This window comes from Choloepus didactylus, chromosome 23, assembly GCF_015220235.1.
Source record: "Choloepus didactylus isolate mChoDid1 chromosome 23, mChoDid1.pri, whole genome shotgun sequence".
In the NCBI taxonomy this organism is placed as follows: Eukaryota; Metazoa; Chordata; class Mammalia; order Pilosa; family Megalonychidae; genus Choloepus; species Choloepus didactylus.
The window spans coordinates 25,167,275-25,311,453 of record NC_051329.1 but is presented as its reverse complement, the minus strand read 5'-3'; the positions used below and the strand labels follow the sequence as shown (position 1 = coordinate 25,311,453).

Here is a 144,179-nt window from a genome sequence, read left to right as displayed (position 1 = left end):
GGAAACAAAATAAAGTTCCAATGGCTAAGAGATGTCAAATGGAGTCAAGAGGTCACTCTGGAGGGTATTCTCATGAGCTATATAGATATCCCTTTTTAGTTTTTAGTGTGTTGGAATGGCCAGAGGGAAATACCTGAAGCTGTCAAACTGCAATCCAGTGACCTTGATTCTTGAAGACGATTGTGTAACTATGCAGCTTGCACAGTGTGACTGTGTGATTGTGAAAAACTCTGTGGCTCGTATTCCCTTTATCCAGTGTATGGACAGATGAGTGGAAAAATGGGGACAAAAATCAGACGAAGAATAGGGTGGGATGGAGGGGATGGAAAGATTTAGGGGTTCTTTTTGCTTTTATTTTTATTTTGGAGTAAGGAAAAGTTTAAAAAATTGATTCTGGTGATGAATGCACAACTGTATAATGGTACTGCAAATGATTGTACACTGTGGGTGAATATAGGGTGTGTGAATATATTTCAATTAAACTGTATTAAAAAAAGTAAATGAACAATGGGGGAGTAGGGGAATGGGATATTTTGGATGTTCTTTTTTTATTTTAATTTTAATTTTAAATTTATTTTTTGGAGTAATAAAAATGTTCAAAGTTTGATTGTGGTGATGAAAACACAATTATATGCCAATACTCTAAACAACTGATTGTACACTTTGAATGATTGTTATGTTATGGGATTATATCTCAATAAAATTGCACTGAAAAAAGGAAGAAAAGAGCTAAAATTCAAAACCTAACTGCACACCTGGAGAAACTAGAAAAAAACAGCAACTAAACCCAAGACAAGCAGAAAGAAAGAAATAACAAAGATTAGTGCAGAAATAAATGATATTAAGAACAAAAAGACAAAACAGAGAACCAACAAAACCAAAAGTTGGTTCGTTGAGAAAATCAATAAAATTGACAAACCCTTAGCTAGAGGGACAAAATAAAAAAGAGAGAAGAAACAAATAAATAGAATCAGAATTGAGAGGGGGGACCTTACTACTGACCCCACAGAAATAAAAAAGATCATAAGAGGATACTATGAACAACTATATGCCAACAAAGTAGGCAACTTAGATGAAATGGACAATTTCCTAGAAACACATGAACAACCACATGAACTCTAGAAGAAATAGAAGACCTCAACAGACCAATTACAAGTAAGGAGATGGAATCAGTCATCAAAAGCCTAGCAAAAAAGAAAAGCCCAGGACCAGATGACTTCACAGGTGAATTCTACCAAACATTCCAAGAAGAATTAATACCAATCCTGCCCAAACTCTTCCAAAAAATTGAAGAGGAGGGAACAGTACCTAATTCATTCCATGACACCAAGATCACCCTACTACCAAAGCTGGGTAAAGGTACTACAAGAAAAGAAAATTACAGACCAACTTCTCTAATGAATACAGACACAAAAATTCTCAACAAAATACTAGCAAATCGAATCCAAGAACACATTAAAAGAATTATACACCATGATCAAATGTGTTTTGTCTCAAGTTTGTAAGCGTGGTTCAATGCAAGAAAATCAATTAATGTAATACAACACAGTAACAAATCAAAGGAGAAGAACCACATGATCATCTCAATTGACACAGAGAAGGCATTTCACAAAGCCAGCAATCTTTCTTGATAGAAACCTTCCTGAATAGAAGGAAACTTTCTCAACAAGATAAAGGGCATATAATAAAAACCTACAGCTAACATCGTACTCTAATGGTGAAAGACTGAAAGCTTTGCCTCTAAGATCTGGAACAAGAAAAGGATGCCCACTTTCTCCACTGTTATTCAACATCGTGCCAGAAGTTCTAGCCAGAACAATTAGTAAGGAAAAGAAATAAAATGCATCCCAATTGGAAAGTAAGAATAAAACTTTCATTATTTGTAGATGACATGATCCTATATTTAGAAAGTCATGAAAAATATACAACAAAGCTACTAGGCCTAATAATGAGGTTAGCAAAGAGGCAGGACACAGGAGTAATATGCAAAAATCAGTAGCGTTTCTATACACTCGTAATGAGCAAACTAAGGAGGAAATTTTTTTTAAAACTTCCAATTAAGAATAAAATATACACAGAAAACTACAAAACATTACTAGAAGAAATCAAAGAAGAACTAAATAAATGGAAGGACATTCTGTATTCATGGATTAGAAGATTAAATATTAAGATGTCAATTTTACCCAAATTGAATTACAGATTCAATGCAATCCCAATCAAAATTCCAACAGCTTACTTTTCAGAAATGGAAAAGCCAAATCATCAAATTTATTTGGGGGGCACAGGGCCTCAAATAGCCAAAAACATTTTGAAAAAGACAAATTTGGAGGACTCACACTTCCTGACTTTAAAGCATATTACAAAGTCACAGTGGTCAAAACAGCACAGTACTGGCATAAAGATAGGTATATTGATCAACGGAATAGAATTGAGAGTTCATAAATAGACCCTCACATCTAGTCAATTGATTTTTGACAAGGCTGCCAAATCCACTTGAAACAGACTATTCAACAAATGGTACTTGGAGAACTGGATATCCATATCCAAAAGAATGAAAGAGGACCCCTATATCACACCTTATACAAAAATTAACTCAAAATGGATTGAAGACCTAAATATAAAAGCCAGAACCATAAAATTCCTAGAAGAAAATGTAGGGAAGCATCTTCAAGATCTCGTGGTAGCAGGTGTTTTCTTGGACCTTACACACAAAGCACAAGCAATGAAAGGAGAAATAGATAAATGGGACCTCCTAAAAATTGAATACTTTGTACATCAAAGGATTTTGTCAAGAGGGTGAAAGGCATCCTGCTCAAAGGGAGAAAATATTTGAATCCTATAACTCAACAATAAAAAGACAAACAACCCAATTAAAAATGGACAAAGACTTGAAAAGACACTTTTCCAAAGAGGAAATACAAATAGCTAAAAAGCACATGAAAACATGCTCAACATCACTAGCTATTAGGAAAATGCAAATCAAAACCACAATGAGATATCATTTCACACCTCCTAGAATGGCCACCATCATAAAAACAGAAAACTACACATGTTGGAGAGGATGTGGAGAAATAGGAAAATTTATTCACTGTTGGTGGGAATGTAGAATGGTGCAGCTGCTGTAGAAAACAGTTTGGCAGTTCCTCAGGAAGCTAAGTATAGAATTGCCATATGATCCAGCAATCCCATTACTAGGTACATACACAAAATAAGTGAAAGCAGGGAAATGAACAGACATTTTCACACCAATGTTCACAGTGGCATTATTTACAATTGCCAAAAGATGGAAACAACTCAAATGTCCATCAACTGACAAATGGATAAACAAAATATGCTACATACATATGATGGAATATTATTCAGCTGTAATGAAGTCCTGATACATGCCAGAACATGGATGACTCTTGAGGACACTATGTCGAATGAAATAAGCCAGGCACAAAAGGTCAAATAATGTGTGGTCTCACTGATATGAATAAATTATAATGAGCAAATTCTTGAGCAAACTCTTGGAGTTAAAATCTAGACTATGGGTTACCAGGAAATAGAATGAGGGTGGAGAATGGGGAGCTGATGCTTAATTCGTACAGAATCTGTAATAAGGTTGATAGCAAATGTTTGGAAATGGATAGAGGTGATGGTGGCACATTGCTGCAAGTAAAATTAGCAGTACTGAATTACGGGTGTGATCATGTTTTAAAGGGAAGGTTTAGGGTTGTGTATGTCACTAGAAAGAAAGGTAGAGGATAAAACATGGCACAATATAATAATATAATGGTTAACTATACAACAATAAGAATGCTCTTACATGAACTAGAACAAATGCACATCACTATTGCAAGGTGTTAACAATAGGCTGGTATATGTGAAAAATACAACTAATGCAACTGTTGGCTATAGTTAACAATAAACTGTAATATTCTTTCATCAATTGTAACAAAGGTACTACACCTATGCTAAGTGTCAATAAACGGGGTATGAGACGTATGGGATTTTTCTTTTGGGAGCAATGAGAATGTTCTCAAATTTATTGTGCTGATGGAGGCACAACTTTGTGATTATACTGAGAGCCTCTGATTGTACACTTTGGATGGATTGTATAGTGTGTGAATAAATCTGTTTTTTAAAAAAAGCTAGTGGGGTATACATTTGCACAGAAGTGGAAAACACTGAGCTCGCTGAAGGCGAAAGGCAGCAGGCAGGCTCAGCCCTTGGCTCCCTTGAAATGGGTGCCCTTCGATTAGTAACTTCTCTTCTCTGGGCCTCAGTTTCCTCTTCTGTCAAACAAGGGAGCTGGTCCCCCCTGGGCTTTGAGACTCTTTGATTCTCTGATAAACTCCCAGGGACAAATGGCTTTGATACTTTCTGAAGTCACTTCAATGGTAGACAGTCCACCACAATTGTTAATAAAACTGTTCAGACATTTCCTCATCCTTCATATTGAAAAATATTCCCTTATGCTAACCATAAATTTCTTGCTGTAATTTAAAAAAAAAATGTATCACCTACAAAAGACCAGGAATTAGACAGATGACTACCTTATTTACTTCAGCAATGAGAGCCGGAAAACAAGACAATGGTATCTTAAACATGCTGAGAGAAAACAACTCTCAATCAGGAATTCTGCATCAAAGTATCTCTTAAGAATGAGGATCAAAAAAAGACATTTTCAGACAGACAAACAAACAGAATTTATCACCAACAGACCCTCATTAAGGGAAATTTTAAAAGATTAATTACAGGCAAAAATAAAAGTATTCAAGATGGAAGGGCTGAAGGGGAAAATGGAATGGTGAGCAAATATATTGGTAAAATAGGCAGGCAAATCTAAATAAATATTGATGTATAAAATAGGCATGAGAATGTTTGATTCGTAAGAGAACAACAGAATGGAAATACTATCCAGTATATTGTTCATACTCTTTTTCAAAATAAGAACATTCTAAAGTTCTTCTATTGCTTATTGAGGGGGGTAAAAATACTCCTTAATTTTAGAGTTTAAACATATATGTTACAAAAGCTAGGCTAAAAATTGAAAGAACATATAAAAGCATACAAATTCTTAAAAAGTAGATCAGCAGTTTGAGTAATAAAGGGAAGAAAACCCACCTCCAATCCAAAATGACAAGGGGAAAAACAAAACAACAAATAGTGGGATGAACCTAAAATTGTAGAAATGAATACCTGATAAATGAATTGGACAAATGCATCAGCTAACAGAGTATCAGACTGTAAAAAAAAATCAGAAAATGAATGAGTAAACAAACAAACCCGAGTATAGGCTGTTTACAAGAGCCACACTTAAAACAGAAGGAAAAATTACAGTAGTGGATGGAAAATGATGACGGGAGAAATTATGTGATGTCCTAGATTTGCTTTGAAATATCTTCCCCCCCCCAATCTTTAGAAAAAAGATTGCTAAATTGATAACTATTGAAGGTAGGTGATAGATATATGGGAGCTTATTATAATCTTCCAGTTTTGCATATGATAAATTTTTAATAACAAACAAGTTAAAAAGACAAAGAAAACAATACTCCAGGAGAATACTAACCCAAGATAACTTGGTATAGCTATAGGAATATCAGGTGTAAAGTAAGAGCATTGCTAGAGGAGCATTATATCTGATAAGAATATCAATTCACCTGAAAGATAATAAAAGTTCTATTTTTTACATACCTAACAGCATTACCTTAAAAATATATGGCAATCTTGGGGTCTGCCCTTATGCAGCTTGTTGTTGAAAAGGAGAGGCTAAGCATACTTATAATTGTGCCTAATAGTCAACCCCAGAGAACCTCTTTTGTTTCTCAGATGTGGTCTCTCTCTCTAAGCCAACTCTGCAGGTAAACTCACTACCTTCATCCCTACGTGGGACATGACTCCCGGGTGTGTAAATCTCCCTGGCAACATGGGACATGACTCTTGGGCATGAGCCTGGACCAATCGTAGGACTGAGAAAGACTTCTTGACCAAAAGGGGGAAGAGAAATGAAACAAAAGAAAGTTTCTGTGACTGAGAGATGTTAAATGGAGTCAAGAGGTCATTCTGGAGGTAACTCTTATGCATTATATACATATCCCTTTTTAGTTTTTAGTATATTGGAATAGCTTGAAGGAAATACCTGAAACTGTTGAACTGCAACCCAGGAGCCTTGATTCTTGAAGATAATTGTATAACTATATAGCTTACATGGTGTAAGCTGTATAGTTGACTGACATGTGAGGTGACTGTGTGATTGTGAAAACCGTGTGGCTCACACTCCCTTTATCCCATGTAAGGACACATGAGTAGAAAAAGAGTGACAAAAATTAAATGAATAACAGGAGGGGATGCGGATTGGATGTTTTGGGTGTTCTATTTTACTTTAATTTTTATTCTTATTTTTATTTTGGGGGGGAATGAAAATGTTCAAAAATTGATTGTGGTGATAAATGACAACTATACGATGGTCTTAGGAACAACTGAATGTACACTTTGGATGATTGTATGGTATGTGAATATATCTCAATAAAATTGAATTAAAGATATATATATATGGCAAAAAAATGACAGAACTATAAAAAGAAAAAAACATACATTAACCACTATATCATGAAATGTTAACACAACTCTTTCAGGAATTGCTGTAACAAACAGGCAAAAGATGCCACTAAGGAGGTAAAGTATTTGAACAACACAATTAATAAATTTGACCAGATAGTGATAGGTGGAACACTGAATTCAACAACTGGAGAAAACATAGATTTTTCAAGAATAGAAACATTTGCACAAATTGACTGACATATGAAGTAAAAAAAATACTAGCCTCAACAAATTTTGAGCTCATCAGCATACATGCTACACCTGTCACAACAATGTGTTTCAGTTAGTGATCAGTATATAAGGTTTCTACAAAAATCCTATTCTATTATTTTTTAAAACACACATCTAAGTAATGTACGAATAAAAGAAGAAATCACAATTGACACTCAAAAATTAAAGAACAATAGAAAGACATATATCAAAGCTTTTGTGATGCAGCTAAAGCAAAACATCGAGGAAATTTTATAGCTATAATGCTTACTTTAAAAAGGAAGCAAAACTTAATTATCTAAACATCAAATGTAAGAACTTGGAAAAGAATACCAGAAAAATCCCATAAAAATAAAAGGAAGGATATAATATATAAGATCAGAAATTAATGAAATAGAAAACAAACAATAGAGATAAACAAAGCAAACAATCGGTTCTCTGAAAAATCAAAATAGGCAAATACCTGGCAATGTATGTCAAATAAAACAAAAGGTACAACATACCAATACCAGGTATGAAAATGGGCACATCATTAAAGATGCTGGAAAGTTTAAAAAGGTAATAAGAGAATATTTTAGGTAATTTTCTGCATAAATTTCAAAAATTAGTTACAAAGGATACATTTCTAGAAGATACCAATTATTTGAACTAACAATTAGAAAATCTTCAGGGTCTGAAAACTTATTAAGGAAATTGAATCAGCATTAATAAACAATTTCACACACAAACATATTAGCCCCACATGACTTTATGGGTGAGTTGTACTAAACATCAAATCAACAGACAATTCTAATCTTTAAAAATTCTTCCATAGAACCCAAAAAGTTGAGACCTTTTTCAAGTCATTTAATGAGGCTGGTATAGGACAGTATTAAAAAGTACATTGTAAAATTCAACAAGGAAAATTATGAAACTGACATGATAAAATTCTAACAAAATTAGTAAAGTAACTCCAGCAATTTATTTTTTTAAATCATGAATAAATTGAGTTTATTGAGAAATGTGAAGATTTGCCATTGCAAAATCTACTATGATAAAATCACATGAACAGTTTAATGGAGATGAAAACAAAGGATCACTTCAAGTTAATAATGCTCAAAACTCTTAAATACTTTTAGCAAACTAGAGAGTGTTATTAATTTTATTAATCTGCTAAAGGGTTATCTACCAATTACTTACAGCAAATATTTTTCATGGTGAAACAACAGAAGCCTTCCCTTAAAATGCGAACAAGACAAGGATGTTGCTATCACTGCTTCTTCTCAGCATTGCACTGGAGGTCCTTGCCAACACAATTAGATCTTAAAAAGAAAAAACAAATGCGGTCGCAGTTGATTCGTCTGGGGGGGGGGGTGGCGGCCGGTTGCTAAATCCTAGGCTCCCAGGATTGCTCGGAGGGTACCGGCGGCGGGGGCTCTTTCCCGGAGGCGAGGGCGAGGCGGGGGACTTGGCCAGGTCCCCGGCGGGGTGGCGTGCAAAGTATGGAGGGCGGCGAGAAAGGAACAGGCGGGACACGGTTCTTTTAGGGTGAAGAAGCCAAGAGAGAGAGAGTTTATTAGGGGAGAGTACAAGCTTATATCGGGCGTTTAGAGGGCGGGGTAGCTGTAGAGGTTAAAGGCTTGGATTGGTTCTGAGAGGGCGCGGAGGTTGATTGAAAAGGGGCGAGAGTTGCTCCGGTAACGGTGTCTGGCAACAATGTATGCGCACTGGTGGTAATGGGAGTTGCACTGGCAACGGGGAGTGTCCGGGCAAGATAAGGGGGTGGGGAAAAGGCGGTTCCCTCCGGCAAGCCTCCCCTAACAGTGTTATTTTGGGTGAGGAAATGGGGCCTGCCTCCGGCCTCACTTTCCCAGGCCCGGGGGGCTGCGGAGGGCGCTGTCGCCCGTGCCCACCACCCTCCCCAGGGGCTGATCAGGTCCCCCAGCCCAGGCCCGCCAAGTTGAAGCACGTAATCAGTGTCCCGCATTTCCTCCTTCTTTTCTAATTAAAGGAAGAAGCTTACCGGAGAGGCCCGCTAAGGGATGAGGGAAGGGGGAGGCCGGGGAGGGGAAAAAGGGGTTGACGGTGGCTCAGCGAGGCTGGAGCTCGGCGTTGGTGTGGCGCCCGGGCGCTCGACAGGGGCCTTGCTGCTTGCGGGATGGACGAGGGTGGGGGGTTTAAAGTTGGAGGTTCAGAGAAGCTGGAGCTCGAGGTTGGTGCGATGTTTAGACGATCGAGAAGGGCCTCGCGGTCGGCGGGTTGACCGGTGGCGGTGAGGTCGCGGAGGGTTGGTTGTCATCTCGGAGTAGGGAGCGTCAGAGGTGGCGAGTCGCTGGTACTGGACTTGCACGAACGAGGAGAAAATAGCATCCGTTTGTTTCCTTACAAGCTGGACAATTCTGCGGATAATGCAGGGTCCTAAGGTGAGAGCTAGAATAATCATTAGTAGGGGGCCGAGGAGAGGGAGGAGGTAAGGGAGGAGGGGGGTAAAGATGTGGGACCAATAGCTGGTGGCTTCACGGTCTCTTTTGCGTTGTTCCAGTCCCTCTCGGACCTTCTTTAGGCTGTCCTTGGCGAGACCCGTGGAATTGGCATATACACAGCACTCTTCTCCTAGGGCGGCGCAAAGGCCTCCTTCTTTGAGGAGGAGAAGGTCGAGACCTCGGCGGTTTTGGAGCACTACCTCAGAGAGGGAATTGACAGAATTTTTAAGATGGGAAATAGCGTCTTGTAGGTGACGAATGTCCTCATCAACAGCCGCCCGGAGGTGAGTTAGGGCGGAGCCTTGACTGGCTAATGCAGCGATTCCGGTGCCAGCGCCTGCAAGACCTAGGAGGGAGGCAATCGTGAGGACGGTGATGGGCTCTCGCTTTTGCAGTGGGGCAGAAGCTGCAGTTGTTTCCAGGCGGAGGAAGAAGTCTTCCTTGCTGTGGTACAGGACCCTAGGGATAAGGACAATTAGGAGGCAAGTTTCATGAGTTGTATTGAGGGTCAGTACGTTAAGGCAGGGGGTAAGCCCTGTAGAGGAGCAGAGCCATTGGGAGGAGTTATGAGGAATGAGAAATTTTGCAGAGCTGCTGGGAGATGAGTAGTCGGCGCAAGCTGTGAGGTTGGGAGAGTTACTTGAGCGAGGGCGGATGCACTTTCCTGTAAAGGAGACTGAATGAAAGGTTAGGGGGACGGCAAAGGTATTCCAATTGCATTCCGAGGGGCTGTCCTCTGTGTTTTCTGAAAAGGAGAGGTTGGAGGCTACTGGCTCATACAGGGGGGAGGAAGTGGAGAGGCAAAGCCAACAAGAGGAGGTAAGATTGGGGTTGGAGGAATTCACTGAGGTGAAGGCCGCTTGGATAAGGCCAAGGAGGGGAGAAGAGTAGCGAGAGGAGTAGCGAGAGGGGGGTAGAGGAGGTCGGGGTGGTGGGGTTGGCGATGCGTTGTTTGCAGCTGAGGTGCGGTTTCCAGATGCGCTGCTTGTACTTGAAGTGCGGCTGGAGGGCTGTGGAAAAAGGGGGTTAATGACTTGGTTGGGACCTATGCCAGAGGGTGTTCTTAATGCAGTATTTTGGCCTGGTTGGTTTACAGCCTCCTTTTTTATAAGAATAAGTGATCCTCGGTCGGCTCCTTTCTCATAGATTCTGAAGCCCCAAGTTTGACCGAGTAACCAGGAGGGATCAGTGGGGAGCTGCACTGTAAGATTAAGATGTGTGCAGGATTCCTCGCTTTCTTGGCCGAGCCAGTTAACTGTAGGGAGTTTGCACCCTGTAGGGGCCCACTTTAAGGTAAGGTATACAAGGGCTTGGAGTGCAACTAATTTGTGCGTGGGAAGGGGCCACTGCTCCACCCATATAGGTTCCTCAGTATCCCACTGCAGAGGAACGGGTGCTGGAGGTGTTAAACAAGCAGTGGCGCACATTATTGGGGGGGCTGCGTGGTAAGCACTGCCCCAGAGGCGGCGAGGATGTCACGGCCCCATAAAATTTGGTCTATGGTGTGTAGAAATAACGGGCGGAAGGTGCCTGAGTGGCCCTCTTCATCCTCCCACTTAATGGGCCCTATGGCCTGAAGAGAGGTGGAGGTACCAGTGGCTCCCACTACCGAGGGACCATCGAGAACCATGCACATGGTGGCATACTGAGCGGGCATGCAAGAGACCTCTGCCCCTGAATCGAGCGTGCCCGTGTACCATTGCCCCTCTATTCTTAACTTACGAGTAGGCTTTTCTGGAGTGATAGGGACTGTCCAGAGAAGCGTTTTACTGCCGGTGAAGTGATTAGTTTTATTAGAACCGGCCGGCACGCTGCCTCTTAGGGGCGGGGCTGAGGCTTGCCCCGCTTGGAGTTTAAAGCTTGCTCAGTGCCTTGGCGCTGACTGCCGTCAGGGCACCAGGGATAGCAGAGGTTTTTTAAGCTATCCTTGCTAAGATCTCTGGGGCTGCTCTTGCAATCGCGCGCCCAGTGATAGCCACGCTGGCAGCGTGGGCAGGGAGTGGGAGGGGGGCGCCCATCGCGCTGCCTGAAAGGCGGGCGGTTGACCTCCGCATTGGGGCACTCCCGGGCAAAATGGCCGCTCTGCCCGCACTTAAAACAACCGGTGGTGGCGGCTAAGGCGGCAGTGACAGCGCCAGAGACAGCCTGGGCTAGGGACGCGGCAGCTGGGTCAAAGGCGCTGCAGGCGAGAACCCAGTCATCTAGACTTTTTTCCCGCAAGGGGAGAATGGCTTGCTTACAGGGGGGGTTAGCCCCTTCTAGAATGAGTTCCCGGGTGAGAGCTAGCTGGGCTTGGGGGTTGCTAACTTTTCTAGCGCAGGTTTCTTCGACTCTGGAGACAAAGGTGGCGAAAGGCTTACTCGGCTCCTGGAAGAGCTTGGTGAATTTATTAGGCCAACAGGCAGAGCAGTTGGCAAACGCTCGCAAGGCGATTCCCCAAAGGATAGGCCAAAAGGTGGCAGGTGCATTAATATAGGCAGATGCATTTATAAACGCTCCCGTGCCTAGATAGGCTTCGGGGTGATGATAGACTCCAGTGGCTGCGTCTTGCTCACTTTGCTTAGCTGCTTTCGCCTGGAAGTGAGCACGCCAATCAACAAACTGGCCGGGGTTAAGAATGGAACGGGCAAGCGAGGCCCAGTCTTGGGGGATGCAAAAGTCCATGCCGAGATCCTGCAGTATTTGGGAAGCGTATGGGCTACCTAACCCGTCCTCTTTGACGGCCCTGCGAAGCTGCTTGATAGTATCAGAGTCAATGGGATACCAGTTATACGGTTTCTGTGGTGTGGGGGTAAGGTTAAGAGGAAAGCAGCGAAAAGCACGAGAGAAAGGAGGACGCGCTTGCAGAGGGCTTGGCGCGGGAGTGGGGGTAGGGGGAGCGTTGCCCCAAGGGTTGCCTTGAGGTGTAGAAGGCAGCCAGGGGTTGTTAGTCGGCAGGGTGGGAGGAGCGGCGGCAGCTGCCGGTAGCGGCTCCGATGGGGAGCTCGCCGGAGGGGGAGGCGGAAGTGGGAGGCCCCAAGCGTCGCAAGACGGCGGCGCGGTGGGAGTGGCTAAGGCATAAGATGGTGGACTAGCTCCGCCCTGTGAAAGGGCGGGGTAAAGCGCTTGCGGTTTCCGGCCCAGCTTAGGGCTGACGTCATCGCCGGAGCACTTCCTCCCCTCGATGGAAGAAGAAGGAGGAGGAGGAAGTTCGCCATCTTGGCGAGGCTCAGTGTTATTTTGTTTTTTGGGAGTCACTTCGAGCGCGTTGTTAATCTGCTTGACTAAGGACTCTGTGTTCGAATCGTGGTTTACATTAGTATCACTGTCTGAATCTGTTGACTGGGTTGATAGGGCCTCCTTGGATTTAATGGGGCCTCGATCAGGGGGGAGGGAGCCTTGAAGGCAGGAGCGGACGGTTATTAAGGTGGGGAGCAAGCCGGGAGGGAAGTGCTTGCTCTCATGTTCCATGGCGTTGGTGACCCGATCAATAAGGCGAGCATAAGTAACAGGGTCCCAAAGATGGCAAGTGGTGAGCCATGGGTTAAAGGGCAGCAGGAGGTCCCAGTATACTTGCAGCTGCCGGACAGACACCTTACAGCGATGTGTGTTTAGGAGACCAGCCAGAGCACGAACTTGGGGTGCTTGGCGTGCAGATAGACGATTACCCATAGCGGAGTGAGAAAAGAAAAAGGGGGGTTGATTATTGAGTAAAGAAAATGAGGTAAACCGTGGTCGCGAGGCCGAAGGAGACGGCGAGAATAGAAGGCAGGAGCCTCTAGTAGCGAGAGCAGTTTGGGGGGGGGGGCGGTCGCAAAGAGGCACACCGCGCGAAACAAAGAAACAAAGACACAAAGGACCACAGCAAAGTAATGGAGGGGAAGAGGGAAAGCTACTGGAGGAAGAGTGTTAGGAGGAATGGGGGGACATAGGAAGAGAAGACGAAAGGTAGTCGGGGGTAAGAGTTAGGTTAACGCGGGAAAGGAAGAGCGGCCCGGGCGCGGAGCGGCGTGGGAGAGGCGGCTCCGGACGTGGAGCGGCGAGGGAGAGGCGGCTCCGCGGGGCGGCGAGGGAGAGGCGGCCCTTACTTTGCAGGCGAGGAGAAGGGGAGCTGGAGAGGCGTCCGGGCGAGCGGGTGGTTTTACTGGACCGCTGCGTGGAGAGGACTTTTAATTCCAGGGGCCCCACGTTGGGCGCCAGTTGCGGTCGCAGTTGATTCGTCTGGGGGGGGGGTGGCGGCCGGTTGCTAAATCCTAGGCTCCCAGGATTGCTCGGAGGGTACCGGCGGCGGGGGCTCTTTCCCGGAGGCGAGGGCGAGGCGGGGGACTTGGCCAGGTCCCCGGCAGGGTGGCGTGCAAAGTATGGAGGGCGGCGAGAAAGGAACAGGCGGGACACGGTTCTTTTAGGGTGAAGAAGCCAAGAGAGAGAGAGTTTATTAGGGGAGAGTACAAGCTTATATCGGGCGTTTAGAGGGCGGGGTAGCTGTAGAGGTTAAAGGCTTGGATTGGTTCTGAGAGGGTGCGGAGGTTGATTGAAAAGGGGCGAGAGTTGCTCCGATAACGGTGTCTGGCAACAATGTATGCGCACTGGTGGTAATGGGAGTTGCACTGGCAACGGGGAGTGTCCGGGCAAGATAAGGGGGTGGGGAAAAGGCGGTTCCCTCCGGCAAGCCTCCCCTAACAGTGTTATTTTGGGTGAGGAAATGGGGCCTGCCTCCGGCCTCACTTTCCCAGGCCCGGGGGGCTGCGGAGGGCGCTGTCGCCCGTGCCCACCACCCTCCCCAGGGGCTGATCAGGTCCCCCAGCCCAGGCCCGCCAAGTTGAAGCACGTAATCAGTGTCCCGCAAACAAAGCTTTAAGAATGGAAATGGAGTCAAAACTTTCATATTTAGAGATGATATAGCTGCCTACCTGGACAATCCACAAGATTCTATAGGCAAATATTAGAATTAACTGTGTATATAAAGTTGTGTACATAGGTCAATATACAAATACAAATTACATTCTTATACACAGCAACAAAAAATATAAATCTATACCCAAAATAAGGTGCCTTGGAATAAAATAAAATTTATATTGAAAGATTTAAATTAAAATGGCAAATAAAGAGATAAATGTGTTGATAGGTAGACAGTTAACACAGGACACATGCCAACTCTCCTCAAATTCATCTATAAATTCAATGCAAATTCACCTGTAATCTTGAGAGTCTCTCTGTGTGTGTGTGTGTGTGTGTGTGTGTAACTTGACATCTTTAACACAATCATATGGAATAGCAAAGGACCAAGGCGACTAACCTATATTAAGACAATTTTGAAGAAGAATTCTCTGGGGAGACTTGTCCTACCACATAGCAAGATATTACAGAAATCAGGACACTGTGGTATAGGTATAAGAATAAGCGAATAGACACAAAAGGCAAAAAAAATACACATATACAGTAATTTGATGTATTTCTGAGGTGGCATATATGTCAGGATAGACTGTTGAATAAATGGTGCTGAGACAATTTGTTATCCTTGTGGAGTGGGAAAAACACCTGGTTCCCTACTGCACACAACACACAAAAACCAATTCCAGGTAGATTAAAAACTCAAATCAGGTGGGGGTTTATGGCAGCTTGAAATTTATTGATAATATTTTATTTATTTGTTGGTAGAAAAATAGATGTTCTGATTGCTTTAATCTCCTACCTCTTTGTACATCAAAAGTATTTTGTATTGAATTCTTAAATTAAAACAAAAAAGACAGAAAGTACATCCACACTACTGCAATATATATTATGAAAACAGTTCAATCATGAAATTAAGGATTAGGGTGATATGGATTAAGTGGTATCCATGCAAATGGTAAAATTAAGAGACATGAGAAACTTGACAAAAAAAATTCTTCTTAGAATGTAAAGAACATGGGAGGAATTAAGAACATCTCTTCGAATATGAAAGCCAAGAAAATAAGCAGGAAACCAAACTCTGTGGAGAGCTTATGATATCCACACAAGAGGCAGAGAGAGGTGAGGGCCACGTACCAGGAGCCCTTCCTCATCCCCAGAGCCTTGTGGGAGCATGGCGGACAGAGTCAGGAGGGTATCTGAGCTATGGGGTGAGACACGTGGCCCCGCAGTTCAAGAGTAGTCCACTCAGAGTCCTGGAATTACCAAACTCACTATGCCCTTAAGCGAACTTCCTTCTGAGCTGCACAGGCCACACCCTCCACTCCCAGGGCTGGCAGTCCCCAGTGCACATGGAGAACTGGTAAGCTGACTGGATCCCCACCTGGTTTGGACGCCACAAGGTGCATAGGCAAAGTTGAGGGAAAGCTGGTTTGAGAGTAAGAGGTGGCTCAGGAGCGCTATCTGCTGGGAAGACAGGGAAAGTGCACTCCAGCAAACTGTGGCTCTGCCAAATTACACATAAATGTTCAAATAGCTCTGCATATCTCAAAATAACCTTATCAAGATAAGCAAATGCCCCAAAGCCAACAGAAAATCACAAAACATATGAAGACCCAAGCAGACAGAGACAAGACAAATGACCAAATTAAAAAGACAGAATCTGCAGCAATTAATCAAAGAAGTACATACAAATCTCCAAAACAAATCCAGTGGGTTGGCTAAAGATATAAAGGCATCAAGAAGACTCTAGAAGAGCAAAAAGAAGAATCTGAAAGAGTAAATCAGGAAATAGCAGATCTTATGGAATTGAAGGGTACTGTAGATCAAATTAAAAACATACTAGAGACACACAACAGCAGATATGAAGAGGCAGAAGAAAGAATAAGTGAATTAGAAGAAATTAGAAGACAGGACACTTGAATGCAAATGCACAAAAGAACTAATGCTGAAAAAAAATTAAAAAATAGAAATGTATCTCTGGAAAATGAAGGACAACACGAAGAGTACAAATATAAGAATCACTGGTGTCCCAGAAGGAGAAAAGAAAAGGGCTAAGAAGACTATATGAGGCCACAGTTGGAAAAAACTTCTAAGCGACATACACATGCAAATCAAAGAAGCCCAACAAACTCTAAATAGAGTAAATCCCAAAAGAGCCACTCTGAGATATATACTAATCATATTATCAAATGCTGAAGAGAAGGAAAAATCTTGAAAGCAGCAAGAGAGAAGAAATTCACTACATACAAGGGTGTTCTGGTTTGCTAAAGCTGCCATTAGCAAAATACCAGAAATTGGTTGGCTTTTATAAAGATTTATTAGTTCACAAATGTCCATAAAAGTGTCCAAACTAAGGCATCAACAAGAGGATACCATCATTGAAGAAAGGCCGACAGCGTTTGAAACACCTCTGTCAGCTGGGAAGGACAAGGCTGGCATCTGCCGGTCCTTTGCTCCTGGGTTGTGTTTCAAATGGCTTTCTCCAAAATGTCTCTGGGCTTCTGTCTCTCTTAGCTTCTCTCAGCTGTCTGCTTGCCTCTCCTGGGGTGTTTTCCTCTAATGGTCTGGCAGTCCTCTCTTAGCTTCTCTGGGGCAAATTCTGGGCTTCATCTCTTAGCTCCTGTGAATCTCTGCTTGTTCTCTTAGGACAAACTCTAGATTATATTTCTTAGCTTCTCTCCAAAATCTCTCTCTCTGCTTCTCTGAGCTTCTCTGCTCTGTGACTTCTCTTAAAGTACTCCAATGAACTAATCACTGGATGGTTGGGGTCACACCTCCATGGAATGAGCTAATCAAAAGGTCTCACGTACAGATGAGTGGGTCACATTTCCATGGAAACATTCAAACAAAAGTTCTACCCTAATCAAAAGACTAATAAGTCTCCCCCATAAGATTGCGTTAAAGAACAAGGCTTTTGCAGTGGACATAATAGATTCAAACCAGCACTTTCCACCCCCTGGACCCCAAAAAGACATGCCATTCCATCACAATATCAAAAAAGCTTAAATAACTTCAGTAACAATAGCTAAGTACAAAGTCTTATCAAAATCATTACAGGCGTGGTTTGTCCTAAGGCAAAATTCATCTCTGGCTGTGGACCTGTGAAACTCAGAAGTCATCTGCTTCCAATATACAAAGGAGGGACAGTCATAGGATAAACACTCCCATTGCCGTAGGGAGAAACCGAAAGGAAAATGGGGGTCATGGGACTGAAGCAGCAGAATGGCAGGATACAAGATTAATGTGCATAATTTGGTAATGTTCCTATACACTAGCAAAAACCTAATGAAGAGGCAATCAAGAAAAAAATTCCATTTACAATAGCAAATAAGCAAAATCCAGTACCTAGGGATAAACTTAACCAAGGATGTAAAAGCCTCTACACAGAAAATTACAAAATGTTACTAAAAGAAATGAAAAGACACCTACTTAGGTGGAAAGACTAATAAGTCTGCCCCCACAAGTCTACCCAATCTTATCTACAGATTCAATGCTATTCCATTCAAAATTCCAACAACCTACACTGCAGACTTGGAAAAGTTAGTTATCAAATTTATTTGGAAGGGAAAGGGGCCTCAAATTGCCAAAAACATTCTAAAAAAGAAGAATGAAGTGGGAGGACTTCCACTTCCTGACTTTAAAGCCTGCTATAAAGCCACGGTGGGCAAAACAGCATGGTATTGGCACAAAGATAGACATACTGATTGATGGAATCGAATTGAGAGTTTGGAAATAGACCCCCAGATCTATGGTCAACTGATTTTTTACAAGCCCTCCAAGTCCACTGAACTGGAACACAATAGTCTCTTCAACAAATGGTGCTGGGAGTACTGGATATCCATATCCAAAAGAATGAAAGAGGACCAGTACCTCATACCCTATATAAAAATTAACTCAAAGTGGATCAAAGACTTCAATATAAGAGACAGCACCATAAAACTCTTGGAAAATAATACAGGGAAACATCTTCAAGACCTAGTAATAGGAGGTAGCTTGTATGTGTGCTTCTGTGTGTGTGTGTGTGTGTGTGTGTGTGTGTGTGTGTGTGTGTGTGTGTGTGTGTGTGTTTTATTATTTGAAAAGAAAATGATTTCATTCAATTGAGTAGAATTTCCTATTGGAAAGAGCATCAGATTTTACTACACAGTGAGTTAAGTTGGCTATTTACTTGCTTTTTTCTAAATTCTCTTTTGTGCTGGTGGCTGCATTCTGCTACTCACTTGAAACATGACATCCTCCTTCTTTTTTTTTTTTTATTTATTGAGATTGTTCGCATACCATACAATTATCCAAAGATCCAAAGTGTACAATCAATTGCCCACTGTACCATCATACAGCTGTGCATTCATCACCGCAATTAATTTTCTTTGAATTTTTAGAACATTTTCATTAATGCAGAGAAGAAATAAAGACAAAAAAAGGATACTCAAATCCTCCCATTCTCCTAACCAGCTCCCCTCCATTATTGACTCATAGTATTGGTATAGTACATTTGTTACTGTTGATGAGAGAATGTTAAAATACTACTAACTGTAGGATATAGTTTGCAATAGGTATATTTTCCCCTATGTGGCCCTCTATTATTAACTTCTAGCTACATATGTACTAGCTCATGAAAAAGGTTTCTAAAATTTGTACAGTTAATCACGGACATTGCCCACCACAGGATTCATTGTTTTATACATTCCCATCTTTTAACCTCCAACTTTCCTTCTGGTGACATATGTGACTCTGATCTTCCCCTTTCCACCACATTCACACACCATTCAGCACTGTTAATTATTCTCACAATGTGCTACCATCACCACTGTCCATTTCCCAACACTTAAGTTCAACCTAGTTGAACATTCTGCTCATAATAAGCAACAACTCCCCATTCTTTAGCCTCATTCTATATCCTGGTAACATATTTCATTAATATTAATTAATATTAATATTTCATATTATGATTAGTTCTTATCAGTGAGACCCTGCAATATTTGTCCCTATGTGTCTGACTTATTTCACTCAATACAGTGTCCTCAAGGATTCTTCATCAAACCATTTTTTTAAGACGGTTTTGTTCACACACCATAAATTCTGTCCTAAGTAAATAATCGATGGTTTCCTGTATAGTCACATATTTATGTATTCACCACCATCAACACCATCTATGTAAGGACATCACTTCTTCCACAAAGGAGGAAGACTTAAAGAAGGTAGAGAGACAAAAGAAAAAGGAAAAGAAAAAGAAAGAAAAAAAATGACAGCTAAAAAGCAAAAAAAAAAAAAAAGGAAAGATAGAATTAAACTGAAGTAGAATAGTCAGTCGACATCACCAATGCCAAGAGTCCCATACCCCTCCCTTATGTCCCCCTCTTACAGGCATTTAGCTTTGGTATATTGCCTTTGTTACATTAAAGGAAGCATAATACAATGTTTCTGTTAACTATAGTCTCTAGTTTGCATTGACTGTTTTTGCCCCAATACCACCCCATTTTTAACACCCTGCAGGATGACATTCATCTGTTCTCCCTCATGTAAAAACATATTTGTACATTTAATCACAATTGTTGAACACTCTAGGCTTCACTGAGTTATACAGTCCCAGTCTTTTATCTTTCCTCTTTCCTTCTGGTGTCCCACATGGTCCTAACCTTCCTCTTTCAACCATACTCACAGTCATTTTTATTCAGTGTACTTACATTGCTGTGCTACCATCACCCAAAATTGTGTTCCAAACCTCTCGCTTCTGTCTTTTCCTATCTGTCTGCAGTGCTCCCTTTAGTATTTCCTGTAGAGCAGGTATCTTGTTCACAAACTCTGTAATTGTCTGTTTGTCAGAGAATATTTTGAATTCTCCCTCATATTTGAAGGACAGTTTTGCCAGATATAGGGTTCTTGTTTGGTGGTTTTTCTCTTTCAGTATCTTAAATGTATCACACCACTTCCTTCTTGCCTCCATGGTTTCTGCTGAGAAATCCACACATAGTCTTATCAAGCTTCCTTTGTATGTGATGGATCGCTTTGCTCTTGATGTCTTTGTCTTTGATGTTTGATGTTCTCGTTATTAAGTGTCTTGGCGTAGGCCTATTCAGATCTATTCTGTTTGAGGTACGCTGCGCTTCTTGGATCTGTAATTTTTTGTCTTTCAAAAGAGATGGGAAATTTTCATTGATTATTTCCTCTATTATTGCTTCTGCCCCTTTCCCTTTCTCTTCTCCTTCTGGGACACCTGTGACACATACATTCATGCATTTCATGTTGTCATTCAATTCCTTGAGCTGTTGATCATATATTTCCATTCTTTTCCCTATCTATTCTTCTGTGTGTAGGATTTCAGGTGTCTTGTTCTCCAGTTCCTGAGTGTTTTCTTCTTCTTGAGATCTGCTGTTGTATGTTTCCATTGTGTCTTTCATCTCTTGTGTTGTGCCTTTCATTTCCATAGATTCTGCCAGTCGTTTTTTTGAACTTTCAGTTTCTACCTTATGTTCGCCCACTGTTTTCATTATATGCTTCATCTCTTTTGCATATCTTCCCTAAACTTTTTGAATTGATTTAGCATTAGCTGTTTCAATTCTTGTATCTCAGTTGAAGTGCAACTTTGTTCCTTTGACTGGGCCATAACTTCATTTTTCTTCATGTATTCTGTAGTTTTCTGTTGTCTAGTGTTCCCAGTTTGATAATGCTGGTTATGCAAAATACCAGAAATTGATTGGCTTTTATATAGGGGGTTTATTTGGTTACACAGTTACAGTCTTAAGACCACAAAGTGTCCAAGGTAAGGCATCAACAAAGGGTACCTTCACTGGAGGATGGCCAATGGCATCTGGAAAACCTCTGCTAGCTGGGAAGGCACATGGCTGGCATCTGCTCTGGAGTTCTGGTTTCAAAATTGCTTTCTCCCAAGATGTTTCTCTACTTGCTCCTGGGTTGCATTCTCCAAAATGTCATCTAAGCATCTGGATTCCTTGGTTACCCCAATCAGGTTTTCCAAGACCAGAATGGGCTCAGATCTCAGAAGGGGCAATATTCAGTAATAGGTTTCCCTGGGGGAAGATTGACACACCCTGTGATTCCTCTAGCCACTGGCTTTTCCTAACCTGCACAGCAGGTGGCCTCTGTCAGCCTGTTACTCCTGACTAGTGTTAAGGAGGTGTGGCCTGCTTAGTTTCTATTTTCGCTGTTTTCCCCCAGGTTCCCGGGTCTGGTTCTGAATGGGAGGCTGGTAGTAGAGCTGGGCACCACATCCTTCCTCTTATGGAAGACATACCCCCTAGGGAGCTATCATCAGCATTTAAATAGTTTCTTTGTCTCTCTCTCTCTGCTATCTCCATCCTTGTCTGGGTCAGAGTGCTGTGAACTGAAAATGGTTGTGGCTTTCTCTACTGAGCTGCCCAGGTTGAGAGAGAGAAAACAGGACAGAAAGCCCCCCTTCAGGGCCAGTCCATGGTTCCCCCAGCTTCACCCACTAGCCAGAGATAGCACCTGGTCCTCTGGGCTCCCCCTCCTGGGACAGAGAAGTCCTCCAGCTCTTTAAGGTCAGTCGTCACTAAAAGCCTCTGTCTGCTTGCTGGGGATTTCTAGCTTGCATTGAGCAGTCCACGTTTGTTAATTAAAACCCTAGTTGGAGCTGGACTGAGGAATATTCGCTTGTTCAGAGAGTGCTCTCTATCACAGCAACACTTTGCAGTTCAGGCTGCCATGGTGGGAGCGGGCTCCCAGCTCAGGTCTGCAATTTTTACTTGCAGATCTTATGCTGTGATCTCAGGCATTCTTCCCAATCCAGGTTGGTGTACTATGTGTGGACAGTCACAGTTGTCCCCCAGCAGTTATTCCAGATTATTTACTAGCTGTTTCTGGTTCTTTATTAGTTGTTCCAGGGGGGCTAACTTTCACTCCTCCCTATGCCACCATCTTCTTGGTCTCAGGAAGTAGTTTTTTAAACTTTAAACCCAAAGCACAAGCAATGAAAGAAAAAATAAATAATGGGAACTCCTCAAAATCAAAAGCTTCTGTGCCTCAAAAGACTAAGTCAAAAAGGTGAAGAGGCAGCCAACTCAATGGGAGAAAATATTTGAAAACCATGTATCCGATAAGAGACTGATATCCTGCATATATGAAGAAATCCTGCAACTCAATGACAATAATACAAATAGCCCAATTATAAAATGGGCAAAATATATGAGAAGACATTTTTCCAAAGAGGAAATACAAATGTCCAAAATACACATAAAAAAAATGTTCATCTTCATTAGCTATTAGGGAGATGCAAATCAAAACGAGATATCATACACCAGTAAGAATGGCTGCCATCAAACAGGAAACAACAAATGCTGGCGTTGATGTGGAGAAATTGGAACTCTTATTCATTGCTGATGGGAATGTATAATGGTACAGTCACTGTGGAAGACAGTTTGGTGTTTCATCAGAAAACTAGGTATCGAGTTATCCTATGATCCAGCAATTCCACTTCTCAGTATTTACCCAGGTCTGAAAGCAATGACACAAACAGACATTTGTATACTGATATTCATAGTGGCATTGTTTACAGTTGCCAAGAGATGGAAACAATCCAAATGTTCTTCGACAGACAAGTGGATAAACAAAATGTGGTATATACATATGATGGAATACTATGCAGCAGTACGAAGGAATGAGGTCCTGAAACATATGACAACATGGATGAACTTTGAAGATATAATGCTGAGTGAAATAATTCAGACACAAAGGGAGATAGTGTATGTTACCACTACTATGAACTCCCTGAACAATCTACAATGTGTCTTATAATGCAGAATATAGGAGACCTAGAGATAGAAGTTAGTGAAAGGAGAATGATAACCTATTATGTTCATACATATTAGTGAGGGTGAATTTAAAGGTAAGGGAATAGATAAGGGTGATGTTTGTTCATTAATGGGATTATAACTATCAGATTGCATTGAAGGTGAACATGTTTGAAAGGGGTTGTTTAAAAGCATGTATTCCCCAGATTAGCTCTACAAATATAAATATGTGCTTGTAAAATATACTTCTAAGGTATGGCACTGGTACAAAGAGTTAACTACAGAGTGGTATATGGGAAAAACTACCTATTGCATACCAGAGACTATAATTAATAGGAATACCTTACTAGTACCACACAAATACTAGGGATAAATAATTAAGGGTTGATAAGAGCTTTAGGTGTTTTGGGTCATGGGAATTGTTTAAAATAGAGTGATGACAATTGAACAACAAAGTAAAGATAATGTGAGATATTGTTTATCTTGGACAGAACATATGCTATGTGAAATTAGGAACCCCCTACATAATAAGCCAGGCCCTCAAATTTGAGGCTTGCTTTTGTGAAACTCATAGTTGTAAAGGGGAGGCTAAGCCCACCTATAATTTTGCCTAGGAGTCACCTCCAGAGAATCTCTTTTGTGGCTCAGATGTGGCTTTTCTCTCTCTAAGCCCAACTCTGCGAATAAATTCATCACCCTCTCCCTAAAGTGGGACAGGACCCCCCAGGTGAATGAGTCTTCCTGGCAATGTGGGGACACACATCCCATGAATGAGCCTGACCCTGGCATTGAGGGGTTGAGAATGCATTTTTTACCAAAAGGGGGAATAGAAAGGCAACAAAATAAGGTTTCAGTGGCTAAGAGATTTTAAATAGAGTTGAGAGGCTGTCCTGGAGGTTACTCCTACGCATGCTTCAGCTAGATATGCCAAATGGCCACAGCATGATAAGCCCAAGTCAATAGTAGTCCTGAAAACCCTAAAGAATACCTGGATCCCTATCTGAAACTCTATACAAGTTTCACAAAGTTTATTTTTCAGAAACTTAAATCTTCCAGTGTGCCTATGCCAAATGTGTCCCAAAACCCAGAGGCAACAGCCTCATCAAGAACATCAAACCAAATGCGTCCCTCTTCCCCATAATGTCGATACCCCTTTACAACATGAACAATTTGGGATGGCACTGCCTAGACATCCCTGAAGATCGGGAAAATGATTAAACAAGAGGAAGGGGTAGCAATGGACAAGGCAAAATTTAACAAAGGATTGCGAACACTGAATCCTTAAATATATATATTTTTTCTTAGTTGCTAAGGTATTAGAATAGCTGGAGGTAAAGAACTGAAATGGTGGAACTGTGACCCATAACATTCTTTGAAATTTGCTCTATAGCTACTTGCTAAATCATACTTTAAAACTTACAGCCTTTCTGCATATACATTTCACAATAAGGAAATAACTGAAACTGTGGAACTGTAACCCATAACATTCTTTGAAATTTGCTAACTCCTTGTAAAATCACAGTATGAAAGTTATCACTTTTATGTATATGTTATATGCCATAATAAAACATTGAAAAAAATTTCTCCCCAAAATTCTGATATCCTTTAAATCCCAAAAATAATGAAACTGAAAATTTATAGAATTTGGGGATGGAGAAATCCACAAGAATGTGAATTATTTAGTGTGAACCAGGAATCTCAGTGTAGAAAGGAAATAAAGAAGTAAGATTAAAAAGGGTATTAAAAAACCCCACAGTGCTGGAATTGAGTTAGAAGTTACCAGCATAAATTCATGGGATGCTTCATCTTAAAACAATTATTTCCACAATTTTATAATTTAATTTACATGCTTATAAATGCTATCATTTAAATATTATACGTATTTATAACAAAATACACTAAATCATATCGTTAATTACATATTTTATTTACATAATAGAATTATATTCCTAAGGGTTTATGTCAATTTATAAGATTTATATATTTATAAATCTATATATTTAAATGTACAAAATTTCCAGCTCTACCTACTAAAAAGATCCAAAAAGAATGACTAACCCAGAAACCATGACATACCTAGGGCCAGACTGTGCCTTGAAGTACCATTTACCACTAAAGGAAACCAGGGTTTCTCGCAGAAGTGGCAGATTACATTCTGGGGTTGTAGAAAATGTACAAGATCAGTCTTTTAATGTTAGATTTTCTCATACTAGATAGCAAGGAAGCTGCCAGAGTACTAACACACATCAAAAGGACTCAGGAGACAATGTGCCTTGAGCAGCCAAAGACAGACAACCTGAACAAGAAGAATAAATTAAATACATATCAATATTTCCAGTTTGTGTAAATCTGCACTAAAATATACAAATTGATCTCTTTTAGAGAATGATAGGAAACTAATTCCCATTTTGAAAACTGGCAAATAAAGGGACAAAAACTGAGGGCTTAAGCTTCCTTTCCTATATATACTATACTGCTAAATGACCAGTTTCTCTTTATAGAAGTATTCCGAGCAATAAATCAAGAAGAAATGATTGAATAATATAACCATTTTGCATCCCCTAACAAATTAATGGAGCTAAGCATTTAGCAGTAATGGCTGGTATCTCTGCAAAAAGAAACAAAATACAATATGTGTCTCCTCATGGAAGAACACAGTATTGCCTAAGAAAAGGGTTTGCTAAAAGTATTGCACCTGTGCTAGTCAAACCTGTTAGACTGTTAATAGCAGCAAAATCCAGACTATGGAAAATTCTACAACCCAGTTTCTTCAACACGCTGCATGGGGTGAAAAAGAAAGGATAGAAAGATTACTTGTAGATTAAAAGAAGCAAAAACTAAAGTATAGAGGCTAGGGGATGCACACTTGGGCAATTAAAACCATAAAAAGCAGCAAGAAATTGATTCCCTTAAAAGTCAAGAAGGAGGTTATTTTCAGGGAAAAACGACTTGTAACTGGAACAGGGCTCCTGGAGGACTTTTGGGGAGACTTGCAAAGTTCTACTTTTTGACCTGGGTGGAGACTACAAGGGTGGTTTCCCCACAGTAATTCATATGTTTTATGCATTTGGGGGGGGGGGGGATCTGTACTGTATTTTAAAACAAACAAAGCTTTTAAAATGTTTGAAAACATTTTTAAAGAGTTTGGGGAAGTGGATTCTCTCATAAATTGCTGGTGGGACTAAAAATTGGTACAGCTTTTATGGAGCATAATTAGGCAAAATCTATTAAAACTACAAATGTACTTACCTCCTGAGTTAACAATTCCACTTCCAGGAATTTTTCTTACAGGTACATAAAAATGATCTATGGGAAAGGTAATTTATTACAGAACTCTTGTAATAGCAAACTACTGGATATGACCTAAGTGGCCTTCAATAAGAGATGAGTTAAATAAATTAATTACATCTATACATTATTACACACCTCTAAAAAAACGAAGCAGCTTGTTACACATTGACATGAAATGCTCTATGTTCTGGACTATGCTGTATCAACATGGTTAAGCTTGGAGCTCCATTTTCCAGAATCCCCTTTGCTGCATGGTTCTGAGTTAGATTTGGCCAAAAGAGAATTTGAAACATACTTAGCAGGCAGGAGCAAAGCAGCAGCCATTACTTAATGAGGGTTTCTGGATTCACACACAGTAATGAACACACACACGAGTACCTGTGGTGGATTTTAGGCTTTCCGTGTTGTCCCCCAGTCCATGTACAGCTCTTCTTCCTGCTCCTGTAGCCCCAGGCTCACTACCACACAGGAAGTAGCTACACAGAGGCACCAGCTTCCCGTAGACCACACCCACTTTGTGGTCCCACTTAGGCGGTTGGATGTGCTCGGTTTCTCCCATTTCCTTGCAAGCTCTGGCTTGCCCACCACACTAGTGTTTCAGAGTGGCTGGTTGATGACTTGTTCTCAGATCCTCTCTCTCTCCCTTCTGGACATCCATTTCTCCTACAACTGAGTAAGGTTAAATCATCTGATAAATCCTATATGTGTCTTAACTCACATAGTAGCTCCATGTCCGACTGAACCCTGTCCCGTACAATTCCCAAGATACAGGTAGTAAAGAAAAAAACAGGATGCAGAATGGTGTGTTGTATTAGTCAGGGTTCTCCAGAGAAACAGAACCGACAAGATACACACACACGTAGCTATTAAGAGATTTATTATAGGAATTGGTCCACACAACCACACAGCCAAAGCGATTGGCAAGTCCAAATTTCACAAGTCAGGACACAACTTGGAAACTCCGATGAAGGTGCAGTTGAATTCCCAGGAGAAGCAGGCTGGCTGAAATAGAAGCAGAGGTGGAAATTCTTTCTCACTGTTGAAATCTTCCATTCTTGCTTTAAGGCCTCCAATCTCCTTTGTTGACTGTAGAGATAATCAGCTATGGATGCAATCAACCAACTAATGACTTAAATCTATCTATGAAATAACCTCCCAGTAACAATCAGGCCAGTGCTTGCTTTACCAAACAACTGGACACCATAACCCAGCCATGCTGACACGTGAAATTAACCATCACAGTGTGTATACTATCATTTGTGTAAGGAAAAAGGGGCAGAGTAGAGAACATATGTATTTGCTTAAAAATGCAAAATATCTCCAGAAGGATTCACAGAAATGGATAACAATGGTGTTTTGTTTTAGGGCAGGTGTCAAGACAGGAGTGGGAGACATCACTGTACTTTGAACAGTCATTTGTATATTTTGAATTATGAACCATGTGATTGTAATACTTATTCAAAAATAAATAAGTACTTTAAGAAAACATGTCTCAGATGAAAATAATTATATATCCTACATAGAGGTTATCTTCATTTTAAGCCAACTAATTAATAAGCCATTAGGTTACTATTTACAATTAGTACTATCTATAAATATCTCTCCTTTTTGTAATTTCAATTTCCTGAACAATTGTACAAACCTATCCTCAACTCACACCTGACAATTGGGAAATTTTAAAACCCAGCTATGGTTTATCCTGAGAATGCAAGGATGGCACAACGTCAGAAAATCTAGTAAAAAAATAAATCCTATTAACAGAATAAAGGAGAAAAACATGATTATCTAAAAAAATAGAGAAAAGCACTCCACAAAATTCAACACTAAATCACAACAAAAACTTAGCAAACTGGAAAGAGAATATCAACGATAAAGAGGAGCTATCAAAAACCTACAGGAAACACTTAATAATTAGTCTTTTTAAGGAGTCTTAAAGTCAAGATCAAGACAAGTATGCCACTTTTTTACCTCTATTTGAAGCTATATTGGAAGTCACAGCCAATTCAGAAATGCAGTATCATATAATGGTTAAAACTCAAGCTATGGCACCAGACTGCCTGGGTTCACATCCTAGCTAGATGACTAACGTTGGGCTAGTTATTACCTTTCTATCTCTCACTTTCCTCACCTGCAAAATATACAGTAGTAGTACCTATCACATGTGTTTGTCTTGAGGATTAAATGCATAAAATAAGGTAAAGCATTTAGAACTGTACTCAGTACACAGTGAGTACTCAATAAATGTAAGCTAGATGATGAGGATGATAAATATTAAACATTTTTTCTCATTTTTTAGTTTTTCTAAAAGATAATTGACCATTTTAAAACAAAATTACTGACAAAATGTATTGTGAAGTCTGTAACATATATACAGGCATACCTCCAAGATATTGCAGGTTCAGTTCCAGACCACACAATAAAACAAGTATTGCAATAAAGTGAGTCACGCTAAAATTTTTTGTTTTCACAGTGCATATAAAACATATGTTCTATACTTTAGTCTACTAGGCGTGCAATGTCATTATGTCTAAAAAATACCTTAATTAAAAACACTTTATTGCTAAAAATATGCTAACCATCATCTGAGCCTTCAGCAAGTCGTAATCTTTTTGCTGGTGGAGGGTCTTGCCTCAATGTTGATGGCTGCTGACTGATCAGGGTGGTGGGTTGGGGTGGAAGGTTGGAGTGAAAAGTTGGGGTTACCATGGCAATTTCTTAAAATGAGACAAAAATGAAGTTTGCCACATCAATGGACTCTTCCTTTCACAAAAGATTACTCCGTAGCACGCAACGCTATTTGATAGCATTTTACTCACAGTACAACTTCTTTCAAAATTGGAGTCAATTCTCACAAATTCTGTTGCTGTTTTATCAACTACGTTTATGTAATATTCTAAACCCTTTGTTGCCATTTCAACAATGTTCACAGCATCTTCACAGGAGTAGATTCCATCCCAAGAATCCACTTTCTTTGCTCATCCATAAGAAGCAATTCCTCATCTTTCAAAGTTTTTTTTTTTTAATGAGATTCAGTCACATCTTCAGGCTCCACTTCTAATTCTACTTCCCTTGTGATTTCCACTACATCTGCAGCTCCTTCCTCCACTTAAGTCTTGAACTCCTCAAAGTTATCCATGAAGGTTGGAATAATCTTCTTCCAAACTCCTTTTAATGTTGATATTTTGACCTTCTCCCATGAATTACAAATGTTTTTAATGGCATCTAGAATGGTGAATCCTTTCCAGAAGGTTTTCAATTTACTTTCCTCAGATCCATAAGAGGAATCACTATTTATGGCAGCTACAGCCTTACAAAATGTTATTTCTTCAATAATAAGACTTGAAAGACAAAATGACTCCTTGATCCACGGACTACAGAATGTTGAAAACAACATTCATCTCATTGTATGTTTCCATCAGAGCTCTTGAGTGACTAGGTGCATTTTCAATGGGCCATCACATTTTGAAAGGAATCTTTTTTTCTGAGCAGGTCTCAACAGTGGGCTTAAAATAGCCAGTAAACCATGTTGTAAACAGATGTGCTATCATATAGGCTTTATTTTCCATTTACAGAGCACAGGCAAAGAAGATTTAGCATAATTCTTGAAGACCCCAGGATTTCCAGGATGGTAAATGAGCACTGGCTTCAAGTTAAAGTCACCAGCTATACTAACCCAGAACAAGAGAGTCAGCCTGTCCTTTGAAGCTTTGAAGCCAGACACTGACTTTCCCTAGAGATATACCATTCAGGAAGATTCAGTATTGTTAAGACATCAATTCTTTCCAAATTTTCTTACAGATTGAATGAAATTCTCATAAAAATCACAGCAGGCTTTTTTATTTAAGTTAACAGATTATTTTAAAAGACTATGGAAACGCAAAAAACCTAGAATAGCCAAAACAATTTTGAAAAAGAAGTTGGAGGACTTAAACTACTTGATTTCAAGACTTACTATAAAACTGTAGAAATCAGTTTGATATTAGCATAATGAAAAATAAATTGATCAGTGGAACAGAACAAAGTCCAGAAATAGACTCATACATTTAGTCAACTGATCTTCAACAAATGGTTAAAGGAAAAGATTTTTCAATAATTGGTGCAATAACAACTGAATATCTGTGTGCTAAAAACTGAACCTTGACCCTTACCTCACATAGAAACCAAAATGCAAAAGCTAAAACTTTAAAACTTCTTCTTAAAAAAGCATTGTAAAATATAACATTTGTGACTTTGGTGTAGGAATAGATTTCTTAGATAGGGTACAAAAAGCAAGAAACATAAGAGAAAAAAATTGATAAATTAGACTTTGTCAGATTTAGACTTCATCTTAAATTGAAAGATACCATTAAGAAAATAAAAGGCCAGCCACTGACAGTGAGAAAATATTCACAACACATACATCTGACAAAGGATTTATATCCAGAATGTACAAAGAATTCTTAAAACTGAATAGTGAGACAACAAACCAATTTAAAAACAGGCAACAATTTCAACAGACATTTCACAAAAGATGTGCAAATGACCAAGAAGCAGTTGAAAAAGTGCTCAACATTATTAGTCTTCAGAGAAATACAAATTAAGCTATAATGAGATACATCTAAAGATCCACTAGAATGACTAAAATATGTTGACGGGCATGTGGAATCACTAGAGCTCTCAGCCCCTGCTGGAACGTAAAATGGTGCAACCACTTTGCAAATGTTTGGTGGTTTCTCCTAGAGTTAAACGTACACTTACCACATATCCAAGAGAAATGAAAACACATCCAGAAAGACTTGTACACAAATATTCATAGGAGCTTTATTTATAATAGTCAAAAACTGGAAGCAATCCAAATAAATGTCTATCAACAGGTAAATGGATAAACAAAATCTGGTATATCCATACAAAAGAACAGCATTCAGCAATGAAAAGGTTTGAACTACCGATACAAACATTAATGAATCTCAGAAAACATTATGCTGAAAGAAGCAAATCATAAGAGTATGTACTATACAATTTAATGATAATGAAACTCTAGAAAAGGCAAATCTAATAATCAATAGTAAGAGAAAGAAATCTCAGTGCAGCCTGCGACTGAAAGTGTATGGAGGAAAGACAGGCAACCCCAGTAAACCTTTGGAGTGATAGAAATGTCATATATCTTGACTGTGGTGATTACCAGGTATAAACATTTGGCAAAACTCTTCAAGACGTACCCTTAAAATGGATATTTTATTGTATATAAATTATATCTCAGTAAAATTAACATTTGCACATCAGAAGACATCATAAACAAGGTTTCTCCCCTATAAAATAGGGATGATAACAGTACTTACTTCCTATATTACTGTGATGATTAAATGGGTTAAGGTGCAGATTAGTTCATGTGATACCCTTAGGGCCTGCCATATAATAAAAATTCAAAAAAATGTTAGTGGAATGAATTTTAAGTTTAAAAATAACTCTGTATAACGAAGTTAGTATAAATCAGTGGCTCTCAGCTGGGGACAATTTTGACCCCCAGGGGACAATGGGCAATGTCTGAGATGGTTTTGATTGTCAGGACTGGAAAGGTGCTACCAGCATCTAGTGGGTAAACACCAGGGATGCTGCCAAACATCCTACAATGCACAGAATACTCTCCACAACAAAATGTCAATACTGGAGAGGGTGACAAACCCTGCTATAGATGACACAACCAAACAATCCACAGACAGAAAGGAAATATTTAAAATACACATAATCAACATAGAATGAATGTAGAATGTTTATATATATATGTATATATATTTCCTCAAATTAAAAAAAAAAACCTCTATAACAAAATGGCAAAAAATAAGAACAAAGAATAAGAACATGGCCAGTAAACATATGAAAAGAGCCTTGCCCTCAATAATAAATTTGCAAAAATTTAAAATTCTGACAATACCAAATGTCCTTGAGGAAACAAAGGAACAGAAATTCTATCATTATGCACCAACAGAAGAGTCAATTATTATAGCCATACATGGATACACAGGAAAGCATATATACATACACTCTTATTCATGCATTAGAATGATGAATAGTGATTTAACAAGAGTGGTTCCTCTAGAGATGTGGGAGGGGGAGGGCAATGGTGAAAGAATTTAACATAACATACTTTAAATTACTATTCCTGCTCTCTGGAAGCCTTAATCTTTTAAATGGTTCCCAGTCACTGAGTGCCTATTACATATCAGGTAATGCATAACATAGGTGCTTTATATACTTCTTATCTTTTATTCCCTCAAAAAAATCTATGTTGCAGATATCAGTAGTCTCTTTTTAAAGATGAGTAAATTGTGTCTCCAAGAGATTAAGTAATTTAATCTAAGCACACAGCCAGCAAGTGGAAGAGCCAGTGTGCCAGCTTGAATGTATTACGTCCCCCCAAATGTCATTACCTTTGATGTAATCTTGTGTGGTCAGACCTATCAGTGTTAATTAGATTGTAATTCTTTGAGTGTTTCCATGGAGATGTGCCCCACCCAACTGTGGGTGATAACACTGATTGGATAATTTCCATGGAGATGTTGGCCCGCCCATTCAGGGTGGGTCTGAATTAAATTACTGGAGCACTATATAAGATCAGACAGAAGGAGCAAGCTGGTACAGCCAAGAGGGACACTTTGAAGAATGTGCAGAAGCTGAGAGAGTAGCTGCAGACGAGAGACAGTTTGAAGATGGCCGTTGAAAGCAGACTCTTGCTCCAGAGAAGCTAAGAGAGGACAAATACCCCAAGAGCAACTAAGAGTGACATTTTTGAGGAACTGCAGCCTAGAGAGGAATGTCCTGGGAGAAAGCCATTTTGAAACCAGAACTTTGGAGCAGACACCAGCCATGTGCCTTTCCAGCTAATAGAAGTTTTCCGGACGCCATTGGCCATCCTCCTGTGAAGGTACCTGATTGTTGATGAGTTACCTTGGACACTTTATGGCCTTAAGACTGTAACTGTGTAACCAAATGAACCCCCTTTATAAAAGCCAATCCATTTCTGGTGTTTTGCATTCTGGTAGCAACAGCAAACTAGAACAGCCAGGATTCAGAACCAGGTATTCCTACTCCAAAGCTCAACCCTGCCTCTCCCACAGGGGTACATTATGACCTATACCTTAATATTTAATAAAATTAAAGCATTCTTGGGAATATTTCTAGTTTTCATAGAAATATTCTCAATCCAGATGTTTCTGGAACAGGATGGCAAGGGTAAGCAAGGCTTTGGTTAACTTTGTGGGGGGGTAACTCCCTCTTTGAGAATATAACGAAAGCTATGGACCACCTCCCCAGAAAAATGTTTATGACATGAAATAATGCGTATAATTTCAGTGGTTCACAAATTCCCCTGGAGTCCCACCAAAGAGCTTACGGATCCCACATTAAGCACCCTGCTTTAGAAAAAAAAAAAAGAAGGAAAAAAAAAAGGCCAAATTCAATTATAATATTTAAAGGATTATTCCATTGTGTTTGACCAGAGTTGTGCTATACAAATTAATCCATAAAATAAGTGTTTCAAACACTATTCAGAAATCATTTTGTTTGCCTCAGTAAAACGTATCATTATTCTTACTGAAATAAGCAGAGCCCTCTTTGTTTCAGAGCATATACAAAGGAATTAAGGAGAGTGGTGGTTATCTGAGGCTTGCAGAATTAGTTCAATTCAGCTGTAGGGCTTATGTATAAAGGTTATCTTTTGCTGAGGGTTGAAAGAACAAGGAACAAGAGACATTAGGCTTAAAAAAGAGGCTGGGTCATTTCTATATCTAGAGACAATTATTAATAAGTTATATGATACTTTATAACCATATTTGCAAAAATGTATCACAGAATTCCACATCTTTAGTTGTAATACAAAAAAAATGCCACACAATGGAGATGTTAATCTAACAGTCTATTTTTTCATGAATAATTTGTCTTTTCTTTATATGTCCTTTCTCATTTTGGGGTGTCAGTTAATGTCTTTCCTACTCTCCAGTTGTCCTCATAATTCCTTCTGTCGTTTTTATCCTTTAAGCAGAATTAAAATATACCTTTTAGTTATACAGATTTCACATTTTCTACCAACTTAGTTAATTTTGAATTAGTACGTTTCTTTCCCTCAAAAAACACATCTAAACTGGTTACTTTCTTCATCTATCCTTGTGGTTTTCAACTGAGTCCCTTAATAGCAATCGTTTTGATAGGAAAGTAGTAAATGCCAGTTTTGTTCAAGGCCACGCTCCATCCAGGTCACTGTCCATTTATTTTACAAACATCTGAGTCCAGTACTAGCTATGAGCAGGAACTCTGCTGTGCAGACAATGGAATAACTGATTTTAAAAGTTAGAAAAATGCTCAGAAACTTCCAAATTTTTCTTAATGATTGATAAAGCCTGTTAACCATGAATTTATCCACATCATTTTAAAGGCTATTTATATTTTCAGCCTGTATAACATTTTGGGAGAAATTATCACATAAAGTGACCAAGTTTGGCACTTAATATTACCTCCTCAACCTTAAAGAACATCTACTAATTCTGATTACACAAGGTTATGGTATTAAAATCTACAGTTTTTCTATTCATATCTCTAGATTCTAGATTTTTACCAAAATCCCCTTTCCACAATTGATAGCATTTAGTTGTCATAAGAATATCGACAACTCAACTTTTATTTACTTTTATCTAGGAAAAAACCCAGTGTAGTGGAAAGACCAGATTGAAATTCTTAAAACCTGCATCTGAAGAAAAAACAGAATGTTTTTTGCACAATGTCTTAACTTGGCTCTCTGAACTCGAGCTTTTCTTTATTCTAAAGCATACTAATATACCTATCTCATTATGTTGTTCTAAGGGTTAAATGAGATAAGGCACTCCTTCACCCAGCAGTACCTGACATAAAATAGCTGCCCATTCAATGGAAGCTATTTCTGGTTTCTAAGCTCCCTAAGGATAAGATCATGTATTTCTTTCAATACCCCCTTATTTCACAATAACTAGTATAATGCTTCATATATAGCAGAAAGTCAATGAATCCCGGGCAAGAAGTTTCTAGCTTCTTGGTTAGATAATATTTCACTTCATGGCTTTTTTGAGGCAGCTCTACCTCCTTCGGGTATATTCCAGAAATAGATATACCATGGATTTCTATAAAGAAGCTTTAATGATATTTTTGTTCCTTTAATAGGCTTCCAATAGCTTTCCATGGTTCTCAAAATAAAAATTCAAACTCTTCACCATGGTCTACATGATCTAGTAGGCCCCAGCTTATCTTTCTCCTCATTTAGAAGTTCTTAGAGGAACCTAAGTTCTTAGTTCATTTAAGTGCCCTCTAGCTGGGTTTCAAATACTCCAACCTTCTTCCAGCCCACCTGGAATGCCCCTCCCTCATCTTCCCAGAATGGGCTACTGGTAACACTCAGCTCTAAAAGGGTCTCCTGAAAGAGCCTTCCCTGTCTACTCTACCTCCTCCACTACTCATAGCATAGCAGTCACCACTAACCTAAATTCTCTATTTGTTCCCCAGTTATTTGTCTCCTCTAGACTGTGAGGTTCTTGAGGTCAGGGCAGTGTCTGTTTCTGTTTCCAGATGGACCCCCAGTGCCTAAAATTGTGCCTGGGGTATGCAAGTGTGTGTATATATATAACAAGGAACCCTGGTCTACTTCCCATCCTAGGCTCCATCTTTTAGCTTTCAAGCTGGAGCCTGGGTGTGGCAGGTGGGGTCGTGCAACTGCTTCAGGCCGATGGGGCTTTCACTGTGACAGCGCTTACGTCTTCCCAGGTCAGGTCCCTTTCTTAGGGATTAAGGGTAAATACCTCTCCTCCCCAAGAGGACTTCGTCGGGGGTCTTGGGCGTGTCACAGCCACAGCGCGATTTTAGATTCCGGGGCAGGGGTGGATCTGGGCGTTGGGGAACTCGTACGGTCACAGCCGGGCCCAGCAAGGTGAGTAATGGTTAGACGGCTGCACTCACGAGGGTCCTTCTGTTTTGGGCGTCTGGAACTTCCACGTGAGCTCTGAGCCAGGTGCCTGTCCTCCCGGGGATTCTGAGTTGGGCGGGTCAGTAAGGGCAACAGAACCGCGCGTCGTCGGCCTCCCGAATCCGTCAAGAAGTCTTTAATGTGGCCTTCGGAAGTGAAGTGCTGTCAAAAAGGCGCGCCCCCTCTCCAGGCAGTGAGAGAAAGGTGAATGCAAAACGGCCTCCAGAGAAACGACTAGAAACCCCAGGAGAAACCGTACGCTACAAAGACGCCCCGAGGGAACTCGGCGGGAGGGAGTAGCCTTTGGCAAAAGCGAAACGAACGAGAGCCGAGGTTGCGCAGCCGCAGTAGAAGCAGCCCTCGGCCGGCCAGACAGCGCAGCTGCAATGGAGTCCTCGTGCGCCTAGGCTGGGGAGCGTGACGGGGGCGGAACTAGCTCCCCTAGCACGCTGACGCGCGGGTCGCGGCGGAAGGGTGTGGACGCGCAGGCGCTGTGGAGGATCAAGGCGGGGAGGCGGGGCCGCGCAGGCGCCGTGAGAGGCGGTAGCGGCGGCGGCGGCGGCGGTGGTGGTAGTAACGGCGGCAGCTGTGTGGGGGTTTCAGAAGATGGTGCTGATTAAGGAATTGTGAGTGGGTCGGCGGGTGCGAGCGAGGCTCTGGGAGGCGGTGGTGGGAGATGCATTGATTGAGAAGTGGTGGAATCATTCCTAGGACGGAGTTAATCTCCGGCTGGCCGCTCCCTGCGCGCGCCCCCTCCCCCCAGGCATGTGCCCCCGGCCCACTCGAGTCCGTTCCACTGAGCGCCGCCAGAGCCCCCAGTCGTTGCCATGGTAATGCCGCCGCCAGTTCCCTGGGGCGGGAGCGGCGGGGTCGCGGCCAGAGCGCATGGCTCAGGAAGGTGCAGCAGGGAGTTTCCGCTGGACCCGCCTTCTCCCCAATCTGGGTCGGGGCCCACCCCCAGGCCTATCGGTGGGACGGAGCCACAGCTCGAGGGTGGGGGAGATGCGGTGGGTCTGACTGTGCTTTGTCGTCTGGAGTGGAGCCTGTCTGTAACTGGCGGGAGATCGGCTTGCCAGGTGAAGGCATCCCTGGGGTCGGGTCTCGAGGTGGAACATTGGCCCCCTGAAGTTGATCAGGAGCCGGGAGCCGGGAAAACCTGCGTTCCATTGGGGAGCTCATTTAACTTGACGGGAGATCCATCTCTCTGTTCCGAATCTCAGGTTCCGTATTCTAGAAGGGCCCTATCCACTTCATAGGGTTGAGGTGAGGCGGTAACGTGTTATCTGTCAAATCAGAGGGGTTCCAAGGGCGTCAGGCCGGTGAAATGTTTTTGTTGAAAAGTTAACGACGTTTGACACTGTCGAGGACTGTGACTATCACCGGAAATCTGGTTGGCAGTGAATGTTCAACTCTCACAGCTGGCTCATGTTGTCAGCATCCCTTGGGCAACTAGAGATTTCAAGTATTGCCCATTCTTTGGTTTTTCTCAAGTAGTCTTTTCATTTTAAGTTCTTAAGGAAAAAAAATTGATTTAATTCAGCCATCTCGACCCTGCATTTTGATGTTAGTTCTCAAACCTCCTTTAAAAAGTCATTCATGTCACTTTTCTGCTTAAAACCTTCCAAAGACCCCTGTTTCACCAGGAATAAAAACCAGAACCTTTACAGTAGCTTACTAGGTCATCCACTATCTTCTTTTCTGCTCTGACCTCATTTACTACCTTTGCCTTGCCCACTCCAGCCTCACTTGTTCCTCCATCACTCTAGGAATAAGCTCAGTTCTGGGCCTTTCTTCTGCTCAGCTCACTACCCACCTCCTTCCTTCAGGTCTTTGCTTAAATTTTACCTCGGGGAATCCTTCTCTGAAGACCTAATTGCACCCCCTCGCCCCCATTTCATATTTGCCTTCCCTGCTTTATAATTTTCCATAGCACTTATCACCATTTAACATACAGCAAAATTTATTATTTTTTTCCAGTCTCCTACTAGAATGTAAGTTCCATGAAGTCAGAGGATTTTTTTGATCTCTTGCTCACCCCCATATCTCCAGTTCCTAGACTAGTCCTTGGGACATAATAGGTACTCAGTAAATATCTGTTAAATGAATTAATGAAAAATTGTAACATTGGTCACTGACAGGGATCTTGAGAAAAGACACATTTTGCCTTTCATTGTAGTGTGAAATTTTGGATAATGCAATTAAAGGTTATTTGTGGTTTTGAACTTTGGATTTATAAAACTTTCAGGGCATTGTACAATGTATTGTGCAAGTTTTATTTATTACTCTGACATCTTTGTGATGTAGGTAGGTGGCAGATATTAAGACAAGTGGAGGAAATAAGAGAAGGAAATTGACTTTGCTCAAGTCACAGAACTGAATTTAGATCACAGATCTAGTTAACATTTTTTAAAATGAGAGTTATTTCCTCCCTCCTACGTTTGAGTTAAGCATTTAGTAGATCCCTCTGACAGTTATGTGAGTAGTAGTCGCTCGTGGAAAGCAGTCCCCACTGGGAATTTGTACATGATGCTTTTTGCTATCCATTAATTTTATTATAAAAATTAAAAACGCACCGAGGTAACATATTTGAAATGTGCCCATCATCTAATTTTTTTCCCTAAGGAGTTATAAATTAGATTTCTTAGTGTTCTATCCTCATGTATGTCTCTGCTAGACCTTGTCCCTCCCTATACTTTTTGAAGGCAGTGGCTGTCCTACTTAAATATTCCTAGTATCTAGTGCAACATTTAGTCTAGCACACTGTAAGTACACAGTGTTGCCCACTGAAAAAATGATTCTGCCCTCAGGTTAACTTTTGAAAATTGTTGTTGGTCAGAAGCAATGACTAGGTCATTCTTGGGTGAAGATAATCGGTGAACATTTAGCAAATGTTTGTTTTTTTTACAAAATACCATTTATTTTTGACATGAATGTAAAGATGAAAAGGCTAGAAATGACTTTGGAGCAAAGTCCTGGTTTTAAATAATCAGTTGCTAATTCCATTTGAGAAATTATTTTCTTGAGGATTTTCAGAGAAATTTGAAATTTTCAGATTAGTTTAAAAAAGTCAGTACAGCTTTTTGAATAATAGTGGAAAATCAAAACCTGTCTCTTCGTTTTCTCTTTTACTATGTTTTTTAAGCAGAACTTGCAGAAATTACTTGACTCATCTGTCTTAATCAGTCACTTTCATTTTGTGAAAGAAGTTTCTGTGCAAGAATTATTGTTTAAAAATTGGAGATCTTCCTGCTAGTGAGTAGTTTTTAAAATTACTCAGCAGCAATTTTTTGTTTTTGTGAAACTTGAGGCAAGTCTTTAACTCTTCTTTTACATCTGGTTGCCAGGTCTCTTCCTTTTATTCCCTTCTACTGTCCATCATCTTGCTTCAGACCTTTGTTTAACTCTTGTCTGGCCTCCCAAATGATGGCCCCATTCTCCTGTGTCACAACATTTTTAACCACCCTATAGATAGCTTCTTTGGGGCAGCTGTAGTCATGTCATTTACCTGTGGCGCAACCTCCCAGGATTCCTTATTGCCTAGTGAATTTAATAGATTTCCTCCCAAAGTATTCCAGCCTAGAAAATACGCTCCTAACCTCCAGCCTTCCATCTGCCCCGCCTCCCCTCATCTGCCCTCCTTGTCCATCTGGCTCCCTACCACCATCCCAGTTTATTTTCTTTGTTTACTGAGACAGTTAGTTAGCAAATTAGTGTCCTGGAAGAGACAGCTAAGATGATTGGGCATCTAAGGACTCTGTATAACAAGTTGATTCTTGATGAGAGTAGAAATTGTAACCATTGTGACTTTGAGACTGTCCATATCTTTAGATGACCATTATCAAAAAAACAAAGAGTGATGAGTGAGCCCCCAGTAGTCAAGGGGGAGGGAATAATAAGAGTCATGTTTTGTACATGTTGGAGATGGAGGTGATGTGAACATTCAGGTATAGATGTTTGAGGAAAATTGCCATAGCTGAAGAGAAATTGGAATGAGGAAAAAACTATTTGGGACTTTTCTATAAAATGAAAATTGAAGCAACCACTCTCCTTATTATAGAAAGAGTTTAAGATTTTAAATGGCACTGCTATGTTGCTTAATGGTTAGAGGGGAAAAGTTTAAGAAGACCAGACAGAAAAAAAAAGGAGTTCAGTATCTTAGAAACTGGCTGTTTCATGAGACAGTTGATATACTAGGTTTCTGAAGTTCATGGTGGAAATAAGTTAAGGCACTTCCCTGTAAAATCTGGAGGGAATAATCTGATATTTTTTTTTATGTCATAATCTAATATAAAGCAATTTACCATAATGTTGCCCTTGGAATTCATCTTTCAGGACTGTATTGCAGGTTAATGGAGCTCTAATGATGTCCTTTTGGTATGTCCAGTAATAAATTCTCTTGGACAAGACCAAACACATCAATCTTACCTTGAATCTACACTGGAGGGGATTATTACATTTATAAGATTCAAGGCAGTTTCAATGGCAAAGTTTTTTTTTTCCTGTTAAGTTTAAAAGACTCTTCATTTCTATCTTACTAAGATTGAGAAAAAATTGAGTAGTGGAAAAAGTTTCTGGAAGCATTCATTCATGAGATTTGAGACCTGTGTTCTATGAGAAGTATCATAAAAACAAAATGCATAGCATATAGATGGAGAATGAAACCAAACTAAGAATTTCATGAGCGCAACCTGACTAGACAGTCTACAAATAATACATTTCTGTACCCTGCAGTTTTCATTGATGAGTTTTCTCTTGTTTCTTTCCTCTCTGTGAGAATCTCTGCAACTGTGTCCTCAGGGTCCTAGCACAATGAAGACACTAAATGCTAATGATCATTGAGATCCAGGAGCTGTAGTTTTATTTCCCCAGTTTAAAAACTCTTATTTAGGACTGGGAGGCATTGCAGAGACCCTCTTCAATAAGTGACATCCTTGTATGCCTGGGTTTGAGTATTCTCTGTAAGAATCATTGGATTTAAAGTAAAAGCTTTTTAAGTCTGGAGATGTGTGTTTTAAAGCAAACTGTTTTGATATGTAATGTGCATCCTCTTCTGTTTTTGTCTTTTTAGCCGGGTGGTTTTGCCCTGTACTGTTCAGGAGGTAAGTCTTGCTTGCTTCTGCACTACCTTATGATATAGTTTACTTTGATATATTACTCTGTAAACTCATATTTTTGTAGTTTACATTTACCTATTCATTCCAGTTTATGTGAGAAAACGAATTATGATGTATTATAGATAATTAATTGCAAATGAATTCCTGTTACATTGCCTTGCTTTGGAACAGTCCAAAGAATGTAGTTTGACTTCCTGCCCAGTAAAGGAATTCTTTCTAAAATGTCATTTAGAAATGAGGTTCCAGTCTTAAATACTTTAAGGTCAGGTAGCTTGCTGCTTAGAGAAGCAGCCTATTTTATTGTTGCACATTTAAAACATTTGTATTATTTTAAACCAAAATCTGTTTTCCTATGTTTGACCATTGTTTACAGTTCATCCCACTTGAGCAATAGGGAATAAACCTATTTTGTCCTGAATATTGGTAACCCTACAGATTTTTTGATGGCAGTGCTCTCCTCCCCCACACTCTTTTGTTCCATCTTCTCCCCATGAAGTCATGAGGTTAAATGTTCCCAGCGCATTCGTTTGGCCTTCTAGACTTCCTCACCAGCTGGTCTTGCCCCCTGCATGTGCTGTAGGTTGTTCTGAACTGAAAACTGTATTCCAGATGTGGTCTAACCAGCACACATTACTGTGGGAGATTATTATCTCCCTTGATCTGCACATGATACTGAACTATATCACCTCTTCAGAACTTGCCCGTCCTGCTGTTGTAGCTATCTGTAGTGTACCAAGAATGAGAATAAAAGTAGAAAAGACTTCTGAGAAATCAAGATATATGTCACAAAACCCATAAAGCCCTCTAGGCCCTTCTATAACTTACACAGCATTTGCACTTCCTCAGTTATCTGTTTTTCCTAGAGCCAACAGTAGATCAGAAGCAGGGAATTGGAAGTGGGACAGAACAAACTGCTAACCCAAGAAGTGACAGTTGACAGAAAACAGAAAGAAAAAGAATCACATGCAGGAATTAAAAAAGTGTAGCTGTCTGGCACTGTTTGGTATAGACTTGAACAGCGCTATATCTCCCTCAGCGTAGTGCCTGAGGTTTCACGGTATTAAAACATACTAGAGACAAGCCAGGCACCTCCATCCTTTACCTGCAAGTTCATTGTTTGAAATTAAATGTAGAAATTGACTTTTGTTTTTCCTACAGTATTTCTTTTAGTTTCACCTGTATGAATCAGTGTTTGGAATCTTTTGAGTCTTGGTATTGTCATCCAAAATTATCTGAGTTTTTTTTTGTTATATTCAGATTTAATAAATATGCCTCCTGTCTCTATTGAAGTTATTCTTAAAAATGAGAATGAGAGAAGACCTAGAAGCTTACCTCAAAATATTAGTCCATTAATAATATTTATGGATGCTGTTGTTTAGTAGTGTCTGTGTAAATTTTTGTCACTTCAGTGTTTCTGACCAAGGTCAGATTTACCTTTTGACTTAGACACGGTCTCATTCTGTTTTTAAAATATAAATGTTTAAAAGTACATTTTGAAAGACTTAAGGACTGTGGCATTACTAGACTAACCCTGGGTGCTAAATCCCATAAAACCAAAAGAAACAGTCTTCTGTGCAGTAAAAAAGTAACTGCAGAAACTTATTTTTGGTACGTTTAAGAAAAGGGTTTGGTTCCAGCTTCCTAAACCATTCCAAATTAAGTAAGATTGGGTGTGTGTGTCTTGTGTTTGTTTAAATTAACCTGCAAGATAACATCATTCTTCCAGTGAGCTTTTTAGATATAAATATTTACTTAGCTTGCAGCTGCCCCTATTTTGTAGCTTTTGTTTGAAAATGTGCTTGTAAAGAAGAAAAACACTTTTTCAGGTTGTCTTCATTGGAAAGAAGAAAGTTAGCCAGATTTGAAGTGATTGAAAATAGTGTCATGGCTGGGTCAATGAAACACATTAGAATATAAGGTTTTGTCTTTGATTTTATTATCTTTTGGAGTTGCTAGTGATTCCAGATAGGCGTAGAACAATACTGCCAATTCAGGTATTGGTGCAGACCACTGAGAATTGTGGCTCGTTTTAAACTGAAGTTGAAACTACTGTCAGCAATCTCCTATCTTTTATGGTAATGCTTGTATATTTTTAATACTTTTAAGTAGTTTCTGTTTACTGGAGAACTCTACAGTTAACAGTTCTGATCCTGGGCTCCCAATACTGTTTTTGGTTAGGTGGGCAAAGACCAAATTGGGCATGTTATACATAGGTCAAGGTAAAAAGAAGACCTCCTTGGTCTACTAAAATTTGGACTGTAACGTTTCTTTGGATCTTCAGTCATTTATTATTACACGTTATACTGTTCCTCTTTATAACTGAGAACTGTATTCTGGTTGCTTATGTACTGGCTATGTGATCAGGGAACTCAATGTAACTTCTCTAAGCCTCAGCCTTCTTATTTGGCAACGTGAAAATTATAATTCTTGCCATACCTTCCTCAGAAATTTGTTCAAATTAAATGAGACATAGTAGATGTGAAGTTGCTTTGGAAAGTATGACTATGTATTTATTATTCAAGAAGTTGAGCCAAGTGTCAAAACATGTTATTGATATGTGGATGGTATATATTAAAGCACCAAAGTATTTGAAACTAGTACTTAATTTGAATAATGGAAATCCTGTAAAAGATTATAGTTTCTTAAAGCTGTATGATCATCCAAGTGATTTGTCTTCCTAAACTAATTTATTATTCGAGTTGTCTTCATATGGAACATATGTACTGAATGGTGTGGATCTGCCTTTATCTTTTGTATTAAGATTTTAGCCTAGGAAATATCTGCAGTTAACTACTGTCTTATTGAAATTCTGTCCTGTTTGAAATTTCAGTATCAGGTTGGACAGCTTTATTCTGTGGCTGAAGCTAGTAAGAATGAAACTGGTGGTGGTGAAGGAATTGAAGTCTTAAAAAATGAACCTTACGAGAAGGATGGAGAAAAGGGACAGTATACACACAAAATTTATCACCTAAAGAGGTAAGTGGATGTTCACATTTGATGATTAGTAATCATATTAAATAGTTATGCTTCAACTACCCAGCTTACTTATTAAGCATGTTACTTACTTGTAGACATGCTAAGGTACATTTTAGATTTTAATATGATAATATGTTGCATTTTAATTTTTTGAGAGGACTCCCCTTTTATTTAATAGTCATTTTTAAATGTTAAAGGTAATTGATCTGCTTTTAAAATTTCAGACAACATAGAAAACTTAAAAAAAAACGAAACCAAACCTTAGGCTCTACTGCTTGCCATCCCAGATTTCCATAACCCTAGAATCACTAAATTGTCTTAGGGTTTATACTTCCAGGTCATTTTCTATACATGCTCAAGCAAATTGATAAAATAAGCATAGAGAGATACCAGATGTATTGGTTTTAGTTTTCTAGAAAAAAAATGGGATCATACTATGCTTACGGTTTTGCAGTTTGCTTTATTTTTATGCAACCATGTAATGAATATCCTTCCATGTCATTATCTTATATCCATGTGGTACTTTTTAATCCAGAGTAGAATTTCTTAGTAAAGACATAGCATAGTTTATTTAATCTTTCTCTAAATGGTAAGTCTATTTAGTTTTTTTTCAGTTTTTGTCTGTTACAAAGTTTCTGTGAACATGGTTATGGATATGTCTTTATGTCTTAGGTTTCTGTTTTTCTAGGAGAAATTCATAAAAGTAGGATTGCTGGGAGGACATGCTCATTTTAAATTTTGATTTTACTACCAAATTGCCCTCCAAGGGTTTGAGAGTGTTCTCTATTTTTCTGTCTGTTTAATTTTGTCAGTTTGATTGGCAGAAAGTACTCTCTTGTTTAAGTTTGCATTTCTTCTTTAATGAAGAAATGTTACTTCATTCATGTTAATTTACCGTTTTCATTTCTTGTGCAACTCGACTGTTCAAATTCTTTGCGCATTGTTTTTTTCCTCTGGTTTGTAGCAGTTCTTTTACACTTTCCCCTTAGTTTTGGCAGTCTAATCTCTATATTTGGCATAAATATTTAAAAGTAAAAATGTGTATCAATACTTATCTGAGGTCAAAAGACTAGTAATGGTCTTTAAGAGTCTATTCTGTCAATGATCTCCCCAGTTTGTTAAAGATAGGAAGGGTTCTTTGCTCTTCTCTTGATTTTATTCTCTTCAGTTTGAAATGAATCACATCCATATACGCTCCTTAAAGTTGTAAATGAACTGCAGTGTTCGGTATTTTTCATGTTTTTCTGAGTTTAACTCTACTGCTTGGTTTATAGTGGCACTTGAATATAAGTAGGTTATCACTTTATAGAACCTTAAGTTTTACCATTATTTTCTCTTAGTACTTGGTATTCTATTGCCTCAGTTCAAAGTATGATGTGAGAAATAATGAAGGCAAATAATCATGGTCAATTAATTATCAATGTGGACTGACTTATTAATTTTAAATGAATCAGAAAAAAGCCTAGAAAGAGGTTCATTAAAGCCTTAAGAATGTTTATCACTTGCTGGTGGGATTATGGATGATTTTAAAAACTTTTGGCTCATCTGTGTTTTCCTTTTTCTTTTTTAACATCATGAAGATATTTTATTTTGAGAAAGAAAATGATCAATATTATTTTGGAAACATCTGATTGAGGTGATAGTTCAGTTATAAGTAATGAATTTCTGAAGTTGAAGAGGGCTATATAAATATGGTTAGTGCAAGAGATGTACTTATTTCAGGCAAGTTTGTCTGAGGATGAGGTTCAGAATTCTTCCCAGACTATTAGTGGATTAAATTAAGAAAATCTTGATTCCCTGGAGGCTAGCCTTCCACATGCTTGAGTTTCTAGAACAGCTTCATTCTTAGAAGGATCTGAAATTGTTCCATAGTACCCTTTAATTTTATCCCTTCATGCACTCATTTTTTCCTTATTGCAGTCCTAAGCGTTAGGTAATTTACACATTGTCCATGGAAGATGCTAGGACTCATATTTACCCAAGGCCATACAGCAAATGAGTGGCAGAATGATGATTGAGACTTGGAGTCTCTGATTATAATCCCATGCTCTTTTGGTCAAAAGTAGGCAATCCCAGGTGTCTAACAACAAACACTCAACCTGATGAGCACAGGTCTCCTGTGAGAAGGAAATAACTGTTCTGATTGGATGTTAAGGGCTATATGATGCCTATTGAAGGCGGGCTTTATCACACAGAGGTGAGGAAAGTGGATAGAAGCACAAGAGAGGCTGAGACAGGAAAGAAAAACAGCAGACCGCAGTAGAAATGGATAATCAAGCAGTGTGGTAATTAACACCCACTCTGATGGTAATGAAAAACAACCCAGAAACCTAGCCATGGATACAGACAAAACAGAGACCAACTGTCCCTGAAGTCTGGAGAATGGGTTGGCCCTTCATGGGGCAAGGGCAATCATAGGGTCAATACATAAGGTCATCAGTGTCACACTGAAGGCACATTAGCCATAGAGTAACTAGATTATGGAAGGGCAAAGAACCATTTAGCAGTAAATCCTGGGAATATCACTGTGATTTAGGGAAGATACCTCGATCGCAGGGCAGAGCTGGCTGTACAGTCCCTCCCTTTGGACTTTAGTATCCTGCAGGGCTTCCGTTCAGCATACTGGAGACACATCCACAGAGAGTCCTTAGAGAGTTTTAGAACTCTCTGAGGAACTTAAATTTGTGTCTAGTAATATATGTTCCTCCTTTCTAGCCTTGACCCACTGGTTAGCCTGTGGTATTGTGTGCATTGTCACAGTATAGCATCAATAGAATCACATATTTGGCTAAGGCCACTAACATCTTATTTTACATTTAAGACACTTGAAATTCTGAGGTATATTTTACCTACTCTAACCAGGGTTTCTTGATTACCTGGCTAGTATGCTTTCCCATTTCACCAAAACAGTTCTTGGTACGATATACACACTTAATCTCAACCAGAAGGTTGGGAAACAATCATGGCAATTGTGGTGGTTTAGAGCTATATGTACTCTAGAAAAAAACATGTTATTAAGTTTCATCCATTCCTGTGGATATGACCCCATTGTAAATAGGACCTTTTGAGATTACTTCACTTAAGGTATGGCCCGATTCAGTCAAGATAGGTCTTAATCCTGTTACTGGAGATGAAATTCGGACATAGAGAAAGCCATAGAGGGAGCAACCAGAAGCTGAACATCAGTGGAACCCAGAAGGGAAGGGAGAGACCAGGAGATGTTGCCATGTGTCAGGCTGAGGACCAAAGATTACCAGCAGTCAGTCCCAGAATGCCCCAGTCTTCAGGAAGAAAGGCTTGATGACACCTTGATTTGGATTTTTTTCCCAGCCTGTAAGTGAATAAATCCCATTGTTAAAGCCGAACCATTTCATAGGATTTGCTTGAGCAGTCAAGGAAACTAAAACAGATTTTGCTTTCAGGAGAGTGGGGTGCTGCTGTCGCAAATACCAAAAATGTGTTAATGGCTTTGGAATTTGGGAATGGGTGTAGGCCAGAAGAATTGTGTGGTACTTGATAGAAAAAGCCTAGATTGCTTTGAAGAGATTGTTGATAGAAATATGGACTCTAAAGGTACTTCCGATGAGGCCTTAGAAGGAAATGATGAACATGTTACTGGAAGCTGGAGGAAAGGTGATCTTTTTTTTAAGGAGGAAAGGGATAAGTTGAGAACTGAACTTCTAGGCACACACATACACACACAAAACAGAAATTGATAGTTTGGAAAATTCTGAGCCTATCTAGATAGTGTGCTCTGAGATTAGGGACAGAGGTGCCGCTATCTGGGACCTCCCTGAGCTTACAGAAAGTGAGCCCTAGAGAGGAAGGCTCTGTTTGAAGGTTTAGTTGAACATGGATCCAGTCAGCCATTTCAGTCAGGGTTAGAGGTGCAGTTATGAAGGAAGGATCTGTGGAAAGTCCTATCTGATGGTTAGGACCCTTGTGAACTACATGTAAAGTCAACTAGTTCTTTGCAGAATTTGTATGAACGGAACCACTGCCAACCTGGACTAAAAGGGACAGAGAAAAGACAAATTAAAGGAAAAATGACTTAAGGACAGAACCATGGAAGCTGAGGTCTGGACTGAAAATTATCTCACCCATGTGTCTGGAAAGGGCAGGACTGTCCTGGTACTTTGGAGGGGGTGGGCCTTCTACCCGTTGTTCAGGGAGAGGGCTGCCACCTCCCCAGTGCTCGGAAAGGGTGTGACCTCTGCACCAGCATCCATGAAGGTCCTAGCTACCATCCTGATGCTCAGAGAAGAGGGGGCCTGGGTCCTGACATTGGTGGAGGGCCTGGCCACTATCCTAATTGCACAGGTTAGTGCCTTCTTCACCCCAGTGTTCTGGGAGAGCTTGGCTGTTGCGCAAATAGTTGGAAGGGTGGGGCTGCTGCTCCATCAGGCCCAGAAGATAAAAACTCGATCCATAAAACACTCTCAGACCTTGAAATTTAGTAGAGTTTGCCCTGCTGAATTTTGGAATTGTTTAGGACATTTCCTTCCAATTTCTCCCTGTTGGAATGGGAATGTCTGTCCTATGCTTGTCCCCCCATGGTACACTCGAAGCAGATAACTTGTTCTCTAGGTTTCGCAGGTCTGTCAGATGGGAATTATGACCCAGGACAGACTACACACATAACTGATTTGGATGAGACTTTGTACTGAGCATTGATGGAATGAATGTATTTTGCATGTAGAAAGAACATGTCTTTTGGGAGTCCAGAGGGTGGAGTGTTGTGGTTTGAAGCTGTATGTGCCCCAGAAAAACATATTCTTAAGCTTCCTTCATCCCTTCTTGTAGGTGTGAACCCATTGTAAGCAGGACCTTTTGATGAGGTTACTTCAGTTAAAGCATGGCCCACCACAATCAGAATGGGTCTTAATGCTTTTACTGGGGTCCTTTATAAATGGATTGAAATTCAGATATATATAGAGAAAGCTACAGAGGAAGTAGCCAGAAGCTGAGCATCAAGGGAACCCAGAAGAGAAGGGAGAGCCCAGGAGACACTGCCGTGTGACAAGATAAGGACCAAGGATCACCAGCAGCCAGCCCCAGAATACCACAGTCTCTGAGAAGAAAGCATCACCTTAGATGATGCCTTGATTTGGACTTTTTCCTATCATCAAACCTTGAGCAAATAAATTCCCATTGTTCCCATGGTATTTGCTTGAGCAGCCTGGGAAACTAAAACAGCAAGGTATCTTAAAAATCCTAAAGTTAGTCACCATTGCGAGGGACCTTTTGACTGTCTGGGCTTCTTTGAGTCTTGGGTATGATACTCTTACAGAATGAGATGCCATATCTTTTGAGAACTTACAGTGAGTGGTCTTCCATGCTAAATATAGTCAGAGGATGTGGTACTTAACTGTATTTTACTGTGTGCTGGTCACTGGTCATTGCAAGTTCTCTAGATGGGAGCTCATTCACCCCACCCCCCACCTCCCAGCAACGCTTTATATCAGTAAACTGAGGTACAAAAAGTCTCAGTAAGTCATCCCAGTCTCACTGCTGTTTGGTGGCAGAGGTAGGACCATGAGCACAGGCAGGCATTCTGACTCCAGAACCTACCCTCTTAACCACTTGGCTCTACAGCCACACCCTGTGGGAGGGTTGGAATATTTTCTATCTCCTTACGTGAACTCCAAGGGAGTTTACAGAGAAATTCTTCCAAAACCACAGGTTTCACCATTTACCATTTTCTCATGAGGTGTTTTTTTTTTTTTTTATTCAGTTTTATTGAGATACGTTCACATACCATGCAATCATCCATGGTGTACAATCAACTGTTCACAGTCCCATGAGGTTTTAAAGTCTCAAGTCATCTTCCAAAATAAAGTTAAACTTAACAGAGTACTCAAGATTGTTCACGTATCCCCAATTGTTATAACATAAGAAGTGTAAAAACCCTTGGCTCTAAGCAAGGCCAGTACCTTCACTGTCCTCCACAGGTGACCTGTTTAGTCCCACTGAGCCTGTCTCTAATACCCTGCTTGGGTGCCTATCCTGTGCAGAGACGTTCCTTGGCCACTTTCATTAATAATGATCCTTCCCTACACTCCATCACTTTGTGTCATTTCTCATTTTATCACCCAATCTTATATTCCCATATGTTTCACATATTTGTCTTGTTGTACCTCTTTTCCCACAAAAGTTTGATGATGTTTCCTTAAGATATTTAATACATAGTTATTAGTGAATTGTTGAGAGGGAGGTTAGAATTTATTGGGCAGAGAACTTTGAAGCAAGACAAGGAAATGTGTTCACACGTTTGAGTTGGTATTTCAGAGGAAAATCTTCCAGGTTTCCTGAGACCTCACTGTAGGAACATAGTGACCAGTCTTTTATATTCTCCCTGTTTGGGGAAAGTCAGCCATCTTAATGATCTTCAGTCAATCCTCCATGATGGAGATTTGTAATCTCTCTGGAACACCATGTGCAAATGCTTTAAGTGGTCAGAGATGGTACTTCTTCACCTCCGTAAACAAGCGGGTACAAGATGGTGAGGAGAGGTGCTTCGCATTCCTTGTCCTGGTGACCTAGAAACCACTCACAGTACACTGAATGGGATGAGAAATCAATACTGGCATTGGAAGCATAAGTGATAAAGATGATCACTCCCCCTAGAAATGAAAACCTCTCTGCACACTAATTTTCCTGAAAGGCAGCCCTGTTAGACATGCAGCAGTGCGATTCTGCCTGATGGAAAAGAAACAAATGACCCAAAGGAAAGTTGAAATGGGGTTTTAAAAGAAAGCAATTTTTAAGGCTATAGCCAATATCTGTCCTTCCAATCCTTTGTCTCCCCTGAAGTATCTGTAACAAGTATCCATGGTGATATGAGTCATGTTCGGTTGTGTTCAGTGTCATATTCCTCTTACAAAATTAGCGTAAGACATTTGTCAAAGAACAGCTTTGCCAACTCCATAGTGGCCTTCCAAGGGTTGGAACAGTAGAGGTTTCATTGAAAATCATTATCTTAAAATTTACTATGGTTCAAGGCAAGAGCTCATTTTTTGCAGGTAAAAGGAGTCATCTGCAAGGAACTTAAAGTATATTCATATTTTAAAATGAGAAATTTAAATTACTTGAGAATTCAAATATATGATGATTCACATTTGGAGAGCAACTTGTACAAGTAAGAACAAATATAGTAATTTGTGTTTAAGTCGAGAACTTGCCATCATAGGACATAGCACATCATCTTCTTTTTGTATTTGTACATCATTGTCTCCTTGTATATAGTTCAAAGTCTCAAACTTTGCATAGTTCAAAGTTTTCTAAATCTAGAGTGATCCTGTTCCAGAAGGATGTCAGAAATTTTCCGAAATATATTATTTCCTCTTTCTGTGTCTTGTTTCTCATTGGTGTTCTCCTTTTTGTTACTCAAAAATCCTTTTTTCTTTCTGTGTGTGGTTATTCTATCCCTTCCCACACATCAAGGGACTTTAAATCAGTTTTGTAATTTTTTCCTCAAAACTCTCCCCATTTCTTTCTTTCCTCCATCTTTGTCACTGCTACCTTAATGCAAGTTACCATTAATTCTCAAACTTCTCCAGATGCCTCCAGACTAGTCTCCCACCATCCATTCTTGTACTACTTTTTAAAAAATAGCTTTTTGAAAAATTGAAACAAAATTCACATACCATAATATTCATCCTATTAACATGTACGCACTTCACTGGTTTATAGTATATATACTATATATATATATAGTATTAATATATATACATATAGTATATATATATACTATATTCTTATATATAATATATATAATATATATGAGTATACTGTATATACTATATATATATATATATGTATAGTGATATAGTATTATATCACTATCTAATTTCAGAACATTTCATCACCCCAGAAAGAAACCTTGAACCTATTAGCAGTCACTCCCCATTCCCCTTCCCCCATCTCCTGGCAATCATTGTTCTGCTTTCTGTTTCTAAAGATTTGCCTATTCTAGACATTTTGTATAAATGGATTCATATGCTATCTGGCCTTTTTTAACTGGCTTATTTTACTTAACATAATGTTTTCAGGGCTCATCCACATTGTACCATGTATCAGTACTTCATTCCTTTTTATTGCCAACTCTTCCATTGTATGGATATTCCACATCTTGCTTATCTGTTCATCAAATGTCGGTCATTTAGGCTGTTTCCACTTTGGGGTATTTATGAGTGAAGCTGCCGTGAACATTTGTGTACAGGTTTGTTGAGTGGACATATGTGTGTACCTGGGAGTGGAATTGCTGAGCCATATCATAACTCTATGCTTAACTTTTTGAGGCACTGCTAGACTGTTTTCCGGAACGACCGCGCCATTTCACATTCCCTCCGGCAGTGTATGTAGGTTCGGTTTCTCCACATTCTCACCAACAGTTGTTGTTACCTGTTTTGGTTATCCTTTGATTTTAGTCATCCTGGTGATATCTCATTGTGGCTTTGATTTGCATTTCCCTGATAATTAATGATGTGCATTTTTTTATGTGCTTATTGGCCATTTCTGTATCTTTGGACAGATGTCTGTTCAAATCCTTCATCTTTTTTTACTTTAATTGAGTTGTCTTTTTATAGTTAAGTTGTAAGAGTCCTTTGTATATCCTGATACTAGTCCCTTATCAGAGATATGATGGGCATGTATTTTTCCCATTCCGTAGTTTGTCTTTACACTTTCTTGATAGTGTCCTTTGAAGCTTACAAAAGATTTTAATTTTGATGAACTCCAATCAATTTTTTTCTTTTGTTGCTTATGTTTTTGGTATCATATTTAAGAAACTATTGCTAATCCAAGGTCACAAAGATTTACGTCTATGTATTCTTCTAAGAACTCTAAAGTTTTAGCTCTTCCTTTTATAGTTCTTTATTCATTTTGAGTTAATATCTGCCGCCATCCATTATTGCCCACTCTGATTTTCCACACAAAGCCAGAATGATCTTGAAACTCATATCAGGTCATGTCCTTCTCCTCCTTAAAGCCATCAGCTGCTTCCCATCATGCAAAGAGTAAAATCTAAGCTCTTTGGCCTGTTAGGTAGGCCCCATGTGAACTGTCTGCCCCCAGCCCACCGCTTCAGCCTCATCTTGTTCCCCAGCATTCCTTGCTCACTGCAGTCTTTCTATGATGGTGGAGGCCTCAAATGGCTCAAGTGGACTTTTTTGTTGTTGTTTTTGACCATCTTAGATAAGCCCTTTGGTCCCATTCTCCCTCTCTCTGCTGTGCTGTTCCCTCATCTTCATGGAGCTGATCCTCTGTACCCTCAGACTGCCACCTTGATGTCACCGCCTTAGAGAGGCCGGCCCGACCACTCTCACCCTGGTTTCTCACTTTCTCAGCACCCTTTCCTTCAGCGCACTTCAGGAGAGGGTAATTCTCTGCCGTTTGATGTTTAGTGGTCTTCCTCCTTCCCTGGAGAGAGCTCTGGGTAGGATTGTTCATTTGCTTACCATTATTTACACCCTGGCACATAATGAGCACTCAGTAAATACTGGAGTGAATGAATCAGTGAATAAGGTGCCCAACATACTTCAGTTGTATTTTAGTTGATTATTAAATTAAAGATTATCTTTAATTGTGGGAAGTTAATCTTGCTCAACTTCAGTATGTTTTTCTGCATTTTGATACTTATATGTTCATCCACAAAAGAATGGAGAAGGATGGAAAAATGAAACTTTTAACAGTTTTACTCATTTTGTTTAAAACTAGATGTAAAGATTTCAAGGGAAGAGTGCAGTTTGAAATGATTTGCTAAGGTGTTGTTCCGGTTTGCTAATGCTGCCGGGATGCAAAGTGTCCAAGGTAATGCATCAGCAATCAGGTACTTTCACTGGAGGATGGCCAATGGCGTCAGAAAACCATTGTTAGCTGGGAAGGCACGTGGCTGGCGTCTGTTCCAAGTTCTGGTTTGAAAATGGCTTTCTCCCAGGATGTTCCTCTCTAGGCTGCAGTTTTTCAAAAATGTCACTCTTAGTTGCTCTTGGGGTATTTGTCCTCTCTTAGCTTCTCCAGAGCAAGAGTCTGCTTTCAATAGCTGTCTTCAAACTGTCTCACATCTGCAGCTCCTCTCACAGCCCCTTCATTCTTCAGTGTCTCTCTTGGCTGTAGCAAGCTCGCTCCTTCTGTCTGAGCTTATATAGTGCTGCAATAAACTAATCAAGGCCCATGCTGAATGGGTGGGACCACGCCTCCATGGAAATTATCCAGTGAAAGATCTCGCCCACAGTTGAGTGATCACATCTCCACGGAAACATCCAATCAAAAGTCTGCAACCCAGTCAATACCAATACGTTTCATGCCCACACAAGACTGCATCAAAGATAATGGCATTTTGGGGGACATAATATATCCAAACCAGTACAGGTGTTATTTACCTTAGTGACAAGATGAAAAAACAAAGAATGCCTAGCTCAGGAGAAATTCCAGGTACATTATGGTCATTTATTATGTATCTTTTAAACCATATAAACTCTTTGTTTTCCTGTGCTCTTGTGACAAAATCGCCTTACCTCAAAACAAACAGATTCACAACCCTTGTCATGTTAAGGTCAGATCTTAATATTGTCTTCTTTTAGCACTTTGGTTGAATTTTACCCTTAAGTTTTCTTACTGTGCATTCAGACTTGGGGTTGGGGTGGGGGTATGTATTCTCTAAGAACTATCTTTTTCTTGGGGCATTGTGCTGCAGCTGACCCTTACTTCAGCAGCTGAAATCTGGATCTGTTTACCTTGAAGTAAGCACTGCCATGAACATTGGTTTATTATGAGAGAACATCATTTTATGAATAGTTTGGGAGAATAAGAGGAAGAATGTCTTTTAGGTAGGTTTTTTTTGGAAGGCCTAGTTCCGTTTTGTTAGTTCAGTTAATGTTTTTCCCTCTCTAAGGAAGGCTTTCTAAGATTTCTGTATTTTCCACAAGTTATTTTCTAATTGATACTTAGGTGGAAAAATGATGTCTGTGCTTTCTAATACATAAATAGCACATTTGAACAGCCTTATTGGGAACATATAAGGGTTGCTATTAAAGATAATTCCTTTCCTTTAAGGTAGAATTGAAATTTAATGTTATTTACTTCATTTATGCACTTCATCCAAGTTTAGTCAATTACTTAGATTCATTGAGGAGAGATGTATTTATTAATGGTCTCATATTAAATGTAAAAAAGACACTAAATTTGAAACAAAACTAGCTCAAAAATTTAGACTTTATTAACTAAGTCAAAACATAAAATGAGTTGTTGGAACTGACATGGTAGGGAAAATATCCTGGAAATACGATAAGCATTTGTAGATTTGGCTCTTGGTGGCCTTTAATGACTAGTGGCAATTTTTTTGCTGCTTGGGTCAGCAAATTTTAGAGCTATTTTTTTGAATATTAAACTTTTAAAAATATCTGACACTATAGGAATAAATGGGATAGTTTAAATATTTTCTGAGCTAGTACACAGCTATTTCCCTTCTGCCTGTTCTAAGTTGACCGACTGAACTATTGATAAATCTGTTTACCTTCCTCTGTGATAGATGTAATCTTACATCTTGGTTTAAAAAGTTACCCTTAGGTATTGCATTATACCCTGATTAGATGTCACCCATATTTAAAGGGATTTTGGTTCTAGTTATTTAGCAGTAGGAGAAAATTTTTGGACTACTGAGTATTCTTTGACTTTCAATTTGATGTTATTTTCAGTTATCTTGGCTTCATTTCTCTGAAGTTATACCCCTTGACGTGAACTTCCCAAGATTTGAAAAAAATAAATAAGTGCTCAGAGAATTGGACTGATATATGTGTATCTCTTTTTTGCCCTCGGACTCTCCTTGTTCTGCCACATGTCAAAGAAGCGTTTCAGCTTTTCTTCTCCTGTGATTTAATTTGCCAGAATAGTGGAATCCCCAAGCCAGTTGCTGCCCGTTCTTATGTTTGGTAGGCCCAGCAACTGAGGGGGCGGATGAGAGGCCGTGCTCTGCATCTCTGTGGCTGCACAACTCCCTGGCTAGAGTGGAGTTCCTAACCCTCCACCCTGCTCAGTCTCCCAAATTCAGCACGGAAATAGCTCTGGCCACCTTTTCAATCTTCTTACTGTGGGGCCAGAATTCCTTTCTGGGTCCCAAGTTTCTTTAGTGTTTTGTTGTTTTTTCTCTTAGTTTGGGAAATGAAGGTGCTCAGAGAAACAGCTGTTTCTTTAGTGTTTTGTTTCTTTAGTGTTTTGTTGTTTTTTCTCTTAGTTTGGGAATGAAAGTGCTCAGAGAAACAGCTGTACTATGGAAAAATACATAGGGCTTGAAGTTGGAGGGCTTTGACATACTGGTATTTAGCCATTTAAGTGCTGGTTGTATAAAATAATGCTTTCCTCACAGTGTTGTTGGTGGGCTTACGTAAAGAGAGGCATGTGAAAGTACCCAGTTCTGGTATGCTTATAATTAAAAATCAGTAACTACCATTTATTGAGCTCCCAGGCAGTGTGCTAGACATATATTATAAGATTCCATCTTTTCAGTAACTGCAAAGTAGGCAATATGAACTCCATTCAGCACATGAAATTCAGAGAAGCCAAGAGGTGCCTTCTCACTCAGCTTCTGAGTGATGATTTTGAGATTTGAATCCAAGTCTACCTGCACATAAAATTCTTTAAAGTAGACTTGAAATAGCAAAATGGGCATTTTATTTGCATTTCTTTGGAGATTGGTAAGAATGAGTTTGCCATTTGTTTGTTAGCCAGTTGTATTTTCTATTTGTAGTGCTCTGTTGATGTTCTTTGCCTGGTTATCTATTTGGGTCTTTTGTGATTATCTGCTGAATTTGCACAAGCTCATCATATATTAATCATATAGTTAACCCTTTTCCCCCTCTGCCCATACTCAAGGCAGCAAGTGACGTTGATTTCCCAAACCTACAAATTTTGTACTTGGGTATAGTTTAATTTTCCATTTTCTGCATAGGTCTTTCATATTGTCATTTTTTTAGCCTTATTCTGGGGCTGCTTTTTGGATTAAGGAACCAAAGTTCTTAACTACACGGGAGAACTTCTGGGTTGAATAATTGTGCATGTTGAGTCGCCTTAATTAACTCTTAGATTTCAGTTCAGGGGAGTGGATCTTACCCCTAAGAGAGAAATACTTCTGTTTTTTAAAATCCTCTATACAGTTAAACCTTCTTGTAATTACTTCACTGTTTTTACTTTAATTTGCCACCTGATTACTTGGTGATCAAAAATAAAACTTGGTAACAGTCTCAAACACTAGTTCACCAACCTGGGAACATGGTCCCCTTTGATTACACAGCTCTTTGAAGCAGGCTGATAGATGCTAATAAAAGTTTATGGTGCTGTTCAAATCATGTCCAGTGTTTTCCTCCTACAGCAAAGTTCCAGCATTTGTGAGGATGATTGCTCCTGAGGGTTCCTTGGTGTTTCATGAAAAAGCCTGGAATGCATACCCCTACTGTCGAACAAGTAAGCCTGCTGCTCAGCCACCATTTCACCCCTCCACCCCACTGGTGAGGAGAGGGGCTCCAGCTGCTGATGCCTTTGAGCACTTACACTGAGCAAGGCTCTCTGCAGTTCTCACATAGTCACTGCTCACACTGTGGCAGAGGAGAGGTGGCATTGGGTTCCAACCCCAGGCCTTTGTGAAGGGCACAGGTCCATTCTCAGATGCCACACTGAGGTCCTTGTTGCCCTTTACTGGCTCCAGGGGGTGAGCAAATGAAGGAAACACAGAAACCTTAAGGAAAGCTTGTCCACACTCCCCTGTAAGTGTCTTTTGGTGTCATTGCAAGGGTATTTTACTTACATTATCACATAATCAAGGAGGAATATGATAGACTTCTAAACAGTTTCCTGTTGTTTGCTATAATGCCTTATAAATTCTCTTTTGCTTTTGTGGCATTGTTCCTTTTAACATTATTTTTTAATTAGCTTATTCTCTATATATTTTTGTACTCCATTATTTAAAGTTTCCTGTAGTGTCACTTTAGTAAAGTGTGTTTTGCAGATATAAACTACCACATGTTCTCTGTTTTCAGGTAGTTTTATCTTTGTGACATTAATTATTGGACAGATTGTTTTGACTCAGATTAATATTCTGAAATTTTTCCCTTTTATTGCCTGCATCTCCATTATGCCTCAGTTGTAACGGTGAGTAAAACAATTTTTGTGTCACATACTCTTCATCTTTAAACTTTGTTTTACAAAGTAACTATTTTCAATCATTCCTTGCCTTTTTTGTTTATTTAAAAACACCCAGCTGCATGGCTCCTCCCCTGTGCTTCTCCTACAGCCCACACTACACCCCATCCTCCCAGTGTTTAGTAGGCTCCTTTCAGCCTTGACTGAGAATCTCCCCATTGACTTTGCTTCTGGAAAGCAGACCTCACAGCTTCTTTAATATTAGCCCTGTATGCTGTATGACAAGTAGGATGGTTTAAATTATTTAACAGCATGCAGCATTTGGTTTGCCCCACAAATCTATGAAAATAGGTAGCTAATGATTCTTTTTCACTTGAGGACCAGTCTGCTTGTAGAGTCAAAGTATGGAGGCTTAATGACAGGGAGGGCTCCTGAAAACAGGAGCCCCAAGAACCCCAGGAGAGATCACTGTCATTTTGCCATTGTGTTTTCTGCAGAATGAATATATGAAAGATGATTTCTTCATTAAAATTGAAACATGGCACAAACCAGACCTGGGAACATTAGAAAATGTAAGTTTCAACTCTGCACTTTCAGCGTGGATTTCAACCTGGAAATGGAAACACTGATTGTAGTGATGTCACCTGCATAAGACTAGCATTTGGCCACACCAGGCTGTGTTGGATGGAGGGAAAGCAAGCAAGCAAGTAAACACAGCTACTGGAACCAGAAAACCAGCTTTCCTTATCAGTTTCCCTTGACTTGACTCTTGAGTGGACTTTGGTGAGGTTGCTGTTTTTATCAGCTATTCTCTTTGTTCATGGTAACTGGGACAGGAAGAATATGGATAAACAAAATTCACAGATAATCCCCAACCCAATTTTAGCCATCAGTTTTAGATTGCTTTCATCTCTGTGGATTTGCCAGAAGCTGTTCTACATAGCAGAATTGATTACTTTAATTTTCACCTCCATTTCACTTTGCTGGGATATATGTTGAATGTCAGAGAAATGGCCAAAAGGCAGAAGGGAGATGATAGTACCTTGAATAATTTACAAAAATGTTGTCCATCTCTTGACTTCCATTATTACAAGTTGGTGCTTATTTATCCCTGAAGTAAATCTAAAGAAAGTCAAGTAGGACTCAAAGAAATGTAATCAGCTTTTGTTAAGGCTTTCTATTTGTCAGGGACCTTGAAAGGGCATCTTTAATAGGTTGATGCTCTTGGCTCAGTGGTTCTCAAAATTGTGGTTGCCTGGACCATCAGTATCAGCATCACCTGGGAGCTTGTTAAAAATTTAAATTCTCAGGCCCTGTTTCAGTCAAGTGGGGCCCAGCACCCTCTGTTTTAATAAACCCACCAGGGGATTTCTGGTGCATACTCCAGTCTGAGAACTGTTCCAGCCTTAAGATAATACTGTTATGGAATAAGTTAATGATAATTGTGTAGGTTCTCTTCTTACTGTAGTTGTATGGCCGTGATCAATCGCTCTGAATTTAGGATCCAAAAGAGATGATTTGTTATGGTTGAATGTATGATTTAATCTGCCAGTTCTGGCTTTCAAATAGGCATATCTTTGGCAGATTTTAAACAATCTTGAATTGGTTCGTAGTTGGAGTTTCGGAAATAAATGAACAACTTGTGTAGAGAAGAATTGATATCAGTTCTTCAGGATAATCAAGTTCAGGAGAGGTGTTAGACCATAAAGTGCAGCTTCTTGAAATCTAATTATAATGTCACCTTTTTTATAGGGCTTACAGGTTACAAGGACTTGGTTGTGTATTGTTTGAGTTGTACAGAGGGCGGATACATTTTGTCATTGACCAGAAAGTAATAATCACTGATTTCTGTGCATTTGGCAGCTTACTCATCCCCCACTTATTATTTAGGGTTACAAGGAATAGCAAAAGATTGCTAGATCCCTCAAAATGCCAATAGATAATTTCATGAAAAAGTAATTTGGATTTTTGTATTCCCTACAATGTGCCCCAAGAGACTCAAAATAAAGATTATATATGCAAGTGTAATAGTTTGCTTTAACAAGAATGACCCACGGTTTGTTTTGTTTTACCTTGTCACTTGTAGGTACACGGTTTAGATCCTAACACATGGAAAACCGTTGAAATCGTCCACATAGATATTGCAGATCGAAGTCAAGTTGAACCGGCAGTAAGTACTACTTGATGACATTTTAACCTGTTGCCTCTTAGATTTAATAATTATTTTATTTCTTGTATGTTCTACATTTTTACCCTGGAATTGACTCTTTCTTAGGTCTGATCTCTGGAGCAGAGAGACCAGACAGTAGGAGAGAAGCTGGTTTGTTTTTTGTGTGTATTTCAGCTTTGCACACGTTTCCTTCTTTAGGAAATCCCAGTGTACCTGGGATATATAGATGTTAAAGGAATTCTCTCTTAGCTTCTTTATATACTGTGGGTTTCTTAAATTTACATACAAATTTTCATCATTGCAGTTATATCTAAAGTTGTCATTTGTGGAAAATGCTTGAGGTAGAGTATCTCAATGTAAAAGTTGCATGGCTTTCTATTTTGATTCCTACTAGGTGTAAATATTTGTGTTTTGGGCTTGACTTAGTCATTTTTGTGTGTCTCTTTCCAAAAGTAAAAGCCCTCCCCACCCCATCCCCATAATAAAATTCTGTCTATGTAGGAGTTCATAGTACTTCTTATTTTATACTATACTGTGTCTGCTTCAGTTTGTGGAGCATACTTCTGGACTTTACATTGCAATGACCAGTGATCCTGTTCCTGCTTAGTGTGGGGACCTGAAGCCTTGAATAAGAGTGGCACCCTCTTGTTTTGGCATTGCCGAGTACAGTGTGTTCAGTCAGCACCCCCTTCCATTTCTATTTTTGGTGTTTATTCTCTGAACTTGAGCAATGTTGTATGCTGAACAGAAATAACTCAAACACTAAATGTCTGGTTTTGCTGCTGAAGTTCAAAGATAAAACTTTCTAAAACAAAGGTCCCTGACCTTTTCCCAGAAATCAGTGGGAATGGTACTGCCAGCTGGGTGAACCTCTGCCTGGCTGGGCCCTGCTCTGCCAGGCCCACCCCTCCATGCTTAGAAGTGTGGGCACTGTGGTGGCGGCAGGGGGCCCAGCAGCAGTAGCTGCCTTAAAGGTCTCCCTGGACAGCCAGGCACCCCTCGTATTCTTTTCCTACTGATAGGGATCGTAGTTCTAGGAAGCCTTAAATTTTAGTTGTTCTGTGATTTGAACTTATTTCAGTTTTAGAGAAATTATATAGGAAGTTTGAAATAGAACCTTTGAAGTTACATGAGTTTTTTATCCTTAGAAGTCAATGTGTTTTATTTAAAAAAAAAAAAAACATAATATTCAAAAGGTGTGCCTGTTTTGCCCGATTATTTCTCTAGGTATCTCTTCTAGCCATGAGTTACTATATGTGAAAGAATGATGATAGGAAGAAAAGTAATTGGGAGTGAGTGGAGTAACCGGTTACTGGTTACTGTGCAGGGCACAGTAGCAGCAGTTGATACCCTGGGATGGGATACCCTGTGGATTGCCCACAGATTACTTTGTCCCTGTCTGAAAACACTGCTGGCCAAGCAGATTGGTTCCACTGATTCAGTCTTATGGCTCGTTTGCATTCCAGGTTGTTCACCAGCAGAGGGCAAGGTTTTGTGGGGCATCAAAGTAGTTCTTTCTTCCTGCCCTCTGGCTAAAATGGGAACTCGGCAAATGATTGCAGGCCTGAATGCAGGTGGAGAGAACCGTCTGCGGCAGATTTTAAGAGCCCAGGAGCCCTGGAGCACTGGAATCCAAGCCGTCCCTGAGGAGAGCTCTTTGGATAGGTGTTCCACCTGGAAGGCAGGGCGCTGCGAGGCTGAGTGGGCAGTTCTCTGCTGGAATGGTGTTACGTGTGGGGAGCTAGTGAGAGAGAATGGGAGTGAGGAAAGTCTGCGTTACGAGGCCATGGCACTGTAACGGAGAGAGAACACACATTCTGAAAGTAGGTTGGCCTCAAGATTCAAATTCCAGCTCTGCCTTCTGCTGACTCTAACCTTGGACAAGTTCTTAACCTCTCTGTAGCTGTTTTCATCTTGTATAAAATGAAGCTAATTATCTCACAGGAATAAATGAGTTAACTCATGTAAAGTGCTTAGAGCAGTGCCTAGCTCAACTGTTAGCCAGTGTTGTGATTATTATCATCTACAGTTAATGCAGGAGCTCTAAGAAGCTTTGTTTGAGGAGAGGTTCACATGCCTCTGTGGTTTCATTTTTGTTTTCAGTGTTGGTTGCTCTTGTTTCCAAGTTACATTTTTAGAGATTAGCAAAATAGAAATTTATTTTAAAGATTACTGAATTCATGTTAGTTTTTTGTCTATGATGTGTTTTCTCAGTTCTTTTGACATTGAAAATGGAAGCCTAATATGCACATTTTTCTGCTTTAAAAAGAGGGTACCTCTGTGTAGTGGGAGGCCAAGGTGCCCTTGACATGTGCTGAGAAGCAGGGAGGCTCCTGGAACCGGGCCCCCATTCCAGCTAGGAGTTAAGACCAAGATCTGTAGGCGGGGGTCTCTGGGTCTGTCCTCATCAGTCCTCTCTCCTGACACAGACACTTGCTCTGACCCTCTTTCTCTTTAGATTCCAACCCACCAATTTGGCCTTGACTGGTTAATGTTTGCTTAAGGATTAACTTTTATTGCAAATACCTGGACCACTTGGCCATCCTTCCTTTACACCAGGTCTGATTTGATTTCCTGTTGCATTAGTTTGTTCATTTGATTCAGCATTTTTATGTTACTTTGTTATTTGAAAATTCTAGTTCACAGTGTTAGGAAAAGGAGGAAAATTTTGAGAACCATTTGCAGTTGTTAAAGTGGCAGTATGGTTGGAGTGGCCAACAGGTATTGAGCGGCTGCTTGGTCTGTACGGCTGGTTTAGCACTGTGGCAGCTTTCCAAGACTCTGGGTGTCAAGTCTCGGACAGTGAAATAGTTACCAAATGGCAGAGGCTTATGCAGACTCCAGAGTGCCGCAGGATTTCAGAGAAGAGAACAAATGATCTGTGAAGGCACAAATCCAAAAAGTCTCAACCAAAGAGTGATAACTCGAAGGATGAGTAGACTTTTGGTGGGTGGGTAGAACAGTCCACCCCACCTTCATTGCATTTTTCCCTCTTACCCTCATTGCTCTGAAACATGTCACATTTGTGTGTATTCATTTTTCTGTCTCCTTCCCAAATGGAAATTGAACTTCAGAGGGAAGAGTTTTTGTACTGTTAACCGCTGTTTCCCCAGCTCCTAGAATAGTGCCTGGCGTATAGTAGCTACTCAGTGAATGTGTGTTCAAAGAATGAATGACTTATAGGCAAGCAGTAAAGAAGTAAAGATCCAGCTGCATTGTCCAACACGAAGGGTAAAGTTAGAATAGTGTTTAGAGCAGAGAGGGACCTTAGCTAATTAGGCCTCATTGCTTCCTAACTGTGAGTTCCACAGTCCTGAGGGTTTCTTGGCCCCACTTTAGGTTGTCGGGATGGAGTGACTAGCACATGGGGCTGAGGCACTCCTTCCTGTCCCCCTTTACCAGCACAATTCTGCTTGTCAGACATTAGTCTTATCATGAGATTTACTTTGAACATACTGTTCTGCAGCTACAGAAAGTTTGGTGTCAGGGCTAACCTCCCTGCTCTACAAGTAAGGAAACCAAAGCCCAGATAAACTTGTTTTTCTCAAAATCACTTAGCTAATGCCAGAATCGGAAATTCTCTCAGTCCAGTCTTTCCACTGACTTTTGATTTTTTCCGAGCTAAGACCCTGTGCTGGCACTCTGTGAGCTGCCACGTGAGCATTATCTTCCTCTCAAACTGGTCTCCTGCTGACCATGCCTTGTACTTTCCTGTCATGGCACAGGAAGAGCTATGTGTGCTTCAGGGTCTAGGTCAGTCTTACCTCCTCCAGTTGAAATATCTCCTCTCGGCCATTGTCAGAAGCTTTTGTACATTTCGCTGGTGTGTCTTATCCTCAATGCTCAGGAACCTGTCCTCCTTCCGCAGATTGTGGGTGCTTCATAAGTATTTTTTGAATGAAGCTGATGAGCTTGAGGATAGTGATGAATGTAACCTCGTGTTTCAAGAATATGTGTTTGAATATAAAATTAATTTAGTAACCCCTAGGTTGGCAAAGGGTGAGAAACAGGCACTCACATACATTGCCTGTGGGAGTATAAATTGGTACAGTGGTGTTAACAGAATTACAAATTACATGCTCTTTGGCCCAGCAAAACTCCACTTCTAGGAATTGATCCTGCAGCTATACTCAGTGTACAAAATGACAAGTGTATAAACCTAAGATTGAAAACAGTCTGAAGACTCAATGCTTCTCCGTCAGTCAGGAACTGGTAAAAAAAAAAAAAAAAAAAAAATTATGGTACACCCATATGATGGCGCACAATGCAAGCATTAAAGGGGAGTGAGCTCTATTTGTACTGATGGGGAATCCTTTCCAAGATAACGTGGCAGGAGAAAGAAAAAGAATAGTATGTATAATATTCTTGCATTTGTACTGTTAAAAAAGGAGAAAATATATCTTTATGCATGCATTTGCTTAATTTATTGTAGGCATACATTTGCTGTAGAGCCTGTCTAGAAGAATGCATAGAATGCTAGTAATAGTGATTCCCTCATGATGACAGGGGTGGAAAAAGGCAGAGTACCCACAAAAGCTTTTTAAGTTTGTGCGATTTATTACATAGTTTGAAAATAAAGGGGAGTTGTTGAAGATCTTGTCTTAGATTGCTGGTGGAAGCCAACCACCATCCTTGGTTTGATGGTAGAAGCCAAGCAACCACCACTGCTGCCTTCTCCACCCCAGTCCCAGAGCAGCCAGATGTTGTCCCTGAAAGCACTCAGTTCCCAGCTCATTGCACTTTACGCATTCCACAGTCTGAAGGCATCTGCATACTGCAGTCATTTCTTCAAGATTCGTGGCCTGGCCTGTTGTGCTCAAGGGATTGGGGGGAGGGTCCTCTTACTAATTCTGAATCAGCAATTCAATGGTCAGGTGATGTAACCGAGTCCAGGGAATGTCATCATTTGCGTTTGACCTTTGACACATGCCTGCACTGGAGGAGAGAGGATTGTACAAGGGTGTGACTCATTGAGAGTTGCTTCGGAGGGTGCCTGCCATACAAACGGTCCATTTTTAGTGCTTAAAGTTTGCTCTTCAAGGATTGAAGTGATGTTAGAATTGGGCATTTTGGTAACTTCGAATGGGTGGTCTTTTATTAGCGAGACCTTCTGAAGGTTTGATGATCTCTCCTTAAAGTTCAGACCTTGCTCCTTACACCTTACCCCTTTCTGCTGGAGGTATTAGTTTCTCTCTGACTGAGTTCAGTGACTTCCATTCTGTCTTTAATTAACTACTTCTGGTAGTCCTTGAATGAGTTGATATTTTTTTAAACTGCCTAAGTGACTGAGTTTCTTTCCTGTGTATCACTTGAAAAGAAATAAAACAGTTACATTTAGTAATTTTGAATAGGTAAGCAGCCAGGACCTCTCCAGAATCAGGACAAATATGAAGTATTTGGGAATTCAGGATACTGAGAATTTCGAAGTGCAACTGGAATCTTTGTACCTCCACCTGGTGGGGGTTGTCTGTCACTGCATATAGCTTTAATACAAACACTGCCGGAACATTTTAATGCAGAATGACTTGATTATTTTAGGGTTAACTGCTGGATTGCTGGTATCAGGTGGCTTGATATAAACTTGCTGTTCACGGTCATGCTTATGAACTGTATTTCATGCATCGAAGGAATATGATTTGACCCATGGTGTAACCGAATACTTGGGTGGATGCTCCGACATGCCTGTGTAGTCAAAGGGTGATGTTGTCAGAATAACTCTGGGAACAGGGAATGGTTGTAAAAATCTGTCAGTGTGACCCAGAGTCACAGAGTAGTTTGCTACAGAAATTGCATTTTTAAATATGTGGGTTATTAGATTTTTTAACTTATTGGAAGTCTGTATAACTGTTGCTGTAGAGACTGTTCTCTGTAATTTTCTAGAAGATAGAAATGTCCCCACCCAATTTCTTTTGGCCTATTAGAATGTATTCACCGTACAAAACATTTCCTGTTTCAGGGGGAAGAAGTGTTATTAAGGCATGGTTCCCCTTGAGAAGGAAAGGTCGTCCGTTGGCAGCCTTGTGGTCACGCCATACTGCTCTAACCCCCTTTCCCAACCTAGGTTTCCAGTCTAGCACAAGAGGGGCCCCAGAAAAGCCTTCTTTAGTAGATTGTGTGCTGTAGTCGTCATCTCTGTTTCCAGGGCCTACTATAAGATTCTAAGGGTCTGACATTGAGTGAGCTTCTCAGTGAAGTTTGGTAGATCAAAGAGAATTTGCAGATTTTTTCCCTGTAGTGTTAGAAAACAAAAGTAAGTTTGGAGGATTTGAAGTTTTTATTGTCAAGTATTAAATGAACAGAATGCTGCTTAATTTTTCTTCATTAATCTTAGGTGATGAAGTATATATGTGATGTGTTTTCAATTCGAAAAATTCTGAGTGTCATTTCTAACTGAGCAAGTACCTTTTTGGTCAGATTTACAAGTATTTTGGTTAGAGCAAGTAATAATGAGTCAAGATATCCAGCAAAAAACACCAGAATATAAGTTATAAAGGTTGTCTTTTTTGTTTTGATTTTTGAAGTTGTCATTGATACGTAACCTCAAGAAAAAGTTGGGACTTTTTTAAATGTCTTGATGAAATACACATGTATATCTCCAACACATTTCCAAAATATACACAAATGAGTTAGTTGACATCTGCTTCTGCTTTTTTTAAGGTATAAATTTGAATCTGGCCCCTTTTAATCATCTCCAGCACTTTGTCTAAGTAGCTTTCCATGATTTGTATACAAAAGTCACTTCCCAGGAGAGGAAGACTCTTTAAAGTGTAAGCCGAAGTGTACACACGATTAACATCAGAGAGACCTGCGTTTTTGGAAGTAATTTGAAAGAAAATGAGCATGGTTTAAAAAAGAAGAAGAAATTGGAAACACATTTTTAAGTATTTATGTGTAATCAGAAAGGATTGTATCAGCCTTCCTTTATACTTTCATGCTATGTGACTTTATTTTTAGAATTTCGAAGTTTTTATTTTAGTAAAAATAATGTTTAATTCAAATTTTTAAGGCTGACATCTAAATATCATGGAGCTTAGCATCTGCCTGTTTTTAGATGTCAATATTAAGCAAATACTAACTATACAAAAAATAATAAATTGTTTGGAAGGTGTAATTTAAAAATAGAGCTCTTTTCCTTATGGGAAACAGTGGCAACTTTAAAAAGGGAATAGATTTTTTTCCCCTCATGCTCTAGCATGTCAAAGCATAATTTTTAAATTTGTGGTAAAAGGTTTTTCCCAGCTGAGGCTTTTCGTAAGACTTGCCCGTTTGTGTAACCATAGTGGTTTCACTGAAGATGGTATTCTTGAAATGAAGAGACACAAGCTAGAAACGTGCGTGCCGTGTTGTTTCTGGATCACAGAAAGGATTCACAGCTGTACTCCGATTGATGGGGTCCTTCAGGAGGACTTCTCTGCAGAGCTTGGGGGGACCCTTTTTTCTGTGCATTACTCAGTAAATGTTTGCCCTTAAGATAAAAAAGCTCAGATTTCATTCATACCTCTTCCTTCTTTTTGTCCTTTTTAAAGCCCCTCCACCCCAGTTGTTATTCCCACGCTCCTCATCCTACCTGTCCATGGGTATAATTGCCATGCAACTTTTACAAGTCCCATCTTCTTTTCTGGTCCCTCTTCCCATTTGCTGCAAGTGTTCTCTCTGGGGGTAAGGTGAAGTGGGAGTGGATGGACTCTCTCGATGTCAGCCCTGATGCCTGCCCGTGTAGCCAGACGTCCCTCCCAGACTCTGGTCCTTGGGGGACTCTGGACCGCTCTGCACTGTCTCTTCAGCGGAGAAGCTTGTGAGCAGCCCTTTCCATGGGAGTTCTGTAGCAGAGCTTTGGATCCACTAGTCACAGTTCTTCCTTTAGTATCCCAGAGGGCACAGGCACTTCCAAGTGAGAGCATGAGGCTCTTGCAGGCCCTGGAGTCACTGCACCCTTGGAGCCCTCCTGCTCAGTCCAGCTCACACATGGTGCTCCCCCACCCTTTGTTTGGTCTCCCTTGGAGGACACCCCAGGGCCCAGTCTGTAGCTCTGTGTATCCCTATTGTGAGCTGGGTTCTGGCCCCCTGGAACATTAGCTGGAAGCTTCGGAGATTCTTTTTGGAGTCCCCGAGGGCTTCAGAGGAGCACTGTTGCTAACTCCATCCTTCCTTCCCCAGACCTTAGATGGGACCCAGCCCAAAACACTTGAGAATCTCTGGGGTGGGGTTTCCTACATATGCTCAGGTTTGAGAAGCTCCTCCTGTGCACTAGTAATGATGGAAGATGTAGAGTGGGCACCCTTATTCTGAGATTTTGGAAGCAGGAGCATCAGTTGGCGGCCATGTCTGGCCATACTCACCTCCACCATTATTTTTGCTTTTAAGGAATTTACAACCCAAGGAAGTGCTGTAACTTTCCTGGATGAAGGGGAACTGGGAACGCATAACTTGAGTTATTTTTGTCTTTCTAGAACACATTATTACTATGTAGTGTTCCTTCCTTTGCAGTATGTTGGTAGGGAACATTCTGAATTTATTTTAAAAATAATCATAAAACAAGCATCAGTCCACTTTTCCATCCATCTCCCCTAATCCCCCAAAACATCAGTGGCCTTGGTCATCTCCTCCCACACCTGCTATATTTTGGCATATTTTAAACTTTACCTGTGTGCAACAGAATAAACAGATTAGAGACCCTAAGACATGTTTTGGTATGGGTACTTTTAAGGAATACTACTCATGCATTTAACAAACATTTATTGGGACTTAACTTGCTCTTTGTTGGTATAGTAAATATTTTTCCAGGTAAAGGAACATTTGTATCTGTCTAAAGAGAGTGAGACTCATAATCAGTGAACATGTTAAATGTTTCTAAGTGACTCTAAGTTGGTTTGTTCCAACTGTTGCATGTGTGAGAAGGCAGTGTTGGGATCTCCCTCTGGGTAGTCCAGGGGATTTGACCACCAAAGAGATAGATCTGTCTGAGCTCCAGGCTGCAGGGAAAGTCAAGGTTCAAAGGCTAGGAGGTTTGGTGTCCTGAACTTGACTAAACAGCCATTCCTCCCTGCTTTCCACCTGTTTTAATTGCAAATCAGAAGACAGAAATGAAATTGTCAGGCTCATCTAGACTACTTGAACAGTTTTAGAAGTCCCAAGGTAATTTTTTTAAGGATTGTGATGTCAAGAAAAATGAATCAATTTTTAAAATTCATGCTTTTTGCATTCCTTCTACCACTGACCAGTTGTTCTTTGGTTGTGATCCATTTGTTTGGTGAGTTTGTTTTTTAAACCATGAGTTTGTATTGTTTTAAAAAGTCACTGCTCTTTTTAAAAATATTTTTTCCTGTCACCCTTGGAAAGCTGATGAAACTTGGTTTAATTCATTTAGGATTGAATCTTAGAGGCATCTAAGCTTCAGCCACACCTTAAGCAGTCCTTGCTTGTGCTCTGGGAAGGATTTGGGCCAATGTTTTCTTTGATCATACCTTCAGTGAGACAGTGCCCAGATGTTACATATTTGAGTATATAGTCTTGCTAACATATGTTTTGCTGCCCTGCCTTTAGAAAAAAAATTTCCCAAGACATTTCAGAATCATAAAATACAATTCTATATAAGGTTAAATCTTTTTCTCCTTAAAATTAAAAAAAAAAAAAAAAGATGAAGTCTAATTTTCACCAGAAAGTCTGCCCTTTCTCCAGAAAGGTATGTATTAAGTCAAACCATAAGAAATTGTTAATATTATTCAGCTTTTCGCCTAAAATGATGACAGTTTCTCATGGGTCAACCTAATAGGTTGTGCGAATTAACCTTTTAGATTATGCCCTAAACAGCCAGTGCTGACCATTGTGCCAATTTGTTCTCTTGGCACCAGCTCTTAAGAAGCTTCCTGCATTTTAGATGTTACATTTGTTCCACCTGCTGCCTCTTATTTCCCAAGAAGGGCTTTGTGCTTCTCAGAGCTGGGCTGTGGTTCCCCAGTTCTTTTGCTCTGTTAGAAGTTGATGGCTGAGATCCAGCCAGTCCTGGGAGGGTCTGTGGTTGCCAGAAGTCCTTTGGGCATCTCTCTTTGGCATGAACAGACACTTCATCTCACTAGACTACTTCTTCCTTTTGCTGTTAAAATGAAACTAGATATTCATTTCTACCTTAAAAGTTTGTAACTTATCACTAGTATGTGTGAGAGTGCACCAGAAGCTCCTTATTAAAGTGCATGCATAAGAAAAAGATGAGAATCATAACATGTAATAGCAGCCTTCTTGAAATTAGGAAGAAAACCAAAAATCAAACACAAGTTTGTGGTAGCAGTGTTTTGTTTTTTTTTTTTAATTCCGTTTTATTGAGAAATATTCACATACCATACAGTCATCCATGGTGTACAATCATCTGTTCACAGTACCATCTTATAGTTGTGCATTCATCACCCCAATCTATTTTTGAACATTTTCCTTACACCAGAAAGAATCAGAATCAGAATAAAAAATAAAAATAAAAGAAGAACACCCAGATCACCCCCCCCCATCCCACTGGATAAAGGGAGTGCAATCCACAGGGTTTTCACAATCACATTGTCACCCCTTGTAAGCTCGATTGTTATACAATCGTCTTCAAGAATCAAGGCTCCGGGGTTGGAGTTTTGTAGTTTCAGGTATTTACTTCTGGCTACTTCAATATGTTAAAATCTAAAAAGTGTTATCTATATAGTGCATAAGAATGTCCACCAGAGTGACCTCTCGACTCCATTTGAAATCTCTCAGCCACTGAAGCTTTATTTCATTTCATTTCGCATCCCCCCCTTTTGGTCAAGAAGATGTTCTCAATCCCATGATGCCAGGTCCAGATTCATCCTCGGGAGTCATATTCTGCATTGCCAGGGAGATTTACACCCTTGGAGTCAGGTCCCATGTAGGCGGGAGGGCAGCGAGATCACCCACCAAGGTGGCTTAGTTAGAGAGAGAGAAAGAGGGCCACATCTGAGCAACAAAGAGGCGCTCAGTGGGAGACTCTTAGGCACAATTATAAGCAGGGTTAGCCTCTCCTTGCAGCAACAAGCTTCATAGGGGCCAGCCCCAAGACAGGGCTCAGCACATCAAGCCGTCAGTACCCAGTGTTTGTGAGAACATCAACAACACTCCAGGTGAGGAAGTGCAACACCTCTGCATTCTCCCCCAGCTCTTCAGGGGGGCCCTGAATATACATTTTTATTCTCCACCCAAATTACTTTAGGATGTGTTGTTATTTCATTCTAATCTATACAGACCTACCATAGCTCACTTCCTATTCAAAGTTCCATGTAATTGTAGTATTTGAACAAACTGACTGTAGAAGTTATATTGTTTAGGAAATACAGATCCTACACCAAATAAACATCTCTTCCCTTGGTCACACATGGAAGTTGAAGTTTGAACACAGTTTCAGCCTTTACCCTTTGGCCTGATTTGCTCCTGTCTTAACCAGATCTGCTTTATTCATATCTCTAATTGAAGTCTGGGCTCTATTTCAGCTTTTTTTTTTTTTAACCGTTGCTGTATGCATTAATACTGATATTCATATCTGCCAAGCTCTAGCTCTGCGTTTCAGGTGTAACACAGATCCCCAACGTTCCAGAGACCAGTCAGGTTATACATTAAGGGATCAACATCTCAGAGTTTGGAGATAGCCGTTACAATTCAGGAATAGATTTGACAGTAGTAGTGATTTTTGCATTGTTTTAAAAACTTCCACTTGTCAGATGCTAGTCTCATCTTGCTGTTGCCATGCAAGATCCTTGTTGTAAAATCTGTAATTGCTTACTTGTTTTCCCCCAATTTCAAAGAAGATATAAATAAATGTAAGCGTGGTTCCTATTAAAAAGAAATGTGAAAACATTTCCTACTTTATTCTGCTGCCTTAGATGCTTAACTACTTTCTGGTCACTTAAAAGATTTTGGTCAATAGTGGATTTAGAGACTATCTCATATATTTGAAGTGATGGTTGGATGGCAGTGCCCTCTTGTGGGAAAATAACATACTGCTTATTTCATACTTGCTTAAATCCCAGCAGGGACTTTTTTCTTTCTGTTAAAAATCTGTGTGTAGTTATTAATGCAAGTTATTAATACTAGGGTGGGACCTCTGTATTTTATGCATGCTTTTTTTTTCATTTGTATAAACCTACAAATTCTTTAAGAAAAATTAAAAAGACAGCGGAAACACTAAAAAAAATCTGTGTATATGTAAATTTCACACGAAATACTTTTTTTTACACACCTCATTATAAATTTAATATTCATTTCTAATTTCTCCCACGTTTTAAAAGAACAAAGAGTAGAGAGGATGGTGAAGGTGGGGTTGGAGAGGCGAGGTATGAAATAGAATTGCTTTAATTCCTGGGTAGGGAAAAAATTCTCTGGTACGAGTCAGGTAATGTTGTATTTGAGCAGCTAACAGCAGATTCTCTTTTAGATTAGTATGAATAGTTCCAACTAGAGTTTTTAAAGTTTATTCCTTTATACAAGTCCCTTTTCAGCCTTGTAAACTCTTTGGTAAGGTTCTCTAGGCTGGGGGAGCAAAGGTCCCTTCAGGTACAATTGTAAATCACATTTTTGAAATAAAGTATTGTGGTTGGGATTGGACAGAGCAGGATCTGAGCCCCACTGTTGCTTAGGGCTTGGGCATGATCTTTCACTTCCTCACCCAGTGGTGGTGATGTACCCTCACTGCCAGGCTCTGCCTGACCCACAGGTGCTGCCTCTCACCTTTGCCCATGTTGTGTAAAAAAAAGGTTTAGGAGCATCTGCTTCTGAAGGCCGTTCACGGACCAACCAGGACATTTTACTGGAGAAGGCACACTGAATTTCCAGGGTGATGTTTTTTCCTGTTTTAGTTTAAGGAATTTGGTGTAATGTGTTCAATAATTTGGTATTACTTAAAAAAAAATGCATTTTTATGTTACATGTAATTTTCCTAAACAGGTTACTTTTATTTCAGGCACATGGAATTCCATTTTGAAATACATGATGTTTAGAAACAAGCACCTTGAACGAAATTGACTTGTTGATATGTTAAAACGTATTTCGTTGGTCTCTAGAGTTTAAAATAGTTTCATTTTAAATGCTATAATAATTATGTAAATACATAATAAAAACAAATATAAAGCTACAGTAATGAATATATGGTGTATTTGTGCATGCACCACAGCTTACCCAAACCAGTATGTACCTGCCTACCCTGAGGGGAGGGCTTGAAGCAGCCCAGAAGTGAATGTTTAATGGTCCCCCTTCCCTGGGCTGCCCAGAAAGCCGGTTCCCACCTGCCAAGGTTCTGCTCCCTTTGGCCTCACCTGTCTCTTCCATCAGGAACACAACTGGTTGGTTTCCCTGCTGTGTGTTGTAGGATACGGTGACTTCAGGCATTTGATTGTGACTTTTTTCATGACTGAAGTCTGGTTTCTCTCTCGCTCTTGCTTGCTCTCTTATGAATTTGTAATCTTTCAAAGGCTTTGTGGCCTGCCTTGGTAAAAATTCCAGTGTTGGCAATTTCTGGTTGCGATTCAGAGAAGGTGTGGGAGAAGTGTGAGAGAAGCGATTCGCTTGGGCGCTCAGGTTGTGGCTCTCTGGGGCTGCATCTTCCCAGTTCCCACACTGGGCATAACATGCCCTGGACAAGCTCTGCCCAATCTGCCTGCCACTCTCACCTCAGGTGTCTATGCAGGGTCGAGATAAGAAAGATTATGCAAAAGTGTGTTCTGTTGGGGCTGGTAGATTTGACTGCATTTCTCAGTTCTCAATACAGTTGTTTTAAAATTCAGATTTTAGGATTCATTGGTGGAAAGCCGGTAAGGATTCATGAGAGGGCTGAATTATAGGATAGTTTTTTAATGTAGTTTTGTTCCTCTGAGGTACTTTGAGTAACAGAAAGTAGGCCAACAAGTTATTGACAATTAGTGATCCTTTGGGAATCTGCTTTAATGAATAGATAAGAATGATTTTTAATTAGCATAATAATTATATGCAAATGAATGCTTTTGAATTGCTCTAAAACACTTCTGAACTGTTTAAACAGCCCTCCTGAGATCTTGTTACTCTATTAATTTGTGTAGGAAATCTTTTTTTTTTTCATAGATCATGCAAAGATAAACTTCAGCCCACCCCATGTCCAAATTATTGTGAATTCCAAGGTGATAGGACCTGAATTAATGAGATTTGCTTATACTGTATTAATAGTACTCTGTGGGAACCTGCAAGGGTGAGGAGTCACTGGGGAGATGTAATTAAAAATAGAAAAGAAAGCTGCTTATTTGAAAATAACTGTTGAAATCAGTTTCTTAAACAAGTTTGTAAATGTTATTTCTCTTCACACCTCCATTATTGGCTATTGCAAAATATATTGCAAACCTTTTTTTAAGGGCTTTGCCTTTGGAGTCTGGCTTGAGTTTTGTCAGCTCCAGACAGTTACGTGTTTGTCACTAGGGTCAACAGTGTTGTAGGAGCCGGGAACTCTTTTTTTTTTTTAAGTACATGATGCTGAGAAGTGCAGGACAGTGCTAATACTTGGTTTGTTGTTTGTTGTCATATTTAATTCAGGCTTTTTCCCACATTTAAAATTTTTAGGATGTGATTAGAGGAAATAGGCTTTGCTAAGTTGAGCAGCAGTACCCGTCCATTTTAAACTTAGTGATTATCTTTGAGGTATTTGAATAGATACCTAATTAATCAACGTATGCTAAAGAAAGCATTTTACAGCAGGCTGCAGGATCCTGATCTCCCCCTCAAGTTTTTATGTTTACCCTGTAGAACTGTTTCTCTTTTTCCAGATGATCTCTTATAAGCAGGTGCCAAGGAGTTGCTAGTGCTTGTGGATTGGGCACTCTTCCTTGGTTTATACTTAGCTTCACCTGTGGTAACCCAGCTCTAGTTCTTTAAGCAGTTTCTGGTGGCTGGAGTGCATCTTTCTTTTTTTTCCACCAGCTGTCAAGAAACTCTTACCTCCTGCTCCCCACCTCCCACTCACTTCTTCATTCATAAGCATGAGCTCAGTTTGAGCTCAAGGACAGTTAGGATGGGCTCAGCACAAATTTTGTACTTACACTTCAGGGGATAGCCACTATGCTAAAAGATTGGTAAAACTAATATTCTGTCCTCAAAATGAATCTGGTTTCTATTGGGAGTTTCTGTTGAGAGCTATAGTGAGTAACAGATGTACACCCAAGAGGTAGTAGCACTTTTATATTCCAGTGACAGAAAGCAGTTATTTATAAGAATTTAATGAATGTATTCTGTGGCTCCAGCATGGAGGCTCAGTAATCCATTTATTTGCCATATTTTATTTTATTTGTTCTCCAAAGGGTGTCTTGATTTTCCCTTGCCTTCTTTTTTACTTAAATACGAGTTTTCAATTAAATGGAGTTGTATCAACACTAATCTGAATCTACCTTAGCTGATACTATTGTATTTTTCTGTTGTTCAGGCACCATTATTGGTGAAGCAAGTAATGTCTAGGGACATTACACCTAACCTGATAATGATGGTTTTACTAAGCCCTTATCCCGGCCAGGCCTCTGGGCATTATACAGATAATTAAAATTTGATCATAAAAATTTTAAGCTCAGTACACCTTAGCAATAAGATTTTTCTACTTTTAAACATGGTTTAAAAACTCATTTTAAGAATAGATTCCCTTGGCCTAGTGGATTTGCTTTCTTTTTTTCCCAAGGATTATAGAAAGTACATAGCAAATTCAGCCTTCAGAATACCCAGGAGCTGAAGACTCAAGTAGGCTACAGCTGTCTTCACCCACAGTATTCTAAAAGAACTAATGAGATGAGAAGTCTGCAGCTGGTGGCAAGCACAATAAACCAAGAGCCAAGGGCTTCTCTTCATCAGAGCCTCTCCTTTCCCCATGGGATCCCAAAGGAGACAGAATACTAACAAAGCCAGCAGGCTGTCTCATTCCACACTATTGCTCATTTGCAGCTATAATTGGTAGCTGAGGTTGCATTCTGTATGCCGAAACTGTCATACATGAAGGAATATATTTGTTCATTGTGATACGGGTATAAATCGGCCGGTTTTCAAATACAGAAAGACCAAACTAGATACCCAGCAATAAAATTGTATTAAAGAAGATAGTGTTCAAAAAATTAACTGTTCTAGGTACAAAATTTAAGTGGTTAAAAGTACACCTGCTCCCTAATATCTTGCTACTTAATTGAACTAATTAAACATTTACGTTTTTGACCTTGTATAAAAAAAGTACAAGCATTCCCAGTTTTGACAAGATGCGTTGTCCTCATCTGTCAAAGTTAAGGTGCTATTGCTAATAATGGTTTTTGTTTTTTGGTTTTTGTTTGTTTGTTTTTTTGGTACACTTTAATGTTTGCTGCTTTGTGTTCAAGAGAAAAAAGCAGAGAGGGAAAGACTTATTTTTTAATATGTGTGCGTGTGTGTGATGTTTTATATATACGCACTCATGCCTCAGGAAAATCCACTTTGCTATCTCTGATGCTGCTCTTTGTGTTTTTTTGTTTGTTTGTTTTTGTTTGTTGTTTTATTAAACTCAGTTTTATTGAAATACATTCACACACCATACAATCATCCATGGTATACAATCCACTGTTCACAGTATGGTAACATAGTTATGCGTTCATCACCACAGTCTATCTCTGAACATTTTCCTTACATCAGAAAGAAACAGAACAAGAATAAAAAATAAAAGTGAAAAAAGAACACCCAAATCATCCCCCCATCCCACCCCATTTGTCCTTTAGTTTTTATCCCCATTTTTCTACTCATCCATACACTAGATAAAGGGGGTGTGATCCACAAGGTCTTCACAATCACACTGTCACCCCTTGTAATCTACATTATTATATAATTGTCTTCAGGAGTCCAGACTGCTGGGTTGGAGTTTGGTAGTTTCAGGTATTTACTTCTAGCTATTCCAATGCATTAAAACATAAGAGGTGTTATCTATATAGTGCATAAGAATGTCCACCAGAGTGACCTCTCGACTCCATTTGAAATCTCTCAGCCACTGAAACTATTTTGTCTCATTTTGCATCCCCCTTTTGGTCAAGAAGATACTCTCAGTCCCACGATGCCGGGTCCACATTCATCCCCGGGAGTCATATTCTGTATTGCCAGGGAGATTTACAACCCTGGGAGTCAGGTCCCAGGTAGGGGGGAGGGCAGCGAGTTCACCTGTCAGGATGGCTCAGAGAGAGAGAGGGCCACATCTGAGCAACAAAGAGGTACTCAGGGGGAGATTCTTAGGCACAACTACATGCAAGTTTAGACTCTCCTTTGCGGTAACGCGCTTCATAAGGGCAAGTCCCATGATCGAGGGCTCAGCACATCAGACCGCCAGTCCCAATGTTTGTGACAACATCAACACCAGTCCAAGTGAGGATGTCCAACACATCCGCACCTTCCCCCAGATCCTCGGGGCTGGGGAGGGGGAGGCTGTAAATATATTTTTTATTATCTGCCCAAATTACTCTGGGATGTGTCACTGTTTCACTCCAGCCTATACTAACCTACCGTATCTCACTTCCTATTCAAAGTTCCATGCAATTGTGGTGTTTGAACAAATCGACTGTAGAGTTGTACCATTTAGAAAATTTAGATCCTGTACCAAATAGATATCTCTTCCCTTGGTCTCATATGGAAGTTGAAGTTTTAAAACACAATCAGTTTCAACCTTTACCCTTTGGCCTGGCTTGCCCTGGTCTTAACCAGACCTGCTTCATTCATATCACTAATTGAAGTCTGGGCTCTTTTCAGCTTTTTTTTTTTTTTTTTTTTTTTTAACAGTGGCTGTATGCACTAATACTGACATTCGTATCTGCCGAGCTCTAGCTCTGAGTTTCAGGTGTCTCAGAGATATGCATTGTTCCAGAGACCAATCAGGTTATACGCTAGGGGATCAGCATCTCAAAGTTTAGAGATAGGCATTACAATTCAGGGATAGAGTTAACTGCTGTAAGAGCTTACAATCTAGGGACTATTACAATTATTATGTCCACGTTAGGCTATGTTCTAAGATTCAATTCTGAGTTTACACATTGTAGTTTGTCCATATTGGTGAGGCATTAAAGTGTTTGCCTTTATTTCTGGTGCACTTCACTCAAATACTGTGTACAGGATCCATTCACCTCGTTGTGTGTCTCACAGCTCGTTGTGTGTCCCATAATGAGGTTGCAGGACCTTTTGGTCCCCACATACTTAACTTTTTGTGGAACAACCACACTGACCTTCAGAAAGGCTACACCATTCTGCCTGCTCCTCAACAGGTAGATAGGTACATCCCTCTCACCAGGTTTTCTCCAACACTTTTACTCCTATATATATTTTTTCCTACAATTTTGTAGTTATATTCACATACCATACATGTATCCACAGTGTATAATCAATTGTTCATGGTATCATCATAAAGTTGTACATTTATCACCACAATCAGCACTTGAACATATTGATTACTACAAGAAAAATTGTTTTTTTTTTAGCAATAAGAAAAAAATAATAAGAAAAATAACATGTCATACAATACAATACACTAGTGAGGACAGCAAATAGCACCACTACCAAGAATCCCGTATTCCTCCCCTATATCCCCCTCTTATATACATTTAGCATTGGCATATTGCCTTTGTTACATTTAATGGAGGTATATTACAATGTTACTGTTGACCATAGACTCCAGTTTGCTTTGATTATGTTTTTTCCTGAATACCATCCCTTTTTCAACTCTCTACATGGTTGACATTCATTTGTTTTCCCACATACAAAAACATTTTTATATTTGTATATTTAGTAACAGTCATTGGCCACCCCAGATTTTGCCACGTTATACAGTCCCAGTCTTTATCATCTATCTTTACCTGTGGTGTCATACATTCTCCTATCCCACCTCTTTCAGCTTTACTCACAGACATCTTTGTTCAGTGTACTTACAATACTGTGCTACCATCACACAGTATTATGCTATCTATTTCTGGATCTATGCAATCAATCCTAAACATTCTGTAGTCCTTCAGCATCAAATGACTGGTCTCTGCCCTCTTTCTATCTCCTGGTCGCCTGTGTTGTCAGCTTTTAACTCCCAAAGTTTGTTCATTAATGTCTGTTCATATTAGTGAGACCATACAGAATCTGTCCTTTTGTTTCTGGCTAACTTCACTCAACATAATATCCTCAAGGTTCATCCACATTATTACATGATCCATGTCTTTGTTCTTTCTTACAGCTGCATAATATTCCATCATGTGTATATACCACAGTTTGTTTATCCCTGCTTGTGTTTTTGAAATAGATTTTGATTGTGTAGCATTTGTGAATGCCCTTCTGCACCATCCTGTGTGATGTCCTGCACTGAGCCCAGAACAGAGGCTGCAAAAGCTTGAGTTGAAGTCCTAGTGTAGGTGAGCCCGACCACAGCCGGGGACCCTAGTCTCCTCACCTGCAAATGTAAGGAGCTTGGTTAGTCTTTAAGATCCCATTTGCCTCTATGAGTCTGCGTATGCGTAGTTCAGAAAAGTAGCGCAATGAACACTAATAATGAGGACTTGGGCGTGTATATTTCCTAGATCAGTATATTACACCCAGAGTAGAGAAGTTTCTGAAACATTCCATTTGCTTCCGTTAATTAATCTATATTAAATGGGTACTGAAAGTCTCTGAAGTTGGCAGCCTGGTGTGGAGCCAGGATTAGAAAGGAGTCTTAGGTCTGCTCACCTTCACCGGTGCCATGAGTATGCTTAGGCATACTTCACTAATTCATGCCTACATGAGAGTAATTTATGCTGGCCACAATTTGGACCAAGTTCTCTTTTCTTAAATTAGTTGTTTCTTGATTCATTTGCTACCCTTATTGTAGTATAACGTCTTTCGGTTCTATTCCTTTAGCCCTAGTGATATTTGCACATACCTCTTTTTTCTTGCTTTCTTTCTCTTGGAGTGGGCAAATGTAGAATCCACAGAGATAGTACTGCAGTCTCTCTTTCATGAGTTCCAAGGTGTTCTCCCATCCTCACATTTTAATATATTCAGAATTAGGATTCATCTTTCCAGTTATGGCATGTCATAGTTTGGGAGGGTACATAAAATAATGGCACGTGCTAAAACTGACGGATGGCCTCATAGATTCAGGAAATGTGGTATTTACTGGTCAACACATGCTAGGCTCTCTGTTATCTCAGATTTTGTACAAACACTTGAGCATATGCCCTTAGTGAGGTCACACCCTAGTTAATAGTAAAAAGGTAAAATGGGATTTTTTCCCCCCTCAAGTGGAATAAACAGATAAATGTTGTTAGTTTCAATTCTGACTAAAATTCTTCTCGCCATTCTTTTTTGTCAGTTAACATGTCCTCCCTGGGGGTTTAGTTACCTTTACTTCATCTGTCTTTCCCAACTAGACGTGACTTTTTAGTAGCTGGCACCATGTATTGTTTCTCCTCACCCTCAGACCGCTTTGACTGCTTTCTCCATGGTGACTATTCGATAAATAGATTTTTTTTTCTAATTCATTTTTATTTAGATCTATTTACATACTCGACAGCCATCCAAAGTGTACAGTTGTTCACAGCACCATGATATAGCTGTGTATTCATCACCAAAATCAATTTTTAAACCCATTTTCATTGCTTAAAAAAAAATAAAAATACAAGTAAAGAAGAACACCCAAAACATCCCATCCCTCCCTATTATTCATTTAATTTTTGTTCCCAGTTTTCTACTCATCTGTCCGTACACTGGATAGAGGGAGTGTGTGCCACAAGGTTTTACAGTCACAGAGTTACACCTTGTAAGTTACGTAGTTATTATAATCATCTTCAAGAATCAAGGCTACTGGGTTACAGTTCAGCAGTTTCAGGTATTTCCTTCTAGGTATTCCAATACACTAAAAACTAAAAAGGGTTATCTATATAATGCATAAGAGTTACCTCCAGAATGACTTCTCGACTCCTTTTGAAATCTCTCAGCCACTGAAACTTTATTTTTGTTTCATTTCTCGTCCCTCTTTGGTCAAGAAGACTTTCTCAGTCCCACAATGCCAGGTCCAGGCTCATCCCCAGGAGTCATGTCCCACATTGCCAGGGAGATTTACACCCCTGGGAGTCATGTCCCATGTAGGGATGAGGGCAGTAAGTTTACCTGTCAAGTGGGCTTAGAAAGAGACAGGCCACATCTGAGCAATAAAAGAGGCTCTCTGGGGGAACTCTTGGACCCAAGTATAAGTAGGTTTAGCCTCCCATTAGTAGTAACAAGCTTCATAAGGGCAAGCCCCAAGATCGAGGGCTTAGCCTTCTAAATTGGTAGTCTCCAGTGTTTGTGAGAATGTCAGTAATTCCCTAGTGGGGAAGTTTAATATTTCCACATTTTTTTCCAGTCCCTCAGAGGGGCTTTGCAAATACATTTTTATTCTCTGCCCAAATCAATAAATAGATTTTGATGGAGAGAAATGATGCCAAAAGTAATGATTGTTATGATGTTATGTATTTTCACATTTGAAGAACAGTGAGCTTGTCTTTGGGTTTTAATTCCAAGCCTCTGATCTAGAGGCAAATGTGTTATGGAATTATGTATTTGTTTATGTTAGCAGAATAGCTTATTTCTCACTTTGAGTCCAGGTCTTGGGACCACTTGTGCGGTTGGTTCTTTTTCTCAGTCAGAAGCGAAGTTGTTAATTTTTTAGGCTGCAGTTCTAAATAGGAATTTAAGAATTCATATCAGCTGACAATAATTGACTTTCTGCTGCTGTGGCCTCCTTGCAGTTCATTCTAGTTTGCTGTTCCTGGGTAATGCTAACTGACCTAATGCCTCTGGCAACATCACTGCAGATTTTAAAGCAGTAAGACCCAGTGTGGGCACCAAAGTTCGCTTGTTTAATGATTTCAGCCCATTGTTGGGCCTTTTGGTAGTTTCTTAGATGACCTGTAGAGAGGCTTGGAGTTCAGAGCCACATGTGTACCCACTTATCTACCTATGAAGTTTTGTTTTCTGTCTGAACCCCACATTTTCCCTTCCACACCAGTTTATAACTTTCTCTTTAGGAATTATTAAAATGTCTTATGCATTTACTGAGTAGCTATTGAATCTTGATTAGATGCTTCTCAATATGTTTTCTCCAATTTGTGAAATTTTTTGTTATACTTTGGAGCATGTTCAGTGCTTGCTTTGTGCTTACGCTGCTCTTATCTGCAGAACAATGATTTTTGGCCAGGGCTTTGGATCTAACTCGTCTAGGCATTTTTCCCAGAGTATGTGGTCCCTCTGTGAATGCTGTGAAGGACCCCTGGTTCAAAAATTCTGCTCCCAAAGGAAGGGGCTCTCTCTTTGCAATATTTTAAAGTGACCAAGTGACCTCTGTCCACTGTCACTATTACGACTCATCCATTTCTTATTTTTCTTTTAATTTGAGCTTTAGGTCTTCACAAGTAATGTATTTCTATCTAAATTTTGCAAGTGTATGTATGACTGTGATGATAAAAGGACTTTTCTAAAACAAATAAGTTAAAGAAAATTACTTCTTTCCTTTCCTCCATTCTGTCAGGAAGAGAATATTAAGGGAAAAAGAATTTACACACCCAAGAACCTTGACTAAAACCTGAATTTTAGGGCTGTTCCCCATAGCATGATGTAACTGAGGCAGTCCCAGGATGGAGTCATAGACCTTTCCGTCACTGCCTTGACAGTGAAGGAGTGAGAGGTTGTGCTAGCCAAGCCTGACAGTGTGGTGCTGCTTGTCACAAGGGCAGTCCCCTTCTGTGAGAAAGCCATGGTATGTGTACTCCACATCTCTCTGTGAAGGAAGGTTTGGAGAGGCTGGTAAAGAAACTGGGGCAGCTACTAAAGACCCTGCTGTAGAAGGGATTTGGGGTGCCCCAGAATCAGTAGTCCTAGTTTGTGTCCCCAGACATGGTATTCACTCTCTAACACTGTCATCATCTACAGGTATTGTCAAACCTGGAATAGGGATGTTTTATTTCTTGAATGTGGTTATACATAGATCAAAAGGCTAAAAGTGTTAAAATGTTGGAAGGTTCAGTCTCAGAGATAGCCATCCCACCCAGTAACCAGACACAGTCAATACTTCATTATTTCCTATTATGTAGTTATTTTGCTTAAGGTAAAGTTTAAAAGCAAAGAGAACCAGACTGAAAACCTATTGTCGTATAGAAGCATTTTTGTACTTTTATGCAAAAGTTCAGTATAATTGGATTCTGTCATGTGTTTTTGGTAGCTGCAAAGAGCTGTTCTGGCAAGGTTAAAGAATTTTTTCTGGTTTTCTTTTCTGCCTCTGACTTTGTTTTGCTTTGCAGGACTACAAAACTGATGAAGACCCAGCATTATTCCAATCAGTCAAGACCAAGCGAGGCCCTTTGGGACCCAGCTGGAAGGTACTGGATGCTGACCTTTCTGACAGGCAGAGTCTTGGCAACAGAACACTTGACAGGTCCTGAGTCTTGAAGAGCTGGTGATGTTTGAGAAACACAAATGGCACAAAAATAGTTCTACTTGCGATAAGGACTGATAGCCAGTTGCAGTTGGCCAGCAAGTCTGCTGCATTAATAAAACAGAACATGGCCAGACTGTCACTTTCAGCATAATGCTATTCTGATAACTCTTAAAAGAGACAAGTGATTTAGGCTTTTGGGATTGTAATGTTCTCTTCTGAGACTTGAAGCAATACAAAAAAATGCATGCTTAATGAAGGTCTATAGTTTAAGTTTAGTCGTAGAAAAATTGAACATGTTCCCTTCAAACGAGCCCTTTTTCCTAGCCTTTTAATAGTTGTATTTTGGAAGGCAGGTCACCAGAGAACAATTTTTATGGCAAGTAGTTGTTTTTGATTACAGGTACACACCTTTATTTGATTCATGAAAGTAAGAACAGCAATGTCAAGATAACAATTTTAATTGCCATAGAAATATAATGCATTTCAATGACATCCACTAAACTAAATGACAGACCCTTAAAGAAGGATTAATGTGCTGATGGCAAGTTATTACAGCTAATTTGACAGGAGAAGAGGAGCATAAAAACCAGAACATGCTTGGAGGAGATTTTCCTCCAACAGGGTTTTACTTGGCAACCAATCTATTTATTCTGAAGCTAGTCACAGGTTATCTATAAATGGTGTCTGGGTGCTAGTTGTTGCTCACAAATAAAGGATTCCTATAACACAGCCCCGCGTATAACTCACTGAGTAGGTCTCTGTGGGGTGTCAGCCTATTATGTGGGCCGTCTTCCACATCAGCTAAAATGAAGAATGAGTCTGACTTTGTTTTATAAGAAATGATTCATAATTATCTTATTTTCATATTTGTGTTAATACCCAGGTGGTGATACATGTCATTTATGAATTAAGGAACAAATTTAATCAGCATGATCCTAAATTTGCTCTAACGTATTTTAAAAATCTCCCACGTTTTTCCAGATTTTAGCTGTGGATTTTAGAACACGCTCTTGGGTCAGAGTGGAAGCCTCATCTCCCTTGAGATTCAGCACTGGGTTTCTATAAGAGAATACCACAGCAGGGGAGCAGACAAGCGGCTACTTCTAAAGTTGCCATAACTTCTAAAAGGACCTCTTGCTCCAATCTGTATTTACTCTAGCTGACACTTTTACAGGGAATAGAGAGGCATGAGGTCAAGACTCAGAGATGAATTAAATATTGGATTTCCTTCAGATTATCAATTTTTCAGGTATAAACTTTAAAAATCAGTGTTACATTATGTGGTGGGGCTATTATATTTGGGCTCAAGTCTCTCTAGGAACTCCTAATCAATATTATAACAGGTGCAGAAGTCATTTGACACTGACTTTTACTTGATAGCCAACTTTTCAGGAACTTGGAATGTGTGTTGTTCTAGTTTGCTAATGCTGCCAGCATGCAAAACACCAGAGATGGATTGGCCTTTGTAAAGGGGGTTTATTTGGTTACACAGTTACAGTCTGAAGGCCATAAAGTGTCCAAGGTAACGCATCAACAATTTTGGTACCTTCACTGGAGGACAACCAATGGCGTCCGGAAACCCTCTATTAGCTGGGAAGGCATGTGGCTGGCGTCTGCTCCAAGTTCTGGTTTCAAAATGGCTTTCTCCCAGGACATTCCTCTCTCGGCTGCAGTTCCTCGAAAATGTCACTCTTGGTTGCTCTTGGGGTGTTTTTCCTCTCTCATCTTCTCCAGAGCAAGAGTCTGCTTTCAGCGGCCATCTTCAAACTGTCTCATCTTCAGCTCCTCTCTCAGTTCATCTTCAGCTCCTCTCTCAGTTCCTGTGCATTCTTCAAAGTGTCCCTCTTGGCTGTAGCTGCTCTTCAAATTGTCACTCTCAGCTGCACTGTGTTCCTTCTGTTTGTCAGCTCATTTATATGGCTCCAGTGATTTAATTTATACCCACCCTGAATGGATGGGGTAACACCTCCATGAAAATTATCCAGTCAGAGTCATCACCCACAGTTGGGTGGGGCGCATCTCCACAGAAACACTCAAGGAATTACAAGCTAATTAACACTGATTCATCTGCCCACACGAGATTGCATCAAAGAACGTGGCTTTTTCTAGGGGACATAATATATACAAACTGGTACATATGTTTATGGTTTTTACCTTTTTAACTAACAATGCTTTATCTTTTGTTATCAATAAATGCTTAGTTAGAATTCTGGAATAGGTTTACCTTTTTAGAAATAATGTGAATTTTAAATTTTTTTTCAGGTTGCAGTATGGCAGTCTTTCCCCCCATTTTTTTCTAACACAGTAGTTAATTATTTGGTTGATAGAATGCTGGCTGGCATTAATAGTTTTCTGCCCTTTTGCATGCCAGTTCACTTCAGCCACAGGATGGTGAATATGGCTACTCTTATCGGTTGAGGTTCTCCTTAACTGAATTTCAATACCATAGTCTCAGAAATAATTAGGGTAATTGAAAATAATTACATGCTTATGACTTACTGCATACTGCAGTGAAGGAAGGAAAATAAAGAGTAAGAAGAATGACAGTAGCTGATGATACAACATACGGGAAACTAGGAACCTATGGACTTGATCTTATCAGCATCTCCTGTAAATGTGTTCAGCAGGTCATATTTGTAAATAATATTTCGTGTCATGGCACCGAGGATAGCACTGAGAAAGGATGGTAATTGGGGATTTCTTTACTTTCAAAATATGAGAATAGGGAAGAAATGCATGGTAATTATGACATTAAAAAGAAGGAGAAACCCTTTTCAGGACCCACTTACCCGGGGTTGCATGTAAGCTTGCTCTTGTGTAAGTGCTGTCCGGTAATTCCATAAGGCCTTCCATGAGCTATCCTCGCCTTGGCCCTCAGCAGAGACTGGCCTTACCAGTACAAATTCCAAAGTATGATCAAGGCTGAGTGCAAATCCATGGTCTCTTGGAAACTTTTCCTTGCTTATCCCCCATAGTGTTGTTTTCCTTCTTCTGAATTATTGCAGTCTTTCTGTCTGTCTGCACCAGACTAGATAGGGGAAAAGAAACTTTTCCTTGGTCCTGAGTACTGTACAGGTCACATTTAATCTCCATAACCTATGGGGTGAGTACACCTGCTTCATTTTATTTAGATGAGAAACTTGGCTAGAGAAACATGGATAATAGTTGTAGGAGAACTAACATGATGTCTGCTATTTCTCTAGCACTTGAGTCAGTGCTAGTCTCAAGAGGTGAATGAGATGTGAACCATATCAGCTTATGACTCTCCATCTGCCTGTCTGCACTTTTTGTGCTCTGCAGCATTATGGGAGTTTTGTAGCTCTGCATTCATGGTATATGCTAGAGCTTAGCAATTCCTGTTATTACCAGTGATAGATTTCCAGTGGTCAGGGTCAGTGGGATATCTTTTAGAAACTTCTTGTAAATCTGTCATAAGGTGTAATTTAAGTAACTTGACCCCTCTGAGCCTCGGTCTCCAGATCCTTAAAATGGGAATGTATTGCTAACTGCCTCAGAAGTTGTTGTAAAGAGTAAGAATGTTAAGTTCCTAACACAGGAGGAGTGGATGATGTAGCTCTTTTCATTGTTGTCCTGCTATTTTCTAAATCCCTTTAAAAATAAAAGAATTTTTATTCCTCATCATCCCTTGGGGTTGATGAGATCTATAAATATATGCCACCCTATTTATGACACAGTTATTCCTTATCTCTGTCTAGTGTCCCAAGGATTCCTTCTGGTTCTAGTATCTGGGGATTGTTAAACACGTTCGGCTTTACCCGTCCTTACCCTTTGTGGTTGAATATGTTGAACAAGTGCTTGACTTAGGTCAGCCATGTAGCAGAGGACCACGCAAGTTTGGAGAGCCTCTACTAGCAAAGAATGAAGAGCTTGCTAAGTAATAGATTTTGTTAATTTTCACATTTGTTAAGAGCACAGATATTTTCTTTAGCCCATGGCATGATACATATTTTTTATCTTTTAAAAAACCAACCCAGAGAGGCAGGCCTTAGTTGTATATTCATTTTCCTGTTGAAGAAAGAATTTTTTAAATCTGAATCCATGAATTATATTTTATTATTTAGGGTTCAGCACTTGATCAAGTGACTCTCTGCATGGTAATGGGAGATAAATTTATAACCTGATTAAGATTTTTGCTTCAAGGCAGCTTTGAGCATTTCCCATGGATATAAATGTCTTGCTTTGTTGTATCACTGTGTGTGTGTGTGTGCGTTTGTACATGTTTTTGGTTTTATGTTTTTTGTTTTTTGTTTAGGCTGTATGTGTGTGGTATGACTACATATTCTGATGGTTTATCAGAAACATTTTATGCATAGATTCCTTTTAGCTTTCCAAATTGCCTTTTCTAATCTGGGTGAGGAGTTGTCATTTTAACAAATTGAAACGCCACCTTTGACGATTATGATGTCATTTTTATCCTATGGCAAGACCTCCTTCCTTTGTTCATTTAAGCCAGATACATTGTGAAGATTTAAGCTTCTTTGTCTACATATGTGCCATCGTTAATAATTAGACCTGTAAAGGCCTTTGTAGGAGGCTTTGCCAAAGCATTTGTCCCTTACAGTGCTTGACATGCCTTGAAAGTCTCAGCCAGTACTCTGAATATTTGGGTGTAAGGTAACCAGGTCAGATAAAGTGATCTAGAAATTGTGGTGGTTTTTATACTATGCTTATATGAACTCTCAATACTGAACAAATTCCGGTTATCTTTGTACATATGCCATTTCTAACCATAAAGACTTGTCCTGTTTCTCTTCTGTGTGCATTAAACTCCAATCTAAGCAGAAGCTCTGGCAGTTGGATTGGCCTTTCAGAAGTTTGTCATACCCTTTACGTGCTCAACCATGCTTTAGAGACATTCTAGAATAGCCATTGAGGCCATCTGTATCCTCCAAAGCCAGTATAGGGCAGTCATTTTTGTGGATTATAGAGACACTAATTTGTTTCCTGTCATGTTGCCAAGCTTCCTTTCTCTTTCTACCCGGTATCTGTGAAAAGGTGGTGTTAGCCTCAGTTATCACTGGCCTAAGGTAAAGATACTACAAGATTCTATTGGCCTGGGGAAGGAAGCATGGAAGTATGCAATGAGGGAGAAGTTGAAATCCAGCTTTGGAAATCTCTGCGAGACAGATGAGTAGGAAAGTTACCCAGAAAATCCTCTTGTGGCTAATGAGCAGTGTCCTTTACTTGATAAGCCATCTCAGTAGAAAGACTGATGGGTCCCACTTGTTAGTCTAGGCATGTCTGAGTCCCAGGAAGGATATGAATGCATTTTTAAAATACATTCCCTCCCTGTAATCTCACATTTGAAACCCCATAGTGGTGGCAGAAAGAGGCGTAATGGTTAGTTTCTGGTTTTGGATTACACCTAACAGAGCAGACCTTAAAACATGGCTGATTTTTGGAATATCTGGTTTGACAAGTAGGTTTTTAAGTCAATTTAAAGGCTATGTATTTAACACTTACAATGTGATAATTATACTACCTCCTACAGAGAACACAAAAAAGCTATTCTATGTCTTCAAGGAGCTAAGTGTCCCAAATTTACATGAGTTCTAGCCTTACTCAGGAATTCTGAATATTCTGTTCTCGGGCAAAGTGAAAGGATTTGGGCACAAGCAAAAGAAGTGCTTTACTGGGTTCAAGAAGTGAGTTGGCAGGATGGGCCTCTTGCAGATCATGTTACTGCCACTGGCAGGAACATAGTTTTCTTCATGAGTTTCATTTCTATGTAGTGTCACTCCTACAGTAATTGGACACAAGTCTGGAGTACATGTCATCGTCCTGATTAGTAAAACGGGTGTGACCAACAAAAATTAAGTTTGGAGACATGGAAAATGTGACTGATTTATCCTCTCACAGGCAGTAAACTTTTCTGTCTTAGTTTCATTTTACCTAGTTTTGTAAAAAATTTTTTAACCTACAATTAGTTAAATCTTTTGAAATTTATCTCACATTTGCTTCTTCCATTTAACATTTCCCATTTGCCCAACCAGGTGGGAATCTCCTGCCTTTGACCTCTACTAGAATAGTTTGTTGCTGGCCTTCTCATGACACTTAGTGTGTCTAGTATCAGGGTGGTTGTTTATATGTTCACTCTGTCTTCCTTCCCCACCTCTCTGTCCCCTGTTCCTCACACTGAATTTTAAACCACAGGATCTGCATCTAACTTCATATGTAGCAGTGCCTAGCTCACGGTACATGCTTAATGAGTATCTGTTGATTCAAATTAACAGTCTTGAACTGAATAAAAATGTTGCTCACCTAGCCAGGGTCTTAGAGACTATAATTGTCCAATGTAGGCCTATCCAAATGGCTAAAAGCTAAACAAAGTGGAGGGAATGGCTGAGAGTTGGGGATTTGGGTTTCAGTTGGAAATTCAGTACACATACTTCACACATATTCTGCACTCTTGCGTTGGTATTTACTGATGCATGCACTGACAGCAGCCCCACCAGTGCATTTATTTTTAGCTTCTTTAGTGAAATCTGGGTTGGGAACTTAAATTACAAAGTCAGCACCTGATACTGAGCATTCAGATTGCCTGAGATGGAAAAATTAAAATATGAAAGGGAGTATGAGCCATATAGAATTGGCCATGTCCTTGGAAAGTATTAATTCTAGTTAAATGTAGGATGGACCTATTCCATCTTCACCCCAAGTTTTTAAATAGAGAACAAGTATACATAGCGTTGACAGGCAGCACGAGACCGTGAGAGGACTACAATTTTGTAAAATGAGTTTCCAGAATGCCTTTGGATTCTTTTGTTTTATTTTAATTCTCTTTTATGTTTGTATACATTTGTTTGTCACAGATACAAGAGACCAGTTCTTGTGGATAACGTGGGCTGATTGCTTACCATTCCAGCTAAACATGCAGCGTTTTGTTTAGTTACGTTGGGTGGCTCCAGCATACATTACTCCCCCTTAGGCCCTGTCCACATACCGTAGAGTAACCTAATATGCCTTGTGAAATTAAAAACATGGTTTGGGCTTTGGGGTTTCATTGTAGTTAGAAACATGAAATTTAAGGAATTCAATGAATATACAAACTAAATAAAATTTTACAGACATTTCACAACTAGCTAGTGCTTGCTATGTTACAGATAGAATGTAAATTATGAAGAGAAATGGGTCATATATTTAGGTTCTTCTGTTAACTCATGACTCTCATATTATGGAACTTCTGATTGTACTGTCTTTTTATAACCAGCCTATCTCTACCTCCTTTCTTTTTGTCATTTTAAATTTTCAAGCTTTAACCTCTGTAAAACTCATGTGTATAAAAAAAGTAATAATAACTCTGTTTACTTCTAGATTTCTGTGTATGTATGTAAGTCAAATTCAGGAATCAGTTAATCTTGTTTTGCCTTAGGTAAATGGACAGGATTGCTTTAGGAACTTAGATTAGGAAATGTTGGGTTTGGGCTGGATTGGAGTTATATGTGTAAGATCATAATTCAAATTTTGGCTTTATTTGCTTTGGTGTCATTATCTTAACCGATGAAGAGGACAGTCAAAAACATTTGTAGGGCATTGTTCCAAGTCTGGGGTCTCAAGTACTTGTCCTATGAAGATTTTTCATATTTTGAAAGTTGCACATTTCTTCACAAGAATGTTTCTGATGACTGTTAAATGGCTATATATTTTTTTTATTAAATTCAGTTTTATTGAAATACATTCACACACCAAACAATCATCCATTATATACAATCTACTGTCCACAGTATGATAACATAGTTATGCGTTCATCACCACAGTCTATCTCTGAACATTTTCCTTACATCAGAAAGAACCAGAACAAGAATAAAAAATAAAAGTGAAAAAAAACACCCAAATCATCCCCCCATCCCACCCCATTTGTCCTTTAGTTTTTATCCCCATTCCTCCACTCATCCATACACTAGATAAAGGGGGTGTGATCCACAAGGTCTTCACAATCACACTGTCACCCCTTGTAATCTACATTATTATATAATTGTCTTCAGGAGTCTAGACTGCTGGGTTGGAGTTTGGTAGTTTCAGGTATTTACTTCTAGCTATTCCAATACATTAAATCCTAAGAGTTGTTATCTATATAGTGCATAAGAATGTCCACCAGAGTGACCTCTCGACTCCATTAAATTGCTGTATTTTACCCTGTTTGTATACCTCATGATTGCTTTTGAAGTTTAAGATCAGAAAAAAATTAAATACAGGCTGGAAATACAATATAATTACATATTGAACACTCATTCAGCTTGTTTTTTTGTGTTTTTGTTTGTTTGTTTTGTTTGGTGGTTATTATGTTAAACATCAAAAAGAAATGAGACAACAACATTTAGATTGTTTATAGCCAAAGAAGAGTGAAGATTTGAAGTCATTACCTGGATAACTTAGGGCAGAGGAAATCTTTGTTGTAATATACTTGGCTGAGGGCAAAAAAACTTTTTTAAAGCCTTTTTTTTTTTTAAGCATATTGTGTTTTTTTCTGATTGTAAAATGTTTTTACTTTATTAGCAGAAGAAATAAAAATCAGTTATATTCCCGCTATTCAGAGACAACTACTGCTGTTTAGTTTATCCTGATCCGTGCGGTTTATTCTGTTACATATATTTATACCATACATAGATACCTATTTATATTCACATTATCCTTTTTTTTCAGATTGCTAACTGTTCTTTGAAAAGATGCTTTTTAATAGCTCTATGTATACTAACCCATTGTTTGGAAGGCTTGTGAGGTGTGATGCTAGTAATCAGTCACCTTTAGTGGGTGTTGAGGTTAAGCCCAGGTCTTTGCTATTATAAATAAATCTACAGTCTTGTTATTTTCTTACCTGATGAACACGATACATTTCTGAAAGTCGAATTACCAGGTTTAAGGTTTATGGACAGCTTTAAGACTTTATCACATATTGTCAGATTTCACCCTAGAAACATGGTGGCAAAAGTTTTTTTTGGCTTTTACTTAACACATTTAAGTCAATTTCATTATTTTCTATTTCATCATTAAGTATGCAGAATTTTAAAGCCATTTTCTTAATTTTATCACAGTTTTAAGACCATAGTTCAAATTAAGGAGTAATCTCAAACCATTTTTAGAATTGGAAGAGATCTTACATATCATGTATCTACTTATTTATTGATCATTGAAGAAAAATTATGTTTAGCTTTTATGTTCTCAGGTTTCTCTTTTCTGGAGATATTTGAAATTATTTCTGTAAGGATCATCTTCTGTGCTTCACACTGTGTTGGTATTGATACAGTGGAGAATTCAGCCAAGAAATAAATGCAGTGGTTATTTGTTTTTGTTTTAGTTGTTTTGCGTATTCATCCCTGAAGTTTTTATTTTTCTTTTTTTTAATAGTTACTGGCAAGTTGAATGGAAAACAGAAAGCAGATTGAGACTGAATATACATTTTGGATTTGGGGAGATAGCTTAGACAACTGGTTCTTTTCTGTCCTGTGTGGGTTGCAGTTTTAAAAATAAATTTTATAGACCACTGTTAATTATAAATTGCCAGTATTACCTTGATTGAGTTGAGCAGCCTAATAGTCAGTAGAAAGAAGGTGAGAAACCAACTTGGTTAATTGTCAAGTCACATGTATGTACTCTGTTTTTAGAGGCCAGGTTTGGTGTAGGCATGTTTGTATTACATTTAGCTTACTCTCTAATTAGAACCATGCTTCATCCTGCTGTTTTTATAAAATTGTTGGGAGAATTCTGAGGAGTAGGTGTTCCACTAGAAATACCACAGGTTTTCGTTTAGGACTAAGTATCCAACAATTTAGAATTTCAGAACAAAATTATCAGCAGTCCGTGATTAACAGGACCTTGGAATGTTCAGTCTGGAAGGTATCTGGGGGTATCATTGGTGCCTTGTGGGTACGCAGCCATATAGGAAATTCAGCCCCGGTGGGCAGGGGGGATGTTTTATTCAGCCCAGGCATAATATGGGATAAAATACAAAATTATAGGAAGTTTTAAGGACAATCCATCAGATGTCAGAGACATGTTGTGCTTAGGACCTGCAGCTGTGGACCAACCCCAGACCCTTGAAGAACTAAATTCATGCACGCCTTCTTTTCGTATCACCTCAGTGGAGGAAGAAAACTCTTGTTAGAGCCTAGCCTTTCCTTTTCTAGATAGAGAAGCTTGGCCAGAGAAGTTAAGCACCCTGCTCTCCTTACGTTGGAAGTCACGTTGCACGTTGGGAACTACAACCCAAGTTCCTTTACTCCTAGTGTAGTTGCTAGTATTTGACAGGTTTAACTCACAATTTTGAGTGCCATATTCTACATATGCCCAAATTGTAGTTCCTCTGAGGGTTTTCCAGTGACTCATTAGATTAGAGAGTATCCCCATACTAGGTTCACTGCTTATTGAAAAAAACAAACTGCGGAAAACCGACCTTGTCTTCCCTAAACCCCACCTCCCCAACTAAAAGATGGGGCACTCCGAAGCTAGTGCAGTCTTGGGGAAGGCTTCCACACATAGGAGCCTGCTTAAGTGCTGGGGGTCTGAGATCAAGGAGAGGGGTGGGCATAATGTAATGATGTGATTTTAGCACGGGCCCGCAGCCCCCACAACAGAAGGGTGTCCCTTCTGAAAGAGATTGCTGGCACCAAGGGCAGCAGTTTGTTTTATCCTTATTTATTTACAGAGTCATTCCTCCCTACCATCCACTTTCATGTTGCCTCACAACACCTAGCACAGAATTAGGACATATAATTGGCACCTGCTAAATACTGGCTGAATTAAACTTGTTCATAAAGTATGGGGTAATGTAAATACGTGGATGCTAAGTTTTCAGTTGGGTACTTTTTTCTTCATGGACAAGAAAGGTGATGGAAAAATAAACAGAACCAAGCCTGCCAAGTTCTGTTGATGTAGAACTCACCCACAGGACTGTGTGCCATATTATTATTTAAATGCTTGCTGGTGTTACCTCACTGATTTAACCCATGTACCAGGTTATTATTCAGAAGATGAAGTGTTACTGCAGAAGAAATTTCTTGAGAAAAGTTGATCAGTCATGCAGGAGTCTACAGAGTTTTCAGTCTCATTAATAATACCAAGTTAGAATTTTTTCATATATCTTCTCCCTAGAATTCACTTGAAACTAGAACATTATAGAGAGTTTGGAAAAATGTGGTCTGGTATTATGATTGTATAAATGAAAAATAGTCTTGAGGTTTTAGAATAAAACTTAGAAATTAATCATGTTTTGAATTTATGTTTATGTGGCTGAACGGAAAGAATATTTGCTCATACACCATGAATGTATTGAGAGTGGAACATGAGAATGAGTTGACAGGATGTGACAGTGGCACACAGTGGGATTTATGCCAGTATTGTCATGGCTTGAGCACTGGGGGAAGCTGAGGACATGGCAAAGAAGGGAAGAACCTTGCAGAAGGCTGCTGTATCAACTTTGACTCAGCAATTTAGTTTTTATCGAAAGGGTCCCCATAGCATTGTACATGACTTTTTCTTACAAGCAACTTTATTTACAGTGGTTTTGGAAATTCAAAGTGGTAAATAAAATTCTATTCAGAAATAAGGGTGGGAGAGAACTAACATGTATGAAGTCTTTTAATCGCACCCACTAAGCACAAAACATACCCTGCTTTATTTAGTCCTCCCAGCAATCCTAAGCACCAGTGATGGGGTTTAAATTACCAAGTGACCCTTCCTCCAGGCCACACCTTTAGGCTACTTCTATTGTTCTGATCCTTGAATAAGTATCTGCATTCTGTGCTTTTACTATGCACTCCTGAGAGCAGGAACCATGTGTGCCTTTGTTCCCTGCCATAATCCTAGGCCAGGCTTATTGCGTAGCAGTCTGATCTGCCACACAGATCAGTTGGAGGAACCACATGCTAAGTAGATCCATAGTAAAAACACTGCTATGTGCTGTGAGCTCCTGATTTCACACCCCACTCACCCCCATCCCCCCAAATAAACATGCTGGTGCATTGAGCTTACTAAGGCAGGAACGTCCACTGATAAATTTTGCAGAACTAATAATACAATAGGTTGCAACACCCCCCTCATTTTTATAATGAGAAATGTTAAAACCTACTTTAAAAAAAAGCAAAAACTGGAGGAATTGAACATTGAAGATCTCCACCTATTTTCTACAGTTGTTAACATTTTGCCATATTTGCCTTCCCCTCCGGTCTCTTCCCATTCCATCCATTCCTTTCTCCACACAAATACATAGGTTTTCATGTTTGGCTGAATCATTTGAAAGTAAATTATAGATAATAAATTTGTCACTTTAGTCTCTCAACCTAGAATAGTCCCCCCACCTCTCATGCTTTTTTTTTTCTCCCTTTTTTACTACCACAAATCTTGATTTGATTTCTTAACTACAACATTTAAACTATGAGGTGTAATTTGTGGAAATTTAAACTCTATATGTATGGGATTTGCCTTCTAATACTAGATAATTACAGATTATTCTTGCTGCTCACATCACTTTTCATATCCCTCTTCTACTGCAAATACCAGTTAATAAACACTGCCCTCCACTTGCCAGTATTTGAAAGACACAGAAGACTAAACTTCCTCCTCATTTTTTATTGTGCCTCACCACATCCTTGGTGGGAATGCAATAATGGCATTATGAGAACACTTATGTATAAAAGGCTCACTGTTGATATGATGAGAAGGGAATTTGGTATTTAATGTGAAAAATCTGAGTAGTGTAATTTGAGGCAGAGCCATGTGCCTATCAAACTTTAGAGCTAGGAAGTAACTTTATCTGTGGATGGTGAGTTTACAGCAGGGGAATACTTCTGCCTTTGCTAAAATGGTTTACAATTTCCAGATATCTGAATTAAACACATCTGAGATTGTAACTTGCTTCACACATATCTGTGATGTTGTTACACAAAAGTCAGTTTTAATCACAACATAAATATTTAAGTCACAATTTTTCCTTTTCAATTTTCCTCATCTAGAAGGAGCTGGCAAACAACCCAGACTGCCCTAAGATGTGTGCCTATAAGCTGGTGACCATCAAATTCAAGTGGTGGGGACTGCAAAGCAAAGTAGAAAACTTCATTCAGAAGGTAAAATGTGTTCAAAATGTGGTTAAATTTCAATTAAGAATTGAGGTATTTCTCTGTTACCACTTTTCTTTCTTTGTGAGATAAAAGTCACTGTCCCTGCGTAATTCCTTTCTGCCCTTCTATTTCTCCTTGGAATCAGTTGTCTGCAGAGGTTCTAAAGGGGCTTTCTGTGAGGAAGCACATAGCAGTTTGCTGTTGAAAGCACTTTCCTGATACTTTTGCCCAGTTCCTCTGTGGAAGCCCTTTGCCTGGTAACCCTCTGAACATAATCTGAGGATCCAAATTCTAATTGCCTCTTTTATATATGTCTTTATTAAAGTAAAAGTAACATGGGCAATTAGATCTAGGAAGAGGGGAGAGCTGCAGTTGTATAAATACACATGGTTATAAATACCCAAGGAATGTGGAAAGTTTCTTTGGTGTTTACTTTTCCTGCCATGTGAATATTTATTCCATTATCATTATAAAGAAACCCCCATTATGTCTGACTCCCACAACTAGTTGTGTCTGAGTTTTACCTTCACTTTTCTACTTTTAAATTGTATCTGCTTTTAACATTTTAAAATGAAAACGATCTCAAAGTGCTGGAAAAGTTTGATTATTCTTGGACCTGCTTGCAGTTGGCCTACAGTAGGCACTCTGTAAATATTGGCTTCCTTCCTTCCTCTTGGATCATAATAATAGATTAATAATCTAGTTCTGATAAAATAAGAAGTCACATATGTAATTGATGAAGTTCCTTCTGTTCATAGAAAAAAAATTTTAAAGTTGAAGATTGTCCAAGAGTACTTTCTGTTCTGTGCACTTTTCTCTTTTCTTGGGAGTGTTTAGTAAAACTTAAGTAATCCAGCATTTAAAACCACTGACTATGTACATGGCCATATGTAGTGACAGAAACATGAGAGAAGAAAAATAATGGAGATGAGAGTATGCAGTAATTCTTAATTTAATAAAGCATCTTATTCCAGAGAGTCCGAGACTCTTCTTTGAGTACATGATTGTATTCCACCTCTCACTTGCTCTGAATTGCAGAGAAGTTAAGAATGATAACTAGAGTTTTATAACTAAAGAAATTGAGTTGACCTTTAGCCATTGGAATTTCAAAGAAGGTAAAAATAAGTTGGGTAGAGCAGAAATAGATTAGTAGTTATGTAGGGCCAGAGAAGGATAGAGGGATTGAAAAGGACTGCTAAGGGGTATGAGGTTTTTCTTTTTGGAGTAACGAAAATGTTCTAAAATTGTTTGTGGTGATGAATGTGCAACTCTATGAATACACTAAAAGCCAGTGATTGTACTTTGGTTGGATTATATGGTATGTGAATATATTTCAATAAAATGGCTTTTTAAAAATAAGTAAATTAAATAATTAAGTAAATTAATCAAGTAAGTAAGTAATTGGGTCCAGCAGGACTTTATGTTGTATCAGGACCTGTACACCACATTTTTTTAGTCTCTGTTAAGTCATGCTCCCTTTGCCAGGGGAGATTATTTCACATTTCACAGGAAAATTTTTCTTTTTATTTTGTTGTACAAATTGATAATAGGATGGAATTAGGATTTCTACTAATAGAAGTCGAGTAGTCTTTTTAAACCAAGTATGTGTAAGTTTCATGGATTAATTGGGACATGAAAGTTAATTTATGATTAATCCTAGATTTTTCGCCATCTCAAACAACTTTTCTTCTTGTTTTAAAAGCAAGAAAAAAGGATATTTACGAACTTTCATCGCCAGCTCTTTTGTTGGATTGACAAGTGGATTGATCTGACAATGGAAGACATTAGAAGGATGGAAGATGAAACTCAAAAAGAACTAGAAACAGTAAGACTGCCCATTCAGTGGGAATTCTCTAATTGTCCTTTTCTAAAACTGTTTGCATGCTTAGTAAGTGTAGGCTTAGAATTCAAGAGAGTTATTAAAAGCCATTCATAAATCTGTTTATCTTCCTCAAAATTGAGTTTCTTAGACACTAATATCCCTTTGCATGTTCTGATTTCTCTTTTGCTGAGCATCTTTCATGAAGGTAGACTAGTGCTTCCTTGACCTAGAGTTTATTAATTGTAAAATGTCCACTGGTTTTGTATTATTTTTTATGCATTATTTCTCTGTGCTGGTACCTGCGTCCTTTTAGATACTCAAACTGTGTCAGACCAAGTTGCCGTAGTTCATTGGGGGTGTGGGGGTCATACATGTCACCACAGTAACTCCTATTTCCTTCTTCTGTAGAAAAGGTAAGGGTAGTGGTTTTGTCCCTGGTTCCAGAAATGCTTTTTCCCTTTCCCCACCTAGCAACGAATCCTTTCTTCATAAGCTTAGGTAGAAGTTCAGGTGAGCCTTGGGCTGGAGGTCAGCCTGCCATGTTTGAAAGCTCAGGTACAGCACTGCCCCTCCCCGCTACCGTGAGCAGGCACTGCAGCCTGTGTGCATATGCGCACCTCTTCTCTCCTGGGGACAGATTCTTCCCTGACTTGCTCTTGCACGTGCCTGGTTTTGCTTTTGCCCTGGGCCACGCTTCTCTTCCATTGGCAGTAAACCTCCACTGGGGGGAAATGAACCCGAGGAATGTGGAGGACAGGCTAGCAGTTTCCATGCGGTCACCTGAAGTCCTGCCAGCAGTCCCAGTTTTGGAAGCCTGCAGGCGCAAGTGTTTGACTAATGCCTGTGTGTGAGGCAGGAACTCCATTTAATCACAGGAGAATGGCAGCAAATCAGGTTCTCTGGCACAGCAGAAAATCTGTTTCTCTGGCACACAGCATTGTAAAGAATCTGTGTTTAAAATTGCTTACTTTTGGTGATTATGGCAGATCTGCTTTTAATTAGTTTCGTACAAACCTTCTGAGAGGACTATGACATATTTTCTTTATAAGACAATAAAAAGTTTTAACCTTATCTTATACATAAAGTAAATTCTAGGCAGTCTCCAACTTATGAATGGATTTTGTTCCAAAATTTTTTAAGTTGTTTGAAATGTGGAACTTGTTTCCCCATAGAAACAACATTATAAATAGAGGTTCAGTTCCTAGGCCAGACAATAGAAGCTGCTTGGACCCCAGTTTTTCATACTAATAGTATGACTCTTGAGTTCTGGATCTTGGGAGTAATAGAATGGCGAAAGTGAAAGACTCCTTCACCCCCCTATTTTTAGGTTGGCCCAGGAAAACGTATTTAAACAGGCAATAGTTTGTTGTGGGTAATCCTCCTGCCTTTCTTTCCATGCTACTTTCCCACTGTTTTTCTTTTTCAAGAGCCAAGTTCCTTTCATTGACTGCCCTCCTTTCCATCCTTCCATTTATAATCCCTTTCCCGGGCCTTGCCTGGTCCCATTCCCCATCTCCCCCAAGTGCCCCAGGCATACCTGCTAGCGGTCCTTTGGCCCCTCAGTGTAGCTGGTCTCAGCTGGACAGTAAAAAGAAACCAGCATGACTGCACGCCTTCACACCATGCTCACAGCACAGGCCAGTATTTCCAAAAAGGATTTACCAAACACCGAGATAAAACAGAAAACGGATTTATTTTACTCGGTTTGGACCCTACGGAATGGTGGTCATGCTTGGGCTGGTGCTGAATGCAGCCCTCCCCAGTTTGGGCTCTTGAGTTCTGCCTGCCTCTGGGCCACTTGGACAGACCTCACTGGGGCCTCTAGCTTCCCTCACAAGTTTGCGAGCTCATGAGACCGGAACACAGAGGAGTCCCATTGTCAACACAAGACCCCTGGCGGAGAGCGGTGACTCTGGCTCCCGTCTGTGGTGGTTGGTGGGTCTGCAGGCTCAGCTGCTTCTCCACACGAGTCAATTCTTTATGAGTTAGGAACCGCCCCCCAGGAAAGTATGTCAGATAAACAAGCAATTTCACACAAAGCCAGGTTATTAGAAAGTACCATTGCTAATGTACCTACATGTCTTAAACTGACTAATTCCCTTACGCATTTGGGAGAAATCTGTCATGAGTTCAGGGTTGGGGGTACATAGCAGTTTCTTTGATAAATATTTCAAAACTTTTAAGACAGATTCCTTGGGTACTGATCACCATAACGTTAACTTGAAGTTAGTTTGCTCTGGGTCATTGGGGCCTGCGTTGTTCCACGCTGCACTGCTGCTGCTCTGAGTCCCACAGTTGGTTTGTGAGCATCTTCGGATATGGGCAGCGGCATGCCTGCAGACCCAAACTCCTACCCAGAAAGCACCCACTTCTTGGAAGAGGCTGACGTGGTTTCAGGTCCTCTTCACCACAGAGGAATTTCCTCTTTACTTGAAGTCTTGTTCCTGACACCCAATGATAGAATTTGAAGCATTGTAATTTTCCTTCTAATTCACAAATATTTTAAGAATTGGATTTCTTTCAAATTGGTTTTGACCCTGGAGAAAAGGAATAGGCAGGAGAGGGGTGCCCCTGTTTGTAATGTTGCAGAGAAATACCGAGGTTCCGCTTAGCGGCTGAAGGAATACCGTGGCAAACCTTGTACCTGTTTGTTCCCAGCTGGTCGTTCGGGGTGGGGGCGGGGGGGGGGTTGTGAATAGAAATATGTTTATTATGTTTATTCCTTTTCTACCCATTCTTTTCTGGATTTTCTCATTGAGTTTGTTTTAATTGTCTGTAGGCCGTTGTCATTAATGCCTGTGCTTCCTGATGCATGCTTGTGTCTTTTGTTGTTTCTTACACATTGTTGCTGTGCTATCTTGTCCCTCCTTTGTCTTCCCCTCTTTTCAATAAACTTTCTCTAAAGTGCTCCTCTGAGAGACCTGGTCTCAGATGCAGCAGAGGTTGCCATGTCTCATGGCTTCCTGTGTGGACCAGACAGGGAGGCATTTTCTCACATCGTCTTGGTGAACAGTTCATTTACCCCTTGGCTCTCTTTGATAATTTCAGATCAGTCTGCAGGCTTTTGTTTCGTAGATTCGAGAATAGGTAATATATTTTTTGAGCTGTGTAAGAAAAACCTTTTGCAAGATTGTCTTTTAAACCAAGTTTCCTAAAGGGGCCTCAGAAGTTCCTTCTCAGTGTGGGTATGGTTATAAACAGGTAGCTGTCACTTCACAGTCTCTTCTAGACCTTTTTATTCCCCCTTGCTTACTAACCCATATTTAGAGTCTATGATTTCAGCAGCTCATGATTTTATTTTATGTTTAGATGCGTAAGAAGGGTTCCGTCCGAGGCACATCGGCTGCTGATGTCTAGATCAGGGTCAGAGACAATATCAAACTGTGTAAGTGAAGATCTGGGTAAAAAGAATATTTACAAACCAATACCTTTCTGGTATTGCCAAGCAGAGAAACTTAAGTGTTAAATGTTTTATTTTTAGAATTAAAAATTTAAGTATATTTTAGTAATTCATAGTGAACACTTGAGTTATTATTCTGTAAGAATTGTATGTGTGGAACAGGTTGAATTTAGTAATCCCAGGCTAGTTCTTAGTGTTGCAGGTTGGAAACTGGCTGCCAAGTGCACTTATTCATCATGTGACCTTGTTCTTGGAAGCCGGCTGATGTTTCATCGATAGACAGCTAAATGACCTATTTTCTCAGTAGGACCATTTGTGGTTAGTAAGGAAATACATAAAAGCACTGGAAATCAAACTAAGGGGGAGAGCCTTCATCCCATGCCATTTAAGGACAACCCCAGTGATTCATTTTAGGTGAAATTTTTTCTGTACATCAGAAAGTCTTCATGTTGAATCTTCAATTATCTTTACATTTAGTTTTAATATGTGTAAATGCACTTTAGTTTTAATTGACAATTTAGTATTACTCCTCTAAAACAAACTCATGTACCCAATAGATATTCCTAGAGGGGAAAAAAAGCATCAAAATCTATCCCACGTATCGAAACAGTATAAGTAAAGAAAAATCGACAGTACATTATTGTTCTTTATTAGTATTGAACTAAGATGTTCATTGGGGAAAAGAACAATATGTAACACTCCCCTTGCTCCAAAGTGGTCCTTTTCTGCCCTCTTACTTGAGCTCCCTGCTCTTTAATTGTTGAATATGGGGATAAATGAAATGTTCAGTTATGAAGAAGTAATTATACCAAGTAAGAATAAATTAAGTCTCCTAAGATTTCCTCCAAAGTCCTTTCTTTAAACTCAATGTTCATTTAAATAATTTTTTTTAGTTACTGTTATTTTTGTTAAGTTCTTCTAAGTTTCTGTGACTTATTGCTGCTTCTAATTTATTATTTTCCTCTGATTGAACATGTGCTATTAGTAAGACCAGAATCTTAAAAGAGAGATTAAATGTTTGAAATGCAGCATTTGGAGTACATTTTCTGCTGAAAGTTTTCCTACATTGATGATTTTTTTCTGGAGAATGTGTGTAACAACTACTGTCTTAACGTTTTTTGTGTCTCCTTGTATTTTGACATTGCACTCTTTCACTTTTCTTACAGTTACGTAATCAAGGTCAAGTGAGGGGAACAAGTGCAGCCAGTGATGAGTAAAGAAGAATCGGACCAGTGTCTTACAGTGTTGACGTTTCCCAGACATGTGCATACGACTTTGTACACACATGCAGAGGTTCCCAACCACGTGTGTATATATGTATGTGTGTGTAGATCTGTAGCTGTATATAAAACGCATGTAGAGCTACAGATAAAGGTACACACATTTGTGTATATATATATGTACATACATACATATGGAAGGGATTAGTACAATGTCTCCAAAGTACTGTACCTATCTTCGGCAAGAATGCAGAAGAAAATATTTTCAATATATATACCTGGAACAGATTTTAATAATTATCAGAGTAATATCATTAATGGACAAATTGACTGCAACATAATACTAGCTGGTATGTTTCATAAATGTCAAGTTGTGGACCAATATATATATATATATATATAGCCTTTTATTATCTTTCCATTCTTTAAATCAGTCTTAAAAATTTTTATTTTAGACCCATAAGCAAACAGACTCCCACAGAAAAATTCATCCTAAATTTTTTTGGTATCTTAATGAATCTGGGATGTAAACTTTGAATGTATTTATAACTATTTATTTCTGGATGGTCGTCATCTTACAGCCAAATTTGACAATATCTACTAGTGAGGGGTAAAGTCACTGGCAAATTTTTACTTGTTTGCCCTGAACAAAAAATCCTTTTAAAAAATTTCCGGTTTTTATTGGATCTTTGTATTTTAAATTTCAAGTATTTTTCTACATCAAACCTAGCAAAAATGGAGATGACGGTTTCTGATTTATAATAAACACTATACAACTTTCAAGCGCCTGTTAGAAAAAGGAATTAAGAAATTAAATCTTAATAATATTGTAGGCTGTGTAGAAAAAGTGGATGTATAGCACTTCCATGGAGTCTTGTTTCTGAAATGACTGTTTTCTGAAATCGCAGCTTGGAAACTATGCAAATGGTCTAGATTCCTCACAGCTTACACAATAGGATACAGTGATGATGTTTTGCTCTTTTCATGTTGAAATACACTTTAAGGGTGGGGAGAGGATGCTGACTTTGAGACAGCAAGAAAGACCCAGCAAGAGGCTTGCCTGCCTGTGGTTAGGGGGCCCTGCTGAGGGACTGGTGTGCCTCTGCCCTTTCGATGTGCTCTCAATTGCAAGGTCCATGGGAACGGATCCTGGATCGGCATGATGAAAATGCCGCAATGCTGGTGAGACGCTGTTGCCTTTGGGGGGAGTGGGGGTAGGGGTGGGGGGAATTGGTTGGGAGTCCTTAAAAAAAAAGGCAACAATAGCTAGCTAGGATTTTTTTTTTTTATCAGCTTTCTCTGTCTGAATGCAGCTTTTCTCCTGTCAGTCCTGCAAGCTTGAGTAGAATGATATTGTGGAAGCCTTCGGGTCACAAACTGTCTTCTTTAACTTCTTGTCCCTCCTAAAACACGCCAGCCCGTGTAGTCAGATCACATTAGTAATCTGATTTGCTGACAGCCCGGCCATCCCTATGCCTCGTTTTTCCACATGTCCGACGTCCCCACTGCAGTGATAGCAGCGCCTCAGGCAGGGTGTTTAAAGCCCTCCCATACCCGCGAGGCCCGGTGGTCCTCAGCCACAAACCCCACGTCTCACGTGTCCTCCGTGTACTCAGGATAGAGACTCATGTTTACTTTCTGGGCACTGTTGTACGATAGGTTCTGTTAAAGCTTAATCATTGTCTGCAAAGTGTGTGGTAGGAGGAGGGGTATTGCTAATTTTGTGAAATAAAGAGTCTAGTCCTCTCCTTTTAATGAACTTAACTCTCACTGGCATCTGTAGCATCGTTGGGAGCTTGGGCGCACATAGAAACGAGAGCCCGGCGCATGATTTTAATGTTTTTCTAACAACTGTGGAGATTTGAGGGAATGTGCGATGAATGTAAAAGACCTAGTTTACTTGGCAGTCTCTTGTGTAAATTACAGTAAAACAAAGTAAATGAAATTTAAACAAAAAATAAATTTGATCACAAAATACCACTTTGTGTGCTTGAGTGGTGGTTTCCCCAGTGCCACGTCCCATCAAGTTGTTCAAGAAAACTCTAGTTTGCAGCCCCACTACTCTGGGAAAAATAGGGAAAAAAAAACTTTTTTTTTTAATATTGCAGACTCTTATTCTGGAAGTGCACCTATGCCACGTTAAGTTGTTACTTTCGGTTTCTTAAATAATTTTGTCTTTAAAACTTAAGCAGTGAACTAAAGGATTATGTGTTATTGGTCTCACAGTTGTTTTTTTATTTTTAATTACTTTTAAAGGGGGAAATATAAAAACCTCAGTATTTTTGAAGCACTCAGTAAGTTTTTTGCCATTTGATTCTGCTTATTCAAGTTCCTGGCATTTTGGTCTGGGGCTCCATTTTACTCCTCCTTTGGGACTGCTCATTGCCGTCTACGGTGTTTGGACGTGTAACAACTATTTTCTCGTGGTTCTAACACGTGCTGGAGCTGCTCAGCATTAGGCGAGGGTGGCCAGCTATATGGATGGATTTAATGCATAATGTTGCTTTTCCGGATTTTTTTTTTGGTGATGGTAATTCAGCCTGATGAATAGTCATTTAAGTATAGAGTTAAGTATAGAGTATAGAGTTGGCTAAGAGAGGGATCTTAGACCTCATCCGTGTTGTATAGATGGGAAAGCAGAAGTCCAGTCCAGAGGGGCCCAGGGTAAGGTAGACCCTGGGGGCCACTCCTGACTCCTCGCTGAGTCTTGGGACACCTTGTCTAAAAGTGGAGGCCACGATCCCCAGCCTTAGGGTCGGGATCAGTTGAGAGGATGTCTCCTCCAGCAATGGGAGGCGCTCTCTGCACTCTGATGTCTCCCTTTCTGTTCTGTTCATTTGCCCAACTGCCTCCTAGTTGATCTAGAATCACTTCGATCCCTGTCTGTGGCTCTCACAGGAGGCTTTTGAGTTCACCTTTCTCCTCTTCAACTTGCTCAGGTGCAAAGTTTCACAGCCCAGCCCCTTCCTCCTCATATCTTGTCTCTGAAGAAGTAAGAGACATTTGCTAACATTTGTTTTCCCCATCTTCTCTAGCAACTGAGTTGGGAAGGGGATAGTGTGGAATTCTGTGATCGTTTGGAAGGAGATTGTGCCAACCTTGTTCTTAGACGTTCAGATGCAATTCAGGAACCACAGAATATTTTGAGTTGGAGTTCAGTGGGTCCATGGTACATGCACTAGCTATTATCTTTGAGTTTGGAACCTCACATGGCTGGGAAGGAGGGCAGGAAGGTGCTGCAGAGCAGTCTAAAGATGATCCCACTGAGCTTGGGACATCTATTGGTAACAGGGAGGACTCTCCAGAGCCCAGCCAGGCCACTCAGGGTTGTATTTTCTGATTTGTATGAAGCAGTAGCAGTCCCCTCAAAACCAGTTCAACCAGACTGGGTTAGAAATTACGGATACTCTACACAGCTGCCTCTTTGAAAAGTTCTGAAGTCAAACCAGACATTGAAAACCAAGGGGCCCAGTAGTTTGGGGCATCTGACACTTGAGTTCTGTTCCCTTTTCCCTTCTGAAAGTGTTGGATCATGAGACATCCCAATTTTTTAGAGCAAATTAGAACTAATTTTGCTTGCTTCCCCCACTCCCTCAAGATAGTTTATACTCTACAGAGGGGATTGTAATCCCATTTTAGAAACTACTGCTTCATGACTTCATGTCCAGTTACCTTTTTCTCTTCCTTTGAATTAAGTCATTAATTAATATTTGTCCCTGGATGAACAAAGAGCATTTCCTCCATTTAGTTAGTTGACTGCAGCAGAGTGTAGCAATTCTGGAAACAGTCTGTACAAAGTTGGATTAGAACAGAGGAGGGAGCTCCAGGTCTGCATTTTCTCCTTGCTTTCCAGACGTCTAAACCAGACGACCCGTACTCTTCAAACTGAAGGAGTCTCAGCAAATGCTTAGTCCTTCCTCCTGTCAGTTAACCATCCCTGGCTGCCTCAGTTGGTCACCAAGTCAAAAGACCTTCCAAAAAATGTCTGTGAACTCCTGCCCTCTTTTATATCTTGGTCCAGTCCATCCCCTGATGAGCTGTCCTCATCTAGGGCACAAGTTTGCAAACTTTTTGTGTAAAGGGCTAGATAGTAAATATTTTAGGTTTTGCAGGCCATATAGTCTGTCACAATTTCTCAACTCTGTCGTTGTAGTGAGAAAGCAGCTGCAGACAATACCTAAACGAGCGAGTCTGGCTGTGTTCTGATAAAACTGAAATTACACAAACAGAATGGGCCAGGTTGGCCTGGGGGGCTGTGGTTTGCCATCCTCTGGTCTAGAGTGATGTGTGGATCTCTTCCATCAGGCTTTGCCAGAGGTGACTTTCTAGAACATCCCTGATCATGCCACACCCCTGCTTGAACACCCTGAGACCCCACGACCTGATGCAGCCAAAGCCAGTGACCAGCGTGCGCTCCATCCTGCCCTTTGTAAAGGAGAATCAAAGACACTCAGCGGGTTCATGGTTCTTGGCAGATCAGACACAGGTGAAAGAATCGTGCAGATTTATTTCCCTGCTACCCTTCACATCCGTAAGCATAGAAGACAGTGGATGCTGTTTACCGTCTGATTCACAGCCAATATCAACTGATGAAAGTTGAAGGGTAGCACTAAGATGTGCTAACAAAAGCTGTTGATGTATGAAATACAATGACGACAATGCTAGTTAAACTCTTCTCAATTGGCATATTTTATTTCATTGTATGTCTGTTGTCCAGAAAATACCATCTGTGGCTGTTAGGCTAAATGCTTTACTTGTGAAAAAAACTTGGAGATTTCCTATACGTTTTGCATGATGAGATTTGGCGCTCTCGATGCCCTTGCTAATGTGTTGACCCGGGCTTGGCAGCCAGGCTCCTTCAGGGGCCCGGTAAGGCCAAGCCTTTGCCTAGAAGATCAGCCCAGAGTTGCCCTGCTTCAGTGCCACTCGACCTTGGTTCGAATCTGTTTACTCCTTGGATTTCTGAGAAGCAGTAAGCCGCTGCAACATGCCTCCACCTTGTTGATCCCTTTTACCTCCTGACACCACCTGCTAATCGGTTCTCCCAGACTGAGGGAGGTTCATGAGGTGGAACAGAGCAGTGGTTTGCAGTGTTTATTAATGTATGTACTAAACAGAAGCTTCGCCTCTGGGCATCCCGTTGCATGCTGGCTCCCTGCAGCCCGGAATACTGATGGCATGCTCCCTCAGGGGGCCCTGGAACAACTTCTCAGGCGCCCAAGAGGTGCCATGAGTGCCTCCCATCCCAGGTGTCGAAAACGTCATTCCGAGAGAGACGCTCTTGTAGAATAAATGATTTCTCCCAAATAAGGCGAAGGGAGGGTTCAGATCCCGCCCAGAACAGTTTCCCATAGGCATCACCCAAGCTATTTCCTTAGAACAGGGGCCCCACCAACTTCTCCTGTAAAGGGCCAGAAAATAATTATTCTGGGCTTTGCAGACCACATGGGTTCCGTTGCACTACTCAGCTCTACCCTTGTAGCACACACAAGCCATAAAGAACTCCTGAACAAACGAGCATGGCTGTGTTCCCACAAAACATTTACACAAACAGGCAGCCATCGGATTTGGCCCGAGGGCCGTAGTTTGCAGACCTCTGCTTTAGATTCTTCCCATGGTCGTTCCTCTTAACGTCTCATCAGATGGCAAGAAAAATAACAGCTGACCCCTTATAGCGCCTACTATGCGTCAGGCCCTGTCCTAAGCACAATACATAAAGGGCCTCGTTTAACCTTCACAGTTACCCTATAAAGTGGATGCTGTTCTCCCCCTTTTACAGACAAGGAAACTGAGGCACAGGTGAGTGTAATCATATTGTGAAAATTGGAGGCACCAGGGTTATAATAATGCAGGGGCCACTCCAGAGTGGCTCGTAATCACTGCTTGTCCTGCCTGCCTCTCATTCCGAGCCCCACAGCTTCAAGCTGTGGCATTTATGAGGGGTCAGTGCTAGGGAGCGGCTGTAATAATAGAAATATGATTGAGACACCCTTAGCTCTTAAACCACTTAGGAGCCAACTTCCATGACAGACAGGGAACTCCCCGAGTTCAGAGCCAAGAAAACATTTTCCCCTGGACAGTGTTAAACATCCCCTTCTGTCTCGGTGTCTAGGGAACTCCCATGTTGCATTTCATGTACAACCGAGGCATCCTCTTGAGGAAGGGCTTTCTGGCACAACTTCACTCTCCCCGAACTCCCCTCACCCCATCCCAACCCCTTGTATTTGTTTTTCCTGGCAGTGATGTGAAATTAGAGGGTCTGTGGCTCTCCTGTATCCATGCCTTCTACTATAAATCACCTCAAAGTACCTGGGGTAGGGGTGGGGGATTTAATGATATTTCTGAAGCGCGTGTGAAAACACAAAAACAAGGCATGCTGCATCCAGGTGAGAGGTCAAAAGAACTACAGATACTAGCTGCATGGATGCGCGAACACCTGCAAGGGAGCCACTGCAGCTGTTTTCCTAATGTGATGGGAACCTGGGTTTTGTTTTGTTTTTCCACAATTGTCTTTAATGTTTTACATTACAACAGACTCTCACTTAAAACTTTTTTTTTTTCCCTAACACCCAGGCCTTGAAAACCCTTCCCCATACACGAATGGCCTGCAGTACCGCCATCACCGGGGATGACATTTTGCAGTCAGGCATCTGGTGGCCTGTGAGCTCACTTCCCTTCCTAGGCACATGCCTGAAAGCCAAAGCAGGGGGATGGATTTCAGGATTCCTCCCAGCCCCTTCCAGCCTGATAGGCTCAGATTTTCCATTTCTGCGCCTGAGCTCCAAGCCTGCATTCCTGCTGGCGAGCTCCCCGCACATGGGAACGCAGGGCCTCAGCCAGGGGCTTCTCCCACCAGCCCCGGCATCCACTCCCCACGGTGGTCCTCTTTGGTCCTCTTTATCCCTGGGTTGTTTGTGCTCCGCATGGGCACCCAGTCTCCCAGGGGAGCTTGGCCCAGCCCGGCCCTGGCTCTCAGCCACCAGGATAAGATGTTTGCTCAGGCCTTTGTATGAGCTGGGAGGAAACCGTCTGGCCTTGCAAGGAACAGTGGGATTACTGTTGCTCACGAAGAGCTTTGTCCCCTTATTTGTCAGCTTAGCCGGAGAATGGGAAAGTCTGCCATCATGACAGATACCATTGGGTTTTATTGATGGATGCTGCTGCTGTCTCTCTGTGGGACCCCAAGGCTGGGCAGAGTGGCCTTGGCATTCCAGGCCTGCATTCCAATCTGCCACCTCCACTTACTGAGCAACGGCCCCGTAAGTAAGTCGCAGCCCCTCTGAGGCTCACTGTCCAGCCATTGGAGCTTGGGGAAATATTACCAACACAGGGAGGCCGGGAGACAAAAAATGCATGAGTAATGCATGAAAACCTCCGCCACGATGGATTTGCCCCCTAGTTAGTCTATTAGTCAGCTGTGGTGACCAACCCATCCTGGTTTAGCCCAGGATGGAGGGTTTTCCCAGAGGCTGGACTTTTGGTGCTAAAACCAGGACAGTCCCAGGCAAACTGGGGTGGTGGGCCCTCTATCGTGAGCCCCAAATGGCAGCTACTTATAGATCAGCCACTTGCATTGAAGAAGAAATGCCAAAGAGGAACAAACATCGTGTAGGAAATGGACAACCTTGTTTCGTAACCTGGCGTCCCCCAAAACCAGTCACCTGAACCCAGTCCTCTCCTGCCCTAGCAGGGCACACAAGGTTCGGGGGTGGGGGTGGGGGCAGGTTGTGGGGAAACTTGTCTCTGAGGAGATGTTGGCCAGGAGGTCCCCCACATTTTGCTCAGGCAGGATGGCTGGCGGGGAAGCAGGCATCATCTTTGATCCTCACCATCCTGGGGCGTGGGGAATCTTCATAACTTCCCTATCTTCGAGAAAACCCCTGCATGAAAGGGTCAAGAACCTGACTGCAAGCCCTCCATAAGGAAGGCAGATCATGTCATTCCATCTTTGCTTTCAGGACAGACAGACCTTACGGCCGGCCCAGGAGAGCCCCGCTCTGGCCTGCCGCCCTCTCCGTCTTCATTCTCAGCTGGGACCCCTAACCTCGGCACCCGGTGGCTTCATTTTGGGACCCCTGAGACCAAAATTGTCCTTTAGCCCTAGATCCCTTTTCCCTCCCCTGCTCATCCTTCAACCTCAGCCCAGGGACTTCTTCATAGAAGCCTCCCCTGACCTCCCGACCAGGCCAGCATCCCTACTGTGCGCTGTCTTCTCAGCCAGGCCGGGAGCTCCAGAAAAGCAGGAACCAGGAGTAACGGTGGCATGCAACGGCCGTTGAGTTCTCAGGGCCTCCCCGCTGCCTCTCGCGGAGTAGAAGACTTCCACAGATCTGTTTTGAATGAATGCAGCAGAGAAGCCGGAATTTAACCCACTTCCACCTGCGCCCTTCCCAGCAAGTGTCCAGGCAGCCACTAGGAACCATTTCCCCAACCCTGCCCATGGCCTAGCCCAGTCCTCAGCTCCGTAAGAGCCACTCCACCTCTATTTGCTTCCATCCTCGGCAAGGAAATATTTCTGTTTTATGACTAGCTCTGCTCCTCATTTCTCTCGCGTTATCTTAATGAATTAACTGGGTCCCATCGTTCCCCCGGCCCCCCGTGGTTTATGAGCTGTGCAGCAATAGCTGCGATCTTAGTCAACCCCACACAGTTGTTGTGCTGGTTCCTATTACAGTAATTGGCATAAACTTTATTCTTTTGCAGAGAGATTTTTTGGCCCGCTGAGACTGCATAACCATCTGCCATAAATTGAGACTAGTACGGCTTATTTTGGTGAATGCAAAATTGGATCCCATTCTTTACTCTGTGGCTCGATTCAACTTCCAGATGGTTAATCCACATGAAGTAATAGGAATGCACCACAGATCTGCTTAGCTGAAGATGGAGACGTAATATTTATCTGCTGATGTGGAGGCCTCCAAATGCTGCCCCGTTGGGATGTCAATATATAACACAGCAGCACAGGAAAGGCCGCTGGTTCCGTGGGAGCTATAGCGTCCCTCCAAGTTGCCATGGGGGACCCCTGGATCCCTGGATGTCTTTTTCTTTTTTTGGATTTTTTTTCTTTTTTTTTCTTTTCTTTTTTTTTTTTTTTGTCTGCCCTTGACCTAATCTCAGGAGATTTTTTTCTCTCCTGGGCTGTTTCTTATCAGTTTATGTCTGCCCGTGTAGCTGGCTTCACATCTGCTTTGACTTTAATGCCTGTGACATTTTCATTAATACTTCTCCAAGGTTGACCCTTTATTCCAAATATCCTGCAGCCCACAGAAGCCGTAGCTCAGCTGTGCCCAGCTGGGGGCTGCTGGGAAATTTGGCCAGCCGTATCGACACGCTCGGACGTCTCCACTCCACTGGGCTGATCCATCCTTTTTCATTTATTTTTTCCATTTCTCCTCTCACTTGCCCATCACGCTGGGTGGGAACACTCTGAGCAGATCTAGGGCAGCAGATTTTGAGTCTTGGACCCCACTGGCACTTTCATGCTGGGAGTCTTGACTGGCCCTGGCTCAGTTACCCTCCCCTGCTGTCTCAACTTGCCCCCTGCAAACTCCTCCTGGCTATGTCATGCCCTGCCTGCCCCAGGGACCACCAGGACTTGACCTCCTCTCTGCATCCATTGTGCTCTGTGGACCACCTAGGGACCACGATAAAAATGCAGACTCCAGGGCCTGGGGGCCAGCCCTCTTGGTTTGCCCAGAACTGTCCCAGTTTTAGCACTGATAGTCCCGTGTTCTGGGAAAGTTCTCAGTCCCGGGCGAAGTGGGGTGGTTGATGATTGGTCGACCTACCTGGGCCTTACTCCAGCGCTGCAGGAGGATGGCCTCTGAGGGCTCAGGCCTGGGATCTGCACCGTGATCACTTCCCATGGGTGATCCTGATGAGCTCTTGAACTTGGGCCCACAGCCCTTCAGGGCCCACAACCTCTCCTGCTGGGCCTGGCACACAGTAGAACTGGAGAACATTTTGCATGAATTTAGTACACAAGACCATCATCATTTACTTTGTTTTTTTACTCCCTCTTGACTATGAAGTCTTTAAGGGAAGAGGCTTTGCCTTCTCGGTGCCCAGCTCTGTGCCCGGCTTATCGTCAGTCCTTAGGAAAGACCGAGTGGAGGAGTGATTGGATACAAGCAAGTGTTCATGGGTTGGAAAGTGACCCAGATCTGTTTCCCACATACTTTTCCGAAGTTTGGGGGTGGCCTAGATTAGAAATCAGATCAAGGAAATTCTAAGGCAGGAATTCGATCTAGGATAGTTTTTTGTTTTTTTTTTTTTTAATTCAGTTTTATTGAAATTAGGATATTTTTAATAGACCAGATTAAAATCTTGAAAGTTCCAAGATAGAATAAATAACCAATTAGATCTAAGAAATTCTGCAACAGATTGGCCAAAACCTTGAACATTCTGTGACGGAGTGGCTCTTTCACCCTTCATCATTGTGGGCACTTCTAAGGCAAAAAGGAAAAAGCTGGATCCCGTCTACCTGATTCACAAAGCACGAATCCCTTAATACTTTCCAATGTTAAAAGTCCACACTCCCCCAAATACAGCTGTGCATGAAGATGGTCTCAAGTGTGAGGTCTCCAGACCAGGGGGTTTGGGGGCCCTGCAACTTGGGAAACAGACCGGGGCCGAGGGAGAGGAGGGGAAACAGCCTCTGGCCCCAGGTGGATCTCAGTACGATGGTCCTTCTCTCGTCTACCTGTGCAGGACTCAGCCAGGTGATGTCCCATCTTCCCCATCACTTGAACTCACCCCTACCCCCAGCTCTACTCCCAGGCTGCCCTGTTGCCCACCTCTGAGTCTAATTTCCTCTACTGTATGATGGAGATGGAAGGCTTGTCCTCTTCTCTGGATGGTAGCTTTAAAGTGGGTGCAAATGTGAAGGATCATTTGTATGGGTTTGAGCTGTCCCTGATCCATGGCCTGGTCCCACACTCTTCCCACAATCATCTTGTTGGCAAGAGGGATCGGAGGTGAGGAGTAGAGTCTATAGCTGCCAAAAGGCACCCAGCAGCCACGTTCACGAGGCATCAACCCACCGGCATGAACGTGTTGGATTGAGCTGCAGTCAGTGTGTTTGTTGAAGTGGATAAACAAATACCCCCAGTGACAAGCTGCAGTGGAGAGAGCCTCGGGCACGGCTGAGCAGGAGACCTGGCTCAACCCCAGCTCTGTGAGGAGGTCAAGTGCACCTCTCATGCCCACATCGGATGCATCAACAGATCCTCTTGGCTCTCCCTTCAAAATACATCCAGAATCCAACCCTCCTCACCACGTCCATCGCTTACCAAGCTGACCCAGCCCAGCCACCATCCTCTCCCACCTGGCTCCTTGCTCCAAAGTCTCCTAACTGGCCCCTTCCCCTCCCATAGAGGAGCCAGGGAGATTCTTTTAAATGTCAAACAGGTCACATCCCTCCCCTGCTGAAAGCCCTCCCAACCTCACCCTGAGTGATGGGTAGACTCCGCTACACCTTGGTGCTGACCCCACCTTCTCCTGGTCCTTCTCTCCCTCACTTTCTCTCCAGGCACACTGGCCTCCTGCTGACTGTGTCCCCAGCACCCCAGGCACCATCCCCTCTGGGCCTTTGCACTGGCTGTTCCCTCTGCCTGGAGCAGTTCCACCAGATCCCCTCCCAACTCTCTCCCGTGGATGTTCAATGGTGGGGAGGGTCTTCCCAGATCACCTTATATAAAACAGCCTTCTTCCCCAAAATGTCCTCGCCCTTTTATTCTTCACGTATGATGTGTGTGTGTCTGTGGGTGTGCAGCTCCCCAATGGACTAGAAGTTCCACAGGAGCCTATTGCCCTTTCCTCGGTGCCTGGAATGGGGCTTGATCCGGACCCAGTGCCCAGTAAGCATTTGCAAGCGAGTAACGTGGCTATTTCTCTGTTCACGGAGGCTGGCCACTCTCAGGGAACCACGTGGTGATTACAAAGTTTGCATGAAACTGAACAGGGCTGTCCAAATGTACTAATGGTCCTTAGCGCCTCTCCACCCCGGAGCAGCGATTCTGGAGCATTCTGCATAACTGGAGCACAATTAAGCATATGGCAGTGTTTCCACCAGGCTGTGGATTCTGATTCTGGACTTCCTCGACGTGGGCTCTGTGTCTTTCTTTTTTCCTGTGAAGACAAACCTGGATCCACCATGGGTTTAGGCCCCGTGGCCTGGATCACAGAGCAGTACTGGGGAATGAGATTCATGCTAACAGGATTAATCCTGAAACCACTGGGCTATACATCCAGTGGCCATTTCCTGAATCTTGCGGCCAATCTGAATAACAGGAAGAGGATTCCTGCTGTGTGAGGTAAAGTCATTCCTGCTTGTCTGGGGCAGCAAGCTGCCCAGGCAGGGCCACCTTGGGTGGGCCAAGCAGGGGCCCCCGATGGAATCAGCAGAGCTGCACCCCACTGCCCTCCTCTCCTCCCTGCTTCAGACCAACGACTGGCCTTGCCCACTCTCCCTGTGGTCACAGGCACCATGCAAACCTTCCTTGGGGTAAGAAAATGTTTAAAGGCCAACAACAGAGATGGGAATCAACATACTTACTTGGCACGTGATTCAGCCATGGAGTGAAATTTCCTTTGCATTTGTACAAACCTTGTCTTTCTGACTGGACTGCGAACTTCCTGGGGGTGAGGCCTGCGTTTTAGGCGGTCAGTTTGGGGAAACTTGGAGGACACCTCATTTTTTTAGAAGAGAAAACTAAAAAAGAAACGAGCAGGGCAGGAATAGAAATGACCTATCTCCATCCATGGGGGGATGATAGATAAAATAGGAGTAGTCATGCAACGGAATACTATACGGCAGTGAAAATGAATGAGCTACTTCTACACTTACTAGCAAGGCTGAATCTTGAAAACTATCATTTTCAGAGAAAAGAAAGTTGCAAATGAGCCATATAGGTTGATATCATTTATGTTCATTTAAAGCCCAGACACCCGAGGCAATGCTCTTTTTGTTCACGAATACACAAATGTGCAAGTGGAGGACTGGCGTGTGGGCTGGAAGGAAGAATCCACATTACATACATGATGGCCCATGTATGTGGGAACGGGTTGGAGAATGGACTGGGGGGTGAGGGGTGATGATACACTGGTGATGATATTGAGTCACTCACAGACAAGTGTCCGTCATGGAATCAATTCATTCCTGTGTATCTGCCAATTAAAAATAAAGAAATGAGGTTCCCAGTGTCTCCTAGCCCTTTTCTCCATTTGCTCTTCAATTCATAGGGTATGTGCCTTCATAAAACCAATATATGAGGAGAGCTTTTTCAGCCCACATAAGATTCTTGACTGAATCTTGACTGCAGAAGCCCACCCCCTAGTTCCTTCCCTTCCTTACTGCCTGTTCTAGTTTGCTAACACTGCCGGAATGCAAAACACCGGAAATGGATTGGCTTTTATAACAGGGTTTATTTGGTTATGCAGTTACAGTCTTAAGGCCATAAAGTGTCCAAGGTAACACATCAGCAATCGGTATCTTCGCTGGAGGATGGCCAATGGTGTCTGGAAAACCTGTTAGCTGGGAAGGCACATGGCTGGCATCTGCTCTGGAGTTCTGATTTCAAAATGGCTTTCTCCCAGGACGTGCCTATCTAGGCTTCAGCTTCTCTCCAAAATGTCATTCTCAGTTGCTCTTGAGGCATTTGTCCTCTCTTAGCTTCTCTGGAGCAAGAGTCTGCTTTCAACGGCCATCTTCAAACTGTCTCTCATCTGCAGCTACCCTCTCAGCTTCTGTGCATTCTTCAAAGTGTCCCTCTTGGCTGTAGCAAGCTTGCTCCTTCTGTCTGAGCTTATATAGTGCCCCAGTAAACTCATCAAGGCCCATGCTGCATGTGCAGGGCCACACCTCCATGGAAATTATCCAATCAGAGTCACACCCACAGTTGGGTGGGTCGCATCTCCATGGAAACACTCAAAGAATTACAATCTAATCAACACTAATACATCTGCCCACACAAGATTACATCAAAGATAATGGCATTTTGGGGGACATAATACATTCAAACCAGCACACTGCCCCTACCCCCCAGTTGGGATTCTGAGTATCCTTTCATTTCATGGAACATTGTTGTGTCTGCTTATTCTTGCTGTTGTGTCTGCTTGTCCCCCACCCCTACCCCTACAGGAGACTTTTAAAATTTATTTTTGCTCACTTTCATTTTTTTTAATTGAAGCAAAAGTCACATAACATGAAGTTAACCATTTTCAACCATACAATACAGTGGTTTTTAGTATATTCACAAGGTTGTGCAACCATCATCACAATCTAATTCCAGAACATTTTCATCACCCCAGAAGAAATCCCATAGCTAATAGCAGTCATTCCTATTCCTCTTTCCTCACAGTTTCTGACAACATGAATCTACTTTCTGTCCCTGTGGATTTGCCTATTATGACATTTCATATAAGTGGATCTTATAAAAGGTGACCTTTTGTGTCTGGCTTATTCCAGTCAGCATACTGTTTCTCAGGCTCATCCATGTTGTAGCATATATCAGGTCCTTCATTCTTTTTATGGCTGAATAATATTCCATTGTACAGTTATACCACATTTGTTTATCCACTCATCCATTGATGGACATTTACCTGTATTTTTTTTTTAAATTTTATTGTGGCAACTGTGCTAGTTTGGATATATTATGTCCTGCCAAAAGCCATATTCTTCAATGCAATCTTGTGGGGGAAGATGTATTATTGTTGATTACTCTGGAATCTTTTGAGTGTTTCCAAGGAGATGTAACTCAATCAACTGTGGGTGAAACATTTGATTAAATTATTTCCATGGAGCTATGGGCCCTGCCCATTTAGGGTGAGTCTTGATTTAATCAGTGGAGTCCTATAAAGGAGCTCATAAACAGAAGGACCTCAGAGCAGCTGAGAGTGACATTTTGGAGATGGCCACTGAAGGCAGACTTCTGCTGACACTTTGGAGATGTGTACAGAAGGGACATAGAAACCCAAGCTTATGAGGAATGGTGGAAGGACCTGGAAGTTGACATTCCATTGCATCTCAGAGAGAGGGGCTCTCCGGGCCTGTCTGCTGTCCTCCAGGATCCAGTAATGCCAGTTTGGGGGAAAGGAGGGCCCCAAGCTGGGAGTCCACACAGGTTGAGACAATTAGGGGATAATTGGGGCTGACTCATCTTGGCAGAGATACTAGCCCAGAGTTTGCTCCGGAGAAGCTAAGAGAGGACAAAATGCCCCAAGAGCAATGTTTTGAAGAATGCACAGGAGCTGAGAGAGGAGCTGGAACAAAACCCGGGATCAGCAGACATCAGCCACATGCCTTCCCAGCTAACAGGTTTTCTGGACATTATTGGCCTTTCTTTAGTGAAGGCACACTCATGTGGATGCCTTCATTTGGACATTTTCATGGTCTTCAGACTGTAGATTTGTAGCCAGATAAACCCCCTTTATAAAAACCAATCCATTTCTGATATTTTGCATAATGGCAGCATTAGCAAACCGGAACAGTAACCTTATATAGAAACAAACTCTTCCATTTTAACCATGTTCAAATATACAATTTAATGCTATTAATTACATTCCCAGTGCTGTGCTGTCATCACCGCCATCCATTACCAAAACTTTTTCATCACCCCAAAACAGAAACTCTGTCCCCATTAAGCACAAAGTCCCGAGTCCCCTTCACCCGCCCCGATGACCAGCATTCTACTTTCTGTCTCTATGAATTTGCATATTCTATTTCATACCAGTGAGATCATACAATATTTGTCCTTTTGGGTCTGGCTTATTTCACTCTTTAAGGTTCGTCCTTGTTGTCACATATATCAGCTCTTCCTTCCTGTTTACAGCTGAATAATATATCACTGCATGACTGTATCACATTTTGTTTATTCATTCATCCGCTGGATACTTGGGTTACTTCCATCTTTTCACAATTGTGAATGATGACTGTATGCCCATCAGTGTGCAAAAGTCTCTCCAAGTCCCTGCTTTCAATCCTTTGGGGTGTACACCTAGTAGTGGGATTGCTGGATCATGTGATAATTCTATGTTTAACTAACTGAGGAGCCACCAAACTCGTTTCCATGATAGCTGTACCATTTTACATCCTCACCCAAAATTCTGGAGGCTTCCTGTGTTTCCACATCTTCCCCAACCCTTGTTATTTTATTTAATATTATTATTTTTTTTGATGATGTGTCTACTTATTCTTGCTTGGGGAGTCTGATTCACCTGCAGCTCTTCCCTTCCTCAGAGGCCCCCTTTCCTCTCCCATGGCCAGGTGTTTGGTTTTTATCTTTCTTCGTCATCCCCCTTGGCCTAAATAGCTTCTCTGTGCATTGAGCTCTGCTGGGTGGGATCCAGATGCCTTCCCCTCCAGAGATTTACAATTCAGCTGTCCGCCTTCCCCAGGCAGGTCAACAAGCACAAGACCAGGCCGAGGGCGGAGGTAGAGGGCTCTCCAAAGGGAGAAGCCACAAGAAAGCTGTCAACAGCTGGGCCTGTGAGCAGAAGGGAGCTGCACAGAAGGAGGGGGGACATAGAAACCCAAGCTTATGAAGAATGGTGGAAGGACCTGGAAGTCGACATTCCATTGCATCTCAGAGAGAGGGGCTCTCCGGGCCTGTCTGCCGTCCTCCAGGATCCAGTAATGCCGGTTTGGGGGAAAGGAGGGCCCCAAGCTGGGAGTCCACACAGGTTGAGACAATTAGGGGATAATTGGGGCTGACTCATCTTGGCGGAGGCCTGGAGGAGGGTTTTGGGTGGGTGGGGGCCTCCTCGGCCTAATTACTCCAGACTTTTGCCTTTTTTTAACACAGCAGTGAAATAAAGTAATCCCTGGTTTGGAAAGGGTTGAGTCTCTTCTTGCAGGGTGGCATTAGCAACAAAATCTGCCCGAACCTGACACCAGAGTGACCTGGTGAGGACCCTGTCCCAGGGGAAAAACAGGCAAATCACATCCCCCATTGCAAGCCGCAATGCCTTAATGTGGGAAATGAGAATAATACTGTATTCCATCAATTCTAAGTACCCCCTGACCCATCCCCATGTTTTTTAAGATCTCTAAAATCGAGATGTGGCTTACAATTGGTGGTGTCTTAGATATCGTGCAATATAACGATAAGTAGAAAAAAATTAAAGAATCCCTCCATTCCTCCCGTTCATGGAGTGCTGACTCGGTGCCAGGTGCCGTTTCCAAGAACTTAATTTAATCCTCTCAATAACCCTGTGAAGTAGGTCCTGTTGTCATCCCCACTTTATGGATGGAAAAACTGAGTCTTTAAGGGTGGTTCCAATCCCTGAGGCCCCACAGCCAGTAAGTGAGGGATGCAAAATCTGGTGACTTGGTTTTGCCAATTATATAAACGCATGTGCTTTGCAAAGATAGCATAGTTAAGTTTTCAGCTTGTAGATCGTTCCACCCTCCCTCACTGCCTCTGTTCAGGTGGATGCTTAAGAAATGCTTGCAGCCGGGCAGACTGGATGGATGGACAAACTTCCTGTAGATGTGGTTGAAGCAAACACATGGATGCCCCACCCTGGAGGTCAGCTGCAGGCTGGCTAGGAGTGCTGGGGAGTTAGCACCCCCACTCCCACCCCAGGGACAGCCCTCAGCCAGAAAGGGATGGGTGCTGGTGGATAAACACCCCAATGCCTTCATCTCTCTTGGGAGGCAACTGACGTGTAACCCACGAAGTCACCCAGAGGTCCCCAGCAGAACTGTGCCCCGGTTGCCCCCTGTGCTGGTTTGTATATACAATGTCCCACAGAAAAAGCCATATTCTTTAATGCAATCTTGTGTGGGCAGACGTATTAGTGTTGATTAGATTGTAATTCTTTGAGTGTTTCCATGGAGATGTGACTCACCCAACTGTGGCGATAACTCTGGATCATTTCCATGGAGGTGTGGCCCCGCCCATTCAGCGTGGGCCTTGATTAGTTTACTAGAGCACTATATAAGCTCAGACAGAAGGGGCGAGCTTACTACAGCCAAGAGAGCGCAACTGAGAGTGACATTTTGGAGAGCAGTTGTAGCTGAGAGGACAAAACGCCCCAAGAGCCACACTTTGGGGAATGCCATTTTGGATAATGCAACCTGGGAGCAAGCAGATGCCAGCCACGTGCCTTCTCAGCTAACAGGTTTTCCGGACACCAATGCCTTTTCTTGAGCAAAGGTACCCTATTGCTTATGCCTTACCTTGGACACTGTATGGCCTTAAGACTGTAACTGTGTAACCAAATAAATCCCGTTTATAAAAGCCAATCCATTTCTGGTAGTTTGCATTCCGGCAGCATTAGCAAACCGGAACATCCAGGGTGGTAACCTATTCCTTAATGCATCCTTCAGTGAGTTTCCTTCTTTACCCCCTCACTTCCCCTCTCCCTGCCTGTATCCCCTGGGATCTATCCCCCCACCAGATAAAGTGCTCTCACCCAAATCCTCGTCCCAGGGTCTGCTTTGGGGGTGTCCAAATTGAGGCATTGGTGAGATGTGGACTTCCACCTGGCTCTTCCTTGATGCCGGCCAAGATGCTGGGGTGTCAAGGGAACTGGGTGATGATAGAGGAAAACCCCAGAGAAGACAAGGGGTTGCAGGCCCCCTGAGGTGCCAAAGCAAGTGTACCTGCCCCTGTCAGGTGCCATGTGGCAGAGAGAGCTCCCAGATCTGCAGCTGGAGTTATCAAGCCCACGGATCTGCCGAGGCTACAGATCAGAGTCACGGGAGTGAAGAGGAGCCTAAGGTGAATCCCTCACCCACTTCTCTGCACAGGGGTGAGGCCAGTGCAGGGAGAGGCCTTAGACACTTAGATCTCGCTGCAACCATGCTATGGTGCAAAGAGCCCTGGGCTTAGAGGCAAGTCAACCTGGGTTCCCATCCAAGGTCTGTGACTTCCCAGCTCTGTGACTTTGGACTGTTCACAGCCCTTGTCTGAGCCTCACTTTTCTCATCTGTACAATGGGGTCCCTGTATCAAAAGTAGCTGAGAGAACACACTGAAATAGCATGTTCTGGTTTGCTAATGCTGCCATTATGCAAAACACCAGAAATGGATTGGGTTTTATAAAAGGGGTTTATATGGTTACAAATTTACAGTCTGAAGGCTGTGAAAATGTCCAAATTAAGGCTTCAACACGGGTATACCTTCACCAAAGAAAGGCCAATGTCGTCTGGAAAACTTGTTAGCTGGGAAAGCACGTGGCTGGCGTCTGCTGATCCTAGGTTGTGTTCCAACTCCTCTTAGCTTCTGTACGTTCTTCAAAATGTTGCCCGTGGGTTTTTTGTCCTCTCTTAGCTTCTCCAGAGCAAAGTGTCAGCAATAGTCTGCTTTCAATGGCCGTCTCCAAAATGTCTCTTGGCTGTAGCACCGAACTCCTTCTGTCTGAGCTCTTATAGGGCTCCAGTGATTTAATTAAGACCCACGCTGAATGGGCGGGGCCACACCTCCAAGGAAATAATCCAATCAGAGTTATCACCTACAGTTGGGTGGGTCATACCTCCATGGAAACAACCCAATCCAAAGGTTCCAACCTAATCAAAACTAATACATTTGCCCCCACAAGATTGTATCAAAGAACATGGCATTTTTTTGGACATAATACATCCAAACTGGCACATAACATATGGAAAGCACTTCCCACAGAGCCGGGCACAGCATAAACAGCATGGCAGGGGCTGAGTGCAGACTCGACATGATGCCAGGTTCAAGAGTAAAACTTCAGCACTGAAGCTTTGTGAGGATGTAAAGGTTACATACAAGAACCTCAGAATTGGTATGCGGCAGGCACAGAGCGAATGTTAGCTGGAACCACTGAGTCGGGGATTAATCAACATTTATTTAGTCCTTGGGCACTCTCTACACTCGTGCCTCACTGGCTTCTTCGGGCCCCACCACTGGGCGTTTGCACACGCTGTTCCCACTGCCTGGAACGATGTTCCCTCCCCTCTTGGCTTTGTTACCCTCTTCAGCTCTTGGCCTGTTGGTACTTCCATGGGAAAGCATTCTGTGACTCCCACATTCTCATGGTGACTTGGACCCCTCCTTGCTGTGCTTCCAAATGTACTGCTTCATGTGCTTGTCAGGGTCTGTGCCTCTTTTTAGCTCACAGGTTTCCCTTGCTCCAAGCACACCTTCTGGTGTACATACAGTCAAGGCTCTTTAATGTTTGTTGAGTGAATGCCTGACTAGGGGGTCTTGTATCTCCAGAAAACTCCTGAAGGAGTGACTCAGAAGCAAAGGATGTGGGGCTGGGGTGCGTGAGGGAAGACAGTTGTGCTTGTTTCAACCATTTCACCTCGGTTGGGACTGAGGAATGGACCACATTTGGGGCCAGACAAGCCTGAGTTCAAAGCCTAGCCCCAGCTCTTACAAGTCTGGAGACTCTGCCTACATGATGGAGCCTCAGAACTCATTTGTAGAACAGGGAGAGAAGTGTGTCCCTCAATGAGCAGTCAGAAGAGTCAATAAGATAATATAAGTAAACAGCCGAGAAAAGCCAGCTCCATCTGCAGACTGAAGTTACCTCTTTCCCTCTTTGCCCAGCGCCTGATGCTCTAGAATCCTCCACCGAGCCTGGACCTGGGGATGTTCTGTGGTTCCGGGGCCATTGCACAGCACCAGGTCATCATGGCTGGGTCAGCTTTAATTGCATACTAAAGAGTGGATGGCCACGCCGGGCAGCTCTGGCACTCCAGCTTGGTGCAGGGGCCTTTGTTCCCGAGACTCAGACAAAGGTCAGGCAGTGGCAGCACTGACATATTCCAGGCAATTCTTGTCTGTCGTGGAGACTTCTTGGTTGGCAATGGGGGGCCGAAGGCAGAATCTTAGGGGGAACAGCAAGAAGTCACGGGGGTGGTTGGTGAGGGGAAGGGGAGGCCCACGGGGAAAGCGTTTTGTCTTCAGTTCTCAGAAAGGCTGAGGAAGGGGCAGTCCCGGGGCAGGGGCAGAGGGGATGGAGGAGGGCAGTGGGGGGCTGGCGGGGGATGAACAGCACACAGGCTCACCCAGGGGCTGAGGGAGGGGGGCGGCTCAGAGTCAACTGCCACGTTTGTCCCAGGCCCTAATACGTGCAAACGGTTTCCTTTCCCTGGGCCTCAGTTTTCTCATCTCTAAAATGGGAATCACAGTACCTGTAGGATAAGGGAACTACAACTGTGAAGAAATTTTCAAAAACAGCCTGAGGTGCCGCCACTCCAACCCCTCAGCTATTTCCTTCCCTGCACGTTCCAGCTCCCCCGTCAGAGGGCACTTTAGCTTACGCGTCTGCGGACACCGTGGACTGTGCTTCTCACCTTCTATTTCAACCACAACTCCCCGCATCCTTAAATGCTTTTCATCGTTCACACTTTGAACAGTTGCTAGGTTGTCCAATAGATAACACTGGAATGAACATCATTATATTGATCATTTGTTTTTGCTGCTTTTGAATTCTCTCCTGAGGATAAATTCCCCGGTGGAAGGACCCTGGATCTTGCTCTGTAATTTTGCACGAGGGCGGCATTTCCAGAAGGACTGTTCAATGAAGGGACAAACTGCCTTGGGTGGAAGTGAGCCTCCTGTGCCTGGAGGTATGCAAGACAACCGGGACAGTCACCCACTGATCTGACAATGATGTGTTGCCAGGCCCCATGATAGATGTTGAGGACACAGAGGACATGGTCCCCACTTCCTGGAACTCCCCGAGGTAAAGGGATGATGGCCTCACAGTGGGTTCTTGGGCTGTCCTACGGGTCGGGAGGAGCCAGAGAGCTCAGGGCTGTTTGCATGCTGTTCATGCTGCAAAGATCCTGCTTCAGTCAGCCACAGCTCTGCGCGTTGGAATGGATCATGCCTGGGCCATATCACGATTTGCTGTCACATCAGATGCATCCGGAACCGCAGCTCTATCAACCTGCAGCTCTTTCTTTGGCTGCTGACCTCACAATTCAGAGAGAGGCCAATGTATGAGCCATGATTTGTTCTGAGAGGTTCTACGGCCTGTTCAACTCCAACTCTAGATCAGAGATTGCTTGGGGGCTCTCCCCTTTTAATATTTACCTGCAGAATTATCAGACATTGGCATGGGACTTAGAAGACAGTGACTTCTCGAGTCACTTCTTACATTTCCAAAAATCCTTCGGTGGTTTCTCTGGGCTGTTTCCATGGAGGGCACACAATTCCCTCCTGCAGGTGCCACGTTGTGATCTGTTGGCCTTGGTTTGGGCATCTGGATTCTAGTCCCAAGTGGCCCTGGACTGCTGTGTGACCCTCTGCCAGTCACATACCCTCTCTGTTTCCCCTTCAGGCAAATGGGAATGGTAAGTCTGGGTTGTAGCTTAAGCCCAGGCCCTTTGCTCCCTGTTCTCCATAGTCCATGATCAAAGTACCTGGAAGCAGAATCCAGATTTTCGTACGGGGACTAGCCACATTTCCATCTCAGATTGTGGATTTGGAGTGAGGCTGGTCCTTCTCTACTCCCTAACTCCAGGGCTGGGCTTGATGCAGACCCAGCCAATGAGATGCCACGGTGATTGGCGGAAGCACATGGGCCAAGGTGGACCCATAAGAGCCGGGGAGTGCAGGCTCTAGGATTTAGGTTGAAAGTACCATGCAATAGGTGTTCTCTTTCCAGGGAAGGGGCTGAGGAATGGGGAGGCACATTGTGAGCTTCTGAGGGCTATCTTTTCATCACAGAGAGAGGGTCCGTCTGGAAAGAAGCCAGAGCAGAGCTGAGACATGGAGTGAGCCTGGTTTCTAAGCTGAGTACCTGGTTGCAGCCGTGCCTGAACTAGAAAAGCCTACCTCTGGACTCTGCAATCCTGTGAGTCAATGAATTCCCATTTTGGCTTCAGCTCGTCTGAGCTGGGTTTCTGTTACTTTCCTCCTGAATTCTCAGTTGTCTCCAACATAACCGCTGCCCAGGAGCTGGAATGATCTTTCCAAAGTACAAATTTGACCCTGTCATTACTGTTTAAACCCTTCCATGAGTCCTCAGTGCCCTCAAGATCAAGTCCAAGCATGTTGGCTTGGCATTCAAGGCCCTTGACAGCTCCACAGCCTCCCCTCACACTCTGCTCCTTGAGGGCCCGATCTTCCAGCTATACGCTTTCTTGCCTCTACACACTATGTGCCCTTCCTCATGCTGTTCCCTGGGCTCGAATGCCTGTCCCCCTTGAATTTACCTCCCTGGCCTTAGTTCCAAGGCCATTCCCACTGGACCAGTCAGGTCCAGGAATCTTTGATTTTAATAAGAGCCCTCGAGGATCTTCACTTCCTACCTGTGTGACTTCCCTCTCTGAGTCTCAGTTGCTCTGCCTGTAAAATGGGCATAATAAACCTATCTTAAAAGGTGGCTGGGAGAACAAAGTGTGAAGATATTTATTTAAAGGCAAAGTATGGTAACGGGCATTTGGGAGGTGCTCCATAATTATCATCATCATCATCATACTTACTTTTTCAGAGGGTGACCAGCTGCCCCATTTGCTCTGGACTGAGAGGTTTCTCTGAATGTGAGGCTTCCAGTTTTAAAATTGAGAATGAGTCAGATACCCCAAATCTCTTGCTTTCTCTCTCCTGGGCCAAAGATCTTTTTTATTTTTTTAAACCTGAGGCCAGTAGGAATCACCAAATCCAGGGACACCTGGAAGGGCTGGAAACTCAATGAACAAATGTACAAATAGTTTTTGAAAATATCAAGAATTGGTGTTTGTCCCCCCAGTGTACAGAAATGGCCTGCACACTTGTTGCCCTTTATCCCATTGAAGGGCTCAAATAATGACCTCCCCCCTCATCCAGGGCCTTTTGGACCCACCCGTGTACGTGACGGGGCTGCAGAAGCCACATTGGCCAAACTCTGGTTTGCGTTTCCTGAGTTCTGGACGCTCCAAACTGTATGTCTAAATATTCTCTCCGTTAGAATCTTGGAGATTTTTTTTTTCCTTCTGCATTGAGTTCTTGGACTTATTTTGTGCCAGAAGTCTCCTCACCCAAACTCCTCTGCCTCCTTTCAAAAATCCCAAGGCCACGTCCAAACTCGCAGGCCCAAACCACGCTTACATAACCTGCAGTGACACTAAGCGTTTGTGAAGCTCGCCGGAGCCGGGCCGGGGCCTCCCCCTCCGGAGCACAGGGGACATTTTGTCCTGCAAAAGGATGGTGTTTGCGGTGTGTGCGTGCGCGTGTGTGTTTTTCCCCTCCTGAAATTCAAAAACAGCTCCTTTTGCTCAAGCTGTCAAAAAAGGAGGAGGAGGAGGAGGAGAAAAAGAGTCCACAATAATTTCAGCGTTGGGCCCCGATCAAGAATTGCAAACGCTAAGAGAATATTTTCCAAAGTTATGAGGCGAGTAGGAGTCGCTGAGTTTCGGGAAATCGGAGGCCGGCCTTGTGTGACTTCCAGGGGCCCCATCTCCCGGCTGTGGGCCTTGCTTCTGCGCGTCCACTTCGCTGATGGGTGTAGCTCACACTTAGCCTGTCCTCCCTGCCTGCCAGGCTCTGGGTGAGGACCTTTTATTCCTTATTTTATTCCTTCCTCACTAAAATTCTCTTATCTCCATTTTCAGAGGAGGGAAATGAAATCCAGAGAAGTCGAAAGGACTTGTCCAAAGTCAGTTTTCCGATCAATGGAGAGCAGCAATTTGAGTCAGGTCTGCCTGGCTCCAAAGTCCAGATTTTCAACCACTGTGTGATGCTGATGTAACTACCCACTAGGCGCAGATAGGGGCATTTTCAGCTTTCTTGCAGAATATCCAACTCAGACTTACTTAGCTTTCCGTCTTCTAACCAGGTCCTCCAAAGGCAGTATTGGTGTTTCCACTGGGGAGTCATTTTTTGGGAGGGGGGCGCCTCTAGCAACACCGTTCAGTCTGGACAGATGGACCTGTGGCAAGTGATCCTATAGCCCAGTTCTTTGACCGAGAAATCGGAGATCTGGGATCAACCCAAAGGGATCATTTGATTCAGGACCTGCCTCCCTGAAACAGTCCGAAGACGGAGAGGCCCTGCCTTTTGGTTGAACGCCTACTTAGGCTATTTTAACTTTTACATTTTCCAAAGCCAGGTGCTGCCTTGCCTACTTTAGAGCTGAAGAAACTGGACTCAGAGAGGGAAAGAGATTGCCCAAGGTCACACAGCCAGAAAGTGCTGGAGCTCGGATGCAAATCCAAGTTCACCCTTTCAACCCATGTGCCCCAACTGCTCCCTCGGTGCTAGGTGGGGAGCCTGGAAATAAGGAGGGGAGAGAGACACACTCCCTGTCCTCAAGGAGTCTAGCTGGGGAGACTGGCCAGTGGCCACACAGGGTGACGGGACTTGAATAGTGGCAGCACAGGGACCCAGGGGAGCCGAAAGGAGCACCTTGGACAGTTAGGAAAGGCATCCTGGAGGCAGCTATGTCTACACTGAGAGCTGCCAACCTGGGAGAGCCAAGACAGCAGAGGCTGTGTGTCCTGGTCAGTGCCATGTGCCCTGCACAGTGCCCTGGACATTGCAGGCACCAAAAAGTATGCACTGAATGAATGAGTGGGAGTTAGGGTAAGAGGAGGTGGACACCAGCCCCCTAAGATGTCCACTTCCTGATCCCCAGAGCCTGTGAACATGTCACCTTCCTTGACAAAAGGAGTTTGCAAGTGTGATTAAGGCTACGGATCTTGACATGGGTCCTAAAAAGCAGAGTCCCTTTCTGGGCTTTGGTCAGAGAGAGAGATGTGACTACAAAAGAATCGTTAGAGAAATGCAAAGTTGTTGGCTTTGCAGGTGAAGGAAAGGGGCCAACGAACACAGGTGGCCTCTAGAAGCTAGAAAAGGCAAGGAAACAGAATCTCCCCTAGAGCCTCCAGAAAGAAACACAGCCCTGCCAACATCTTGTTTCAGCCCAGTGACACCTGTTTCAGACTTCTCACCTCCAGAAAGACAAGATAATAAACTTGTGTGGTTTAAACCACTAAGGTTGCAGTGATTTGTTACAGCAACAATAGGAAGCTGGTATGGTGGAAGAGACTTCCAGGCAGAGGGAACAGCACGTGCAAAGGCCCGGAGGTGAGAAAGGACAGGGCCTGCACTCTACAAGCTGGTTCTCCGCCTGCTGCTCCATGCCCTCATTTACCGAGAGAGAGTGCTTCTCAGGCTGGACAGATACATCAGCACTTACCGGTGCAGGCAGACCCCTGGAAGTCCCAGGGTCCCCCAAAAGCACCTCCTGGGGTGGGCTCTGGGAAGCCAGCTGCATTGGCAAGTGGCATTTTGAGAAGCCCCTCTCATCCCTGGCCTGCCTTCTTTCCAGGGATTCTATGACCATTCTAAGGAATACTCCAGAGGACAGCCTGGAATGTCAGCATGGAACCCAGTATGCTCTTATTGTCACAGAACTATTTCTTTCAATGATTATGCAATGCCCTGTGGTTTCTTGCATGCCTCTCCCTTGAGCCCCGTGAGCTCTGCCAAGCTAAAGGCAACTGGCCCATTATAGAGAGGAGGACAAAGATGCTCAGAGAGGTACAGCGACATGCCCAAGGTCACTCAGCATGTTGGGCACTGCTCGGCTGGGATCAGTGTCTCCCGCTGCACCCTCCTGTCCCCCACGTCACCTCTTGTGCAAAAGGGGAGTGACAAGCAACTGTTTGTTTGTTTTTTTAAAACTGTGGTAAAATACACATGACATAAAATTGACCACTGTAACTATTTTAAAGAGTACAATTCACTGACACTAAGTACATGCACAAAGCTATGCAACCATCTCCAGTTCCAGAATCATGGTTGGATTTTGTCCTAAAAACATCATTTAGCAGCTAACACGTTTGGGCCCCTGACAAAGCCCCTGCAAAGGGTGGGGAGTTGACGGCAACTTTTCATGTGAATGTCCTTGATTCTGGAGATGTCCCTCCTCTCCGAGGAGGTAACTGTGACATGGGCATGCTTACCTCCTGCCTAAATGGGTGACCTGGACCACGTAATCTCTGAATCTTGGCTCCCCGCTCTTAGAGGGGGTGGGGAGCTGCTGCACTCACTCCATCAAGCTCTTTAAATATGTCGTCTCATTGGGGTGTCACAATAGCTGTGTGAAGTAGGGGGACTGAAGGTGCAGAGGGGTACATTAACTCTTTTTTTTAAATTGTGATAAAATTCACTTAACATTCACCTTTCTATCCATTCTAAAATGTACAATTCAGCGGCATTGAGTACATTTACAATATTGGGCAACCGTCACCACTAGCTAACCAGCCCATCTGTGTCACCCCTAAAGGAGACCCTGAGCCCTTTATGGAGTCATCCCCACTTTCCCCTCACGCCAGACCCTGGGAACCACGATCTGCTTCCTGTTTTCTGTAGATCTTCCCATTTTGGACATTTCATATAAACGGAATCGCACAGGCCTTTTGCGCCTAGCTCCATCCCTGCTGTACATGTACCAGATGCCGTTCCTTTTCACAGCTAAATAATATTCCATTGTATGGATATACCATGTCTTTTTATCCATTCATTTGAGCACAGACATTTAGGTTACGACCACTTTTTGACGATTGTGCATAATGCTATGGTCAACATTAGCGTACAGGCTTATGTTTGAACACCTGGTTTCAATTCTTTGCGATACATACCTGCAAGTGTAATCGCTGGATTAGATGGTAACTCTAGATTTAACTCAATTAGGAAACCAAATTAACCTGCGCTTGGTCACACAGCTTGTGAAAATCAAGTTAGAGCTGGTGTTTTCGATTCTGTTTGAGTGCACCGCCACAGTTCTCTCCCAATTCTGAGGGTGGGAAAGGGTCTGTGAGATTTAGGGTACTACGCAGCCCCAGAGAGCTGTCACTGTCACTGATTATTAAAAAGTCAAGTGTACGGCACGGTCTGGGGCAGATGGAGAAGTTCAGAGTCGGCAAGGCAAGGAGGCAGGAGAGGTGTCCTGGGGCAGGTGCTCAAGTGAACTCAAAGGAACAGGGTTGGGAGCTGCAGTTTGGCCTCCTGGATGCACGGTGAGGTCAGGGCTTTGAGGCGGGAAGGCCTCCGTGGCCGTGGCCTTCAACAGCTGTGATGGATATTAGGATTATTTTTCCTTGGAGACTTCCCAGTCCAGGTCTGAGGCCCAAGGCTGCCCTGTTCCTGGTAAGGAAGCATAGGGCAGATTCCATTTAAATGATCACTCCCGAGTTTGGAACGTGAGCGTGAAACAATTTCTGAACTGTTTCACAGCGTGAGCTCCCCTTGCACTGCTAATATCTTCAGGGATTTTTAAAAATATATTTGCAACAAAGAGGCCTTTGTCCACTGGGCTGGGCAGCCTGGCAGGGATATTACCTGAAACCCGATCGGCAGATGTTGGCCACAAACCTGCCACATTGTGCTCCAGCAGCAGCAGCGGTGGCGGCTGGATTAAATCGGGCCTTTTGTCCGGGGCGGAAGGGCCACCTGGACGGGGGTAGGGGCGGGGGGTGGATCTTAAACCTGCAAGGCCTGTGGCCAGTAGACCCCTCTTCCCCTGGTGCGGCCCTGCCTGGGTGATCTCATCACAGCCACTCAGGAACGGGGCATTTGCGTCATCCCTGCTTCCCAGATGAGGAGATGGAGGCTCAGGACCAGTGGCGACGTGGTCACCCAGCATGTCAGCGGTGGAGCTGAGATTTGAACTCAGATGTGAGCTGAAATCCTGCCGTCCTCTGTGGGGCTGGGTCTCGAATTTTGGGCCCAATCATTCAGCAAATGTATGTTAAATAACTACTAGATGGTGGCCCCATATGTCGGTCACCCGGGATCCTGTTATACTCAAGACAAAGCCATTGGTTCATTCACTCATTCATTCACTCATTCATTCATTCAACTAATAATTGTTGTGCTCCTACTATGTGCCAAGAGGGGCGCTGTCTGGGAGGTAATGCGCTTTCTAGTTCAGCATGCATCATTGCACGCTTCACTACGCAGGCCCAGAGTGCAACGGAGTGGCCTCGTTTCTAGTCTTCACTGCCGCTTTCCCCTTGCCCAGTAACATGCCCTGCACATGGTAGGTGCACACAAAAAATGACTTTTCACAGTGATGCTGCAGGGATAGGATTTTGACTGTACAGCTTACAGATGAGACGCTAGAGGCTCTGGGAGGATGCTGGGCTTTTTCAATGCCCAGGAGCTGGACCACAGGCCTCTGGCAGTCCAGCCCCAACTTTGACAGTTCCCTCTGCAGTGGCCTTTGATATGGATTTTACATTACCCCCCCCCCCCATGTGACATCCCCCTTGTTCCCTCAATGTCCCAAGGTCAGGGTGAGCCCAGCATTCGGTCAGGAGATTATCTTGGCAATGAGGACCCTGGGGAAGCCTGGGAGCTTCTTGTCAAGCAAAGTTGAAGGGCCCTTTGTCACCGCACTGTATTTTCATGGGTCAGCTGCCTTCATGCAGGCCTCTAACTGCTCCCAAGAGTCACCCAAATGACTGTGCCTGGGGAACTCGCTTTTCTCTGGACATCCGAAGAGAGATGGAGGCTCCTCTGCAGCCGAGATGTGCAAAGAGAACCACGACCCCTTCCTCTTCTCACTGTTCCAACCCAGGCCTTCTCCAGGAGAGTTCACCCCAATGCACTGGTCGCTTCCAGGGCAAAACTCAATTTTGCAGACCTTCAAGTGCTTCTCAGATAGCTTTCTTTGGTTGGAGAAGTTGCCGTGACATTTCTCCTTCTGGGAGTTGGGAAGAGGGGGATCTGGTCCTCTGGGAAAAAAGAATCTCCAAATCAGGCATCAGGAGACCCAGATCTATCTCAGGTGGGGAGTCGTTTCAGTTTTGCTGGGCAACCTTGGGAAGTCCTTTCTACTCCGAGCTACATCTTCTTCACTGTGTCATGTGCTGGCTGGAGCATTAGAAAGATCCAGAAAGAATAAGTGTGGTCTCTGTTAGTTCTTTTAGCCCATGTCATGTGCTATAGACCACCCAGACCCAGTCCTCATCACCTCTGGGCCAAACCATTGCTGTACCAAATTTCTTTAAAAATTTGAATATTTGTCTCATTTTCTGTGACTGTAAGCCACTTAGGGTTATAGTATTTTTTTCAGGCTTGAATGATCATTACGGTTATCATTGGTATAGTGTGCAGTTGATCAAAGCAACCAGCTGACATATTTTAATAAAGTTTTAAAAATATTTATTATAAATAGTACAAAATTATAATTCTAGTTATTTTATAAAATAGCTATTAAATAGTTTTGGAAATGCGTCTCGTAATGAGCTGAATCACAATCAAACTACCTGTGCCTGGAATGAGAGGCGAATGTGGATGCTTCTCAAAACTAACCAGGCTGCGAGCTTGCTTCTTACTTGATTTTCTATTAATTGGTGAGAGAACCTATTCAACGTGGTGTGAGCTGAGACCAGACTGATTGCAACTGTAAAGAAATATTTTGTGATAATACTCAATAAAATATATGTTAACACCGAATCGCATAATGCATGCTGAATCTGGGAAAAATTGGGTAAACTTTTTATCCATGGGTTTTATCCATGCATCTTGGAAAAGTCGGTATCCCTGGAATAACTTGCAGCAAACTTAGAAGAACCAGAGTCACCATCCATCCTGCTTCAGCTGCTTGAGGAGGTTTGTTTCTCCAGCTGGTGACATGATAAAAGGATGAACATTGAAGACTGCTGAAAAGAGTGGCTTAGAGTAAAAAGAAAAAAGGAAAGAAAGAGAGAAAAATGGAGAGAAGGAGAGAGAGAGATAGAGGAAGGAAGGAAGGAAGGAAGGAAGGAGGAAGGGAGAGAGGGAGAAAAAAGGAGGCTTAAATAATACCACAAATCTGATCTTGAAAAAGATCAGCCCTGTGAGGTGAGGGGTTGTCACTGTTATTCAATGTTGTGTATCTCCAGTGCAGACCAACAAAGCTGAGCAAAGAAGGGCTCATAGTAGGTGCTAAATGAGTACCTGTTTGTTGATTGAATGAATGAATATTATTGCCACTTAATCTTCAAAGGCTTCCTGTGGTCATCAAGTCCAGCAGACCTGGCCCTTGCTGGCCTCTCGGTCTTTCTCAATTCTTGAACTTTCCATGTTGCTTCCTGCTTCAGGGTCTTTGCATATGCTGTCCCTCAGCCTGGAGCTACCTTTCCCTAACTTTTTGCCGAGTCAGCTTCTATATGTTCACCCCAGTTTTAGCCAGACTCCTTTGTTGTTGGCACGCATTGGCTTCTGTCCCTTTGAGCCTTGATCTCACCTGTAATACCACTATCCTTGTCCTGTGATTTTCTGTTAACTCCTGTCTTTCTCCCTCAGTGGACTGTGAGCCCCTTGGAGGCTGGGAGCACATATGTGTTAACTCATTAGCATAGTTCTTGTGCCTGGCACATAATATGTGCTCAATTAAAGTCTGTTGAAATGAATTGCCCTTTGCAGCAGTATTCACCTGGGTCCCTCCCTTCTCTGGGCCTCAGTTTCTCCATTTGCAGGGGCATGCTAGAACCCGGGTAACATGGTGCCCAGGAAGTCCCGCCATGTCTGTCTTGGGGAGGGTCTCGATGTGTAGTTAGGGATGTATTGGATGCTCCTGGCGGAGGAAGCCATGGGAATGGAGGTGATCTTTCTTCTTTTGTGCCCACTGTGGGCATCTTGGATGCTCAGGGCCAGATGGAGCTTGTGCCTTCCCACCTCCCCTCCAGCTCCACTGAGCACTCCTGGCTCCTCCACCTGCCTCTCTCCCACTCCTCCTTAGCAGCTTCCTGCTTTCCAATCAGCCAGAGCATCTAGGACACACACACAGCCTTCTTTCCGTACAAAGTGAAGTGGGGACCAGCCCTCCCATTTCACTCCCCCCTACAGGAAACCTTAGGGCCATCTTTGCAATCTGTTCCACTGCCTGGAATGTCCTTCCCTGCTTCTCCTACAACAATCTGCTGAGGTGCCACCTCCTCCAAGAAGCCTACCCTGATCCTCCCCACCTCCAGGTTCTCTTTGCTCCCTCAAGCCCAGAGCTCCCTCATGGCACAGGCATTCAGTGACAGTTCTGTGTTTATCCTCCCAGCCAGGGCGGAGCTGGCCTGGTGCACGGTAGAATTTAGGAAGGCTTTGTGGGATGAGGGAAGAATTTGACTCCTCTCAGGTCCTGGGTGCTACGATGGGAGGCACCGTGGAGGCCAGGTTCAGAGTCGGACAGAACTTTCCGGCCTCAGTCTTCTTGTCTGCAAAGTGGGTGACCTATCCACTCACAGGGGTGCTGTGAGATTCAAGGAGATAAAGGTCTAGGGGAACAGCAACCCACTTATCCTGCTCACCACTGAATCCCCAGGGTCTACACTGTGCCTGGCACATGGTAAATAGATTCTATGAATGAGGCAATAATTTTGCAAAGATAAGTGCCCTGCACAGAGCAGGTGCTCAAAACCATTGTTGAATGAATGAGTTAATGTTTGTAAAGCACTCTGTCTGACATGTAGCAAATGCTCAATAAGTTGCAATGGTTAATAGTTAATATTATTCTTGTAAGTGGGGACAGGAGGCCCAGAGAGGTGGAATAACTTGTCTGAGTTCACAGAGTGTGTCAGTGACAGACCTGGGGCTTGGAATCAGGGTGATTCCAAATCTGCTACTGCTGGGCTCACACTTCGTTTATTTCCAAAAAATATTGAGAGCCTACTATGTGCCAGGCACTGAGTTTGACACCTTGGGGGCACGAAGATGAATAAGATAAATGAGACACAGCTCTGACCCACGATGTGCTTGTAGCCTCATTCTTGTGATAAACAATTAAGATGAGACGAAAGTGAAAGGTGAGTTGGTGCAAAGGGGAAGTTATTTTGCCTGAGGTTGGGGTAGGCTTCTGAGGATCCATGCTCCCTGAGTGGAGTATTTTTCACAATTAATTGATCTCAACCAAAAGTTGGAAATACAGTTTACACAAACACACCAACACACATATGAATAAAACTCAAGTTTCACCAGATAATTCTTATGTATGTACCATGCTCTATGCACCTTAAGATTTCATAACCTATTTGATTTCATTTAAAAAAATGCTGGTCCAGTTCTCTGTAACTGGATTTTTAATCTACTAATTGGTCACAACAGGTAATTTGAAAAACACTGACTGAGTGGGGCTTTGCAGGATGAATAGGAGCTTGTCTGGCTGAGAAGGGCAATAGTGAGACTAGAGATGAGGTCCCCAGACGGAAGAGGGGCTAACAGCGAGGACCAGACTGCAAAGGCCCTTACTGGTCAGTCAAACCCATTGGCCTTGATCTAATAGGTCTTAGAAAGGCAGCCCTGGACGCCCAACCTTGTTTTTCCCCACCTAGCTCAATATCTTCTTTCATTCATTCATTCATTCAGCAAATACATATTGAGCATCTACATGGTGCTGGCAAACAGCAGAGACCAGAAACAGGCACAACTCCTGCCCCCCTGCCATTTACTATAGGGTGCCGTGGACAGAGAGTCATTAAAGAATTCCTTGAGAGCATGTTATTATTGGGTGTCACGTGACCCAAGGTGATGAGGGGTGGCTGTGCCTTAACTGAGTAAAGGGCATGTGGGCAGGAAAGAGCCCTCCAGCCATGGACAGGACACCTGCAAAGGCCTGTGGTGGGAGAAGGCAAGATGGGCTTGGGGCGCAGAGTGGGGGCCGGTGTGGCTGGGCTGCAGAGACTGGGGACAGGCCTGGGTTGAGAGGTCTCCAGGGCACGCAGGGTCTGGCAAACTGTGGTGAGGAATTTGATCTCGGTCCCCAATGATGGGCTCCACTGACTTGTTTTAAGGACATGTGTATATGGGGAGCTGGGTTTGATCAGGCTGAGATCCTGGCTGCTGGTGAGGGAAAGCAGGAGTAGACCCAGGCAGGCGGTAGCGGGGTGCAGCAGGCCAGCTGGGGAGAGGAGTGGCTGGGGCCAGGGTGGGATGGATCGGGGACAGAGGGGATTTCAACTGGACCTGGGTATGGAGGGGTAGACAGATTCATGTGTGTGCAGATGGACGGACAGACAGGGTGTGTCCTAATAAGGAAGCACCTCCAGGTTTCTCTCCCTCCCCCCGGGAGAAGGGGACCCAGTAACACAGGAGGCAGGAAGGGGTCTAGTGCCAGATGATGGCCCCTTCTCATGCCCCCCCCCGCCCCACTGGAGCCTCATCAGGTCCCAGCCCCTCCCGCCTGCCCTCTCCCCGGCTCCCTGTGATTTAAGAGGCATTTTCCTTTTGGGTGATATAGATTCCAAAACGCCGCATCCATCTCCTGGGCTCGGTGAAGTCGGCCTGGCTGAGTTATAGCAGATTGCTTTCTGCATGGGAAAGGGGTGGGAGTGGGGTGGGGGGCGGAGGGCACCATTTTGCTCTTTATGCTCCCTGGGCCTGGAACATTTGAGCAAACATTCCTGGCTGTTCTGGAAGTTACCAAACCCAGATGAGCTCATCGGAGCCAGAGGTGGGGGCAGCTGGTGCCTGGAGCCTGCCCCGAGCTCACCAGGTGGCCCAGGGTCCAAGGGGCCTCAGCTGGGGAGGGGGCTGCCAGGGGAGGGAGGATCCTGGCCAGCTGGAGTCCAGCCCGGGTTGCTGGGGGTGGGGCCACTGCCAGTGCTGCTGACATGGCAAGGCCCCCAGACCTGAGCTGGGAGCCCCAGGGCGGCACAGCCAGCATCCGATGGGGAGCAGATATATGACAGCCACAGGCACCTCATCAATCCTTCTCGGGGCTGCCCAGTGGGAGCCAGGACCGCCCTGCAGGGACTGTGCTCCGTGTAGTAGCAAGAGCTGCCGTTTATTGAGTGTTAACTATGTGCTAAGTGCTCTGTGCCCAGTGCACTCCCCTGACAGCCCTACGAACCATAATTCTCCCCACCTGACAGATGGGGAAACCGAGGCTAAGAGTGGGAAAGTAATTGTGAACAGCTGAGCCTGGGACCGACCCCTTACCGCTAGGCTGTACTGCCTTTCTGCCACGTGACAAACAATGTTCCTTCAAAGAGCCGGTTGCATTTGTCATGGGCCCGACAGCGATGACTTGGGAACTTTTCCAAGGATCTGGGGCCAATAAGCATATTATTTAGCTTCGCTGGGCTCAGTGTCTTCATCCGGGTGATGGGATGGGGCATTCAAAGCCCTCCAACCCCATCATCTGCTTTGCAGTCTCTTTTGTAGCCGGAAGTTTGGTGGGGAGGGGCAGGGAGGGTAATGGGGTGGGGTGTTCCCATGCCTGCCCTGGGGATTTCCATCTACTGCCTGGGCCCTTTGGGCATCAGCTGTAGGCTCTTGTTTGGAAGATCCTCTCCAGGCCCCTTTCCAAAGTGGTGCACCCCCAGTTAAACAGTGTGCCCTTCTGTACAATGGGCACACGTATATCCCCATTGTAGGGCTGCCATGAGGACTAAGCATCCTCCACAGGGAGGGCTCAGAGGGGAGCCCAGAACACTGGGGGCTCAGACCCTGGAGACTACTTCCCTCCATCAGGGCTGCAAGAGGGCACCCACCAGACACCCCATTTTCTACCCCAGCTCATGCTTCTGGTAGCCCCAGAGAGGAAGAGTACATCTCTCCACTTCTGTTTCCTTATCAAGATCCCCTCTTCTTACCTCCTAGGGGAGTTGCAAGACTGAGAGTGACAATAACGCCGTGGTAATTAGTATTACCTAAGTGGCAGCTACAGTTTACCAGGGACTGACTGGGACCAAGCCTAGTGCTTTGCACTTAACCTTCATCATTTCATTCCATCCCCACAAATGCCCTCGGATGTGGATACCGCTGGGAACCGATTTTACAGATGAGGAAACTGAGGCACAAGGAAGGCGACTGGCCTGTCCAAGATCACAGAGCTCAGACCCGTGTGAGGCTCTGAGTCATGCCAGCTTGCGTTCCGTGGTGGAAAGCGAGAGAAACAGGACAGGGTTGCACCAACGGGGACCTGTCAAACGCAGGTGGCTGTGGCTGTCGCTCCTGCCGTCACAGAGAAGCCGGGCTTCTGACCCCAGGCAGCCAGTGGGATTCCTTCTGGGGAGACAAGTCCTTGACCCCGGGGTGCTGGGGAGCCAAGTCTGGGTGACCCCTCCCTTGCCTTGGGATTGGATTCTCCCAGCCCCCACTCATAACCAATTTGGAGGCACGGCCACGGGCAGCCTTCAGGAGCAGGTGCTTGGTGGGGGACTGGTGGGGTCAGAGGGAAAGTGGACGGCCCTGTGATTGGAGAGGTTTTGCCTAATGCTCGTCTCGCCCAAAGTTTCCCCATCATATATGCCTTGTTTGGTTCTGTTTATGAAGCTGGTTTTCCGGCTACATTCTCCATCGTAATGAGCCTGCAGAGCCGATTGCTTCAGGGAGAGGAAACAAGGAGATGGGAAGGGGGAGGGGGAATCAAGCTAAATGGGTCTGTTGAATAATTATACCAAACTTTTGCATTTCCTGACTAACTGTGTGGCGTGCTGATGCTTTATGTCTGATGCCTGGTTGTTTTTGTTTTGTTTTGTTTTGTTTTTGCTGAGTGGGAACTTTGTCGAGAGGAGGCTGACTGGACCGGACCCTAGATTAGAGGGGGCCTCTGTCCCAGCCCGTGGGGTTGGTTTGAGTTATTTTGGGAGCGTGGCCTGTGTTCAGTGCGCTCCTCTTAGAGAATGGAAAATAGATGCTCAGAGCTGGATGCCATCTGGGGAAGAGAAATCCATGGAGATGGACACATCAGGCCCTGCCTTGGACAAGCTGTATGGTCTCGAGCAAGTCCTTGAACTTCTGGGAGCCTCAGTTCACCAGGATGAGGGGGCTGCAGACTTCCTAGTGTTGTTTTCCTTATTGGATGGGTCTGGAGAGTTTCTAAGCTCCGGCAAGGGGCAGGTTTTATCAAGTGGTTATTCATGCGTTTAAGCAATGGTCCTTTTCCCGTCCTCCAGGCCATAAGCTAAGCATGCGGCTGTGCAGTTAAGATGTTGATGCTGGCTCTGAGCTAGAGTCAGGAAAATGTAGCGTGCTCAAGGGAAGGTTGGGGCGTCGAGGAGAGCTTGAAGCTGGAAGCACAGCTATGGAGTGCCGGCCCCTTCGTGTCTGGGGGCTTGGAAAGTTGAAATACCCTCTGGTGTTGAGAGCTCTTTTCCTGTGCAGTTTGCCCCACCAGGCCAGGTGACTAGACTAGTCCAGATGAGCTGGGAAAGCAGCCACATCTCTTTCAAGGGGAGATTCAGTGGTTCCCCCATCCTGGAGCCCTGTGGTCAGGCCCTGGAGGCCTCTGGGAAGCAGAAAAGTATAGGAAGGAGTGGAGGAGAGGGCCCCCTCCCTGGGGGCTGGGAGTCTCCAAGGGCAGGGAAAGGGGGAGCTACTCAGATTCCACCCCCACCCCCATGGCTCAGACCCAGGCTCAAGTTGCAGAGATTGTGGGCCAAGCTTTCTCTTTCTAGAGGGGAGAGGAGGGCTTGGGATGGGCATGGTGCTAGTGGCAGTGCACTGTGTGCAGTGTGCATGGACTTTTGGAGTCAGCTAAGCCTGCTTTAAGCCCTGGCTCTGCCTCTTACTTGCTGTGTGACCTTGAGCAAGCCCCTTCACCTCTCTGTGCTGGCTTCCTCCTTTATAAAATGGGAATCATGATAGAACCTACCTCACAGGGCAACTAAATAATGGAATAAATATAATGAAATAAGAATAGCAACAAGCATGTGGGCTGGGTGCTTTTCCACACTTCTAGCCAACCTGACACCTTGGAGACAGGTATTACTATAGGTCTAGAAATTGGAGCTCCAAGTAGGGCCTTGCCCATGTTCAGGGGGTGGTGGAACTGGGATTTGAACCCAGGTCTGCCTAGCTCTCTTGTAAATACCCCTCAGTCTCCCCCCGCCAGGGGATGGGAGGGAAGTCGCCCAATGGGGAGCAGTACCTGTGGGTCGCCAAGGCAAGAAGGGACCTGTGTAAACAGCCCAGAGACTGGGGAGCCAGCAGGCACTGCGTGCTCTGTACCGGCTGCTCAGGGACAAAGTTGGGGACAAACTTGAGAACCTTCCCTCTCCTTGGCCCCATTTCCAGGAAACCAGATGAAGTTGGCTTCTGGGGTCACCTTAAAGGGCAAAGACGGGGGAGACCCTCAGATTTCAAGTCTTCAGGGACCTTTCTAAACTTGCTTGACTATGTAACTTGCTTTGCTCAAAACCCTTTCTGGGCTCCCAGAACAATGTCTAAACCCATCTATCTACCTTTGAGGCCCTTCTGACCTGGGTTTTGCTGCCCAGTTGAGCTTCAGGTCCTGCCCTTGCCCCATTCTCCCAATAAACTCTTTGCATCCCATACCCCATCTAGCCTCTTCTGCTTAGGAAGCCCTTTGACCCTGCTCTGGTTGACAAACTCCTATTCTACCTTCAAAACCCACCTTTTGGAACCCTTGTCTACTGCCCTCCTCCTAGCACAGTTATTTTTCCCCTTATAGGTGTGTAACATAGTCCATTTCACACTGAACACTAAGGTTTCCTTTGATCTGGCTTGAGGGCTGGGACTGCATCTTCTTCCACTTTTTTTTTTCTGAGTTTCCAGCCCTGGTCCTGGCACACAGTTGGAACTTGATATGTGCATATTCAATAGATGAATGAAGGAGAGACCTCAAAATGTATCAGGCATCATGGGTAGAGACGGGGAGGGGATGCTGTTGCTTAGCAACTGGCAGCCTGCGACTACATGAGGATCCTGGGTCCCTTTTGACCTCCAGCAGCCACTCTCTCCCCTGTCTGGGCCATAGCTGGGAATTCTTGGAGGCTTTGGCCCTGGGTGCTCTCTGGGCAGACACTGAGCCTGCATCCCATCTACACCAGCACGGGGCAGGGGCAAGGTTGATGCAACCATCTAACAGAGTCATCCTTTCTCTCGAAGACTGGCTGATGACGTAAGGCTGCCTTGTCAAATAAACCAAGTTCTGAAAGCAGAAATGATAATTAATAATAACACTAATAATGGTAATAAGTGAGGTTACCATTTAATGAACATCTGCCATATGCCACATTCTGTGCCACTTTATAATCATTGTCTCCAGTTTTCTCAGTCCATATGAATTGGCTATGAAGTTTCCTTTTCCAATGGGGAAACTGAGGCTCAGAGATGGAAAATATCTTACCCAAGGTCACACAGTTCATAAGTGGTGAAGACAAGATTTGAATCTGTGTCTGTGATGCCAAAGCCCATACTCTTTCCACCATCGACCCACTGGGGGAGGGACATGCTGTGGACACTCTGTCCTGGGGTGTCAAGGGAAGTAGGTTCCCTGCCAGGCCAAGCCTGGATTCTCCATACCCTCCTGGGGAATTTTGTCTGCAAAGATTGGGTTGCTGTGATTCCCAATGGTTTCCAAACTCCAAAGGGGTTGGGGAGAGAAGGCTGAGGATATTGGAGGATGTCTGTGTATGTTGGGATATATGTGCGCTGGTTTCTCATGTTCGTGCATGAGAGAGACACACAGAATACTATTAATAATCACAGTAATATTAAAAATAATAGTAGCAATAGCAAGAGCGGCAACTTATTTTTTTGCTTAGCACTTTCTTGGCACTTTACTTGTTCCCCTCTTGGCACTGATGATGCCCTCTCCCCACCCTCACCTTCAGGTAGAGCAGGCAGTGGGTAAAAGCCAGGCCTCAGAGTCAGGCAGATGGGTCTGGAACCCTAGCTCTGCCACCATTTGACTTTGGGAAAGTAAGTCATGTGACCAGTCTGAGCCTCTGTGTTCTCACCTGTAGAATGGGTTAAAACCTCTTGGGGCTTTTTGAGGATGTAATGGGCCCATAGCTATGAAGGGCAGTGCACAGAGCCCTTCACAGAGGGAGATTTCAATGAACAACAGCCAATCTGCTGGCATGCTTACTGTATAGCAGTGTGTGTGTGTGTGTGTGTGTGTGTGTGTGTGCTGGTGCATCACCATGGAGACGTGTGTGTGTGTCTGTGCACTGATACATTCACGATGGAGATGTATGTGTCTGTGATGGTGCTGGAGCCCAGGGGGGCAGGCAGGAAGGCTGGGTCTGTCATGCAGTGTGTCACCTGTCAGTTGTTTTTGTGTTTTTGTTGGGTGAGGGGCTCACTTGTCGGGGTTTCCTTTTGGACCAGATCTCCCGGGTAGGTTCAGCTGATTCCAGGCTCTCAGCCCCAGTGGGGGGGTCTCTGGGCAGCTCACAGGGGTCATTCCAGGCAATTCCCTGCTTGTCACCAGCTCAGAGCAGCCCTCTCCAGCTCTAGTGCAAGGGGCCTCGGTCCAGCTGTGTCTCCTCCTTCCCCCATCCAGGAGACACCCTCTGGCCAGAGTGGCACCCCAGAGCCCCTGGAAGAGAGAGGTGGAGGAAGGAGAAGGGCCCCGCGGCTCCCACGGCTCCGGCTCTGGCTGGCGGGTCTCTGAATTCGTCTGAGCGCTAGGGGGCAATGTGTCTGTTCCAAAGAAACTCCGGCGGGCCCTTGCCGGCGAGTGCACACACAGGCACACCCAGGGGCGCTCATGTGGTAGAGGCGCCCACGCCGATGTGTACACGGGCAAGGAGGGGCGCAGGCAGAGGCTCACACCCTCACACTCATAGAGAAGGGACACATGCGAGCCGCGAAGCAGGCACGTGAGGGGCAAGGCAGCTGCAGACCCACAGGAACAAACAGACACACACACACATACAGAGAAACACGGGGTGGGGGGGGACCCACAGTGCCCAGCGACACACACACAGGGACACCCAGAGACACGTGCACACACACAAGCATGTGCAGAAATACAAGCGGACACCCTGCCACCCGCACTCAGGCAAAGATGCACATGCACGCACGTGCCACACACCCGCTCAACATTCTCAGTGCTAAGAAAAGG

The 144,179-nt window shown here is 42.3% G+C and overlaps 1 protein-coding gene across 2 annotated transcripts; it reads left to right on the top strand.

The window, feature by feature from the left end:
- Positions 1 to 36,667: 36,667 nt before the first annotated feature.
- On the top strand, positions 36,668 to 104,681 carry PITPNB (phosphatidylinositol transfer protein beta). Of its 2 annotated transcripts, XM_037816815.1 has the most exons (12): positions 36,668 to 36,775; positions 41,218 to 41,248; positions 44,094 to 44,239; positions 57,606 to 57,697; positions 58,374 to 58,381; positions 58,870 to 58,944; positions 60,459 to 60,542; positions 83,822 to 83,899; positions 96,927 to 97,037; positions 98,734 to 98,856; positions 102,163 to 102,238; positions 103,420 to 104,681. In XM_037816815.1, the coding sequence occupies exons 1-11, from the start codon at positions 36,756 to 36,758 to the stop codon at positions 102,208 to 102,210; spliced, it is 816 nt and encodes a 271-aa protein (XP_037672743.1). In that variant the 5' UTR covers positions 36,668 to 36,755; the 3' UTR covers positions 102,211 to 102,238; positions 103,420 to 104,681. The 2 variants fall into 2 exon arrangements, with proteins under 2 accessions (XP_037672743.1, XP_037672742.1); XM_037816814.1 differs by lacking the exon at positions 102,163 to 102,238.
- Positions 104,682 to 144,179: the final 39,498 nt, after the last annotated feature.

What these genes read in the sequence shown, in the direction of transcription:
- PITPNB (XM_037816814.1), top strand. Translation starts at nt 36,756, where the DNA reads ATGGTGCTGATTAAGGAATT. An exon ending in CTTTGGGACCCAGCTGGAAG is followed by an intron (nt 83,900 to 96,926) that starts GTACTGGATGCT and finishes TTCCTCATCTAG; the next exon opens with AAGGAGCTGGCAAACAACCC. An exon ending in TAGAAAACTTCATTCAGAAG is followed by an intron (nt 97,038 to 98,733) that starts GTAAAATGTGTT and finishes TTGTTTTAAAAG; the next exon opens with CAAGAAAAAAGGATATTTAC.